At 38.4% G+C, this 121896-nt stretch overlaps 3 protein-coding genes across 14 annotated transcripts in view; all 3 read right to left on the reverse strand.

Moving 5' to 3' along the window:
• Positions 1 to 10112, reverse strand: part of LOC128103435 (aldo-keto reductase family 1 member C1-like) — a 13960-nt gene extending 3848 nt beyond the window's left edge. Inside the window, 7 exon segments of the mRNA XM_052727834.1 lie at positions 134 to 299; positions 1448 to 1557; positions 2412 to 2534; positions 5733 to 5810; positions 5989 to 6105; positions 6892 to 7059; positions 9909 to 10112. Coding sequence (XP_052583794.1) covers positions 134 to 299; positions 1448 to 1557; positions 2412 to 2534; positions 5733 to 5810; positions 5989 to 6105; positions 6892 to 7059; positions 9909 to 9992 — 846 coding nt within the window. The 5' untranslated portion in view covers positions 9993 to 10112.
• A 50706-nt stretch (positions 10113 to 60818) lies between these two features.
• On the reverse strand, positions 60819 to 112201 carry LOC128103612 (aldo-keto reductase family 1 member C13-like). 6 transcript variants are annotated; one of them, XM_052728139.1, is made up of 11 exons: positions 79378 to 79543; positions 76377 to 76522; positions 74837 to 74962; positions 72201 to 72368; positions 71274 to 71390; positions 70095 to 70172; positions 69449 to 69571; positions 66411 to 66520; positions 66007 to 66172; positions 62241 to 62323; positions 60819 to 61092 (listed from the first exon to the last, which is right to left on the reverse strand). In XM_052728139.1, exons 3-11 carry the CDS (start codon positions 74918 to 74920, stop codon positions 61050 to 61052), a joined length of 972 nt encoding a protein of 323 aa, XP_052584099.1. In that variant the 5' UTR covers positions 74921 to 74962; positions 76377 to 76522; positions 79378 to 79543; the 3' UTR covers positions 60819 to 61049. The 6 variants fall into 6 exon arrangements, with proteins under 6 accessions (XP_052584099.1, XP_052584098.1, XP_052584101.1 ...); XM_052728138.1 differs by having other exon boundaries at positions 79365 to 79543; XM_052728141.1 differs by lacking the exons at positions 76377 to 76522; positions 79378 to 79543 and adding an exon at positions 112131 to 112201.
• Positions 93642 to 112525, reverse strand: LOC128103613 (aldo-keto reductase family 1 member C13). 7 transcript variants are annotated; one of them, XM_052728144.1, is made up of 11 exons: positions 112131 to 112225; positions 111553 to 111709; positions 107772 to 107901; positions 104610 to 104777; positions 104086 to 104202; positions 102727 to 102804; positions 102100 to 102222; positions 101291 to 101400; positions 100519 to 100684; positions 95353 to 95435; positions 93642 to 93908 (listed from the first exon to the last, which is right to left on the reverse strand). In XM_052728144.1, exons 3-11 carry the CDS (start codon positions 107853 to 107855, stop codon positions 93866 to 93868), a joined length of 972 nt encoding a protein of 323 aa, XP_052584104.1. In that variant the 5' UTR covers positions 107856 to 107901; positions 111553 to 111709; positions 112131 to 112225; the 3' UTR covers positions 93642 to 93865. The 7 variants fall into 7 exon arrangements, with proteins under 7 accessions (XP_052584104.1, XP_052584106.1, XP_052584105.1 ...); XM_052728146.1 differs by having other exon boundaries at positions 111532 to 111709; XM_052728145.1 differs by having other exon boundaries at positions 112137 to 112218.
• Positions 112526 to 121896: the final 9371 nt, after the last annotated feature.

Consider the following 121896-nt stretch of genomic DNA (forward strand, 5'->3'; position numbering starts at 1 on the left):
GCCTCTATATCTAATCTAGTGGCTGGCTCTATCCTCTGATCCCCAGATAAGTTTATTAAGGTACACAATATATTGGGGCACACAGTATATTACCACCCCCAGGGTTCTAGATATCCATAGCTCCCCACATTACCTGAATGTTCTCCTTCATCTCATTCTCTTCATAACTATGAGCCAAGGCAATGACCCCACGCTGTACCTGTTAGCGAAGGGCAATCTGTGCTGGACTTTGATTGTGCTTTTTGGCCATGGCACAAAGAACTGGATCATTCAAAAGAAATGGGGCATTCTGGTCTACCCTAAAAGGAAAAGCAGAAATACTGAAGCTGAGTGTTTGGTTTCTTAGGGGACATCCAAACACATGAAGATATTGCTCTAGAGATCATCATAGTTTTTCCCTTGACTAGAAGCATCAGTACTTTGAGGAGACTTTCTAAGATGCAAATTCTCCTGTCTTCCTAAATCAGTTCAGAGTGAAGCTATATAAAGAGAGGATTATAGAAAGAAACTTGTGCTTATATGATACCTATGAACCACATCAATGACCAACATGACGCAATGAGGGTGCAGTAGTTGCACACATACCTTAGTAGTAACCAATAACTCTCTAATTACACTTAAGATCCTCCATTCAACAAGAGGGGCACCTTGCCTGGTACTTGAAACCTAGCCAACTACTCAGTGACAATGAAGTCATGGATGTTGGGGGAGAACTTGCAACCACTACTTTACTAAAACTGCATAATCTTTAACAACAATCTAAACATTTGTCCTTATACCCACAAATAAGTATAGTCTTCACCCCTCATCAAAGAAACTTCTCTTTGTAACAGACAGAGACCACTATAGAAAACCACAAGCAAAACCTAGAATTGTGGAGCCTAGTCTCTACAGATACATCTGCAAAACACTCCTTAATCTACCTGAAGCACAGGGAGCAGTGCAGAAAAGAGGAGGCAGAAGATTATAAGCACCAGATCAGGAAGCCTGTTGTGAAATTGTGTCTCCTAGTAACATCAGGAGCTACATCCATGAAGCCTCATCAATGTGACTGCCCAAACATGAGCTGAACAAGCATAGCACCAATGAATATGTCAAACTAGATGAGGAAAAGCCCACAAGGCCTCAACTCTACACAAAGAACTGAGGAAAACTGGGAACAGGAGAGGTGGCCTTCTCCAGGGAAGAACACACTAATTGGCTGTCCAGTGTCAAACAGTCAGCTCTGAAAATATATAGGCAGCATTATATGGGCTAAACAGGATATATATATATATATATATATATATATATATATATATATATATATGCTTGCAATAACAATTAGTGAAAACAGAGGCAATGAATTTCAAGAAAAGTAAGAGGGACATATGGGTGGTTAGGAGGAAGAAAGGGAAAATGTTACCATTAAATCATAATCTCAAAAAAAAATTGTTCTGCTTATTACCAGGTTTTAGGACGCTGAGATCCCAGGGCTCCATAGGCAACCAGAACAATATCTTTTGACTTGCAGAAATCCAATAGCTTGCTCTGATTCAGATAAGGATGACATTCTACCTATAGATGGACAATATAGAAATATATTGTACTATAAGAAATTCTATTTAATAAATTAGTTTTTACTGTGTCAGTGTGTGTTTGTGTGTGTATGTGTGTGTGTGTGTGTGTACATGTGTATATTGGTATCCTTTAAGGGTAGAAAGTGTTAGATCAATCAAGGCTTTAGAAGAGCAGCAAACACTCTTAACTTTTGTTCCATCTCTCTAGCCCCCAAAGTGTCAATATTAATATGAAAAATAAATATGAAAAGTGAACAGAACTTAAACAGAAAAATATGTGCAACATGACATTGGAATTACAGAAAGTAGCATGGCTAATTTCTTTTATAAATTGATTTCATATCAGTGACCCTTATTCCCTGGTTGAAAGTTATTAAGAAGTAAATTAGAACAGAAGACACATGTACATAAATGGTAAATGGTTGGTTTGATTGCAGAAGACACAAAAGAGATGACAACTAAGATGTGGGCAGGAATAAGGTCAGCTTGTGTTCTGTGAGTGGACTTCATCTACCACTAAAACCACTGTAAGCAGGTAACCTGGTCTGTCTAACCTGGGTCCTTTTACAACAAGCATCCAGTCAGGAACTATGCTTTTGGCTCTGAGGTCACATTCATATCCGCAGATTTTTATATTCATTGGGCACTAATATCATGCTGCCATCGTTTCTAAGACACCATCACGAAGAGATACAGTTGAGAATCTGCGATGTGCTCTGAGACAAAGACACTACTGTGAGAATCTTGTATTCTATAAATCTGAGATGAATGAGAAGTGGGAAGGAATGGTTACCTGCTGTATGACAGAAAGAAGACCATGAAGAACAGAAGAAGAGGCTTGAGGTTTCTCACCTGGTTGCACACAGGCTTGTACTTGAGCCCTGGCTTGTTCAGGATCATCTCTAGCAGCCTGCGGTTAAAGTTGGACACCCCGATGGACTTGACAAGTCCTGCATCCTTACACTTCTCCATGGCCTAGGGAAGGAGGAATTGTTGAGGGCCATATATACATTTATAAAGTGTATTAGCAAGTTCTGTATCACATTGACACAAACTAGAGCCATTTGGGAAGAAGGGCTCTCAATTGAAAAAATGTCTCCCAGCCGGGCGGTGGTGGCGCACGCCTTTAATCCCAGCACTCGGGAGGCAGAGCCAGGCGGATCTCTGTGAGTTCGAGGCCAGCCTGGTCTCCAAAGCGAGTTCCAGGAAAGGCGCAAAGCTACACAGAGAAACCCTGTCTCGAAAAACAAAACAAAACAAAAAAAAAAAAAAAAATGAAAAAAATGTCTCCCTAAGATTTGCATGTAGGTGAATGTATAGGGTATTTTCTTAATTAGTGATTGATGAGGAGGGGCAGCCTCAGCCTATTGTGGGTGGTGCTATCCCTTGGAGGGTGTTCCTGGATGGTACAATAAGGCAAACAAGCCAGTAACCAACACTCTTCCGTGGTCTCTGATTCAATTCCTGCCACTAGGTTCCTACCTGTTTGAGTTTTCCTGACTTCACTCAGTGATTGACTGTGATGTGAAACAATAAGCGGAAATAAACTTTTCCCTCTTCAAGTTTCTTTTGGCCATGATGTTTTATCACAGAAATAGAAACCCTAACGAAGACATTTGGTTAATATGAATGAAAAATGGAACTGTTAAAAGAACTGTCTAGAAATAGCAATGTATACTAAAAAAACAAAAGCAAACAAAAAACCCTAAACATGAAGTACTACAAAGTACTTAAAAAACTGAACTAAAAGAAAACAAACAATCCTATTTAAAAATGTGTTATGGGATAACCCTAGTTTCTCTTTCTCATCTTGTCACCTTATCCTGTCCCACACCTCTGGTGGAATCTTCTATGCCACCAGAAGCTAAACCAGCATCCTGAACCCAAGAAGCCCCCAGGCCAGATTGGTGGCCACACACATAGCCAGAATTTCAGTCCCAAACTTGGACAGCAACCACCTGCTAGACCAGAGGTCATTCAGGCCATCAGAAGTCCATCCCCCAACATGGGTGGAGACTCTACCTAGCCACAAGCCATGGCAGTCAAAAGACCAGAGAGGAAATAGAAACCAAGGAAGAAAACATTCATTCAGCAAGGACAAATACAGGATTTGGCACCTAAACCAATAATAACTCCAGATGTCTAAATATAAGTATAAGAACACAAACAGCCCAGCAACTATGCTACCACCAGAGCCCAGACATTCCACCACAGCAAGCCCTAAATATTCCAACATAGCCAAAGCATATGAAAATGACCTTAAAACCAACTTTATGATGATAATAGAGGTCCTTAAAGAGGAAATGAATAAACCTTTAAAGAAATCAAGGAAAAGACTAAAAAAAAAAAAATGGGAAGAAATTAATGAATTTCTTAAAGAATGTCTAGAAAACCAGTAAAAACAAACAATAGACAGAAATGAATTTTCAAGTCTGTTTAAGAACTGAAAATGGAAATAGAAACAATAAAGAAAACAAACTGAAGGAATTCTGGAAATGGAAAATATAGGTAAGTGAACAGGAACTACAGACCCAAGTATCAACAACAGAATACAAGAGCTGGAAGAGAGAACCTCAGACATTGACACAATAGAAGAAATAGAAACACTGGTCAAAGAAAATGTTAAATCTAAAAAATTACTGACATAAAACATCCGTGAACTTGCTCTCTAGACCAGGGTGGCATCCAACTCAGAGATCTGCCAGCCTTCCTTTTCCCAGTGCTGGGATTAAAGGTGTGCCTCACCACACCCAGCTCTAAGCTTTTCTTTAGTTTCTTTTCACAAATTGGAAATTTAGCAGGGTGGGATCCTGCCCTGAGGTCACCACTCTCTTTATTCCATTTGTTAATCTGTTTATCTCTTTGAACACAGAATTTAGTGCTACTCCATTTTTGGTACTCTTTTTTCTCCTCAAAATTTACGTTTTGTAATTTACCCTGCACAGCTTGCTCCTTTTTGTTATAAATCTTCATTAGAGTTACTACTATTAACCATACAACAGAATCTATACTAGGCTGTTTTGAGATTTCCTCTGCCAACAGAATTAATCCAAAACTCTTCACTTTAGCCTCAGGCAGACACTTCAGACAAGGGCAGAAGGCAGTCACTTTCTTCACCAAAATATCACAAGAATGATCTCTAGGCAACATTCTTCCAAACAAAAACATGGTCAGGCCTATCACAGCAATACTCCAGTCCCTGGTACCAACTCCTGTCTTAATTAGGGTTTCTATTGCTGAGAAGAGACACCATTGCAACTATCGTAAAGGAAAATATTTAGTGTAGGTGGCAGCTTGCAGTTCAATCCTGTACAATAAAAGAACTTCCAGAAGTATCACCATCTCTGATCTCAAGCTCTGCTACAAAGCTATAGTAATAAAAACCTTAATGTATCAGCATAAAAACAGACAAGCCAGGCGGTGGTGGCGCACGCCTTTAATCCCAGCACTCGGGAGGCAGAGCCAGGTGGATCTCTGAGAGTTCGAGGCCAGCCTGGGCTACGAAGTGAGTTCCAGGAAAGGCGCAAAACTACACAGAGAAACCCTGTCTCGAAAAACCAAAAAAAAAAAAAAAAAAAAAAAAACAGACAGGTTGGTCAATGACATCCAATTGAACACCCAGATGTAAATCCATACTTCTATGGGCACCTGCTTTTCAACAAAGTAGCCAAAGTTGTAATTGGAAAAAAAGAAAGCATCTTCAACATGGATCAGATGGTGCTCAGAGACTGCAACTCCTAGCTGAGGAACTATTGTCAACTGATGGGTGCAAGAGGAGGGAGAATCAGTTTTCATCCTGTTCAGCTTCTGATAAGGTGCCCATCTTACAGTATATCACTCCTGTACATACAAGCAGCACTGAGTGGACTCAGTGGGTTTAAAGTGGAATACATGAGTTCGGGGGACAGTGCTGGTGAGGAGGAGTTGGAGGGGGAAGATTTTATTAAAAGACACCTGTATATGAGACTGCAGAGAGTACTCTTCCAATTACACTCTGGTCTTCACTTCTACTTCTCTATACTCAGTTATGTATTCTGTTCCACTACTTCAGGAAAGCACCTGTGAACACAAGATGCTCCCCAGACTCAAGGGTCCATACTCCTTCTCATAAGTGAAAACATGGCCAGCCTCTCTCATTTGGGTTTCTCTGAGGTCTCCCCTTCATGTACTCACCTCCCAGGTAGCACAGAGATCTACTGTCTCAAATAATATTTTTCCATTTTCATTTCTTGTATATATCTCCTCTGATGGCTGTAATGAAAGCACTTGTTATAGAAATCTCAGTAAATACATGCATCCCACCCATTGCAGCGGTCTTAGAAATCTCTTGGAAATAGGAAAGTAAACATCCACGAAATAAGTTGTGTACAACACTATCTCTCATTTATATAGACAAATTTAATTAGGCTACATAATACAAATGACATACCTTAATTGATATTGGGTAATGAATAAGATAGAGGTCAACATAATCTAGTTGAAAGTTTTTCAGTGATCTTTCTAAGCCAACTTTGACCAGTTCTGGTCGATGGAATGTACACCAAAGCTGCAGGGTTAAAGAATGGGCATTGTCTTAGTTAAAAATAATAACAATTGAGAAATTTTGTAATGAGTAGAAAACAATAACCACGGGGCATACTATTTATTTCAGTTGAGTTATTTGATCTGAACTATCTATGTGAACTTCAGAATATTACTGGTTACTCTTAGTTAATCCAATTAATATGGTAAAGACACTACTAAAGGGATAAAATTTATCCAGTCATAATGCTCAAATCTCTGAATGATATGTAGATGTTATAAATCTAAATTTCTATAAGCATCCCATCCTCTCAAGTCCCCGGAAATATGTTAGCATATGTTCATTAATATAAATCATGGGAAATATGCTATGGACATTTAATAACCAGTGGGCACAAATTTTCATGAATTGGATAGATTTTGTTTAACATTCCATGAACTCTGATGTTTTCTTATTTTCAGTAGGAAATAAAATGTTTAATATTCTAAATGATCAGGATTTTCTAAGCTGCCCAAGGTATAAAGAAAACCCAAAATTGATCAAGGCTATTTCTGAGATCACAGATAAGACTGAATCATGCTGTATTGAGCCTGGGCTCAGGAAAGAAAAGGATTTGAAAGCCATACATTTGTAGAAAATAAGAAGCCTGTGGTTCTCTGTGATTTAAACCAAGCCTTATATGAAATATATGTGTGTATAAATGTTAAACCAAAAAACACGTTTCACCAGCTAGCAAGGCAGTAATATAATTTTAGATTCTTTACATCACATTTCATTAATTCATATACCGGCCTACTACACACACAATACCTTTGTAGTGAGGAATATGTCTTCTCTCTTCACAACACCATCTGCAATCTTTCTTCGAATAGCCTGTCCTATCTCCTTTTCATTTTGGTACACATAAGCAGAATCAATATGGCGGAACCCAATATCTATTGCTATTTTAGTAGACTCCAAAATCTTACTCTTAGGAACCTAGATGGGAAAGCAAAATTATAATTTAGACATAGATGACTGAGAAGTATGTTTTTGAATATCATCGTCAAGCCTCTTAATTAGATGACAAGGGAATAATTCCTAGAATGCAATTTCCTGATTTTCTTCTCGATAAGGCTTTACAGAACTTCCAGTGAGCAACAATGAAATACATAGGCAGAAGCAATCACTCCCACAAGAGTTAACTTTAATCTATTGTGGGGTATTCTCCAGACAAGACTGCTTAGACATGGGTTTAAGCCAATAGAAACTCTTTATTAACTGGCCAGCGATTACACTGGATGTTCAAGATCCCAGTGTAGCACTGAGTCTTCTTCAGGGTGAGCTTTCAAGCACAAAAAAAAAACATTTCCTGGGTTGACACATTCAGTTAACAAGAACAGTTAGCCAGAAACAGAACTACAGAAGCCAAAAAGCAAGGTATGTATATTTAGAGACTTTCCTAATGTAGATTTGTTTTAGTTTTGGCATGTGGTGCTGTCTATGTGCTGAGTTTTATAGCCTGAATTGCAGTTCTATCAGGGAGTCAGTTGTGCTAAGGTCTGGAGACCTACCAAGGTCTGGAGCCCTGTTACATTACTGATGCCATTCACTGCTTCTGTAAGTAGAGTAGTAAACACATATCAATATTTGTTTTGGTCTCTTTTTGTTAATAAGAATTTGTCATCTTAAGAATCTCTTCACACATAGGCAATGTTGGTTAATAACTGACATTACTTAGAAGAATAGTGAGACCAGTAATTTCCTAGAACTTCCAGGAATCTGCACGTGGTTATAATCACACCTGATTGACCACACACACACACATACACACACACACACACACACACACACACACACACACACACACACACACACACCATGTGTGTATATATATATCTGTCTCTCTCCCTCCTCTTCTCTCTCTGTCTCTCTGTCTCTGTCTCTGTTTCTCTCTCTCTCTCTCTCTCTCTCTCTCTCTCTCTCTCTCTCTCTCTCTCTCTCTGTGTGTGTGTGTGTGTAGTGCACACGTGCGCATGTGTGAATGTAAGTGTGTGAAGAGTATAGTGAACTAAGAGTACTTGTGGGGATCAGAGAACAATTTGCAGTTGGTTCTTTTTACCTTGTAGATCCTAGGGCTAGAACTCTGGTCTTCAGACTTGCCTGCAAATACTTTTCTTCACTGAGTCATGTTGCCCATTCTTGCATTGTTGACATAGTAATATTACAAAATATAATGAGTGAGTGGAAATTTTCCTAGAATGAAGTATGGGAGCAATGTGGTACAGATTTCTATGACAATTCTTCCAAGGAATTTCTATGAGAATTCTTAGAAGAAAGACACAGAATTTTCGTTTCACCAGAGTTGAAATATGACAAATGTATCTACAAGAAAATCTCTTAAATCATGCCCTAAAATTTCTCCAAGCACTGATTATCTTCACCCCTATGCTAGCACACACAATATTTTACTCATCCAAAGAAAATCAAATACACATATTCACTGCTAGTAGAGGCAGTCAAGACACAGTTAATATTCTCAGTAGTTATAACATTGAAAATAAAAACTAAATGTTAATAAGTGAGATCGATAAGAGGACTTGAACTGATACTGCAATGATATTTTAAATCTTAGGAACATAAACCATTAGTCTGTGTCACCAAACAAATCACTGGTGGGAAAATTTATAATCCATGAATTCATGTTTAGAAATGTGAAATTACCCTCATTGTGTAAGGAATTTTTGCTGTGTCTGTAATCACTTAAAGTACAAATTCATTTTTTACAGAGACCGGTCTAAGGTAGAATGTTAAATTATTGCATTTTCTTTACATTTGGATAATGGCTTGAAAGTTCACATCTTAGGGGTAAAGCAAAAATCTAATATATTCATGCCCATACAGTTTAATGATTTTAGAAACTTTCTTTTCTCAATAAAAGCACAATGAAAAGATGATGATTTCCATGCTCCTCTCCCAACACCAGTCTGACTTTCTTAGCTTGATGAAGGACTCGTCAAGGTGAAACTTTAATAGAATACTTCATTCCATTCTGCCCTTTGCACTATGGTTACTCCAAAACAATTAAGTTATGCAAGATATATGAGTATGGACATGAAATTCAGTTAACTTGTCCAAATTTATACGGTTGAGCAGTTTAAGGAAGACTTTAGACTATTTACTTGCTTCTAGGCTACTAAGTTCTCTACTTTGTATACTTCGTGTCACAATATCATCTTTATCACCACAAGAGCAAATAGTTCATAGCAGCTTCCATAAGGTTAAAGCTTCCTTGGTTTTTATATTTCACAATCATGTGAATTTCTCACAGTTGTCAGTATTGCATAGAAAATTCTACTTATCTCAATTCCAGCTTTTACTGGGAGTTGCTGAAGGCTTCCCTGCAGAACAGAAGTATTCCTCTACCAATTATTCTATGTTTTACATTTCCAGTAACGTTTGACACATCTTTATTCTAGTGTTTTTTCCTTACTGAAAGCAAGGAAGAAATATATCCTGAACTATAGAAACAAACAGAGAAATGACTCCCAATTTTGTTAGTATCAAGTCAAGGAAGCTGTGAGGCAATTTGAGGAGTAACTACTTTCATCTTTAGAATTAAGCTGGCAAATGAACTAAAATGGGGAAAATGCAGTGCCCAGAACAATCACCAACAGCGTAATTAGACCCTGTTAGGGTATGTTCTAGCTATTTTCATTCTTAATATGAAATAACCCCAGCTAGCAGAAACTGAAAATTGGAGATGAAAAAGGAGAGTTCAGCTCCCACATATCATAGATCAATTTTCTTTTGAAACTCTCCATTCCTAATCCTCCATCTTTTGTTACCTCTGGATTTTGAGAGGTGCCATAGTCCAGTACAGGCATGATGTGTCCATCATTGAGTCCCACGCACTGCTGTTTGAAACTCATTGTTCTTCACTCTTCTGATGGTGCAGGTGGTATATAAATTATCTCCCAGACATGCATTTGGTTGAAGTGGGCGTGGGGTGGGGCAGAGCCTAATTCCTAGAATCTGTTCAACGTTTAACCAATGTCCTGTGGGAGGAGTGAGATGACACAAACAACTCATGAGTAACATTCAGAACCAATTTATTTGATTTATATGACTGTGGTTTTGCCACTGAGGGGCCCACTGACCAGCAGGCTCTCATCAGGTCAGAAAAACGGAGAGGAGATATAGATAGGTGAACTACTGACAGATGTATAGACACACATGGGAACCTTATCCGAGGGCCAAAGCTTGATTCTTCATTTCATTTTTTCTATTTCCTGATTGTTCTCATCTGTTTTCTCTCTGTTCTTTTCTTTTACCCTGTTGTTTTTCTTTTTAAATTTTCTACCAAGTCTAGTCTCTCCTAATGTTCTTCTATTTTTCCCCCTGATCATTCCCTTCTATTTCTTTCCTGATCTTTTTCCTTCTACACCTTTCCTTCTTATTCTATCTCTTATTTTTTTCTTACCTTCTTTATACCTCCTAATCCAAAGATTTCTGCACAAGAAATGATTACTTCACAACCACAAGTTACATATTTTCCAAAAACTAATTAAAATCTTTACTATTGAGAGCCACTGGTAGCAAAAGACCATGGGAGTATATAGCAAGTGACAAATGGAGTTCAGGAGGTCAATCTATCAGAACTAAGGGTTCAGTTAGAGGAAATCATCACACAAGGCATTATGGAATTACTGCCTTTTGAATGAAATGGCTGTCTCTTGTAAACTTCTTGTGCAATAACAGCTATGATTCTCCCCATTTACCATGCATTTCCATGTTATGTGTACATGTATTCTCATAATTGCATCTCAGTCTTAGGGACAACTCTCCTTATACATTTGGGGTAAAAGGGTAACTATCCCCAGCTGTGTTTACTTTTCATTAACATAAATCAGTGACCTGAGTCCCTCCCTCCTAAGGAAGCAATGCGTGTTTTATGCCTGGGCTTGTATGTATGTCGTGACTCCTGATAGAAACTGTACATGGACACCCTTTGGGGCCGGATGGCCAGCAGAAGGGACAGAGGGCCCCTTTTGTTGAACTGAGACAGACTAAAAGTACTCCTACCCCCATTGCTTCCTTGGTCTCTGACTGAGAACACAAGCAGTGGTGGGCTGGGGCACACTGTTGTGGTGCCACATGTCAGGTGAGCAGCAGCCAGGGAGGGACTCAGGTCACTGCCAAGTGGATGGGTGCTGGGGCAGGCCACGAGCACTGTGGGGCTGGACATACAGGTTTGGGGCCAGGCCACTATGCAGGGAGCTGTGGGGTAGAGACTTTGTGGTGCAGATGGGAGCCAGCAGGGGCCTCCTATAGCTCAGAGTGTGCCTGACCCAGCACACTGTGGGACTCAGTGGGGAACTGCCCCTCTGGGATCGCAGCCAAGGAGTGCCTACAGGGGCCCTCTACTGGAGGGGCCCTGCCGGGGACATGGAGTCCCTTCCAGTCTACAGCTCTCATGCAGTTGAGAATCTGGGATTAACAGCAATCTTTTGTCTCCATGCTGCACTCTCTCCCCTCCAATGCAGATGAATGGGGCTCCCACAATCTTTCCTGGGGGCTGCCTGCCAAACCTGAACAAGGTTTGGCTCCAAGAGCAGAATGGAATATCACTGCCTATGGTTGCTAAGCTACAGCAGTTGTTATAATGCTGTAGCCAGGGCTGCTTTGATCATTCAGATCCAATAGATTCTTCACATTGTTACAGTGTGAATTGATGTGAATTTATAGTTATTCTTGTTACAGTATATACATGTATTTCTGTTCTTGTTTAAAATATTGTAGCTGTACAATATATCCTAGACTACTGAGGTAACCCACAAGAAAGACTTTGGTAAGAGTTTCTCTGTTAAAATATAATGGACTAAAGTGCATAAAAGGTTGTAGAAGGCCAGAAGGGATGTTAACTGTGTTGTGGATTATGTTAGAAATGGAGATATATACATGTGTATTATGTGAACATGTATGGGACTTGGATTTAACTCTATATGTGTGAATGTAAGCTAGCTTTAACTGTGTATATGTGTATTTAACTTGGATCCAACTGTGCATATGTGTGCAAGTAATTATTGTTTACAAAAACATGTTTTAAACAGCTACCACATGGCTTTCCTCCATCTTGGCTGATGACCTAATCATGATGTAAGTAGCCACATGGCTGGCAGCTATCTTTTCCTAAGGTTATAAAGATCTATTCAGGTTAACAAAAGCTAACTTAGAGATTTATACCTAAGTACTTACATCTTTGCCAAGTGTTCAACAGCAAGCTTCTAGAGAATTTAAATAGATGGCTACATGTGTTTAATAAATAAGGTATTTGATTAAAGCTGTACTTCAATGCTTTTATACACAACAATGTACCTTGCTCTGGCAGCTAAATTTTGTAATTTAAGAGTCACCCAAGTGATAGTCACTAGAAACTGAGATGTTCATTTCTTATGATGCAGCAAGACATTGACCTAGGCAAAGGGCTTGGAACAGCTTGTGACTCTATGAGTCTCAACCCTTCGGGGGTTAAAAAAAAAAAACCCTTTTTATAGGAGTAGCCTAGGACTACCTGTATGCCAGATGTTTGCTTTGAGATTCATACCAATGACAAAACTGCAGTTATGAAATAGCATTGGGAAAGTTGAGAACCAGTGATTTGGAGAATGTTTCTCCTTACTCAAGATCTTTGCAGGCTTAAGAAAGTATAACTAGCCTCTTTGTCTTTACTAAATTTGTTAAGCTTAAGCTATTTGGATCAACTGAGTTGTGGGAGCCCACAATTGACTCAGTTTCCCAGATTGAATCTGAAGTCTATTTTGAGTCAATAGAGTTCAAGCTTGCTTGCTCCAGGGCTGTCAGAAAGTCCTGATTAGCCCACAGGAAGGAACACACTATCTAGCTAGATGTAGAAATGTATGTATAGTATGTTCTAACAAAATTAATCTCAAATTTGTATCAATATAGATATACAAAATTTGTGTACACTATACAAAAATACAATCCAATGTAAAATATTTAAAACTAGTAGTTGCTTTTTGAAAAGTAGATTCAATAATTAACCTTTTTATCTTATCATATCTATAGCCTCCCTTTTTTCTTTTCAGAGTAGATTCAAAAATCTACCCCTTTATCCTGTCATATAAGTATCCCCATTTTTCATTTTTTTTTCTAACAAGAACCTTGAATCTAATCTCCTTGGTTCAGCTTTTTTCCTGATTATTATTACTGATAACTGCTTATAATAAACCACCCTAAACAATGACAAATATCCATAACCCATTGAAAAACCAAAAACCACCCACCCCACCTCTTGGGAATGTGGGCATTATGTTCTTAAAATTACTTCCTGCTCTTTGAGCATGACAGCATCCCATGATTAGGGGATCCCAGAAAGAAAAATTTGGGTCAATTATCAAGTCCTGGGAGAGGTAGCTATATCAATTGTTGTTCAATCTCTGTGTAATGGGAAAGTACAGGGCTTGTCTCAAGTCCTAGCTAGTCTGTGAGGCTTAATCTTCTCAGTTAGCCACCTAGAGATTGTCATGAGCAGTTTATAGTTCAAAGCCAATCTTTAGGTGGTGTTGGTCAGCTTAGTGACATTATCATAGTCCTAATGGACTCATCATTGTGGGGACCCATAATCCTTTTGGAGACTTCAAAACTCACTGTTAGGTATGGTCATTGTTCATTGGAGAAAACTTAAACATTTTAAATGTCATATGCCGCAGATCTCTAAGTGGTTAAAGGATCAATATTTGTGATGTATATCCAGAGTACAAAAACTTAATTCCTAATTACCTGATAGAGACTCAAACCTGAAATCGTGTATAGGAAGCTAGATGAGGCCTTTTTCTAGAATTAGTTAGTACTCTATATGACCATTAATATCATGACAAAAAGTTGTATATATTCATATATATATATATATATATATATATATATATATATATATATATATAAAGTTTTATATTTAAAAAGTTTTAAAGAGTCAAAATCCTTTAAAACCAAAGGATTATGAGATTAGTGGCAATAAAATATTCCTTTAATTTCGTTTTTTTCTTCTGTTCCATATCAGGTGGATCTTTTAACATAAGACAGAGATTTTGGATTTTACTTTAACAAGCATGCTTGGGTTTAGAGAAGGAGAGAGCCACACTCCAACTCCAAAGCCTGCTTTTAATTTTTTAATTGAATTGGGACTACAAAAAGACCATTGGAATTATATGTCTGTAGAGAACAGCAAAAACAAACAATTAGGAAGATTTATAAAATTTTATCATGTTGAAAATGTGATATACCAGCCGGGCAGTGGTGGCTCATGCCTTTAGTCCCAGCACTTGGGAGGCAGAGGCAGACAGATCTCTGTGAGTTCAAGGCCAGCCTGGTCTACAAAGTGAGTTCCAGGAAAGGCGCAAAGCTACAGAGAAACCCTGTCTTGAAAAACCAAAAAAAAAGGAAGGAAAGAAGGAAGGAAAAAAGAAAGGAAGGAAGGAAGAAAGGAAGGGAGGGAGGGAGGGAGGGAGGGAGGGAGGGAGGAAGGAAGGGAGAGAGAGAGAGAGAGAGAGAGAGAGAGAGAGAGAGAGAGAGAGAGAGAGAGAGAGAGAAAGAAAGGAAGGAAGGAAGAAAATGTCATATACCAAAAGGTCAATTTATTCTTTTTCTTGGGACATTTTTTTCTGGATGATTTGTTCTTTTTCTTCACATGTCTCATTTGGCCAGTGGTCTTCAGATTCTTTAGCTGGATGCCCTAATTCTCCGGAAAAGACAAAAACAAAACACTTCCCCAGCTCTAACTTTGAGGAGGTTCCCTTTTGGCAAATTATAGCTGACCAAATGAGAAGCATTTGTTAATCTTGTTAAGTTAGTTTAGAATGAACAGCCATGCTGTTTGATGAACTATCTAATCAAGAAGTCTCTTGTTCAAATCAAACCTTTATCAGTTTTGATGGTGGACCATAGCTTTTCTTCTCCTGAGGAAAGAAAAGCAAAACCCCTTCTCCAATGTAACACATATATTGGTTTCCATTTTGAGGTCAGCAAATCTTTAAAGTATACAGGATGATTTAACTCTGTATTTTTTTCTATTATCCAATGTCTCTCCACAGCTGTTGCTCCTTTTCATTAGCATTTAGAATATTCAAAGTTAATAAAGCATTATGTAATCTATTTCTAGGGACATTTATTACCCCTTTCTGTTTATTAGCATACCCTTTAGAGATCAATTTGATCTTTCTGTAACTGCTTGTCCTGTAGGGTTATGTGGTTTACCTGTAATATGCTTTATATTGTAATGAGTAAAAAAACTGTTTAATTTAACTAGAGACATATGCTGGAGCATTGTCAGTCTTAATTTGTACAGGTATACCCATGATGGCCATAACATCTAGCAAATGTGTGATTACAGAACCAGCCTTTTCAGGACTCAAAGCACTTGCCCATTAAAATCCTGAATAGATATCAATGATGTGGTGTACATATTTTAGTTTTCCAAATTCAACAAAATGAAACATATCCATTTGCCAGATTTCATTCCTTTGAGTACCATTTGGGTTACTTCCTGCAGGTAGTGGAGTTTGGTTGTATACAGACAAGTAGGACATTTCCTTATAAGTTCCTTGGCTTGTTGCCAAGTGATGGAAAAATCCTTTTTCAAACCCTTGCTATTGACATGATGTTTTTTTATGAAACAAATGGCGTCCAACGTGGTGGCAAGAGTTTCCACCTAAAAACTGAGAAAAAAAGATTCTAAAATGGAGCTAAAAACAGTTCCTAATTGTCTCTCTCAAATGTGTGGCAGCTGCCAGTTTGAGCTACTTGTGGGTTCCTAGTGTGCACGCTCGACCTGCTGTATGGCGGGAATGAGGCCTCTGCAAGTGGCACATTAAGCTGTGTGGTGGATTTAGCCTTTGCTAGTACAAAACAAAAAAAGAGGTTTCTGGGCTACACGCTGCTTGGATAAAAACATAGACCCACAATAGCTCCCAGAGCTGGTGGTAAACGTACTGCCGCCATGTTGGGAAGCTGAGGTGGGTGGAGCCAGCAGCCACAGCTGCTCCAGTTTAAAGCAATAGATTCACAATAAGACAGATTCAAATGTAATAGTTTACAATGTGTGTAAAAAATACGTAGGCTTGAAAGAGACAAAAAAGGTGATCTATACAGTTATATAAACAAATACATAGTTTTAAAAAATAAAGTCTTTAAAGAGACAGTAAAATTAATATATAAAATAAGCCACGTAAAGATGAATATTACACAGAGAATCTGGATTGTGTTGTCTTTGGGACTTTTAACTGCAGAAAAACATTTGATTGTAAAAGCTGTTGAGTTATGCCAAAATGTATATTTTAAAGGTACCTTGACTTCAAAATTTGGATATAAGGATATGTTGCTTTGGAAAGGAGACTCTGCTTTTGTTTCCACAGAAAGCCAGAGGCTATGGATTTGTTCCAGATTAAGATACATCAGGTTTGACCAGCCAAGACCCCCTGAAAGGTTTCCGATGACACCATGGCCCAGATTGATTCAACATTCAGAACGGTTTGAAGGCAACTGGCTCAGACAATACAGCCTCATGGACTATTCCATAATCCTAAAATTTTCTTTGTGTCCCCAGCGCCCCCCTCCAGCAGGAAGTAGTAAGAGAAGCTACGCCCAAATTCCCAAATTATATGTAATTTTACTTTGTTAAGGTTAAAACCTTCCTTTTTGAAAAAAAAAAATAGAAAAAAGGGGAAGTGGTGTGGGATGGTCTGTATGTCAAGTGTGTTGCTGATTGGTCAATAAATAAATCACTGATTGGCCAGTGGCTAGGCAGGAAGCATAGGCAGGACAAGGAGGAGGAGAATTCTGGGAAGTGGAAGGCTGAGTGAGAGAGACACTGCCAGCCACTATGATGACAAACAGCATGTGAAGATGCCGGTAAGCCACGAGCCATGTGGCAAGGTATAGATTTATAGAAATGGATTAATTTAAGCTGTAAGAACAGTTAGCAAGAAGCCTGCCATGGCCATACAGTTTGTAACCAATATAAGTCTCTGTGTTTACTTGGTCGGGTCTGAGTGGCTGTGGGACTGGCAGGTGATAGAGATTTGTCCTGACTGTGGGCCAGGCAGGAAAACTCTAGCTACACCTCCAGCACATTTCCTATCAATAGTTGATTAATTTCATCATTAACTTGTGCTAGAGGGCCTGGCATACACATACAAGACTGGATGTGTGTCATATATAAGGAATGATTCCTATTCCTGATTATTTCTTGTAACTGAATAAATAATGATGTTAATTCTTACTCAACAGGAATCAATTCAGCAGTTTCAATCCATGCGTCCCTCTTTGGGTCCTCCTTGCTACCTAGCTTCTCTGGAGCTGTGGGTTGTAGTCTAGTTATCCTTTGCTTTACATCTAATATCCACTTATGAGTGAGTAAATACCTACACAAAGGCAAACATCCATAATCCATCTTTGGGGAATGTGGGTGTTGGTTACTTAAGACTACTTCCTGTTGTTTGTGGGTACTAAAGTCTGTTTTGGAACCTTAAGAAAATCAGAATAATTGCTAAATCTTTGATGGAGAAGTCTGTGAGGCTGAATCATCTCAGCCAGCAACCTTGAAGCTGTTTTGGATGCTGGATCCCTGGGAGCATGTGTTTTCATTGGTGTCTGGTCCCCTTGCTCTGAAAATGTATGAGCTTTTAAAGGCAACATACATATCTGCAATAATATAAGTATAGATTGCACATTGTACATAAATCAGCAAAAGATTATTTTTTTCTTATGTGTTTGAGCAGGTAAAATATACATCACATGTCCTGCAGTCCTTCTAGGTTTATTTCTTTATGTTTGTAGCAATGGTTTTCAGGGGGGTCTTTCTCAATCAAACCTGATTTTCTTTAACCCAGAATGAATCCACAGCCTGCATTTCCTATGGAAATAAAAGCATAACCTCTCCCTTAAAGTAACACAACTTTTGACTTAAATTTTGAAGTCAAGATATTTTTTAAATATATAGATTAGTTTAATCTCTCAGTTTTCATAATCCATTGTCTCTTAGCAGTCAAAAAATTTAAAGACAACACAATAAGATATATGATGCAGACTCTTTGTGTATTTCCCATCTTTATGTGGCTTATTTCTTTTATATTATTTTACTCTCTTTTTAAGAACTTTATTTTATTATTTTAAAGCCTTATATTTCTTTTTTTGTGACTGTCTATGCCTTCTCTCTTCTCTCCCAAACCTATGTATATTTTTAAACACACTGTAAACCATTTAGAGGTTTTTTGGGTTTTTTCCCATCTGAATCTTTCTTTATTGCATATTTGTAATATTATTTTTGACCATATATGCCTTTAAAGTGTTAAGCAGCGTGGCTAGGACCAAAGCCTTTGTTTTGGCAACTGTCTCAGCCCCACTTGGTTTCCTGAGAACCTTGCTTCATGGTGGAGGTAACAGTGAGAGTCACGTTTACTGCCCCAAATCTGGGATGTTGTGTGTCTGACCAGAAATAGTAACTGGCAAGCAGATGAACCACACATGACGGCTTTGTTCTTGATCTTTGAGACACTAGACTCCTCTTGTAACATTTGCCAACACAGATTAACTTTCAAATATTTTTAAATGATTAATCACAACAAAATAGATAACTGGATTTACATTTTACACACTTCAGTTTATGGACAGAATTTTATTAACAAAATATATAGGCTAATAGGGTGTAGTTTACTCTTAGATATCATTAAAATGTTTCTCAATAAAACAATAGCCATATGAATATCCGAATCTTAGACACTGAAGAGCTCCTTATAATATAACATTTGAGAATATGAGGATTTTACATGATTAACTCAAGCCTCTTATAGAATGAGGTGGTTTTGTTGTTGTTGTTGTTGTTTTTGTTTTGTTTATACACATACTTCTTTATTTCTCTGTTACACTCTGATGTTACCACTTACTCTGGTTTAAATTGCTCTTCAACTTTTCATGAAACACTGAGACTCTGTAGGGAGCAGAGTTCCACCATTTTATACTAATCAAAGCAGTTTCAGATATTTTAAAGTGTTAGCTTCCTACCTGGGAACCCCACACAAATTATTGAATCTAGGATTCCATTTATTTTTGTATGTAAACATGTTTCTCAGTTTCAAAGACAATATAATTTAGTTCCAGAAAACTGAAAAATATCAATAGTTCATAATCTGCACCTTCAGGAAAAATGACAATGATTTACAACTATGCCTTTTCAGTTATGAGTAAAATATTACCACAAAACTATATAGTTGTAATATTAAATATGTGAGAAAACAAACAAAAACACCAAAAATCAACATGATGACCACAAGTAGCACACACATTTCCATTTCAATAATTACTTTAAATACCAATGGCCTCAATTCTCCAATTAAAAGACTTAGGCTTACTAAATGGATCAAGAAACAAAAACTGCCTACCTGTTGCCTACAAGAAACACCTTTTATTTTTAAAGATAGGTGCTGCCTTAGAGTAAAATGTTAGACAATTAAATGGGACCAGGAAGCAAGGAGGCACTGCTATTCTAATAGCTGACAAATAGACTTCAGACTAAAAATAAACAGGAAAGACAAAAAGTGTACTTCATTTTAATCAGGGGAGCAGTTAACAAAGAAGATGTTACTATCCCAAATAATAGATAAAATATTAAAGGCACAGATTAACATCAGTCCATTAATAGGTGATTTCCCTCTTTCTCCAATAGACAGGTAATCAGACAGAAAAAAATAAACAAAATTATCATACATCAAATAGACTTAACAGAATTTATAGAATATTTCACCCAAATACCAGAGAATACACATTCTACTCAACAGAACATGAAAGCTTTTCTAAAATATATTATATCCTAGACACAAAACAAATCTTTACAAATTCAGAAAGATGAAATTACTCTTTGTATCTTAACTGATCATAATGCAATACCACTTGAGTAGATGCAAATAAGTCTCTAGTAAATACACAAACTCATGGAAATTATACAACTTGTTACTGAATAGGTCAAAGAGGAAAAAAAAAATCAAGAAAGAAGTAAAACATTTCCTGAAAGAAACACAACACACCAAAACATCTGGGACACATTTAAAGCAGCCCTGTGAGGGAAATTTATAGCTCTAAGTGCCTACAATAAAAAATCAGAGGGACTACAAATAAAGGGCTTAAAAATACAACTAAAAAATTTGGAACTCAAGCAAAAACAAAATCCAAACCCAGTAAAAACCAAGAAACAGCAAAAAAAAAGAGCATAAATCAGTACAATGGAAAAAAGAAAATGAAACAAGTAAAAAAAAAACAAAAAACAAAAAACAAACAAACGAAAAAATTCAATGACCCTAAAGGCAAATTCTTTGAGAAGATAAATGCTCCACAGACTGCTCTTGGTCCAACTAAAAGAGCACTCCCAAATTCTTTCTATGAATCCAGAATCATTTTTCCTAAAATCAAAACCAGGTAAAGACACAACAACAACAACAACAAAAGGAAACTAAAGGCCCACTATCCCTAATGAATATAGACTCAAAAATACCCAATAAAATGAATGCAAACATATATCAACAAAATTAAACACCATGACCAAGTTGGCTTTATCCCTGAAATGCAGGGATGATTCAACATACACAAGTCAATAATTGTAATAAACAACATAAATTGACTGAAAGACAAAAATACACACAAAATACATATGATCATCCCAATAGATGCAGAAAAGTCTTTGAAAAAATCCAGCTTGCCTTCATGATAAAAGTCCTAGAGAATGTAGGACTAAAGAAAACATACCTCAACACAATAAAAGCTATATATGAGAAACTCACATCCAACATCAATTTAAATTGAGGAAAGTTGAAGCAATCCCACTGAGGTCAGGAATGAGACAGGATATCCACTATCCCCATTTCCTTTTTTTTAAAAAAAAAAAAAAAACATTTAAAGATTTTTTATTTTTTATTTTTATTTTAAAATTTGATTTAATTTTACATATCAGCCATGGATTCCCCTGTCCTTCCTCCTCCTGCCCCCCCAGTCCTCCCCCCATTCCCATCTCCTCCAGGGCAAGGACTCCCCTGGGGATTCAGCTCAACTTGGTAGATTCAGTCCAGGCAGGTCCAGTCCCCTCCTCTCAGGCTGAGCAAAGTGTCCCTGCATAGGCCCCAGGTTCCAAACAGCCAGCTCATGCACTAAGGACAGGTCCCGGTCCCACTGCCTGGGTGCCTCCCAAACAGTTCAAGCTAATCAGCTGTCTCACTTATCCAGAGGGCCTGATTCAGTTGGGGGCTCCTCAGCTATTGGTTCATAGTTCATGCGTTTCCACTAGTTTGGCTATTTGTCCCTGTGCTTTTTCCAATCTTGGTCTCAACAATTCTCGCTCATACAATCCCTCCTCTTTCTTGCCAATTGGATTCCTGGAGCTCCACCTGGGGCCTGGTCGTGGATCTCTGCATCCGCTTCCATCAGTCATTGGATGAGATTTCTAGCATGACAGTTAGGGTGTTTGGCCATCCTATCACCAGAGTAGGTCAGTTCGGGCTTTCTCTTTACCATTGCCAGTAGTCTATTGCGGAGGTATCTTTGTGGATTTCTGGTGACCTCTCTAGCACTTTGCTTCTTCCTATTCCCATGTGGTCTTCATTTATCATGGTCTCTTTTGCCTTGTTCTCCCTCCCTGTTCTTGATCCAGCTGGTATCTCCCACTCCCCTAAGCTCTTTTTCCCTCGATCCTTGTCCTTCATTACTGCCCCTTACGTCCAGTTTGCTCATATAGATCTCATCCATTTCTCTGTCATTGGGTGATCCCTGTGTTTTTCTTAGGGTTCTGTTATCTAGGTAGCCTCCCTGGAGTTGTGAGTAGCAGTCTAGTCATCCTTTGTTTTACATCTAGTATCCTCCTATGAGTGAGTACATACCATGTTTGTCTTTCTGAGTCTGGGTTAACTCACTCAGGATGATTTTTTCTAGATCCATCCATTTGCCTGCAAACCTCATAATGTCATTGTTTTTCTCTGCTGAGTAGTACTCCATTGTGTATATGTACCACATTTTACTTATCCATTCTTCAGTTGAAGGGCATCTAGGTTGTTTCCAGGTTCTGGCTATTACAAACAATGCTGCTATGAATATAGCTAAGCATGTGCCCTTGTGGTATGATTGAGCATTCCCTGGGTATATGCTGAGTCTTGGGGGAGACTGATTCCCAATTTTCTAAGAAAGCACCATATTGATTTCCAAAGTGGCTGTACAAGCTTGCATTCCCACCAACAGTGGAGGAGAGTTCCTCTTGCTCCACATCCTTTCCAGCATAAGATGTCTTCAGTGCTTTTGATCTTAGCAAATTCTGACAGGTGTAAGGTGGTATCTCAGAGTCATTTTGATTTGCATTTCCCTGATGATTAGGGATGTTGAGCAACTCCTTAAATGTCTTTCAGCCGTTTGAGTTTCCTCTGTTGAGAATTCTCTGTTTAGCTCTATAGCCCATTCTTAATTGGATTGTTGGGCATTTTGATGTCTAAATTCTTGAGTTCTTTATATATTCTGGATATCAGCTCTCTGTCAGATGTGGGGTTGGTGAAGATCTTTTCCCATTCTGTAGGCTGTCGCTTTGTCTTGTTGACCATGTCCTTTGCTCTACATAAGTTTCTCAGTTTCAAAAGGTCCCATTGATTGATTGTTTCTCTCAGTGTCTATGCCACTGGTGTTATATTTAGGAAATGATCTCCTCTGCCAATACATTCAAGACTAATTCCTACTTTCTCTTCTATCAGGTTCAGAGTAACTGGATTTATGTTGAGGTCTTTGATCCACTTGGACTTAAGTTTTGTGCACAGTGACAGATGTTGACCTATTTGTAGCCTTCTATATGTTGACATCCAGTTATGCCAGCACCATTGAAGATGCTTTCTTTTTTCCATTGTACAGTTTTGGCTTCTTTGTCAAAAATTATATGTTCATAGGTGTGTGGATTAATGTCAGGGTCTTCAATTTGATTCCATTGGTCCACATGTCGGGTTTTATGCCAGTACCAAGCTGTTTTTATTACTGTAGCTCTATAGTAGAGCTTGAGGTCAGGGATCATGATGCCTTCAGAGGTTATTTTATTGTATAAGATTCTTTTGGCTATCCTGGGTTTTTTGTTTTTCCATATGAAGTTGAGTATTATTCTTTCAAGGTCTGTGAAGAATTGTGTTGGTATTTGATGGGGATTGCATTGAATCTGTAGATTGCTTTTGGTAAGATTGCCATTTTTACTATGTAAATCCCACCTATCCATGAGCATGGGAGATCTTTCCATTTTTCTGACTACTTCTTAAATTTCTTTTTTCAGGGACTTAAAGTTCTTGTCATATAGGTCCTTCACTTGCTTAGTTAGAGTTACCCATTTCCTTTTAACATCATCCTCTAGGTGTAAGCTGAAGCAATAAGGCAAAAGAAGGAAGTTAAAGGGATGCAAATCACTATTCATAATTAGCTAGGAAATAGAAACAACTTAAATGTCCTTTAACCAACAAATGGGTTATAAAAATGTAGTACACTAAAAAATGTTAGTCAGACTTAAAGAAAAATGAAATCATAAACTTAACTGGTAAATGGATGGAACTAGAAAAGATAATATTGAGTTGAGTAACTCAGACCCAGAAAGACAAACATTATATGTTGTTTGTCATCAGAGGCCCCTTGCTTTAACTCTTCAGATGTGAGTACACAGCCTGGAGTAACTGCAGAAACCAGGAATGTAAAGGGGGACTATTGCCAGGATATGGGTATTGTGAAATGGAGAGAGAGATAGCAGGGTACAAATGATCTGATCAGGAAAATGGATAGTAGGGCTCTTAATGGAAGGAGAGATAACTAGAGAAAAGGAGAGAGGAAGGTAAAGTTGAAGGCAGGATAAAAGGGATCTGATTGAAGAAATGAGCAGGAGGGGTTATTTGGGGAGGAGGACAGAGGTAAATATAGAAGAAGGATGGAGAAGGGTAAAATAATAAGTATGTCTGGAAAAGTCTAAAGAAATTATACTATTAACTATGTATTCAAATGAACTATAATACAGATAATTCTGTGCATAAATACTCATATATATTTTCAATGAACTTTTCTAATCTGGGCTGACAATACTCCCTTTAAGAGCCACAGATTACCTAACAAAATAACCAGTACCAGACATGAAGGCTCTCTGTCTCAGTTTGGGTTTTTATTGCTGTGAAGAGACACCATGAGCATGGCAACTCTTATAAAGAAAATATTTCATTGAGGGGCTCACTTATAGTTTCAGAAATTTGGAAAATTATCATCATGGCAGGGAGCATGGTGACATGCAGACAGAGGTGGTACTGGAGCTGAAACTGCAACAGGAAATCAACTGACTCACAGGGCAGTATCCTGAGTACAGGAAACCTCAAAGCCCACCTCCACAGTGACACACTTCTTCCGACAAGGCCATACCCACTCCAACAAAGCCACACCTCCTAATAGTGCCACTCCCTAGGAGATTATGAGATTATGTAGTTATTGCATTCAAACTACCACATTCTACTCCCTGGCTTCCATAAACTTGTAGCAATATCATAATGCAAAATGCATTTTAGTCCAATGTTAAAAGTCCCCATAGTCTATCACAGTCTCAACAATGTTTAAAAATCCAACACATGACAATCTCTTAACTGTTATCACCTGTAAAAAATCAAAATCAAAATGCAGATCATATATTTCCAACATATAATGGCACAGGACATACATTACCATTTGAAAACACAGGGAATGGAACATAACAAAGAAATACTGGACCAAAGCAAAACAGAAAACCAGCTGGGCAAACTCCAAACTCTGCACTGCATGTCTGATGTCAAAATGCTCTCCACACCCTCAATTCCGTTCAGCTTTGTTGACTGCAACACACTTCTTTCTCTTGGACTGGTTCCACTCCCTATTAGTAGTTCTCCTTGGAGGTATCCCATGACTCTGGCATCTCTAACATCTTGGGTAATAATTACAAAATTCCAACCTTCCAATATCTGAGATCCACTCATGTTCTTCTGGACTCTTCCAAAGGCCTTGGGTCACTTCTCCAGCTCTACCCTCTGCAGTGCACACAGCTCATCTTCTAGGTTCTGGCTGGCTCCACTCCACTGCTACTGCTGTTCTTGGTGCCCACTCCATGGTACTGGCATCTCAAAAAATGCTTGGATCTTCTGCTGCAACTGGGCTGCACTTTCACCAATAGCCTCTCCTATGCTCTCCTCATGGTGCCAAGCCTCAACTTCTTTGCATGACACCTTCAGTCCCTGACCTTCAATTGCCTCTGAGGCTACACCTTCACCAATGGCTTTTTCTGGTGCCTGAGAGTGCCAAGCCTCAGCTGCTCTCCTTCAAAACCAGTACTACCTGGGGGATGCTTACATATTACCAAGTCTGGCTGCCAGCAAGAGGTACAACCTTGGCCACCTCTGGAACACGGCCTCTGTGTGCTCTCAGGAAACACTTCCTAAAAGATTTCACCTCAGTGATACTGTTTTTTTTTTTTTTTTCTGAATTACTGCTAATTTCTTAGATCCAACTGATCAGCATCAAGTATCCCCTCAAAGGAAAATGTTGCTTTAGACGTTCCAGTATCTCGGTCATCACAGCTGATTCTTTAGCCTCAGCTAACCAGAACCACGGGATCTCAACTCCTTTCTTCTATCGTTAACTCTGAAGCTAGAACCATGTGTCTAAAGCTGCCAAGTTCTGCTGCTTTCTGGGGCTGGAACATGGCCCCCTTGTTTAATTGCATCTTCACCAGCTTTCTGTCTTTTACTGCCTAAGCTTGGCTGTCCTGAAACGTGCTCTGTAATCAGGCTGGCTTTGAACTCACAGAGATTTACCTGCCTTGGACAGAGAATTTAGCTCCATTCCATTTTCTTTTTTTCTTCTTCTTCTTCTTTATTTGCTGTGGGATGGTCTGTATGTCAAATGTGTTGCTGATTGGTCAATAAATAAATCACTGATTGGCCCGTGGCCAGGCAGGAAGTATAGGCGGGACAAGAAGGAGAATAGAGCGGGGAAGTAGAAGGCTGAGTCAGGAGACACTGCCAGCCGCCATCAGGATAAGGAAGATGTAAAGTACCGGTAAGCCACAAGCCACAAGCCACGTGGCAAGGTATAGATTAATAGAAATGGATTAATTTAAGCTGTAAAAACAGTTAGCAAGAAGCCTGCCACGGCCATACAGTTTGTAACCAATATAAGTCTCTGTGTTTACTTGGTTGGGTTTGAGCGGCTTGGGACTGGCGGGTGAGAGAGATTTGCCCTGACTGTGGGCCAGGCAGGAAAACTCTAGCTACATTTATTTTTAACTTTTTATTTAAAAAATATTTATTTATTTTACATACCAACCACAGATCCTCTCTCATCCCTCCTCCTGCTACCCTCCCACCACCTTCTCCCCCCAACCCACCCTCATTTCCTCCTCCAAAAGGTTAAGTCCTTCCATGGGGGGGACAACAAAGCCTGGTACATTCAGTTGAGGCAGGACCAAGACCCTCCCATCTGCATCAAGGGTGAACAAGGTGTCCAACCATAGGTAATGGGATCCAGAAATCAAGTTCATGCACCAGGGATAGATGCTGATCACACTGCCAGGGGCACCTCAAACAGACAAGCTACACAACTGTCTCCATATGCAGAAGGTCTAGTCCAGTCCCATGAAGGTTCCACAGCTGTCTAAAGTTTGTGAGTTCCTATGAGCTTGGTTCAGCTGTCTCTGTAGATTTCCCCATCATGATCTTGACTCCCCTTGCTCAAAAAAAATCCCTCTTTATTCTCTTTAACTGGGCTCCCAGAGCTCGGCCTGGTGCTTCATTGTGGGTCTCTCCATCTCCTTCCATCAGTTACCAAATGAAGACTCTATGATGATAGTTAGGGTATTCACCGAACTGATTACTGGGATAGGCCAGTTCAGGCACCCTCCACTATTGCTAGTAGTCTAATCTGTGATCATCCTTGTGGATTCCTGAGAATTTCCCTAGCACCAGGTTTCTCCCTTGCCCCACAATGTCTCCCTCTATCAAGATATCTATTTCATTGCTTTCCCACTCTGTCCCTCTCCTAGCATGACCATCCCATTCCCTCATGTGCTCATCCCCCACCCCCAACCCTATTGCTCCCTTGTTGCTTGAGTTTTCCTGCCTGGCCCACAGTCAGGACAAATCTCTCTCACCCGCCAGTCCCACAGCCTCTCAGACCCGACCAAGTAAACACAGAGACTTATATTGATTACAAACTGTATGACTGTGGCAGACTTCTTGCTAACTGTTCTTACAGCTTAAATTAATCCATTTCTATTAATCTATACCTTGCCACGTGGCTTGTGGCTTACCGGTACTTTACATCTTCCTTGTCCTGATGGCGGCTGGCCGTGTCTCCCTCACCCAGCTTCCTGTTCTCTCAATTCTCCTCTCTGTTAGTCCCGCCTTACTTCCTGCTTGGCCACTGACCAATCAGTGATTTATTCATTGACCAATCAGCAACACATTTGACATACAGACCATCCCACAGCACTCCCTGCATCTTCAGTTTACTCCTGGAGACCTCCTATGATTCCTCTTCCCAAAGTGATCCATGTGTCCCACTTAGGATCCTCCATGTTTCCTAGCTTCTCTGGAGCTGTGAGTTGTAGTTTGGTTAGTCTTTGATAATGAGTCAATACATACCATGTTTGTCTTTCTGAGTCTGGGTAACCTCACTCAGGATGATATTTTCTAATTCTATCCATTTGCCTGCAAATTTCATGATATCATTGCTGAGTAATACTCCATTGTGTATATACACCACATTTTCTTTATCTGTTCTTCAGTTGAGGGGCATCTAGGTTGTTTCCAGGTTGTGGCTATTATGAATAATGCTGCTATGAACATAGTTGAGCAAGTGCCTTGTGGTATAATTGAGCATCCCTTGGGTATATGCTCAAGAGTGGTATCCTTGATTCCCAATATTCTGAGAAGTACCTTACTGATTTCCAAGTTGCTGTACAAGTTTACCCTCCACCTACAGTGGAGAAGTGTTCCCCTTGCTCCATATCCTATGCAACATAAGCTGTCATCAGTGTTTTTGATCTTAGCCATTCTTACAGGTATAAGATGATATCTCAGAGTCATTTTGATTTGCATTTCCATGATGACTAAGGATGTTGAGCAATTCCTTTAATGTCTTTTGGACATTTGAGATTCTTCTGTTGAAAATTCTCTGTTTAGCATTGTAGCCCATTTTTTAATTGGATTCTTTGGCATTTTGATATCTTCTGGTGTCCCTTTTCTACTAAAATAGTTTTCCTTGCTCAGTTTGCTCCTTTCATTATAAATTTCATTAGAGTTACCACTCATATACACATGACAGAGTCTATACTAGGCTGTTTTGAGAGTCCACCTGCCAACAGGATTAACCTGAGACTCTTCACTTTAGCCTCAGAAAGATTCTTCAGACAAGGGCAAAAGGCAGCCACTTCCTTTACCAAAATATCACAAAAAAACAAAAAAATGATTTCTAGGCAACATACTAAAATTCTTCTCTTAAACCTCTTGAGCCAGCTCCAGACATTCCAAATCATTATCAACACCATTGTCTTCCATGCTCCTACTAGCATGCCCCATTAAGCAGTGCTTAAAGCATTCCACTGCTTTTCTAACCCAAAGTACCAAATTCCATATTACTCCAAACAAAAGCATGGTCAGGTCTATGACAGCAATACCCCACTCCTGATACCAACTTCTGTATTAGCTTGGGTTTTTATTGCTGTGAAGAGATACTATGACCATGGCAACTCTTATAAAGAAAACATTTAATTGACGGAGCTTGATTACAGTTTCAGAGATTTGGAAAATTATCATCATGGCAGGAAGCATGGTGGCATGCAGGCAGAGGTAGTGCTGCAGTTGAGACTGCTATATCTTGCAGGCAACAGGAAATCAACTGACACATTGGGCGGTATCCTAAGTATATGAAACCTCAAAGCCCACTCCCACTGTAACATACTTCCTCCGACAAGGCCATACCCTCTTCAACAAAGCCATACCTCCTAATAGTGGCACGCCCTAGGAGATTATGGGATTATGGGGTTATGGGGACCAATTACATTAAAACTACCAAACCATCTTGGTGTTGTTGGTCAGGGCTGTTCAAGAGACTCCCAAATCATACAGCCTATTGCTGTTGCTCTTGGTTACCTCACAGAGGTATAAGTTAAGTCCCTATTGCTAAAGACACAATTTTCTTAAGAAACAGGGCCTAGAGGCCTCTAAGTTGGAATTGACCTGAACAACTCTTCCTGAGGGATAGCTCTCCTGGGACCAGAAAGCACCATACAAGTTTCCAAAGGAGGGAGTGAACTAAAAGTACTGCCCAGCTAAGATGACTATGAACCGCAACAATGATCAGCATATTACAATTAATCTAAGGATGTGGTAGTGGCACACATACCTTGCTGGTAACCCACAACTCTCTAGTTGAACTTAAAACATGCTCAACAAGTGGGAAACCATACCTGGTACTGGAAACTTAGCCACTACTCAGGGATAGTGAAGTTGTGGACACTGGAGAACATAGAACCACCACTTTACTGAAACAGCATAATCTCTAATTAACAATCTAAACATTTGTCCTTATACCCACAGATAAATGTAGTCCTCACCCCTCATCAGGGAAAGTTCTCTTTACAATAGACAGATCACTACAGAAAACCACAGCCAATCAAAATACAGTTGTAGAGCTTAGTCTCAGTGGATATATCTACAAAACAACTTGCACACCTAAGGCTCAGGAAACATTGTGGAAATGGAAACAGAAAGAGTGTAAGAGCCAGTGGAACAGAGAACTTTCTGTGAAACTGTGTTTTCTAGTAATATCAGAAGCTACACCCATAAAGTCCCACCAATGTGACTGCCCAAACATAAACTGAAAGAGGACCTTACCAATAGACATGCCAAAGTGTATGAAGGAAGCCCAAGATGTCTCAGCCCTTCACAAAGAACTACAGGCAACTAAGGAATGCTGAGAGCAGGAGAAACAGTCTTCTCCAGAAGAGCACACCAACTGGTTATCCAATATCAAATGGTCAGCCCTGAAAACATACATATGCCTAACATTATATAGACTTAGCAGATTATATTTAGGAATATATATGTATGTATACACATGCATATAATAACAATGAATGGAAAAAAGCGGTCATGAACTTGAAAAAGAGCAAGGAGGAGATTATGAGAGGGTTTGGAAGGAAAAAAAGAAGGGAGAAATGTAATTCATTATTGTCCCAAACATAAAAGTAAAGAAGTCTCCAATTTTATTAAAAATTATTCACTCATACAAAGCCCATGAGTTAAACAGAGAATTCTCAACAGAGGAAGCTCAAATGGCTGAAAGACATTTAAGGAATTGCTCAACATCCCTAATCATCAGGGAAATGCAAATCAAAATGACTCTGAGATACCACCTAACACCCATCAGAATGGCTAAGATCAAAAACACTGAAGACAACTTATGCTGGAGAGGATGTGGAGCAAGTGGAACTCTCTTCCACTGTTGGTGGGAATGCAAGCTTGTACAACCACTTTGGAAATCAATATGGTGCTTTCTTAGAAAATTGGGAATCAGTCTCCCCCAAGACCCAGCTACACCACTCTTGGGCATATACCCAAGGAATGCTCAATCATACCACAAGGGCACATGCTTAGCTATATTCATAGCAGCATTCCAGAACCTGGAAACAACCTAGATGCCCTTCAACTGAAGAATGGATAAGTAAAATGTGGTACATATACACAATGGAGTACTACTCAGCAGAGTTAAATTTTGAGTAGTTTTATGTTTTTATCAATGCATCAAGTTTCAATTTTTCCACAATTTGTATGACACTTCCATGCTTAATTTTATGAATAATTTTGAACAAGATCAAACATTAACAACACATCTGTTCTTTGTACAATCATTCTTAGTACTTTCAAATAGTTCTGTTATGGATGAGAAGAACACTGAGTTCTAGGAATCTGTTTTTCTTGGTAATGAGTTCCAACCATAGTTAATAATTTAGCATTCACTGAATATGTGCTGGACTGATTGCTTTTCTGCCATGTATTTGAACATTTGGGGGTTTTGTTCATTTATTTAGCAAGTAAAAAAGAAGAAAATACTGAAAATAATTCTCCTAGTACACAGTTTAAAAGATTAATTATCTGCTTGTTTTCATTTTGGACCCTGAAGAGTCATAATGTATGAAATTCTTAGCAGATTTTCTTTATTAGTTTCTGTATATGATATAAAACTATTTTATTTTTTCATGGAATGTACAATTAATAAGAAGATTCACTATAATTCAAAAAAGGGCTTTCTTTTTCTTCATTAAGAAATTTTTTTTTATTCATTTTACATACCAGTCAAAGATCCCCCTCTTCCCTCCTCCTGCCCCTCCAGCCCATAGAAAGAGTACACAGTCTTCAGGGGTGGATTCTGAGAAACTCACTTAGACAGGATTACCTATTTAACCAACCACTGTCAGAATCCTGAACCTTGAAACCTTGTGGGCAGCTGTGCACTTCCCTCTGAAATCCCATGGGACAGGAATCCCGATAGGTTCAAAAGGAGTTCCCCATCCTGATGTTCAATCAGATTCCTTAAGCTCTATCATCCCTTGGGAGGTGTTATGTGACTTTGGTCTTTTTTGTCTGTGTGTCTGTCTGTCCGTTTGTTGAGACCATTTCATTTTATAGTTCTGGCTGGTCTGGAACTTGCTAGAAAAATCAGGCTGATCTCAAACTCAGAGATCTGTCTCCAGAGTGCTGGGAACAATGATATGCTGGCCTTGGTGATGCTAGGCCAGCTCAACCTGCCAATCTCATCCAGCTCTCCTCATCCCTCTGATTACTTCTCACTAGACATTTCCACTCACCTACCCCTGTTCTGCCACTAGGCTATAAGTGCCCACTTGTCCATTTTATACTCAGAGTTGATCCCAAATCTGTACTGAGGTCTCTTTTCTCCCTATTACAATAGTTCTGAATAAAATCTTTTTGTCTTCATTTTGCCTCACTACCATCTATCTATATCTGATTTTTCCCTCACAAGTTTAAAATATTTGTCTCAAGTTTTGTCAAATAAATTTTGTTTTAATTAACTACAGGCTATAAAACATCAGTTTTGGTAACCATGGTCCTGTGAAGCATACAACTGCTATAAGCATCCATTTTTCTTTTTTTGTTTTTTTTGTTTTTTGAGACAGGGTTTCTCTGTGTAGCTTTGCGCCTGTCCTGGAACTCACTTGGTAGCCCAGGCTGGCCTCGAACTCACAGAGATCCGCCTGGCTCTGCCTCCCGAGTGCTGCACAGACTGAAGACAGAGTGCAGGCAACCATCCTGTGGCTGTGCTGGGTGCTCACACTCAGACCTTTGCATTTGCAACCACCCTGTGGCTGTGCTGGATGCTCACTCTCAGACCTTTGCATTTGCAACTATACTGGGTGCTCACACTCAGACCTTTGCATTTGCAACCATCCTGTGGCTGTGCTGGGTGCTCACACTCAGACCTTTGCATTTGCAACCATCCTGTGGCTGTGCTGGGTGCTCACACTCAGACCTTTGCATTTGCAACCATCCTGTGGCTGTGTTGGGTGCTCACACTCAGACCTTTGCATTTCAGGGCTGCTCCACCGAGCCTTCAGTGTTGTTCTGTTTAACTCAGAGAAGAAGGTTCTGATTCAGTGCCGAGCGGACACGAAACTTACTTTCCCGGGTGAGTTTGTCATGACTCAAAGAGAACAGGTCCATGTGATGTGATCGGGAGAAATATGTGCCACAAGTTACCTGGCTGTAGATGACAGCTTTCTGGAGGAACTAATCAGACACATGCTTGTCAGCCTGTGTTGCTCTAAGATGCTGGGTTATCATGTCTTGTTTGTTCTGCTTCTTTAACTGGGGATCCGTAAGAGTGTCTAGCTTGTTTGTTTCCCCTGTTTATCTGTTGTTTTGTGTGAAATGAAAGCCTCTTTACTTATTTATTTAGTCCTAGGGTTTATACCCATGGGGACAAGTGCACTACCATTTGCCCACACTCTGGGCCCTGTTTTTACTTTTATTTTGTGACAAGCTGAAAAGCTGAATGCTCTCTCCCCGCACTAGGTCCAGCATCAATGCTGTTTAAATGCAGAATTTACTAGTCTACGAATCTGAAAGCCTATGATAAGCAACATTTAGCATAAAGATTAGGAGATAAATAAAAAACTCAATACCTGGAAAGCCAAGTCTTAACACTGAATTTATTTTCTACTTCTTAGAAATGATGAAGGTAAAGCTAGTCCTTTCACACAGAAAATAGCATTCATAATAAGCTGTGGTCATTTAATGTGTATTAGCATGAGCTGGCCTCAGATTTGAGAAACCACACCTTGTCCCACTGGGAAAAAGCCTCAATGTAGAGTACAATGGCCATTTAAGATCACTTCCTTCCTTAGCTCTTCTTTCAATGACTACATCCTGGTCATTTTCTATCTCTTCATTGCTAAGTCATTTTCTAACTCTTCATTCCCTAGCTCCTTTATGATGCTGAACTAAACTTCACAAAAATTCAGGAACTTCTGGGTTAGAAGTGTAACTATGCACTAATGTTCACAATATATGAACAGAACAGATCTCATATCGAGTACCATGACGTCTTTAGTTACTGAGGGTAACTGCTTGAGTGTTCTAGCTTCTGCATTTGCAAGGGTATTTTCCGATTTAGTAAGATTTCAACAAAGTGACCCAAATAAATATTCAGTGTCTGAAAAGCAAGGAAGGAATAGGAGATATTTAGTAAGTACCCTCACCAATCAGTTGCCATTACCTGGGTAAAGGAACCAGCATCTCCCATTACAAAAACTTGGTCAAGGGACAGGAGGGACTGCTCAGTTGATAAAAAAACATGTCTCCCAGGCATGAGGACCTGAGTTTGATCTCCAGAACCCATTCAAAAATGCTGGACGTGATGGCATGTGCTTGTTGGCCAGCCCAGCCTAATTGGTGAGCCCCAGGCCAAGGAAAGTCCTTGAAAGTAGATGGCATTCCTGAAGTTGATATCTGAGTTATTTTCTGGCTTCTATGTGTACCTGCACACATACATGAATATGCAAACACACACACACACACACACACACACACACACATTCACACACACTGAAAAGAAAATGTGACCTGTACTATGCAAAAGCCAGAGTGGTGGTAAACACCTGTATTCCCAATACTTGGGAAGTGGAGACAGAAAGATCAGGAGCTCACAGTCATTCACAGCTACATGGCAAGTTCAAAGCTAGACTGGGCTACATGAGACCCTACATCAAAAACACCAAAAGACTTTCTCTCTACTCTGTGGTGGTTTGAGTTTATGAAATAAACTGACAGTGAAAACAGGGGAAAATCTTTTTCATTGCATACAGACATATGGGAATTCCACAAAATGTAAGTCTGGAAGAGTCAGGTGATTGAAGTTCACAGAGTTTCTTGTATTACAGAAAGGAATGGGGTCTATGACTTGCCGGAGTGAGTAGCCATAAGAACATGAGGGAAGCTCTGCCCCAGTTGCCAGACAACAGGGAAAACTCCTGAAGGAAGGCACCACCATCACCAAAACCCCCCATCGGACCCTGTAATCTACAAGTTCCATACCCTGCCTGGATACCCATCTGCCTGTGACCCTAGTAACTTCCTGAGGCCAAAAACCAAACCAACAGCTCTCATTGGACCAAGAGGTGAGTGACTTTACTCTCACCCAGAGAGTCCTGTCCCTAGGACCCAGGGCCTAGGACACAGCTAGCCCCTGGGAACCCCCACTCAACAATGCCCCAGTTGCCAGCCAGAAGGGAAAACTCCTGCAGGAACCCCCCACCACCAAAACCCCCCATAGGACCCTGTAATCTACAAGTTCTACACCATGCCCCAATACCCATCTACCTGTGACCCCAGTAACTTCATGAGGAATGGAAACCAAACCACCAGCTCTCATTGGACCAAGAGCTCTCATTTGACTGAGAGTAACATCCTGAGACATGTAATCCACCAGCCCTCATTGGAACAAGAGTGGCTTTCTGAGATGTAGAAACAGCCAGCTCTCATTAGATCAAGAGAGGCTTCCTGGGACACAGAATCTGTTAGCTCTGACTAGACCAAGAGCCCCATAAGACTAAGAGTGGTTCCCTGAGTCACAGAATCAACTAGCTTGGGTTGGGCCAAGAGCAGCTCCCTGAGATACAGAATCGGCTAGCTCCAATTAGATCAAGAGCCAAGATTGAACCAGAGGGGCCCCCTGAGACACAGATACAATAAGCACAGAGTGGACCAATAGTAACTTGCTCAGACACAGGAACCTCTTATACCTATTAGAGGAGGAGATGGGCAGACATCAAGGCAAAAATACATATAACAACATAAAGAGCAATATGGCATCACCAGAACCTAACCCTCCTCCAACAGCATGACTTGAACATCACAATGTAGAAGAAGCAGAAGAAAGTGACCTTAAAATTAGCTTCATGAACATGCTAGAGGCCTATCAAGAAAAAATGGAAAATTCCTTTAAAGAAATTGAGGAAAAGACAAACAAAAACTGGAAGAAATCAATAAAGAAATTGAGAAAAAGACAAACAAAAGAAATGGAAGAAATCAATAAAGAAATTGAGGAAAAGACAAATAAAAAATTGGAATAAATCAATAAATCCCTTAAAGAAAGCTAAGAAAACCATGAAAAGGCAATTAAACATGCGACAAAAACAGTTCAAGACCTGAAAAGTGAAATAGAAACAATGAAAAAGACAAAAACAGAGGGAATGCTGGAAATAGAAAATCTGAGTAAACGAACAGGAAACACAGATGCAAGCATAACCAACAGAATTCAAGAGATGGAGGAGAGAATCTCTGGTGTAGAGGATACATTAGAGGAAATAGTTTCATCACTCAAAGAAAATACCAAAGCCAAAAAAGTCATAAAACAGGAAATCTGGAACAACATGATAAGGCCAAACCCAGGAATAATAGGGATAGAAGAAGGAGAAGAATACCAACTCAAAGGCACAGAAAATATATTCAACAAGATCATAGAAGAAAACTTTCCCAGCTTAAAGAAGGAAATACCTATGAAGATATAAGAAGCCTATAGAACACCAAACGTAGACCCCCCCAAAAAAAGTCTCCTTGCCATATAATAATTAAACAACTTAACATACAGAATAAAGAAAGAATATTAAGATCAGCAAAGGAAAAAGGCCAAGTGATCTATAAAGGCAGACCCATCAGAATAGCACCTGACTTCTCAATGGGGAATTTGAAAGCCAGAAGGACCTGGACAGATATAATACAGACACTAAGAGACCATGGATACCAGCCTAGACTAATACATCCAGCAAAATTTTCAATTACCGAAGATGGAGTGAACAAGGCATTCCAAGACAAAACCAGATTAAAACAATACCTATGCACAAATCCAGCCCTACAGAAACCACTAGAAGGAAAATTCCAACCTGAGGAAGTCAGATACACCCACAAAAACATAAGTGATAAATAACCCCATAGCAGTAAATTCCAAAGAAGGGAAATACACACACACTACCACCAAAAAATAACAGGAGTTAACAACCACTGATCATTAATATCCCTTAATATCAATGGACTTAATTCACCTATACAAAGACACAGGCTAATAGGATGGTTACAAAAGCATGACCCATCTCTCTGCTGCATACAAGAAACACTCCTCAACTTCAAAGACAGACACTACCTCAGAGTAAAAGGCTGGGAAAAGTCTTTCCAACCAAATGGTCTTAAGAAACAAGCTGGTGTAGCTATCCTAATATCCAACAAAATAGACTTCAAACTAAAATCAATCAAAAGAGATTGAGAAGGACATTACATACTCATCACAGGAAAGATCCACCAAGATGAAATTTTAATTCTGAACATTTATGCCCCAAATAAAAGGGCACCCACATATGTAAAAGAAATATTACTAAAGTTTAAATCACACATAAAACCCCAAAATTTAATAGTGGGAGACTTCAACACCCTACTCTCACCACTGGACAGATCTGCCAGATTGAAACTTAACAGAGAAATAAGGGACTTAGCTAATGTTATGACTCAAATGGACTTAACGATATCTACAGAACATTCCACCCTCACAAAAAAAGAATATACCTTCTTCTCAGCACCCCATGGAACCTTCTCTAAAATCAACCACATCTCAGTCACAGCAAATCTCAACAGATACAAAAAAAAAAAAATGGAATATCCTCCTGTATTCTATCAGACCACCACAGTTTAAAGTTAGATTTCAACAAGAACAAAAATTACAGAAAGCCTACAATCTCATAGAAACTGAATAATGCCCAACTGAATCACCAATGGGTCAAGGAAGAAATAAAGAAAGAAATTAAAGACTTCCTAGAGATCAATGAAAATGAATGTACTACATATCCAAACTTATGGGACACTATAAAAGAAATACTAAGAGAAAAATTCATAGCACTAAATGCCCACATAAAGAAGTTGTAGAAATCTCATACTAGTGACTTAATAACACACCTGGAAGCTCTAGAACAAGGAGAAGCAAAGTCACCCAGGAGGAATAGATGCCAGGAAATAATCAAATTGATAGCTTGAATCAATAAAATAGAAAGAAAGAGAACAATACAAAGAATCAGTGAAACAAAGAGTTGGTTCTTTGAGAAAATCAACAAGATAGACAAGCCCTTATCCAGACTAACCAAAAGGCAGAGAGAGCGCAACCAAAATAACAAAATCAGAAATGAAAAGGGAGACATAACAACTGACAATGAGGAAATCCAGAGAATCGTCAGGTCTACTTCAAAAACCTGTACTCCAGGTTTATATTTTATATTTTAGGAAAATATAAAAGAAATGGACAATTTTCTAGATAGGTACCACATTCCTAAGTTAAATCAAGACCAGATGAACTATTGAAATAGACCAATAATATCTAAGGAAATAGAAACAGTCATTAAAAGTCTCCCAACCAAAAAAAGCCTAGGACCAGATGGTTTCAATGCAGAATTCTACCAGATCTTCAAAGAAGAGTTAATACCAATACTCTTTAAATTGTTCCACACAATAGAAACAGAAGGAATGTTACCAAACTCCTTCTAGGAGGCTACAGTTACTCTGCTTCCCAAGCAGATGTAACAAAGAAAAAGAATTACAGACCAATCTCCTCATGAACATTGATACAAAAATACTCGGTAAAATATTGGCAAACAGACTCCAAGAACACATCAAAAAAATTGTCCACCATTATCAAGTAGGCTTCATTCCAGATATGCAAGATTGGTTCAACATATGAAAGTCTGTCAATGTAATACACCTTATAAACAAACTGAAAGAAAAAAAACCACATGATCATTTCATTAGATGCTGAAAAGGCCTTTGACAAAATCCAACACCCCTTCATGATAAATGTCTTGGACAGATCAGGAATACAAAGAACATGCCTAAACATAATAAAGGCAATATACAGCAAGCCAACAGCCACAATCAAATTAAATGGAGAGAAACTCAAAGTGATTCTACTAAAATCAGGAATAAGACAAGGCTGTCCGCTTGCCCCATGTTTATTCAATATAGTACTTGAAGTTCTATCTAGAGCAATAAGACAACAAAAGGAGATCAAGGGGATACAAATTGGAAAAGAAGAAGTCAAACTTTCACTATTTGCAGATGATATGATAGTATACATAAGTGACCCCAAAAATTCGACCATTATAGCTGATAAACACCATCAGTAATGTGGCAGGATACAAGGTTAAGTAAAAAAAAAATCAGTAGCCCTCCTATGTACAAATGACAAATGGAATGAGAAAGAAATCAGAGAAACATCACTCTTTACAACAGCCACAAATAATATAAAATACCTTGGGGGTAACTCTAACTAAGCAAGTGAAAGACCTGAATGACAAGAACTTTAAGTCTCTGAAGAAAGAAATTGAAGAAGATGTCAAAAAATGAAAAGATCTCCCATGCTCATGGATAGGTAGGATTAACATAGTGAAAACGGCAATCTTACCAAAAGCAATCTATGTATTCAGGATTGCACTGAATACATGGATTGCTTTTGGTAAGATTGCCATACCATCCTGGTTTCTTTAAAGTGATGTTAGCCAGAAACCCCATGGAATTCCTAGCCTAGCGGCCCCACTACCTGCTTAATTGCGTGCTTTTCTTTCAGCATATGTCTTAAATAACTATAAATGATAGCCATGCACTTTCGTGGCAATACGCATACATATCATTATACATATATGCACATAGGCTAAAATAAATGTTAATGGATTTTCTATCGTTTTCCATTTCCACCTTGTTCACTCTTCTCCAGAGGCAAGTAATCATACGCTAGCTAAATAATATTTACATCTCACACATTGCCTTGTGATTAATAAGTTCTAGTCATTACTCTTCACCTGGAGATGGACTCAGGTCCAGCTCTTACATGGTGTCTTTTTTGCCCTGCATTCCTCATATGTTGTTGTAAAAAAGAGATTGTGGTATAAAGTATAGACTTTGTAGTAAAAAAAAAAAAAAATCCCAATACAATTCTTCACAGACCTGGAAAGAACAATATTCAATTTCATATGGAAAAATAAAAAACCCAGGATAGCCAAAAGAATCCTGTACAACAAAACAACCTCTGGAGGCATCACGATCCCTGACTTCAAGCTCTACTATACAGCTACAGTAGCAAAAATAGCTTGGTATTGGCATAAAAACCGACATGTGGACCAATGGAATCGAATTGAAGACCCTGACATTAATCCACACACCTATGAACATATAATTTTTGACAAAGAAGCCAAAACTGTACAATGGAAAAAAGAAATCATCTTCAACAAATGGTGCTGGCATAACTGGATATCAGCATGTAGAAGGCTGCAAATAGATCCATATCTATCACCGTGCACAAAACTTAAGTCCAAGTGGATCAAGGACCTCAACATAAATCCAGCTACTCTGAACCTGCTAGAAGAGAAAGTAGGAAGTAGTCTTGAATGCATTGCCATAGGAGATCACTTCCTAAATATAACACCAGTAGCACAGACACTGAGAAAAACAATCAATCAATGGTTACCTCTTCAAACTGAGAAGCTTTTGTAGAGCAAAGTATATGGTCAACAAGGCAAAGCGACAGCCTACAGAATGGGAAAAGGTCTTCACCAACCACACATCTGACAGAGGACTGATATCCACAATATATAAGGAACTCAAGAAATTGGACATCAAAATGCCCAACAGTCCAATTAAGAAATGGGCTATAGAACTAAACAGAATTCTCAACAGAGGAAACTCAAATGGCTGAAAGACATTTAAGGAATTGCTCAAGATCCCTAATCATCAGGGAAATGCAAATCAAAACAACTCTGAGATACCACCTTGCCTGTCAGAATGGCTAAGATCAAAAACACTGAAGACACCTTATGCTGGAGAGGATGTGGAGCAAGGGGAACTCTCCTCCACTGCTGGTGGGAATGCAAGCTTGTACAACCACTTTGGAAATCAATATGGTGCTTTCTTAGAAAATTGGGAATCAGTCTCCCCCAAGATTCAGCTATACCACTCTTGGGCATATACCCAAGGGATGCTCAATCATACCACATGAGCACTTGCTCAGCTATGTTCATATCAGCATTGTTTGTAATAGCCAAAACCTGGAAACAACCTAGATGCCCTTCAACTGAAGAATGGATAAATAAAATGTGGTACATATACACAATGGAGTACTACTCAGCAGAGAAAAACAATGGCATCATGAGGTTTGCAGACAAATGGATGGATCTAGAAAAAATCATCCTGAGTGAGGTAACCCAGACTCAGAAAGACAAACATGGTATGTACTCACTCATAGGAGGATACTAGATGTGGAACAAGGATGACTGGACTGCTACTTCCATCACCAGCAAAGCTACCTGGAAAACAGGACCCCAAGAAAGACATGGGGATCGCCCAATGACGGAGAAATGGATGAGATCTACATGAACAGCCTGGACATGAGTGGGGGTAATGAAGGGCGAGGGTCGAGGGAAAGAGAGCTTAGGGGAGTGGGAGATCCCAGCTGGATCAAGAACATGGAGGGAGAACAAGGAATAGGAGACCATGGTAAATGAAGACCACATGAGAATAGGAAGAAGCAAAGTGCTAGAGAGGCCCACAGAAATCCACAAAGATATTCCCACAATAGACTGCTGGCAATGGTTGAGAGACAGCCCAAACTGACCTACTCTGGTGATGGGATGGCCAAATACCCTAACTGTCGTGCTAGAAACCCCATCCAATGACTGAGGGATCTGGATGCAGAGATCCACTGCTAGGCCCCGGGTGGAGCTCCAGGAGTCTAATTAGTGAGAAAGAGGAGGGTTTATATGAGCGAGAACTGTTGAAACCTAGGTTGGATAAAGCACAGGGACAAATAGCCAAACGAATGGAAACACATGAACTATGAACCAATGGCTGAGGGGCCCCCAACTGGATCAGGCCCTCTGAATGGGTGAGACAGTTGATTGACTTGATCTGTTTGGGAGGCATCCAGGCAGTGGGACCGGGTCCTGTGCTCATTGCATGAGTTGGCTGCTTGAAACCTGGGGCTTATGCAGGGATGCTTGGCTCAGCCTGGGAGGAGTGGACTGGACCTGCCTGGACTGAGTCTACCAGGTTGATCTCAGTCCTCGGGGGAGGCTTTGCCTTGGAGGAAGTGGGAATGGGGGGGTTGACTGGGGGGAAAGGGAGGGGGCGGGAGGGGGGAGAACAAGGGAATCCATGGCTGATATGTAGAACCGAATTGTATTGTAAAATAAAAATTAAAAAAAAAATACAAAAATAAAAATTAACAAATAAAGGCTTGGGAATCACAGGGAAAAAAAATGAGATGTTTTTGAGCCAGTTTTTTTGTCCTAAGAGATCATTTGTATTTGGACTAGCTTAAATTTTATTTTAAGGGATATTGTTCAAATATAACTATATCCAGGAAAATTGGTAGATTAACTTCTATGTTTAAAACTATTTTCTTGATTCTTCAGAACTCTAAGTACATGTAGTAATGTAATGTAGTCATTGAGTGATTAATGTAATGTAGTCATTGAGTGATGCCATCTTTGTTCCTTCTTCAGCCATGTTTGAGTCTCCTCAGGTAGTGCAGTTTGAATGTATCTCACCCCAAAGCTCATAGATCTTTGCAGAAAGATAGTAAGATCTAGGTAGGGGTGGCTGATAACATGAAGGAAATAGTATTTTCCAAACACAACAAGGCAGAGGTGCATTTGAACTCATAGTGATTGTAACAACATGCACAAGCTATTTACACGCTCCAGCTAGACAGAATTCTAGCAAGAAGGGGTAAGGTGTACATGTAATAACACCACTCGCTGAGGAGCCATTGGTATATCTGATACCTACTGAGAGGAGAGTCACTTTCCTTTAGTGATGCAACCACTTATAAACAGCCACATACTAGGACTATCTCAATACCAAAAGTAAGTGGGCAGTACAAAACAGACTCCGTGGAGAAAGATGAAAATGAAAAAGTAATCTCACAGATGGAGAAGAAGGAATGAGAGAATAGAGAAAATGGTAAGGGGAGGAGCCAAGGAATGAATATGCTCAAAATACATTGTGTGAAATTCTCGATGTATTAATCAAAATCATGCAAAAAAAAAAAAGAAAAAAAAGTTTTCCTTTTTATTCCACCAGATAGTCCCTGATGACCCATGTATTTTTTGATGTCTTTCATTATTTTTGTAAATTTATCAGCTATTTTAAATATTGCATCTGAACCAATATAATTAACTTGGTTTTCAAGATTGGCAAGTTCACAGAGTAGATTTGTGAAAATCTTTTCTCCTTGTGTGATAGGTACTTGAATTCCAGTTGCCTCCAGAGGATATGGAAATCATAGATGGCCTGAACAGAAATTTCAGATATTTTCCCATGAACTTGTAAGTAACTTCAATAAATGCTGTAAGGTTATTTGACAAACACGTTGCAACAGTTTCCTAATCTTAAGCCTCCCCCTTCCTTTGGTGCAAATTTGTTCAGAATCCCACAATGGATCTTTTGGTGAGTTTTAGAGACAAAAAGATTTCCATGAAGAGGCTAAAAGTTTTGGTGAGGGATTCAAAAGTAAGGAAAGACTATTTAAGCAGAAGTACAGTCACTAAAGAGAGTTTACAATCTTTGAAAAGTTTTTCTTCTTTCATTCTCTACTTTAGAACATGACCCTAACTGTATGCTACAAACAGGAGCAAGTAAGGCATCCATAAGCATTGTTTTAAAATTACTTTAATTAAAATATAAAATTTTACATATAAAATTAAAATATACATACATCATTCCCCCCCTTCCCTCTCCTCCCTCCAGCTTCTCTCGTGTCCCTTCCCTCCAATCACTCCCATTCCCCTTCTTCGTTCCTCTCAATTTGATGGCCTCTTTTTCTTTAGTACTGTTACATATGTGTGTGTGTGTGTGTGTGTGTGTGTGTGTGTGTGTGTGTGTGTATTCTGATAAGTCTGTTAGTGTTGCTTATGTGTATATGATTCCAGGGCTGACCCCTTTGTATTGGATAACCAAACAAGGGACTCATCACCAGAATATAATAATTCTCCCTCTCTTTGCAGTCAATAGCTGCCTATAGGTTATTGTCTAAATTTATTGCTTGTTGAAGGGGAAACTCCATTATCCTTTTGCTTGTGATGGGAAATATTACTCATAAAGGAAATAAGTGTTATAGTGCTTGAAAGTACATTGGAAAATCCACAATTGTTTGGGCTCAAAATTTGGTAGATTTATTACTAAATTTTGTTAGCATAGAGCAAATGGTAGATAATATATGGGAATAATACATAGAGAGAGAAAGCATCAAATGGCTAGTAAATATTATTACTTTATATATTGTATTGATATTAATATAAGGAGATCTACAAACACTTATGGAAAGTTCCATGGACATGGAAGACTTTTTAAAGGCATTGTGTCACCAATTTAAACATAATGCACTGTGTGAGATTCAGAATGACAAAAATAACTAGTGCATATTTAGCAGAATTGAAACTAGAACTCGTAAGTCAGGCACTCTTAATTTTTTTGTGTTGATAAATATTTATACTTGTTCTTTTACTAAAGATACATAATTAGCACCTATTTTCCTTAGGTGACTTAAATTGAAGCAGATTATGGGGGTTTCTCTGCTTTGTTTGATTGACAGATGTAGTTAAGTCAGAAGCACATATGTGAAAACTTTCTTTGTTTCTGCTCTAGGCCAGATTATAACTTATTTATGTCATTTTAAAATATTTTTATGAAGCTGCATTCGTGATAGTAAGAAAGGCAGATTTTTGCAACCAGGAAATGAAGCAATTCAAATTCATTCTAGTGCCAGAGCCTGCAAGTAATAATAATAAATTATAGTAACAATAATTACATATTTTGTTTGTACCAGATTCATTGAGCCCACATTTGGCATTTCTCTTTCATATTTTAGTGCTGTTGGACACCCCAATTTTTCATTTTCTAATGAATATTAACATGATACCCTTTGTCATGGCTTCTACCTGAAGCTTCTAAATGTGGATAATGATGCTGATGATGATGATTGAGGTGATGCTAATGAGACCCACCACTTCTGGTTGATCCATACTACTTAGCAACTCACAGGCAATTGGAACTACATTCAACATCCTGGAAGAAAGACATTAAAGTTTTAATCACTTATTGAAATAAATATAATGTTCTTTTTCCTGAAGAATTTTGTCTGGTACCATCTCTCTTATTTGTACATGTGTTTCTTTTGACTAATTATAACTAAAATTGATTTGGCTGAAGAGTGGGAGATAATTATAGCCATTTAGGAAATTGAAGGATGGGAGAGCATAGACTCTTCAAGCTCCAGGGAAGTGACCTTTAGATGGTGTTAAGAAGTCAGTGTTCTTAGCCCATAGGTCAACAAGAAAACAGACTATACACACTAATCTTTTTTCATATCAAAGAGACACACCTAAGAAGAGTGAGTAAAAATGCCAAGGTTGCTCCTATCAGTTCACTATCTGAGTCCTAAAAATGAGGAATGGAAAATTTCTGTTTGAAAATACTTGTAACACTTATGAGGTCATGACTGAGTGGAATCTTATGTGCCTACTATAGATTGAAGCTACAGAATGAGGTTAATAAAATCTTAGCCTATGAAGTTTCAAATTTAAACTTGGAAATATCAAGAATCCAATTGCAATTTGCTAATTAACATTGTACAGTCTCTTTTAAGAAGTTGTTTCTGAAGCAATGAAAGAAACAGCAAGGAAAATAAATAAAATCATGAAGCACCTGAACTCAAACAAGTTCTGTGTGAGGTCAGAAACCTGTGATCCCAATCACAGTCCATTGTCAGTCTCTGTCAACAACCTTGGTTTTCTCTCACTACATACTTGGACTCTTACCTAAAGCCAGAGTCCTGAAACCACAGCTCTGTTATGAAGTGCACCAAACTGGATAGGCTAATGTGAGGTCAGAGTACAGTAGTGTTTTGTTCTAACCTAGGTCTCTGGGCAATCCAATCTCTTGTTCCTGGCCCTCTAGGTAGTGTAGGACATGGGCTCCTTCTTGTGGTGTGGGCCTCTTGTTAAACCAGATATTAGTTGACCACTCCCACAGGTTCTGTGCCATTCTTGATTGCTCCAGTACCTTTTGCAGGCAGATCAGACTGGAGGTTGTGGGTTTTGTGGCTAGGATGGAGTCCAGGTTTCTCTTTCAATACTCTGCGGAATATTGTCTCATGCCAAGGAGACTAGAATTTAGAGGTGAAAGCTCCATGAGGGCACCAGCTCAACCTCTCTACATTAAATGAGCTGTATGGGTGTTGTCCTCAGAAATAGGGCCTTGTTGTCAAAGAACACTTTTAAAAACTACTACCAAAAAAAAAAAAACCTCAAAACCCAAAGATTGAATTCCTAGTGTTGCAACTCCCAGTACAAAACGTAGTAGCATGAAAATCCAAGATGATCTGCCTTCTCCAAAACTATAAATCCCAGAATGACAGCCAAATAAAAAAGATGTTTATGAAATTTCAGTCAAAAAAATTAAAAGTAACCCAATGAATGATATAGAAGTCTAAATTGAAATCTTTTCAAATAGAATGGACCTTAAGGATGCTTCAACTTCATTTGAAGAACTCAACTTTTCCCACCCAAAGGGACTATGGTTGTCAATCCCGAGGCCTCTATGTGCTTGGTCTGTGGTACATTTGAGATACCATGCATTCCTTTTATGCAGCATTGCTTGATTAGCTTCCTGATAATTTTGATCCATAGTATGACAGTTTTCTATTGATCCTGTTCCATTTCCTCCATGAAAACTGTATATAAGATAATGTACTTAATAAGCTTTCTTGGCATAAGACATAGCTAATGCAAGATGTTCTGATCCCAAATTTTCTACTTTTTGTTTGTTTTTTTGTTTGTTTTCTGATCTTCTGGTCTACCAGGAGGGCTATTAGGCCCTGCCACTGAAGAACAGAATGAAGGGTTGTGTCAGAAAACAGGATTAGTTCCATTAAACACTCCTTACCATAAAAGATAAATACTACCTGTGGTAGTTTGAATGTAGTTGGCCCCCATAAGATCATAGAGAATGACACTATGAAGAGGTGTGGCCTTGTTGAAGTAGGTATAGCCTTATTGGAGGAAGTGTGTCATTGTGGAGGTGGACTTTTAGGTCTCTTGTTCAAACCTTCCTCAGTGTGATTTTCAGACCATTTCCTATTGCCTGCAAGATGTAGAACTCTCAGCTACTTTACCAGCACAATGTGTGCCTACATGTCTCCATGCTTCCTGCCATGACTGATAATGAACTGAACCTTTGAACTCTAAGTGAGCCACCAAAATTAAATGTTTTCCTTTACAAGAGTTGCCATGGTCATGGTATCTCTTCACAGCAATAGAAAGCTCAACTAAAACTGAAGCTGGTATCAAGGACTGGGGTACTTCTATGAAAGGGCTAGCCATGTTTTTGTTTGGAGGAATTTGAATTTTGGGAGTTTGAGTTAGGAAAGCAGTAAAATGCTTTACGTACTGTTTAATTGGCTGTCCTAGTTGGAGCATTGAAGTTAGTGGTGCTGAGAGTTATATGAACTGTGGGGGCTCACTCAAGAGGTTTCAGAGGAGAAGAATTTTAGTATGTTGCCTAGAGATCATTCTTGTGATATTTTGGTGAAGAAAGTGGCTGCCTTCTGCCCTTGTCTGAAGAGTCTGCCTGAGGCTAAAGTGAAGAGTTTTGGATTAATTCTGTTGGCAGAGGAAATCTCAAAACAGCCTAGTATAGACTCTGTTATGTGGTTAATAATGGTAACTCTAATGAAGATTTATAACAAAAAGGAGCAAGCTGAACAGAGTAAATTACAAAATGTAAAATTTGAGGAGAAAAAGAGTACCAAGAAGTGTAATAGAGCTAAATTCTGTGTTCAAGGAGATAAATGGATTAAGGAATGGAATAAAGGGAGTGGTGACTTCAGGGCAAGATCCCACCCTGCTAAATTTCCAATTTGTGAAAAGAAACTAAAGAAAAGCTTAGAGCTGGGTGTGGTGAGGCACATCTTTTATCCCAGCACTGAGAAGGGGGAGGCTGGCAGATCTCTGAGGTTGATGCCATCCCTGTCTAGAGAGCAAGTTTAAGGATATCCAAGTTTAGACAGTGAAGGACAGAAAGCTAATGAAGATGTAATAGAACATGGGGACCATGTTTCCAGCCCAGCAAGCAGTAGAACTTGGCAGCTTTGGCCATTTGGTTCCGGAATTAAGTATAGAAGAAAGGGGCTATGGAATTTGCCCCTGAGACTAAGGAAAGTTGCCAAGGCCAGGTGTGTGTCAGGGATGTCCTTGAATGGAGACCTAAAGAGGCCATTTCATGAAGCTATGAAGTTGAAGTCTGGATTGCCTTGGAGACTCCAATATGTTAGAGATGCCAGAGTTGTGGGATACCTGCCAAGGAGAGCTGCTAACAGGGAGTGGAACAGCCCAAGAGAAAGAAGTGTGTAGCAATCAACAAAGCTGAACGGAGTTTTGACATCAGACATGAAGATGTATCGTTTGTAATTTGCCCAGCTAGTTTTTGTCTTGCTTTGGTCCAGTATTTCCTCACTATGCTTCCTTCCCTCTGTTTTGAACAGTAATGTATATCCTGGGCCATTACTGTACTATGTGATCTGCTTTTTTATTTTAATTTTACAGGCGATTATAGTTATGAGTCTCAGAAGAGGCTTTGGACTTTGAAATATGGTTGAGACTGTTATAGACTATGGGGACTTTTGAAGTTGGACTGAATGTATTTTTGCATTAGGATATGGCTACAAGCCTTTGAGGGCCAGGTTGTGGAATATGGTGGTTTGAAAGAAGATGGTTCCCAAAGGGAGTGGCACTGTTAAGAGGTGTGGCTTTGTTGGAGTAGATATGGCCTTGTTGGAGGAAGTGCTTCACTGCTGGGGTGGGCTTTGAGTTCTCCTATGCTCAAGATACCACTTAGTGTCACAGCCACTTCCTGTTGTCTTCTAATCAAGTTATAGCCAGCGTCATATCTGCCTGCACACCACCATGCTCCCCACTACAATGATAATGAACTGAACCTCTGAACTGTAAGTCACCATCCTAATTAAATGATTTCCTTTATAAGGGCTGCTGTGGTCATGGTGTCTCTTCACAGCAATAGAAACTCTAAGACACTACCTTAGAGTGAAAGGATGAGCAAAGTTATTTTAAGCAAATGAGAAACAGAAACAAGAAGGTGTCACTGTTCTGATATCAGACAAAAATATCTAGCTATCCATTAGCTGAGCAATAAGTAAAAAAAAAAATGCTGGACATATACACAGTAGAAATCTATTCATCCCTAAATGACTTTTTTATCATTTCTTACCACATAAATGAATCTGGGAATAATTATATCATTAAAACTACACTGGAAAGATAAAAAAAGATAAAAGTATTCTATCACAACAGTTATAGACAAATTTGTAACATTTGTAAAAATGTTGCTTTGAGAGAAATTAAGGGTTGTCTTAGTTGGGGTTTCTGTTGTTGTGAAGACACACCATGACCATGGCAACTCTTATAAAGGAAAACATTTAATTGGGGCTGGCTTACAGTTTCAGAGGTTTAGTGCATTATCATCATGGCAAGAAGCAAGTAAGAAAGCAGGCAGACATGGTGCTGGCTGGAGACGTTTCTGAGAGTTATACATCTTGATCCTTATCTGCAGGCAAAAGAAACTGAATTGTATCCCCCCCACACTGGGCATAGCTTGAGCATATGATACCTCAAAGCCTGTCCCCACAGTAAAACACTTCCTTCAACAAGGCCACACCTCCTAATAGTGCCACTTACTATAGGCCAAGCATTCAAACATATGAGTCTATGTGGGCCATACCTAAGTATCTATTCAAACCACCACAAGAGTATAAAGGCCATTACAGCAGCTGGGAATGTATGAGTGATGGAGAGATACTGAAAAGCTGATAATGCACACCAAGTAATAGTTACTATAGGAAAGGAAGTCTAATGTACTCTTGGATAGAAGTATGAATATAGTATTAAATTTAGTTTTAAAACTTCCAATAAAGTAGTTTAAATGCTTTTACTATAAAAATATAACTGACTTTTGAAGAAAATGTATTATATGTATAGCACACACATATCTAAAACCTGATATCAACTTTTTCTGATTTAAATATGTATCAAATTATCAGATGATACCCCATTAATATTTACAAGTTTTAAGTTTATGTATAGTTAAATAATGAGCTACATTTAAAAGAATGTTATTGAAAAATAGACAAACATGTAATACATTGGAGAACCCAGAAGTAAATACCCACACATGTTGCCCACTGATGTTTGGCAAGATGTCAAAGCCATTTATTTAGACAAAGACAGATTTTAACTGACGGTACTGAACAAAATGAAAATCTAAAAAAAAAAAATAAAGAATTCAAACCATTATCTCACATAATATGTGAAAATTGTCATAAAATGGACCCAAGTTTTCAATTTAGATGATTGAGACTATAAAACCAAGAGATGAAAAACAAGATAAAGAACTTTGATGCTTTATCAGACTGTGGCTTCTCTGATACATAAAAGTTATGAGATACAAAAGGAAAAATGATGAGAAATCACTAGAATTTAAACCTTCTGCAGCAAAAGATGCAATCAAGAGAATGAATGGCAAATCAGAAACAGAACTTTTCTAAGGAGGATGTTTTGAGGATGTGGCTTTTCCTCACTTACTGCACAATGTGCTACTGAACCGTGTTCTGCTTTGCCAGCCAGAACATGACATTAGTACACAAATGAGGGGAAGGCCAGGAAACAAGGGAAGAAGATTTGGACTTTCATTGGACAATACTCAGAGCTCACTCTTTCTCTGGGTTCTTGTTATGGAATTAATATTTCTGAAAGGTTTAAGCCAATAGTATACAGGATTATAGCCTAGTTGTAGCAATTGAAGAAAACAATGAAGGAAATAAATTTCCTATTCACTTATCACTTTTCCAGACTTTTCATACATCCCAAAGCATTGGGAGTAGTTAAAAACTCTAAGCTCTTCTTTGAGAATATTAACCTATATGAATCCAAAGACTGTTCAAAAGATTGACTTTATCACAATAATAATGCAGAGCAGCAGCTAAGGAAGGCTGAGAATGGAAAAAAATAGTCTTCCACAAGGAAGAGCACACCAATTGGTTATCCAATACCAAATGGTCATTCCTGAAAGCACACACACAAGTAATATAAACTGAGCATGTTTTAGTTGTGTATTTATGAATATGTATATGTTGTATATATACAATATAAAATATATAACATATATTTTATATATGCAAAACCTATATACATAACAATAATTAATGACAAAGAGGATAAGAATTTGGAAAAGAGCAAGGAGGGGTATATGGGAGAATTTGAGAGTAGCAATGGAATGAGATATGATTATAATGATGAAATTGCATTATAATCTAAAAGAATAAAAGAAATTTTTTTTCATTTTTCTTTATTAAGAAATTTTCTACTCACTCTACATACCACCCACAGATCCCATCTCCTCCCTCCTCCCACCCCCCAGCCTCCGCCCCAAGCCACACCACATCCCCACATCCCCCAAATCAAGGTCTCCCATGGGGAGTCAGCAGAGTGTGGCACACTGAGCCTAGGCAGGTCCAAGCCCCTTCCCACTGCACCAAGCCTGCACAAGGTGTCACACCACAGGCACTGGATATATAAAACCTAGAAATAATTTTTAAAAGAATGAGGAAGACACTTTTGCCAGGGAAGCAGGTAGGCTGACTGCATATCTTCATCTCCCCTTCTTCTCCTCCAGATCCAATCTCCTAGTCTCATTCCCAGCTCTACAACAGAACCTCTGCTGAGGTTTCCCTTCCTATCTGACCCCATTCCCCATGGACCAGAAAGATGTTCTCCTCCAACCTTCCTTCCCCCAGCTCTTCCCATTATCTCGGCCCCCAACATCAGCAGTCATTCCCTGGGAGCACACAAGCTAAGCATCCCAGGAAAAATAGATAAGTTAACTGAAGACTTTGCCACTGCCTTCTCTAGCTCAAATCCAATCCCCAGTCTCATCACTAGCTCTGTGACTGAACAACTGTTATAGCTTTCCTTCTTCCTGTGCCCAAATCTCATATAAATCCCACAGACTTTTCCCTCCTATTCTCCCTCCCCCAACTTTTATTTTATCCCAGCCCCCAACTCCAGCAGGCATACTCTAGTAACACGCAGGCCACTCCCATCAGGGAAACAGGTGGACAAATTGTAGATCTTCCCCCATCCTTCTCTTCTTCCAGATCCAATTTCCAGTCTCACCACCAGCTCTTTCACTGACTTTCTGGGGTGACCTCTCTTCACCCTCTACCCAAATCTAAGGAGACTAAATAAGCAGATCCTGTTGGAACACTCTGCTTTCCTCCCTCCTGTGAATCCCTTCAGACCCCTAGCCCTTATCCAAACTAACCTAAGGGCAGAGAGAGCACATCCAAATTAACAAAATCAGAAATGAAAAGGGAGACATAACAACAGGCAACAAAAAAAGCCAGAGAATCATCAGGTCATACGTCAAAAATCAGTACTCCACAAAATTGGAAAATCTAAAAGAAGTGCACAATTTCCTGGATAGGTACCACATATCAAAGTTAAATCAAGACCAGATAAACAATTTAAATAGACCAATAACCCCTAAGGAAATAGAAACAATCATTAAAAGTCTCCAAACCAAAGAAGACCAAGACAAGATAGTTTCAGCACAGAATTCTACCAGATTTTCAAAGAAGAGCTAATACCAATACTCTTCAAATTGTTCCACACAATGGAAACAGAAGGAACATTACCAAACTCTTTATGAGGTCACATTTACCCTAATACCAAAACCACACAAAGATGCAACAAAGAAAGAGAATTACAGACCAATCTCTCTCATGAACATTGATGAAAACATACTCAATAAAATATTGTCAAACCCCCAAATCAAGGTCTCCCATGGGGAGTCAGCATAAAGAAAAAAGAAAAAAAGAGGCAAAAAGCTAACTATACAAAACATAAAGAATACTTTGTCTATTAAAAAAATTGGCAAACAAAATCTAAGAACACATCAAATAATTATCCACCATGACCAAGTAGGCTTCATTCCAGAGATGCAAGGATGGTTTAACATACAAAAATCTGTCAATGTAACTCACCATATAAACAAACTGAAAGAAAAAACACACAATCATCTCATTAGATGTTGTAAAAACCTTTGACACCCCTTCATGATAAAGGTCTTGGAGAGATCAAGAATGCAAGGAACATATGTTAACATAATAAAGGCAATTTACAGCAAGCTGACAGCCAACATCAAATTAAATGGAGAGAAACTCAAAGTGATTCCACTAAAACCAGGAACAACACAAGGCTGCCCACTCTCCCCATATCTATTCAATATAGTACTCAATGTTCTAGCTAGAGCAATAAGACAACAAAAGGAGATTAAGGGGACACAAATAGGAAAGGAAGAATTCAAACTTTTGCTATTTGCAGACGATATGATAGTATACATAAGTGACCCCAAAAATCCTACCAGAGAACTCCTACAGCTGATAAGCACCTTCAGTAATGTGGCAGGATACAAGATTAACTCAAAAACATTCAGCTATGTCATAGCAGCATTATTTGTACTAGCCAGAATCTGGAAACAACCTAGATGCCCCTCAACTAAAGAATGGATTAAGAAAATGTGGTACATATACACAATGGAGTACTACTCAGCAGTGAAAAACAATGACATCATGAAATTTGCAGGCAAATGGATGGAACTAGAAAATATCATCTTGAGTGAGGTAACCCAGATTCGGAAGGTCAAACATGGTATATACTCACTCATAAGTGGATACTAGATGTAAAGCAAAGGATAATCAGACTACAACCCACAGCTCCAGAGAAACTAGCTAACAAGGAGAACCCTAAAAGGGACGCATGGATCGCGTTGGGATGGGGAAATAGATAAGATCTCCTTGAGAAAACTGGGGATGTGGAGGGGCAGTGGAGGGTGGGGAATGAGGCATGAGTACATAAGGGAACTGGAAGGTCAAACTGGAACAGGGACGGAGTGAGAGAGCAAGGAAAGATATACCATGATAGAGGGAGACATCAACGGAACAGGGAGAAACAGGGTGCTAGGGTATTTCCCAGGAATCTACAGGAATTACCCCACCTTAGACTACTAGCAATAGTGGAGAGGGTGCCTGAACTGACCTACTCTGGTAATCAGATTGGTGAATACCCTAACTGTCATCATAGAGCCTCTATCCAGTAACTGATGGAAGCAGATGTAGAGATCCAGAGCCAAGCACCAGGCCAAGCTGCAGGAGCCTACTTGAAGAGAGAGAAGAGGGATTCTATGAGCAAGAGACATCAAGATCATGATAGGGAAACCTACAGAGACAACCAAACCAAACTAGTAGGAACCCATGAACTGTGGACCAATAGCTCTGGAGCCTCCATAGGACTGGACTAGGCCCTCTGCATAGGCAAGACAATTGTTTCAGCTTAACGTGTTTAAGGGGACCCTGGCAGTGGGTTCAGGATCTGTCCCTAGTGCATGAGTGGGCTTTTTGGAGCCCAGTATCTATGGTGGGATACCTTAGACAGCCTTGGTTCATGGGGAGGGGCTTAGACCTGCCTCAACGAATGTACCAACCTCTGCTGACTCCCCATGGAAGTCCTTGCCTTAGAGGAGGTGGAAATGGGGGTGGATTGAGGGAGGAATGCTGGGGGGAGCAGGAGGAGGGAGAAGAGGGGCATCTGTGATTGGTATGTAAAATGAACAGAATATTTCTTAATAATAATAATAAAAAGAGTTAATGCCTGTGTTTCTCAAATTATTCCACAAAGTAAAATCAGTTGGAACATTGCCCAGTTCCTTTTATGAGGCCATAGTTACCCTGATACTCAAACATAAAGTCCCAACAAAGGAAGAGATTACAAACAAACTTCCTTTATGAATATAGATGCAAAAATACTCAATAAAATATAGGCAAATCAAATCCAAGAACACATCAAAAAGATCACCCACCATGATCAAGTACGATTTATCCCAGAGATTCAGGGATCATTCAAGATACAAAAATCAACAAATGCAATCTACCATTTAAACAAACTGAAATAAAAGAAAAACACACAATCATCTCAATAGATGCAGAAAGGGCCTCTGACAAAATCTACATCTCTTTATGAGAGAAATTAGGGATACAAAGAACATATTTAGACATAATAAAGGTAATATACAGCAAGCCTACAGCCAACATCAAATTAAATGGTGAAAAACTCAAAGCAATTCCACTAAATCAGGAATAAGACAAGGCTGTCCACTCTCTCCATATCTATTCAATATAGTCCTTGATATTGAAGCTAGAGCAACAAGACAACTAAAGTAGATCAAGGGGATATTAATTGGAAAGAGAGAGTTCAAAGTAGCCTTATTTGCATATGAAACCATAGACCCTAAAAATTACAACAGAGAACTCCTACAGCTGATAAAAATTTTCAGCATATTATCTGTATACAGAATTAACTCACAGAATCAGTAGCCCTTTTAAATACAAATGACAAATGGACTGAGGAAGAAATCAGAGAAACAACGCCTTTCACAGTGGTCCCTAATAATATAAAATATCTTAAGGTAACTCTAACCGAGCAAATGAAAGACTTATATGATAAAAACTTCAAGTGTTTGAAAAATGAAATTGAAGAAGATATCAGAAGATGAAAAGATCTCCCATGCTCGTGGATTGGTAAGATTAACATAGTAAAAATTGCCATCCTATTAAAAGCAAACTACAGATTCAGTGGCGTCCCCATCAAAATCCCAACAAAATTCTTCACAGACTTTGAAAGGACAATTCTCAGCTTGATATGGAAAAACAAAAATCCAGGAGAGCTAAAACAATCCTGAACAATAAAAGAATTGCTGAAGGGATTGTCATTCCTAATAGTTCTACTACAGAACTATAGAAATAAAAAAAGTCAGGTTACTGGCATAAAAACAGACACATTGATCAATGGACTCGGATTAAAAACCCAGACACAAATCCACTTGCCTATGGACACATGACTTGTTTGTTTTTGTTTGTTTGTTTTAAGAAGAAACCAGAAATACACATTAGAAAAAAAGATAACATCTTCAAGTAATAGTCAAACTTTAGTCTGCGTGTAGAAGAATGCAAATAGATTCTTACTTATCACCCTGCACAAAGCTCAAGTCCAAATGGATCAAGTACCTCAACATAAAACCAGGTACACTGGACCTGGAAATAGAAAGTGGGGAATAGGCTTGATCTTATTGGCACAGAAGGCTTTCTGAACAGAACACATATACACTAAGATCAACAATTATTAAATGAGACCTCATAAAACTGAAAAGCTTCTGTAAGGCAAAGGACACCATCAATATGACAAAGGAGCAGTCTATGGGCTGGGAAAACATTTTCACTGACCCCACATCAGATAGAGGACTAATATCCATTATATATATCCAATACTAATATTCAATATTTATATATTTTTCAAGAAACTATATATAAAAACATAAATAATCCAATTTAAAAATGGGATACAAATCTAAACAAAATTCTCAATAGAGAAAACTCAAATGGCTGAGAAACATTTAAATGTTTGACATCCTTAGTCATCAGGGCAATGCAAATAGAAACTTTGAGATTCCATCTTGCATCTGTGAGAATAGGAAAGATAAATAACTCAAATGACAGCTCATTCTTGGGAAGGTATGGAGCAAAGGAAACACTCCTCCAGTGCTGGTGGGAGTGCAGACTTGAACAACCACTATGAAAATCATTCTGAGTGAGGTATCCCAGACTCAGAAAGATAAATATGGTATTTCTTCTATGTGGATGTTATCCATTAAATAAACGATAACAAAGCTACAATCTATAGACATTGAGGGGTTAGGTTAAAAAAAGAAGTGACTAGATGGGACACATGGATCTCTCTGGGAGGGGAAAATAGAATACGTTTTATAGGTGGAGTGGGGACAAGGGGGATGTGTAGCTAGAGTTTTTTTGCCTGGCCCACAGTCAGGACAAATCTCTCTCACCCGCCAGTCCCACAGCCATTCAGAACCAACCAAGTAAACACAGAGACTTATATTGTTTACAAACTGTATGGCCATACCAGACTTTTTGTTAACTGTTTTTATATCTTAAATTAATTTATTTTTATAAATCTGTACCTTGTCACGTGGCTCATGGCTTACCGACATCTTTATATGTTGTTTGTCATGGAGGTGGCTGGCAGTGTCTCTGACCCAGCCTTTTACTTTTTAGATTTTTTTTTTCTTGTTTTGCTTATATTTTTTTTCCTGGCTACTGGCTAATCAGTGTTTTATTTATTAACCAACCAGAGCAACATATTTGTCATACATAACATCTCACAGTACTTTTTCATTTTTTTTTTTAAAAAGGAAGGTTTTAATCTTAACATAGTAAAATTACATATAATTTGGGAATTTGGACGTAGCTTTTTTTATTACTTTTTGTTGGAAAGGAGGCTCTGCTTTTGTATCCAAAGCAATATATCTTTACATCTATATTTTGAAGTTAAGGTACATTTAAAATATATGTTTTGGCATAACTCAACAGCTTTTGTAATCAAATGTTTTTTTTTTACTTACAAATATCAAAGAGAACATAATTTAGATTTTTTGTGTGATAGTCATCTTTATGTGGCTTATTTTTTATATTACCTTGAGCCTATTGTTTTAAACTGTAGTATTTTAAGACTGAAACGGCGCTGTGGCTGTTGGCTCTGTCCACATTAGCTTTTTAATATGGCGGTGGTACATTTTTTGTCAGCTCCGGGAGCCATCAACTTTTAGAAATAGTGGGTTTATGTTTTTATCAAAGCAGTGTGTAGCCCAGAAATCGCTTTTTGTTTTGTACTAGCAAAGGCTAAATCTACCACGTAGTTTAATGTGTCACTTGTAGAGGCCACATTTTCGCCATACTGTAGATCGAGCAAACATGCCAGGAACCCGCCATAGTAGCTCAAACACCTAGGCTGTCGCTCATTTGAGAGAGACAATTAGGAAGCTGTTTTTAGCTCCGTTTTAGAATCTTTTTTCAGGTTTTAGGTGGAAACTCTTGTCAACTCGTTGGGTGCCATTTGTAGCTAGAGTTTTTCTGCCTGGCCCACAGTCAGGACAAATCTCTCTCACCCGCCAGTCCCACAGCCATTCAGAACCAACCAAGTAAACACAGAGACTTATATTGTTTACAAACTGTATGGCTGTACCAGGCTTTTTGTTAACTGTTTTTATATCTTAAATTAATTTATTTTTATAAATCTGTACCTTGTCATGTGTCTTGTGGCTTACCGGCATCTTTATATGTTGTTTGTCATGGCGATGGCTGGCAGTGTCTCTGACCCAGCCTTTTACGTTTTAGAATTTTTTTTTCCTTGTTCTGCTTATATTTTTTCCTGGCTACTGACTAATCAGTGTTTTATTTATTAACCAACATATTTGTCATACATAACATCTCACAGTACTTTTTCAGGGATGGGAATGTGAGGATGTGGTGGGAAGTGGGAGGGGAAATGGACTTGATGTAAGGAATTAGGAGCAAGACAGCTAGAATTGTGTGGCATTTGAGGGGTGTATGAAAATATAGTGCAGTGGACACTTCCTAAAATATATGAAGGTGATTCTAATAAAGTATCAAATAATGGGGAAGATGGAGTCCCAACTGGCTATCTCTTGTCATCAAATGAAGCTTCCAGTCGTGGGACTGGGTTGCATTCAATTGAGCTGTTGACAAAAAGGGTTCCATAGAAATCTCCAAATAATCCAACCTGTTGACAGGGCATTAGGTTGCTCTGCACATACTAACAGTGAGGCCCCATTGTTGAAGACAACACCCACACAATACATTGAAAATGGAGAGTTTGCCTTGGTACCTACACAGAGCCTTCACCCCTACATTCTAGTGTCTTTGATATGGGAAGGTACTCTGCAGGCTGCCAAAGGAGAAATGTAAACACAAACCCAGATGCAAACCTTTTCATCTACAATGCTATCTTGACTGCAAAATATGCTAGGGCAATGGTGACACAAAGCTTGTGGGAGAAACCAAGCAATGTCCAATTTGACTTAGGAGCCATTCCAGAAGACAGAACCCATACTCTACATGGCTTGGGTGACCAAGAACCAAAGACTAGATAACCCAGAGGCCTCGGGCAAAACTACATGCTACTGGTCTAAAAAAAATTAAAAAAAGAAAAGAGTAGTAACAAAATTATAGCTTTCAATTTATTATTTTTATGGGACTCCTGAATATGTGAATGAGTAGGTCTGATTTTTTTGTTCCTTCTTTGGGGGAACTTTGCATTCTGTTGGTTGCCTTGTCCAACCTTGATGTGATGGTTTTGTTTTATCTTATTATATTTTATGTTATTGTTTGGTTGCTATCTATTAGAAGCCTGTTCTTTTCTAATGAGAGACTAAAAGGGGGTGGATATGGATGGGAGGGAAGAAGGGAGGAATTTGGAGGAGTAGAGGGAGCAGAAAATGTAATCAAGATATATTGTTTGAGGAAAGAATCTGTTTTCATTAAAGGGAATTTTTTTAAAGAGAAAGGAAAATTAAAAAAAAAAATGAGGAATAGCCAGTATGATATCCAAAAGGGTATCAAATTTTCTCCTCAAATGTTGTAGAATCATGGTCAGTTTTCCATATTATGGGAACAGATACTAGTCAATCATTTTCTCAAGAGCAAGTAAAATCAAAGCTTATTTCCATCTACTTTCCATAGTTTACAAAGATTCTATGGCAAATTATTTCTAAGACAAATAAAAAACAGCACCATAAACCACAGGCATTGCCCTGGTTTCAGCAGTTCTCTAAGATGTTAAGGTACATCTGGGGCTGAGAGGAAAGGGTGAATCATTATATACATGATAAGCATAACTTTGTTTTGATGAATCTTCAAAGCATGGGGCCAATAAGATAAGTTATTGTAACTTCCAGAGCAATTACTCTACTTTAAAGGAAGAAATTGGTTAACTGTAAATGCGACCTATCAACCAAGATCACACTGGTTATGTTTGGCAAAGCTGGGTAAAACACAGAAAATTTTCCTACCAATTAAAATCTCATTTATTTTGTTTGACTCTTTATTTTGTTGCTGTAGACATTTGACTGTTTCCAAGAGTCTGTATAATGTCAGTTAGCCAATATCAAATAAATCATTGATGTTTCTATACGAGAATGTGAAACTTCATAGCCCCACATCTTTTTTGGTGTTTTGTTGTTGCTGTTTTCATTTACTTGAAATTGTACTTTATTATTATGAAAATAAGACAATGCTCTAGAGTCTGTGAAACATAGGCAAGCTCTTTTTGAGTAAGATCATATTTATATTTATATCATAAAACATAGAGAAATAAATCTGGTGCCCAACTAGAAGCTTCAACCCTACTGACTAGTAAACTGACTACTAAACTTCTCATGCTACCTGAGAAGAAAGGTATCTGCAACCTATAACAGTGTTTGCCAGCAAGATGTGCTGGTGGAATAGTGACACCTATGTTATGGAAGCAGCCAACCCCACTTTATTAGATTTAAGGCCTGCTCCTCAAGATGCAACCCATACCTGACACTGTTAATAAGGCCAAGAACCTGAGATTAAATAGGTCATAGGTTCTAAGGAAAGGCGACTATGATTCTAATAAAGGAACAGCAACAGAATGGCTCCTAATGACATACTTCTATACCCAGAGATCAGTGCCTTACCCAACCCCCTGTCACCTTATGAGTCAACACTATCTCAGGAACATCTCACTCACCATTCCCAGGGCTCTGGTATTTAGATGCTGCTAGGGATCCTTGGCACTGTTTGTCAGTCTTTCCAAGAATGCCTCACTTTCCAGACTGAGAAGCATGAACCACATGCAGTGTGTTTTCTTTGGGGCTTACAGGACAGTTGATCTTTCTCTCAAATACCTGCTACCTGTAACTTTGGTAGAGCAGAAGGTCTCCACCCACTACAACCCCTTAAATTATCACTTCCTAAACTCTTCCCCCAGACTTCCACAGAAGTTAATTTTTGGTCTCAAAGACTCAAAAGAAAACAAATGAGGAAAGAAACGCACACAGTACTAAAGAAAGACCTTTTTATAGGAAACATTAGCATTATTTCAAAGCATGATGAAAATGTAATGAATTATGGTGGACTGATGGACACAACTAGCTGAAGTTGAGTTGTTAAGCAGTTCAGATTGAGCAGAATGAGATATGTCCAATCAACAGCATCTCGGATGTTGCCCACATCATTATCCATATAGAGCTATGATGAGACTTGAGATAGAAGTCATGACACAGGCCACCACATTAAAATTCATCAGAAAAGGGGTATTCTGGGTGGCCCTCACCACTAAAATAGAAAAGAAAAATATAAAATATTAGTGCTTGGGTTCATTTCTATGGTAGTAAAGGCAGATATCTATGATGCTATCTTTAGACTTGACCACTTAATTTTCCTGGCTGGTTGCAGAATCTGCTGTTTTATTTTTTTAAACTTGACTATGAAGGAAATGTTTTTTTAAAAGTATGACTGATTTTTTAAATTAAATTCTCTTTCCTAGAGCAGGAAAACACAGAGACAGACACTGATACATGTACCTTCCTTATACTTCTATAGTCAGTCTGTCAAAGCACAGGAGGAAAGATTATGTATCATTTCAGTCTCTCAATAAAAGCAGAAACTTAATGTCATATTTAATGAAGGTCTAATCATGGATAATCACAAAATAATGTGGCGAATACAGATTATAGGTACTAATTTCCTTACAATTTAATTTGTGCAGTATTATGCACTGACCATCACATGCGACATAATGTGTTGCATTCAGATAATGTCTCTAATAAGATAGATTTCTATGTCTAAAGATTAAACTCAACATATAATTTGTAGATCTCTATAGTTTAGCACCATTACAAAATATAAAATGACAAAATTATTACTTACTAAAATATTTAATAGGTGGCAAGAATTACTAAATGCTTGCCACTCTCTAACATGCATTATGTCTCATCTTTATCCTTCAATTCACTCTATTAATAAAATACTCTATTAGCAATGACAATGTACATGCCAGTCTTTGCAAACCGTATACCTCTTTTAAAATTATTATATTTACTTCCATTGTGAATTAAAATCTCCACAGATAAAAGGGATCATGTGTCCCTAGTTTGTCTTTATTTGAAATATGTATGAAATATAAAATTATATAATCATTGAGCAATAAGGAGGAATAAAGATTTTTAAAGGCTATCAATTTCATCAGTGATGAAACTTTTTTTCCTAGTCTTCCCTTGGTGTTAAATCTCTTTCTGCATAAACTTTATTTTCAGGATTGAGATATTCATGACTCAGAAACAAGAAAAATAAAAGTTAAAATAACAGTCTGAATGGCAGCTTTCAAGAAACTAATGAAGTGATTGGTTTCTGAACAAACATTCACTGAAAAGGAAAAGAGAGAAGCTAAAATAAATTGTGGCACATTTATAAGAGTGACTTACAATGGAGCAGGTGCATATCTTAAATTTCTGTTCAAGCTATCTAGGATTTTCATATCCTCCGATGGCAGCTCAAATTCAAGTACCTATTGAACAATTAGAAACATTTTAGGACACTACCAATTTGCAAATTTTTAAAACCCAAGTGAATCCCATTTTATTCTTTAAAGGCAACTTTTTCATATACCAAAAAAACTTCTGAAAGTTATTAGACATCAAGCAAGATACTCAAATGGTCAATGGGTGTCAGATAAAAGTTAAAGGAAATCACTTTTGAGATATGTTGAAGCAGTATAATATATCCAAAGGACCTGCAGCAGATATAAACCTGATGTTATTCAAAGACCAAAGTGATAGTTTCCAAACAATCTAGAGTAAATTTCTGAACCATTTAACTTTAATATTTACATGAATAGGAACAATTCTTTGCAACACAATTTAAGTCAAGAATTATTCAAGTGTTAATTTCATCATTTCCAATAAAGAAAAAATTTGACTTGAAGAAGATTTCAACGGCTGGCACTGGGTTATTTTACATAAAAACAATTTTTACTAATTTCTAAAATAGTGACACAAATAGATCATCAAATCCTGTGTTATTTCTCCAAAAACGGTGATAAATAAATAGAAGAAAGGAAAGGAGGTAGGGAAGGAGGGAGAGAAGGAGAGAGGATGAGAGGGAGGGAAGGAGTAAGGGAAGGAGGGAGGGAAGCAGAGAGGGAGGGAGGCAGGGAGGGAGGAGAAAAAGCTTAAAGTGTCAAAATCTAGCAACTGATCCCTCTAGTAAAAAGCGCTGAGCACACCTTTATATTTAAAAACTAACAAAAAAGCAAAGACTATATTATCAAAAGATGATAAGTAGCACCACTTCTCTAGCAATAAACCTAATAATATATACAAATACATTAATAGAAAAAACTAAGAAAGTTATTAATATATTAAAAGTCCACTTAAAATTATAAATTCCCATTATAGGGACATATTAAAATTCTTAATATTTCAAAACTTCAGTTCTTTCTCAATTTATGGACAAGTTTAATGTTTAGATATTTAAGCACTGAAAGATGTAATCAAAGTAAGCAATAATAAATGATGAAATTCTTACATATATAAGTATTATCTGTCCAGAAAATCATATTTTTATTTTGTATTAAAATATAATTATATCAGCCTCCCACCCTTTGCTTTCCTCTCTCAAACTTTCACATGTCTCCTTGTTACTCTCTCCCAAATTCGTGGTCTCTTTTGTTAAGTTATTCTACACACACACACACACACACACACACACACACACACACGTATACACACACACACACACACACACACACACACACACACACACACACACATAAATTCAGCCTAATGAATCTGTTTAGTGTTGCTTGTATGTTTATGATTTCATGACCAGCCAGTTGGTATTGGATAAACAAGGAGCCCATCCTAAGGGAGACCAATTCTTCAGATCTTAGGCTCTTAGAATTCTTTAATCGTTTGTAGTTCTTTATCTAATTATGATCCCCTATGAGATTTCTGCCTTACAAGTAGGAGTGTCTACTGGCATTGTCTTTATCCAGGTCTTGTTTAATTAGCCATTTAAGGCAAGGTAATTTGTCATATTTTGAAAAGGGGTGAGTATAAATAAGACAAAGAGAATCCATGAATATGATTATTCATGCTGGCAATACCACATAGCCACTTAGAACATTATTAAGTGTTATTTCAATTTTTATTTTACATTATTTCAGAAACTGTACTTCAATTAGAGTTTGGGAAGAAATAATGTAACATTTTTGATGTTCTATTTCGAATGAGGAAAAGGACACGACATTTAACCACAAAGTAAAGGAATGAAGAAACACAATAAAGAGAAATTTCTGCTCATGAAAATAAACAAAGGAAGAGAGAGAGAGGGAGGGAGGGAGGGAGGGAGGGAGGGAGAATGAAAACAGCAGAATTTAGGATAGAGTAAATGTATCTGAATTTGCAAGGTAATTTATATGGAGAAGATATAAATGCAGGAAATTAATTACAACTCATACTTTCCAGTCTCCACACTCCATGCAAATATGCACCTACTTCTACCAACAGGCAGGTCCATATTCTCACTCCTTTAATTTTAGCTGCTTCTATCTTTTTGCTATTTTCATGTCTGTATATATGGCATGCATGTGTGTTTTTCTTGTAGGTGCTCACATGTGTGTGAATGGCATGTGAAAGCCTGAGGTTGATACCAGGCTTCATCCTCATAGCTCTTGTACCTTATTCATTGAGGCAGGATCTGTCCATTAGACCCAGAACTCACCAATATGGCTATTTTCACTAGTCAGCTTACTATGGGGATCCTTTATCTCTGTCTGAAAAGTTGGAATTAGAGGGGGCACCACTTCCACATGGAATTATATGAGTTCTGCAGATCCGTGTTTGCTTGGCAAGAGCTTTAACCACTGAGCCATCTCCCAGTTCTTAATTTAGCAGAATAAATGACAGATAATCGTTTGCCTAGGTTTAAAGTCTTTGCAAATGCCTACTCAATGAATTGAAAGAAGAATATGTGAGGAACTAAGCCTATGCCAATTGGCTAGTGAATGAAAACTATCTGAAGCTAAAGAACATCAGGCAAGGCCGGGTGGTGGTGGCGCACGTCTTTAATCCCAGCACTCGGGAGGTAGAGGCCGGCGGATCTCTGTGAGTTCGAGGCCAGCCTGGGCTACCAAGTGAGTTCCAGGAGAGGCGCAAAGCTACACAGAGAAACTCTGTCTCGAAAAACCAAAAAAAAAAAAAAAAAAAAAAAAAAAAAAAAAAAAAAAAAGAACATCAGGCAAGAGACAACTATATCCTGAGGCAGATGGACCTCATCACTTGCAAATACACACACAACAGTTCTGTGGACATACTTGAGTAAACTCAAGGTAGACAGATGCCTCAGTGTTCTGGGAGGGCTCTAGAAAGTTGTAAAATCATAGAATAATGAACTAAACAAATAATCTTTATATTAAAGCACTAGGTTGTGGCTGGTTCATTTTTCAACTCTTGTAGGTAATGGTATAACAAAGTTCTTGTAGTTGAAAAGAGAAGATCATCAACATAGGTAAGTCTCAAGAAAAGAATACACATTTAGCCTGTAAAGCAACTCAAAAGAAATAAATACATCCATATTAAAATATGTGAGCATGATGCTGGCCATGGCTCAGTGGTTCAGACACTAGCTGCTCTTCCAGAGCAGATTAGAATCCCAGGACCCACAGGGCAGCTCACAATCATCCACAAATCCAGTTCTAGGGCATGTGATACCCTTTTCTGGCCTGTGCAGGTACTAGGCATGGACATGGTGCACAGACATGTATGCAGCCAAAACATTTCTACACATAAACAAAAATTAATAAACAAAAATAAAATAAAATATGTGAATATGCAAGTCAAACGCAAAATAAAGCCACAAAAATTTATCATATGAAAATATCTGCCCAAACTTAAACTCTCATGTCATCTGACAATGAAAAGATCCATTGCAAAGATGGTCAAAGTGCCTGGCTGACTTAATTCTCAATTCTAAGTTTCTGTGCTCTCACTAAATCTAATTTTATCAAGCTAAGTTGTCGATTGTATTGTAGAGTAGAACAAAACATTTCTGAAAGCAACTAAAATCTCACATGAGTAGGAAATGATAGGGAGATTGACTTATCCAAAAAATTCCCTGAGAGATTTCAAAGAAGAAAATAGAAGAGAGATGATGTGTAAGAGTCCTGATGCCCACAGCCTCCCTGGTCACCTGTAAGTTCTCTTTTATCTCATTCTCTTTGTAACTCTGGGCAAGGACCACAATTCCACGTTGAAGATGGTAACGAAGAGCAATCTGGGCCGGACTTCGCTTGTGTTTTTTTGCCATGTCACAAAGAACTGGATCATTCAAGAGAACTGGGGAGTTTGGGTCCACCCTGGAAAAAAAGGCAAATATTTTTAGCTTCAAAAGCTGAGAATTGTTCAGAGGCTTCAAAACCAGGGGTCTTCAAAAGAGTCCTTGGACCAGCAACATTTCCATCACCAAGATGTCAAACATGCAAATTCTCCTCTATCCCTGAGCAAGTTCAAAAGGAGTTTCTGATAAGTAAGTTTATAGTATTGAAAAGATTTCACCAATACTGGTGTTTGAAGTAAACTCCCTACTGTCCTTACCATCGTTTAGGACGCTGAGATCCAAGAGCACAGTAGGCAACTAGAACAATGTCCTTTGGCTTGCAGTAGTTCAACAGCTTGCTCTGGTTCAGGTAAAGATGGCATTCCACCTATAGATGGACAGACAGAAAGATGATATCTGATTATGTGAGATGTTAATGTTCATGTAAAAGAGGATCACTAAAGGTAAGTACCTCAATAAGAAAATGTAAGAAGCCGGGCGGTGGTGGCCCACACCTTTAATCCCAGTACTTGGGAGGAAGAGCCAGGTGGATCTCTGTGAGTCTGAGGCCAGCCTGGTCTACAGATCGAGATCCAGGACAGGCACCAAAACTACACAGAAAAACCCTGTCTCAAAAAACCAAAAAAAAAAAAAAAAAAGAATTAAAAAAAAGAAAATGTAACATACTTAGACTATCAATATAATCTGTGTCTTTAAAACTTAATTTCACATCTATATTACTAATATGATACACAAAAAATAATTTTCTGGTGATAAACTAATTCTATGAACCAGATCTTGAAGTTTAAATTCCATTTTGCATTACAAAGAAAAAACATAGTGTTGGCTTGAAGATGTTTCCGGAAATCATTGGGGAATTTAAATATAGACAGGTTCAGATTCAGTAAGAGAATTGTTGTTAATTTCTCTAAATATAAGTCTGACAATGTCTGATAACATCATTATTGGGACATATTTTCTGAACTCTCTGAAGGTGAACACTCAAAGAAACTACTTTGAGCAACTTTATAAGAATGTTGCAGAAATAGGGTCAGTGAGGAGGCTCCGTGAGTTAAGATACTTATTGCCCAGCCACACCTGAGTTTGTTCCATGAAACTCACAAGTAATCTCCTGTCCTCCTCCACATATGCATCATAACACACACACACACACACACACACACAGAGAGAAAGAGAGAGAGAGAGAAGCATACATTCATTCACACACACGAATGTAACTTTGAAAATTAAAGAAAATATTACATATATGTGGAGATATACCCTATATGGGTATATTTGTCCAGGTGACAACCTCACTGTTTTGAGATATAGGTTAGGTAAGAAGCAGAAATAGTCTGCATCAGCCTATCAATTATTCAAGATGTTTGATGAAAATTGTGAGAAAATTAATACCAAGTCTACATAAATATTGAATATTTATACTGGAAAGTCACAATTTTGTGTTATTATGTAAAGACTTAATGACCCAAAATTGTATTTCTGTGGGGAGAAGGCTGCTAACAGCAGACCAGTTCATGATAGCTAAGTTAGGGAACCAACACAGCAACCAACAACAGAGGAAAGGATGGAGCAATGTGATTTCTAAGCACAATGGAAGTTTTTAGCTATAAAAATGTATAAAGTTAAGCTGTTTGCAGAGGAATTAATGCATTGGAGATAATCACAATAAGTAAATTAAGTTAGTTGCTGAAAGACAAGCACCTCACTTTTTCTCTCATTTGTGAGTCCTAGACCTTGTGGATACATGAAATCCTACATGTACAGATGACTTCAAAGTAGAGACAAACTTCTTGGACAACAAAGAAGAAAGAGGAAGGGTTAGAGAGGTGCAGTTCTGCTTCTTCTTCCAGATCGTTGGCTGCATTGGTTCATGAGGATGGAGGGAGTAGAAGTCGGGAACAGGGTTAGGTCGACTGTGGGTATGAAGGAGACAGCCCCTTGGGAGACAGACTTCAGTAAATCAGCTCAACTTTATCCCAGACTATAAGGAATATATAGGATTGGGAAGTTTGGAGACAAACCCTAATTTGCATTAAATGGCACACTCCTATCTCAAGGCTTCATATGTGGCAGTAGGGTCCTATAGCAGAGCTTCTAGCACAAGTCTTCTAGCAGGAATCTGTGCCAAGGGTCAAGCTAAGGAAAAATCAGGCATCTGGCTTAGAGACAGCTTTTAGATAGGGTCAACACTCTGGACCCAGAGACATTATCCAGATAAGGGCAGGTAGAAAGTTTCACTGGGGAGGGAGAGGGTCTCTATGTGCCAAGCTTTTGGAAAAAGCTGCCAGGCCATGATAGACTGCAACCTCTGACCAGTAGCAAGGCCTTCCAACAGAGAGTGCAGTGGAATGGTGGTGGGGCCTGTGCCAGGCAATGCTTCTGTTATGTCCAGCACACTGCCCTATTCTTGTGCACCCAATAAGATGCTTTCCTTATTCTGGTCTCTAGTGAAATACTTTAACTGGCTGCCAGTCTCTTCTTCTTTGCTATCATAGTAGCCGGTTCACCACTGTTTCCAGACAACAATATTTGCTACATGATGAGAATGTGTTAAATTATAATAAAGAACAAAGAACCACTCACAGAATATATGCATTTAAGTTACTTTTAGGAGAGGAGGAAGAAAAGAAAAGCTCACCAGGAGGTTTTTGACACAGAATCAACTGTATGTTCTGCATATGGTCCCTGAGTGTGGATTTTATCCAACACTAATATCACCATAAACAGGCAATCAGTCAAATATACACGGTTTTTAGAATTCGAGTCTAAAATTTCAAGTTAGAAATTTCAGCTATGTCTCTGTTTCAAAATCCTAAGACCAGATATACTAAAAGGAAGGAATAATTCCTTTATCTCCAAAACTGCCATGCCCACTCATCTCTCTCATCTTCAGTCTTTCCTTTTCCTGCTCATTTCATGTTTTTCTGGACTTCTCATTATAAATCAGTCCATTTGCCAGCACCTTCATTTGTCCGATACATTACATTTTTCCCAGCTCATGGATAAGTCTACTTTGATCCTAAAATACTACTAATGGCATCTGCTTCCTGGACCACTTTAAAGCTCCACAGTCTGTACCAGTTGGACACTATGGTACGGCCTCATTTTCCCAAAATTTAATAGTCCAAAATTGAATTGTAGAATCTTAAAGTATCCTTTGCTACAGTGACACTGCTCTTCGAATCTTCTTTTCCATGAAAATAAGATGAATTGAGGAAGGAGCAAATGGACTGGAGGCATCACAACAGAAATAAGGAAATGTGTGCGAGATGAAGAGGAGTGTGAAGTTTCTCACCTGGTTACAGACAGGCTTGTACTTAAGCCCAGGCTTATTCAGGATTTTCTCCAGCTGCCTGCTATTAAAGTTGGACACCCCAATGGACTTGACCAGTCCTGCATCCTTACACTTCTCCATGGCCTAGAAATGAAAGAGTTATAAAGAGTCATATTTACGTTGAAACAAATGCAGGATGGAACAGTTAAGAGTACACCATCTAGCTCTGGACATACAGCTCAATGGCAGAGCACTTGCCAGTGTGTGAAAGACCCTGAGTTTGACCGCTATCACACTAACACTGAAGAGGAGGCTCTAGGGAGACACTGCCCAGATGATCACTGAAACTGAATATGAAGAAACCAAAAGAGTGAAGACGACAGAGGAAGAAAGTGACAGCCATAAAGGAATTCACTTAGTGTGTCCTCACTAAGAAGCAGAGATTTTCACACTACATATGCTGGCAAAATGCAGTCATTTCTGTCGTCCTGAGTACCCCTTCATTCCCCTTTATTACACTGTAGTAATGCATGGCTCCCCTTCACTCCAGTAACACACTATATAAACATAATGAATTTCTACACACACAGGCATATACCCCATTTTCTCAAGCATGACCTGATTTCCCTCTCTCAGCTCCTCTGTTGTTCCTCTTTCAACTTCTCACCTCCCATGTGGCACAGATATCCACAGTGTCCAATAATGTTTTCCCACGTTCATCTTCTGGAAACAGATCCTCCCCTGGCTGGAATAGAAACAGTCTTCACAATGATCTGACTAAACATAAGTATCTCATAGGAACAGCTAGAAATGGGACACTAAATGTGTTTTAATTGGAGCATCATTCTATGTACTTACATTTACAAGGGGATTTGTACGCTGAATTATAAGGAGTATTCTTAGATGCTTGAACTAGTCTCATATAAAATTCATAAATGTAGTTTTACATATATTTATTATTATTATTATTATTATTATTATTATTATTATTATTAAATGGTATTCTCATGTATCTACATGTAGTCTCTTAGCTGATGACCTTTATTTTGTCACTTCTTATTCATAGTTCTGGTAAGATATTTCTCTCACTGAGAAATTCAGTAGACATACAACTTTGACCTTCAGTAGTAATGGATTTCACTCCTGACCCAGGCCAAACAATCAATGATTCTTTCTTTACCTGAATATATTTGGTCAAAAGGAAACTATGTCCACTAAAGATGGCCATTCAAGGTTATATGCAAAGCTAATTTTGATGGTGGAAAACTCAACGATGCTATAAGGAGGTAATAACCAGGAAGCTTGAACTGTCTCAATGCCACAAGAAAACAAAATGCTGGAATAAAACTCAAATACCTACTGATGTAATATAAGGAATGCATAAATAGGGACATTTTTGAAGATTATTTTTTGAATCCATAATTCTAAAAATTGCTTTGGCTTCCTATTTTATGGCCATTTGTGTAATCTACTTTGAGTAGACTACAAAATACAGAAATTGAGTTTATAGAAAAATATAACAGGGGCTGGAGAGATGGCTCAGAGGTTAAGAACACTGACTGCTCTTCCAGAGGTCCTGAGTTCAATTCCCAGCAACCACATGGTGGCTCACAACCATCTGTAATGAGATCTGGCACCCTCTTCTGGCCTGCAGACATACATGCAGGCAGAACATTGTATGCATAATAAATAAATAAATCTTTAAAAAAAAAAAAAAAAAAAAAAAAAAAAAAAAAAAAAAAAAAAAAAAAAGAAAAATATAACAGAATTTTATCTTGACCATCCAGAAAAATAATAACCACATCCTTGTTAAAGTTGATTAAGTCTGATCATTCAAATTGCTTACCTTCATTGGCACTGGGTAATGAATGATATAGAGGTCAACATAATCCAGTTGAAGGTTTTTCAATGATTTTTCCAAGTTAGACCGAACCAGCTCTGGTCTAAGGAAAGTGCACCAAAGCTATTTACATGAAAGAAATGAAGTAATCCTGGATTAGTAAATTATCCAAATATGGAGGTTTTATTTTATCTAATACTGATACATTTTTACTACATAGAAACTTACAATCATACGACATAAAATTCCCTTTGTTCTGTGGCTTCCACTAATCTGACTTACACATATGAACATGATTACATGTTTGTTTTTAATCCTTCAAAAAGAAAAGAAAATTTCTCAATAGATAAAACTTCTATCTACAACTAATAATATTTAGTCTCTGAATTATATCTCACAGAGATCAAAAGCAGTTATTAATCAAATTATTTGATCCATTCTTAGTATTAGAGAAGAATTAGCATCCCTTTGTCTACATCATTGAACAGAAGCAACAGATGACATTTTAATGTGTGATGGACAGTAATAAATGTACTTTAACTAACCTTTCAGATGAAAGTTCTCTTTTACTGCTCTTCAATATTTAAAGGTAGAAATTAGTATTTGGAATATAACAGATTTTACAAAGCTATCAAAGAGATTCAGAAAGCCACAATTTCATAGTTTTACTTGAATTTACAGCCCATGTGAAAAAAAATATACTGCTTTGAATTGAAGCTCATAAAAGCAAAGGACTTTAGAATGATACATTGGTAGAGGTCATAATCTTTTTTCTGCATTTCATGATGGAACTCATCTATGAATTATATGTAAATAAAAGTTGTACCAGTATGTATATTTTATCAATTAATGAACTATCCAATCAAATAAGTCTTTACCTGCTTATATCACATTTCAATTAATATGTTCACCTGAACATTAGGCACACAATACCTTTGTAACAACGAATATGTCTTCTCTCTTTACAATGCCAGCTGCAATCTTGCTTCGAATAGCCTGTCCTACATCCTTTTCTGTTTGATACACATAAGCAGTATCGATATGGCGGAACCCAGCCTCTATAGCTAAATTTATAGCCTCCAGGGGCTTATTTTCAGGAACCTAAAGAGGAACCAAAAGCAATATTTAAAGACACTTAAGAGAGGTTATTCAAGTGGATCTAATGGACAGTTCTCTAGAAAAGGAGGAATCTTATATTCTTATGTCATTTGCACACCACTTTACTACATCACAAGAGACTGGTTTCCTGGCCACTGAAATTTCACCTCCTGTAAAACTTTACAGTATCCACTAATAGTAACTGTGGAGATCACAGACACGAAGGTGATTTCAAGAGAATCGCCTTTTCCCCATATCTTAGGTTATTTTGAGCATTTGAGGTAATAGGTCTCACCTTACTTTCACTGAGCCCTTCCAGGATAATAATGAGAATTTCACATCCCATAACTTCTTCACACCTATGCAGTAATGGTCAATCATTTGCATCAGAGAACCTCAAACAGACCTCAAATTCAGTAATGATCCTAAAAGGGCTTACAGAACTGAGCATATAGGAATAGTCCTGTTATAATTTATATAGTGGGGTCACACAAGAAAGGTGCTTGGTACAAATTCAGTGCAATGCTATGAGTCTTCTCCCAATGAAGACTCCTAAGAAATCCTGTGTTCTTTTCTGCATCAAATTGTGACTATATATGGGAAATCTCATCTGTATAAAAAGTTACTTGGGGAAGAATAAAAAAAAAGTTACTTATTTCTCATTTTGTAAGGAATTATTCATGTTAGGTTATCAGTCCTTTTTTTGTTTTGTTTTTTGAAACAAGGTTTCTCTGTGTAGTTTTGGTGCCTGGATCTCGCTCTATAGACTAGGCTGTCCTCGAACTCACGGAGATCTCCTTGGCTCTGCCTCCCGAATGCTGGGATTAAAAGCATACACCACCACCGCCCAGCAGGTTATCAGTCCGTAACAACAAAAGGTACTTTGTTTAGTGAAAATATAACCAGACTTAAATTTAAGATTATTGCCTACTCTGCCAGACTTGGATAATTCTGTGGAGAGTCCTATGTTAAAGGGTAGAGGATCACATCAAATTCCTTTTGCATATATTTTAAAAACATCAGAGCCAGACATGGTGCACACTCTTTTAATCCCAGCACTCCTGAAGCAAAGGCAGGAGGATCTCTGAGTTGAAGGTCTGCCTTGTCTACATAGCAAATTCCAGGCTCAGGGCTACACAATAAGACTCTATATCAGAACAATTTAAAAAAAAGAAAAAGAAAAGAAAAAAAAGAAATTCTTTCCACAATGAAGTGAAATGGTGGCTCTTAGCAATGAGCCCTGAGGCCTGCCCAGGTTTTCTAGCTGCAGGGCTGTTCAGGCTGAGGCTTCTGTAGTGATCTTGGCACTTGTCGTCTCTTTGTTTTTCTTAACTGTTTTTTAGATTAATTTTATGTGAGAATGATTTGCCTGCATGTATGTCTGTGCAGCACATGCGTGCAGTGCCTGTGGAGGACAGAAGAGGGGGTCAGATCACTAGCACTGGAGTCACTGATGGTTGTGAAGTGTCACATGGCTGCTGGGAACAAAATCCTGGTCCCTGTAAGAGCAGCAAATGCTCTTAAACCGCTGAGCCATCTCTCCAGACCCATTGCCTTCCCTTTCTTTTTGCCACTTTATCCTAAAAGTAATTAAGTCCCATCATGTTTCTTCACTCTTGCTCCTTGGATATTTCCAAGAAGATAAATTGTATCCCAAGCAGTATGGCCATTGGCACTTCATAAATATCTTTGTAAATCTTACAGATGAGAAATATTTGCATTTGAAGTTTAAAAAATAGTTCACTTATCTTAAAATCGCATGATCTAAAGAAGATTTTAAAATATAAAATTCCTTCCAGGTTTGTAAACTCCCCTCTTTGGTCACTTCATTTCAGAGAACCTTCTGGATCACTATGCTATAAACCTAATGTCCATTAACAAAGATCAGCATTCCACACCATTTCACCATCATACTTTTGCAGTGTCCACTCGCTCCCCACAGTTGAGAGCAGTTGAGAGTGGCATATTGGATGTTTTAATTAACTCACGTGCAGCATTTACTGTAAAATACTGACCACTCCCCCAAAACAGAACTGCAGTAGTCCTTGGACATTTGTTATGTTTCTCAGCTACGCAAACATTCAGTATGCTGATTTCCTTTAGTCTTGATTTTTTTTTTTTTAGTACGAGGGAAAGACTTGGAATACAGAGCTAAAAAGAGGAACCCTCCCTCCCTCCTTTTGGCATCAAATCAAGGAGCTGACAGTGTTCCGGACTGGTGACTTTGATCTCTTCTGCCAAGCCAAGAAACACTGAAGCAATTGACATACGATTATATAATCAGACCTTGATGCAGAGCAAAGTCAAACCATCTTCTTTCTTGTACATAGAATAGAGCTAGTCTAGACAAACAGAACCAGGTGAGTCTCCCAGAGTCACATGGGAAATGGATGACTTGAGAGCTTTATCTCCTCCACTGTCCCTTAGCCTATTTTCTCTTGAGCCCTCCACCACAGCATCACTGTTCTTACCTCTTCGGGTTTATATGTGCCAAAGCCCAGTGCTGGAATGAAGTGGCCATCATTTAGTTTCACGCGTTGCTGCTTGGAACTCATTGTTTACCGCTCTTCTGACTAAGGTTCTGATTCTCCTGCAGCCTTTGTGGAACCATGAATATATAGAGGCCATACATCAACTTCCCGGCTAATGGGTAACCAACCCCTGCCACCCCACTCCATCCCCACGCAATGGCTAACCAGCATTACTCTCTGATTAATGATTAAACAGTACTTCTTCCTGTCTAATGGTTAACCAGTGACATTACCTGTTTAACAATTAACCAATAGAAAAGGGGAGGTAGGAAATTTAAAGCATTGCTTCACATGCCATTTGGTACCATACAGATATATAAAAGATAATTCTGTAGTGAATCATTATATAATCATAATTTGTTTTACTAAAATTCCTCTTTATACTGTATAAATTACTGCAAGCTATTGCAAGAGGGTAAAAGAACAATTCCTTATTGTTTGCTACATAGAAATCTATTCCCTTGTGGTTATGGCATGCCTCAAGAATCCCCTAGTCTCAAGCTCAGTAACACTCTTAGTTCTTTGCTCCTAGAAGAGAAAACATCAAATACAACACAGCACATTGAGCAAGCAGGTTAGCACTGGGTTTTAGCAAACAAGGAAACAAGAACAGACTTCAAAATCAGAGCAGACCAAGCTGGGCAACAGTGGCTTTGATTCTGATAGGCACAATCTCTTCTCTGTTACCTCTTCACCTATATTTGCCTTAGGGTGGGCACTTTTAGGGAAAGAGCCAGCGTCTCTTAGATTTTACCCAAAGTGCAGTCTAAGAAGTGAGGAATAGAGTTTAAATAACCTCAAAGTTGAAAAGCTCACTAAGAAAGAGGGTAACAGCACCAGGTACACATTCCCATGTGAAAAAATTCCTGAGGCCAGTTTGGGCTTATTCAGGTAGAATCAACCACTCCCACTTGTTGCTCCTTTGGTCCTATTTAGAGGGAATTCTTGCACTGGCCCCGTGAGAATGAACACTAGCAAATATTGTTACATCCTATCCACCTACACCATCTATGAAACCTACCAAGAGCCCCAAATTGTCCCAATTAACCATTGTAAGTGTGCAGTAGTGGCATGTATACTTCAGTGGTAACAAACAATTGACTAACTGGACTTAAGACCCACTCAACAGTGGGGAAATCAGTCCTGGTATTGGAAACCTAGCCAACTACCCAGGACTAGTGAAGTCATGGGTTTTGGAGGAGAACCTATAACCACCCCTTTATTAAACCATTATAATCCTAAACTACATTCTAAATATTTGTTCTTATACTCAAAGATAAGTGTAATCTTCATTCCTCATCAAGAAACTCCTCTTTGAGACAGACACAGACCATTAAAGAAAACTCACAACTAATCAAAATGTACGTTTGAGAAGCCCAGTCCCAACTGATACATCTAGAACACAGCTCCTGTACCTAAGGCTCAGGGATCAACTATTGCTCTCTATATCCTGATTTTGAGAGACCATTGGTCAGCTAACCTCCTGCTCAACATTGGCCTCTTGAAATCTTCCAGGGAACAGGGGAAGTGGCTCATCTGGCTATTTCTTGCTGGGTGAGGGCATTGTCATAAGGAACATCTAGATGAAGGGTCACAGATTCCTCCAAGGAAAAAAGTTCAGGGACTCTAAAAGAAGAAAGCGATCATAGTGGTCAAAGGTTAGCATCACTTGGTCACCATCAGTTGAAGAATTGGGGTGTGGAGTCTTGAAGATAACAGTTGTACCAGGTTGCTAAGTGAACAAGAATCAAAGACACAAGACGAAAATCAAACCATGAGAAAAAGGTTGTAGGAGACTGTTGGTATAAGAAACATGTATTTTTTTTTTACTTGAAAATCCTAAGGAAGACTTGTCTCATTTGGCCCAATGTAAGCTATGATGTATCTGGATCTGGTCAAGGAAAGGTGGAGCAATGTTTTCTCATAACTATTTGAAAAGATATCTGTTAAGTTCTGCAACCAACAAATTTGATTATCCATTAAAGGAGTAGCAGGAACTGAAAATGTTCAACATCATAAGGAATGAGAGGCTCATCAGAGCCACACTTGCTTGAACAATGTTAGAAAAACATTTGGAAATATTTTTATGGGAGTCAAGGAAGGATTTAATCAGAGGTCAGAGATAAGAGTGAATATGTCATTAAGACACCTCCCATAAGAATAATTTCAATAGCAGGAGCTATGGTGCATGGTCCATAGATCTGCTTATCTGAACCTTGGTGCCCCTTTGAAGAGAAATCACAAATGGTTAATTGGTTCATTGCTCCAGTGCGCTTATCTTGCTTCACATTCTGAGTCTTTCTGGAAAACAAGATTTTATCCTTGACTGTGGATCCAGCTATTAATTCCTTGGAGTTTGACAGCCTTTTGAATATTGTCCCTTTTATATTGGCTGAAACCAGTTATCTGAATGACTGTGTTTGTATGCGTTTCAGGACACAGGGGTTCCCTGGCTACACTATGTCAGAATCAGAATCTTAGTTGGAGCAGATAGCATTACTATGTAGCTGAAAGTTTTCCTGTGTTCCGCCTGGTCCGCAGTCAGGACTAATCTCTCTCACCTGCCAGTCCTGAAGCCACTCAGTCCCAAATAAACACACACAGGTAATATTATTTTAAAACTATGGATATGGCAGACTTCTTGTTATCTAGTTTGTATATCTTTTTTTTCCAAGACAGGGTTTCTCTGTTTAGCTTTGCACCTTTCCTGGGACTCACTTGGTAGCCCAGGCTGGCCTCAAACTCACAGAGATCCAGTGGATGGGCTCAAGTGGGCAGGCTTGGGCAGCTTCTACAACTTGCCCTAACTCACCTTAACTCCACCCACTCATTCTCAAACTGCCTTGAGAAGCACAGACAGGTCTGGAAGCGGCTAAGATCCATACAAATAAGTTTACAGTAGTCAGGATGGTTCTTAAGCCAAAAAAAAATCAGCTTATAGCCTCAGACAAGTCTTCAAAAAGGATCTGTTTATAGTCTGCCTACTGACAGATCTTCCAAAAGCTGTCCTTAAGCCACCAATCATCAGAAAAAAATAAAATAAAATTAAGGACATCGAGCAAAATCCGTCTCTTGTTCCCCAGACCTCCCCGACTAAAACTTAAGCATCTGGAGAGCAAGGCTCCTGTCCCCACAGGCAAAAGAGTCGTCTGTGGCATTTAAGGTATGCCAGGGAAAAGATAAAAGTCCAAAAACAAAATTGCCAAGTGCTGGCACTCGCTGACTCCCAAAAGCTGTTGGGTCCCTGTTTTAAGTGAGGAAAAGGCCATGGGCTAGTGAATGCCCTGCCAGGCCATAGACAGTCTTGTTAAAGGTGCCGCCTAGAAAGACAAAGAGTCAGCTGACTGCCCCCAGGCACCAAGATACATGGGTACATCAAGCTAAGACCTTCAGCAGACCTAGGCTTGGCTACAGACATGGCAGGGAACCCAGAAGGCAGCAGGGAAGCGATCGATTCTTTCCTTCTGGACACCAGAGCCACTGACTCAGTCCTGGGAGTTCTGGGATGCCACCTCTCCTTTATTGTCAGGTACAGAGGACAGCCTTACTACCTCACCTGATTTAATTGCGCTTTTCAGAGTTACTTAATGAAAAAAGATTTCCACCTAAAATAAGAGCTCATTGTTTCACTCCAGATCCACTGCCTGTGTTTCTCACGTGCATACAGACAGGGCCCTGATCTTTGCCTTGTCCCTAATTCAAAAAAAATTTTTTTTTTCTCATGTACCACAAGCTTTTCTCTTCCCAGTTCCCTGTTCTAACTAATGGTACAGGACCACCACAGAACTGGAGTCCAGAGATCATCAAATAAGAAACTGTAACAGCTAAAAGCATCTTGTCAAACAAAAAGTTCCCAGCCACAGCCAAGAGGGATACATGTCTCCAGAGCAAATGGATGACAGACAGCATCCTACAATGCCTGTCTACCTCGGAAGACACCCATCTCCATTCCCCCAAGAGCCAATCAATGTCCTAAAGTCAGCTGGAAGCAGTTTTTGAGAGGAACGACGCCCCTAGTTCCATCTACCCGCTTTTTTTTATAATAAGGGAAAGTCTGGGATGTAAGGATATGGTCCTGATTTACATCTTTAATTATGTCATCAGCCTTCGCAGGCATCCCAGCCTAAAAAGCCAGTGAGCCCTCTGTGGGCTCTCTGTCCCCTCTCCGTCCCCCATAGGCCCCTCCCCCCCCACCTCCTCCCCTGTCTCTCTGTCTCTGTCTCTCTGTCTCTCTGTCTCTCTCTCTCTCTCTCTCTCTCTCTCTCTCTCTCTCTCTCTCTCTCTCTCTCTCCCCCACCCCATAAAGCTCTGAAAAGGTAACCATGGCTAGGATTCTTTTAATCAGCATGCTCCTCTGCCAGCATGGCCACGGCGGGTGGCCACCAGCCACAAGGGGCAGCACCCTGGCATAACCAACACTAGGGAGGAGGAGAACGCCTCACATGCCCTTTAGCTAAAGAAAGTGGACCTGTACTGAGCACCAGAAGTCCTGCAGGAGGTCTCCAGCTTCCCCTGCTCTCAACTCCAGTTCCAGTCTTGCTTCTTCTGCATTCCAGAGTGAAGAAAGCACCACACAGAGAGCAGCCAAGAGTTTCACTTTAGAGAACAAGGAAGCAAGCATTCTCTTCAAAATAAGAGCAGGCTGAGCCCTGCAGCAGCACTGGGGGCCTGGCAGCCAGGGACTTCTATTTCTCCTTTCCTTCATAACACTTGCCCTCCCTCCTCCAGGGCAGGCACTTCTAGGAAAGGGGCTTGCTTTCCTCAGGAGCCCCCTTTCCTTGGGTTTCCATCTAAGATACAGAAGGATCAAAATATGTATAGGATTTTAATTACCCATAAAATAAGAAAGTTCACTGTGCATGCTCCCCTGAGCATACCAGCTTAAGGTGACTCAGCTTCTACCACCTGCTGTTATTTATGTTCTATTTGTGGTGCAGGCATGAGTCAGTCCTTCCCAGAGCTAACCTGCCTAAAGTTTGTGAGTGTTTAATATTCAAAGCTTTTTGTTATGATGAAGTGTCTACTTGATAACACAACACAAGAAACAATTAGTCATTATTACAGTCCCCAAAGGACCTAGGAATTCTACAGAGATGCTTTTGTCTCTCCTGGGCTATCAGACTATTCAAACAATGGACCCCAAGAAGTTAGAATTCTCCCAGGAATCTTTCACTTGGAGAAGGAAAGGCTGAAATTACAGGTGCAGCCAGAAGACAAAATTGTCCCCAGGAGAAAGACTTATGATGTATTAGACCATCTTTCAGGAGGGATTGGAGCCACAAGGGACCACAATTTGACCACAGTACATAGTTATACATACCTCACACCATAATAGTGGTCATTTCAGCTGAGACAACTCAGGGCCCTCCACTGGGATATGCAGAGAGTGGAGGTGGATAAAATATAATATACTCCTTGGAAAGTGATTATTAACAATTTTAGCATGGATGATATCAGGTCACAGAGCATTTTAAGTTTTGCATTCTTTGAATCATAGACTACAATACATATACATAGAATTTGGTAAAAGTTAGCAGCATAATTATGCAAGAATAGGTATTAAAACAATTTCAGCCCAAATAGAAATTTAAATGATCCTTAACTCTATTAAACTTCTGAAAATTATAACAAAAAAAGTTAAACAATAGAACATAAATAGTTTAAATTTGGGGTTTTGTTTAGAAAACTTTGCTATAAATAGATCATTTTCTAATAATGTCACTTTGCTTTGAATGTAAAGAATAGGAAAAAATAACTGGGTGGTGGTGGTGGTACACACCTTTAATACCAGCACTAGGGAGGCAGAGGCAGGCAGATCTCTCTGAGTTCGAGGCCAGCCTGATTTACAGATAGAGTTCCAGGACAGGCTCTAAAACTACACAGTGAAAACCATGCCTCAAATATCCAAAAAAAGAAAAAAGAATGGGAAAAATATATAAATAACCTTTTGATTATAAACAACCTAACACATATAAATTTACTCCTACGTACTTTCTTCTCTACAAGCCTACTGTAGCTCAATTGTGTAAAATTTCTGTATTCTTGAGTTTTATTTTTCTTTATTATTATTATTATTATTAAGAAATTTTCTATTCATCTTACATACCAACCACAGATTCCCCCTCCCTCCCCCTGACCCCCAACCCTCCATCTCCCATTTTCACCTCCTCCAAGTCAAGGTCTCCCATGGGGAGTCAGCAGAGCCTGCTACATTCAGTTGAAGCAGATCCAAGACCCTCCATCCTGCACCAAGGCTGTGCAAGATGTCACAACTTAGGCACTAGGCTCCAAAAAGCCCACTCATGCACCAGGGACAGATCCTGATCACCCTGCCTGGGGAGCACCTAAACAGTTCAAGTTAAACAACTGTCTTGCCTATACAGAGGCAAGTCCAGTCCTAAGGGGGCTCCACAGCTATTGGTCCACAGTTCATGGGTTTCAAATACTGTGGCTGGTCATCTCTGTACATTTTCCCATTGTGATTTCAATGTCCTTGCTTATAGAATCCCTCCTCTTTCTTATCGATTGGACTCCATTATATATGCTATTATTCCTCTTTAAACCATCCATTTATTTATCTTCTTTTATTTTTAACTTAAGATAAATAACTGAAAACAAACACAATTTGATGTTGTAAGTCAAAATATTCTGATACCATGATGCAAATAATACCTAAAACTCTTTAGATTTCCATTTGTGTCTACAATTGAAATGTAGCCTTCTGGGTAGTTTTCTAGATACTTTTATTTATATAGACTCGTATTTATTTGCCAGACTAACAACAGATGCCATGTTTAGATGTCAGTATCATCTGTTCTTTAAGAAGGATAGCATATCTGGGATATGAAAGTCTAAGTCTGAGACTCCCTGCCTAAAGCAGGAAATCAGAAGTCACCCACGTGTGACATGGTAAATAAGAAGAGCTTGACAATGAAGAATATACTCCATTCCCAAGAGAGAAGGAATGGAAGAACACTGAATGTCACATAGCAGGGGACAGGGTGGCAGGACACCTAAGAAACGTGGGCAGACTGAAATATGATATTCCAAAGGGAGTCCAGGGGTAAAGTACACACTGCAGATGCCACCAGGTAAATCCCTAGTGGGAGAGAGGATGCCGAAGCTTTAGCTTAGCCTCATTTTCAGAGAAAAGGGACTGAAAATCCTGCTGAGGGGTAAGCCCACAGCTCCTGAAAATCTTGAATCGAGTTATACAATGTGGTAAGACCATGACTTCTCTGATGTGATGGTTTGGGCTAGGCACCATCATGATAGTGAATCTGTTGTTTAATATTGAACCACCCTGGGTACCTAATAACAGTGAACAATCTCAAGTCAAGGAACCTGGAGCCTGGGTGAGACAAGCAAAGGAGTTAGTCACAAAGAGGAGGCAAACCAGGTGTCAGCAACTGAAAAATTCGAGTGGAAGCTTTGGTTCAGACACTGAAGGCCATGGTTAGAAATCAGCCTCATCCTCAGTAGCTAGAAGCTGACCCCATCACCTTTTCCAGCTATGTTAGAATCCAAGCCTCAGACCCTCAGGTGGCCAGGCTCTGCAGCCACCTGTGTCAGTTGAGGAGCACTGTCAATGGGGATGAGAATGATGAAGCACCAGCAAAGTAGTCGACTTCTTCACCTCATCCCTCCAGCAGCATGTCTGCAGGTGAGTGTGCTTTGAAAGTAGACAGTGGTCTGTCTGTGCAAATGTCAGTGCATGGTTTGCTTCCCTCATCCCCAATGCAAACGGGAGAAAGCTCCTACCTAGATTATTAGTCATTCCTGAAGTGTACAAGCTAGGGAGTCCTGAGAATGTAAAAGAATCTGCCAGGCACCCTGTTGCAATGTTAAGTGTTGCCAGCAGAGGCTCCTCCTGGACCACACAGAAAAGAAGTGGAAGCGCTTTGGTGGGCATGTCACACTTAACTGGTTGAACTTCAAGAAGTCTAACTGGTAGGAGAGGCAAGAGACTCCACCTTCAAGTGACCCCACCCCTCCACCTGGCCAAATAGAGTTATAGAGGGCCCAGAAAGGAGCTCGCTAGTGCTTTGTCTTTTCTTTGCTCCTGTCTTTCTACCTTTCTCCCCTTACTATGTTTTAGTAGTAGTTGAATTTATTTTATTTATAAAAATGTTTTTATGGTTTTATTTTTATCCTTCTTAAGTTTATTAATTTTTCTTACACATTTTTGTTGATCAATTATATAAATGTATTTCTCACTCTTTGGTCAACTTCCTACGACATTCTTCTATAATCTTATTTCTTCTCTTTTATTTAATATTAGCTGACATTTCTCTTCCTCCTTTTTTTACCTTTTCACTTATTTTGTTCTTTACTACATATATATTTACCCTGAATAATTTTAATCCCTTATTTTTTCTATTTTTGTTTTCCATGGCCATTGCCTTCAGTGGTATAGTCTTTTCTTGGCTTTTAGTGTTTCTATCTTGATTTGATTAATGTTATTCTGTTACAGTGGCTTGACTTTTATGCTCATGGTGGTAGTAGGAATTGAGCCAAGGCAGACTGCTCACTAAAAAGATGTCCTAATAAAACAAAAAAAATACAGAAAATGACAAATACACATATCAGAACACAGAAACACAAGAACAAAAACTCAAAAGACAACATGATGTCTCCAAGATGTCATAGCACCTCCACTGATAAATACAAAAAATGATAAAATGATTAAAATGCTGAACTAAGAAAAGGTCTATCAGCAACATAGAAGAAAAGTCAGTAATATGGATAAATTTGGAGAGTAAACAAATTTTGAAAATAAAAAGCAAATTGAAATGTTGGAAAATAAAAACAAATAATCAAATAAAATACACAGTCAAAATCCCCAACACCAGGCTAAATTAAGCTTAATATAGAATATCAGGCATAGAAGACAAAGTTGAGAAAATACGACATTCAGATGCAAATGAAGACAGGCAAACAAGAATGACCATAACATTCAGGAAATCAAGAGACCAAGCCTGAGACTCCATGAGACAGAAGGAGCTGAGACCAGCACGAAAGGCACAGAAAGTCTACTCAATAAAATTATAGAAGAAAATTATCCAAATCTAGAACATTCTACTACAAGAGACTTTAAAACCTCAAGTAGACATTACCTAACAAGAACCTTGCCACGGCATACTATAATTGAGATGCCAAGACAACAAAAGTAAAAGCTCCAAGAGAAAGCTGTTACTTCACTTTTATAGGTAAAGCCATCAGAATAACATGAGACCTGTGAGCAGAAACTGTGAAATCGATAAGAGCATGAGAGCTATTTCAAGCTTTGGAAGTAAATAGTAAAAACCAAGAGAAAACAAAACTTCTGAAGACCAGTACGAATTAAATTCGGGACCACTAAGCCAGCACTCCAGAAGATAGTTAATGCTTGTTACATAGAGAAACTGTAGGGAACCTTTACAATAAGCAGTTAAAGGCGAGGGCTCACAGATTCAAATGGCAAAGAAAATGATGGTAAGAACAGATTAATGGAATTGGATGAAATTTAGAAAGTTCTTCACAGCAAGGAGGATAATCGACAGAGTGAAAGAGCAGCTGACAAAGTGGGAGACAGTCTTCCCCAAGTATACATCTGATAGGCTACTAATATTCAGAATATTTTAAAAGTTCAATAAATTAAACACCAGAAAAGTATCCAGTCACTGAAAGGGAAATTGAACTGACCAGATAGATTTCAAGGAATAAACACAAATTCCCAATAAATTTATTTTAAAAATGTAATGTGCCTATGCATTAAGGACATGAAAAATTAAAACTACACTGAGGCTCCCTCTGACCCCACTGAAAAAGGGTATTCTTTTTAAAAAATGCTGATAAGGATCAGGGGAACCCTTATGCATTGCTGTTGAGAATGTGAACAAGCACAGTTTGTTTGTAGTTTAGTATAGAGATTAAAAATAAACTACCAAAAATAGACCAACCATGTGATCCCTCGATATCACCCCTGTTTTTATAGTGAAGTAACCTTGAGTCAGCATTCCACAGAAATACTTGTACATCCAATCCATGTTGACTGCTTGCTGAACTGATGAATGAATTGATGAATGAATTGCAGACAACATAGTGCATGTATATATATATATATATATATATATATATATATATATATATTAGAGTTTTATTCTGCCATAAAGAAGAAAAAGAAGAAATAAAGTATAGCACCTTTAGGAAAATAGATGAAACTAAATTTGCCATATTAAGAATACTTGTAAACCCAATCCATGTTGACTGCTTGATGAATGAAGTGAAGACAAAATTATATATATATATACATACACACACACACACACACACACACACACACACACACACACACACACACCACACACACACACACACACACACACACACACACACACACACACACACTGGAGTTTTTTCTGCCATAAAGAAGAAATAAAATGAGCCACCAGCAGGAAAATAGATGAAACTGAGATTTTCATATTAAGCAAATAACCAGACTCAAAAAAAAACAAACATACTTGCTTTCTCTCATGTGCAGAATCTAGGTTTCAAATAAATAAACATGTTATATAACATCATATCATATCATGTAAAAATAGACAAAGGAATATGTTGTAAAAAAAAGAGAGCAGACCAGGAGCCGGGTGGTGGTGGTTCGTGCCTTTAATTCCAGCACTCGGGAGGCAGAGCCAGGTGGCTCTCTGTGAGTTCGAGGCCAGCTTGGTCTACAGAGAAAGATCCAGGACAGGCACAAAAACTACACAGAGAAACCCTGTCTCAAAAGCAAAAAAAAGAAAAAAAGACAGGGTACCAGAGAGGACAATGAGAGAAAGAAAGACAAATATTATGTTTTCTCTTACGTCTATATCTAATAAAAATTCAAATTCAAAGTCCATTAAACTATTCCTTTATCATACAACTAATTGTTCTGGGGACAATACCTGAAAAAAAGCTTCTTCCCAGTCTAGTAAACTATTGACTTTGGTCATTTCATTTCTCAGGACCAACTTTACCACTCAAAACCCAACAGTTGAGAGAGACACACGTGAGTCCCTATTGCCCTGGTCCAGCATCTAGTGAGATGCTGCTCCACAAAAATGCAGTATGATTTATGTATCTTATCCTCATTACCATTTAGCATATTCATTTCTCTGGATCTGGCCTTCTAGGAAAGAAGAAATGTATGAGGAGTCCATACAAATAGAGAATCTACCTCCATCCCATTGCAATCAATATTGAAACCAGGAAGCTGTTAGGCAATGCTCTAGATTGGATATTTTCATTTTTCTACAAAGCTACAAGATAAACTGAAAGAGGCAAACACAGTACCCTGAATAACCAACAGGTGATGACATGATCAGACCCTGAGACAGAGCAAGCTCTGACTATCTTGTGTCCTGTTCATGGACTAGTTCTAGCATGAAGAAACTGAGAACCAGAAGCAGGTGACTGGGCAATCCAGTTGAGTACCCACTTATTCTACATCTGTTTTCCATTGATCCTGCAATACCAGCACCACTACTGTTGCTTCTGAAGCTCCACAAACTGATGTGTGTAATTCATTTCCTGTCACTCTTCTGGATAAACAAATACTGTTTCTCTTTTCCTTCCCAAGACACAAGAATAACAGAAATCATTACATCTAAAACTTCTTCCATGTTCAAGCAATAGCATGGGGAGAGCAGAGGATAAAGCAGTAGTCCACATGTACCAGAGAGTTCAAACCAATTTGCTTATTTTATATGAATTAGAATTCCTAAATATAAGACTCTATCATGATAAAGAAACATCTTTTAATAAATTTTCTTTTTAGAATCTTTCAATCGTAGAAAATTATACAATGTATTTATTGGATAAGCTAGCACTTGTTAGACCAGAATGCATTAGCTCCTACTTTCTTGTTAATTTTTTGGCCACTATTGAACCCTTTGTTTTATATTTGTATGTAGAGGTAGAATGTGCATGACATGTTTATGAATGTGTGTGTAAGTGTGGGGGCACATATGCCTCGGCATGGAGATCAGAGGACAACCTCAGGAGTCAGTCCTTGATCCTTAACTTCCACCTTGGCTGAGATAGATTTCTTGCTATGGTTCACTGCTGAGTATGCCAGACTAGCTCACCCAGAAGCACCCAGGGATTCATTCTCCCATCTCTGTATTCTATCCCACTATAGAGACATTGAGTTTACAGACACAGGCTACCATACAGGCTTTACTCATATTCTAGGGATCTGAACTCAGATCTTATACTTACACATCCAGCATTTTATCCACTGAACCATCTCCCCAGCTCATGAAGCCTCTACGTAATCAGAAGTCCCTTGAAACAATCAAATATTTTATACTACTCACATAGCAATACACAGAGAGAGCATTAAAAACATGACAACTGAGTGTTTCTCAAGTGTTGACTCTTAAGAAGCTAAGTTGAAAATTGAAAAGAAAAATTACCCTTTCAACTTTCTCCCTGACAAATATATTTTTGCTTTGTAACTATTATGCTTAGTCATGACACTGTAGTAAAAGCACTCTGCAATAAAAGGCTAGTAGAGTACTGATTAGATGTAGAATGATTAACCACTGTTGGAAATCAGTGCCAAGGTACAAACAGAACCTTAGGACTCATTGTGTCTTTCACCTGTTATACAACTATGAGAATCTATCAGTCTAGTCAAAAGGCAGAAGACAACTTCATTTAATGTGTGACCTTACTCAGAATTATTCATATAAGAGGAATCAGGAAGCACTTCATGGCTGTAAATTTTAGAGTACATGTGTAGGACTTGAAATATTGGCATCAAAATACCACGAAATAATTCTAAGTGGACTTTGATTTAATATTAATGAAGAATGTTTAAATACAGGACTATGACTTTTAATGCATTTCTTTCAAAAAGCAGAGAATATGTTATCATCCATACTGTCACATAATTATATGACATAGGTAATTAAAAATAATGGGAAGACTGGAATTTTTAAGCAGTCATTATTTCTGAAAGTTGAGAATATGGTTATGTTATGTCCTACGTGCTTTTTCAGTTACTATAATAAAAGTTTGCTATTTTCAACTCTAAGAAGAGTTTCTTTACAAGCAACTAAGGAATGCTGAGAGCAGAAGAAATAGTCTTCTCCAAGAAAGAGTACTCTAATTGACAAATTGTATCAAATGGTCAGAAGTCAAAACTTATATACAAGTGATATTATACAGACTCAGAGCAATGTTTATATGTATTTATATATATATATATATATGTGTGTGTGTATATAAATATGTGTGTGTGTGTGTGTATATATATTTGTGTGTGCACATAACAACAATTAATTTTAAAAGGCCATGAATTTGAAAGAGAGTAGAAAGGGTATATGGGAGGCCTTGGAGGGAGCAAAGGGGAGTTGGTACTGTACATATACATATGATCTTTAAAAATTAAAGAAGTTTTTAAAAGGTAAAGCTATCCAGGAAAGGCACAAAGCTACACAGAGAAGAAACCCTGTCTCTAAAAAAACAAAAAAAAAAAAGTTAAAGCTTCCCAAGCAGAAAACAACACTCTTAATTTTATTGCAACTGCATTTACTCAACACCACAAACTCAGTGTCCTTCTGTCTCCTTCATTATGTTCCTGAACATTATTAAACTCCTCCAACCTACTCTCATAAATGCAAATATGGATATTGATAACTCTTTTTTTTTTTTTTTTTTGGTTTTTCGAGACAGGGTTTCTCTGTGTAGCTTTGCGCCTTTCCTGGAACTCGCTTTGGAGACCAGGCTGGCCTCGAACTCACAGAGATCCGCCTGGCTCTGCCTCCCGAGTGCTGGGATTAAAGGCGTGCGCCACCACCGCCCGGTGGATATTGATAACTCTTGAGAACCCTTTGGCTGGACTCCAGGACACTGCCAAAGTTGTCCATCTCTCTGGAGATTTGAATTTTTTTTAAAATCCTGGTACCCAGTTGTTCTACTTATACATTATACTATATGCCCACATATCTGTTTGAATGCCCTGGACACAGGAAAAGAACTACTTTGCTCCATGGACAGCAATTTCAAAGTTACTGCATCCTGATCACAGTCTACATTGGCAAATTCTCTTCTTTAAATGCCTTGAGGGTATGGTGAAAATTTGGAATCAATTTTAAACCTAATTTATATGAGATTACAATATGAAAACTGTTATAAGTAAAATCTTTATTATATAAAAAAATTTATATAAATTATCAAAATTCTCTTAATCTTATATGATAAACTCTTAGATCTTCTTTTGTGTCTAAAACTGTGTCACATCTAAACAGAATTTATGGGAAGAGTTTTATGTATATAATACAGTAAAGAATTATTTTAATCCCTGTGAACTATTAAGACAGTAATTATTCCTGGGTACATGGCTGTCACTATTTTGTACATATAAAACTCCACCCATAAGTTCAGTTAAGTTGTGAGCACAGTTCTCTGTTCTTTTGTGACCAATCATAATTCTGTTATGTCTAAGTTGATCTGTTTTGGCAAATGTCAAAGGGTATATCTAGAGCCTCAAAATTCAGGACCAAGGCCTTGGTGGTCATGCGATCATTAAATACTATTTCTGGTGTTTTACCAAGCTATTGGTTTGTCTGATTTAGAATTGGGTTCCATGGACTCACACCAAGCAGCTCTCATACAAGGCTGAGTGTTCGAATTAAGCGAAGTCATGAACCCAGAAACAGATGAATAGACTCTGATCATTCTCTGTAGTGGGTACCTGTTCCACCTATGAACTTCAAGTACCAGCCTCTAGGGCATGGCCTCAGGGGCTAGTTTAAGCTGAGGGGAGAGCTGCCTGTCCTGTCACATTGCACTATAAACTTTTACCTCTGATTAAGATATTTTGTATATTGTCATAATTTTGAGGTCATTGTCATAATACTGTATATCTGTTTACAGATTGTTTACCTTAATAATGTAAAGCCTTAGTTCTTAGGTTATTTAGTTATATAAGACTTATAGATTAACAGTTACCCATGCTTGTCATATCTATAGTTACATTAGTTAGGCTTTCCAAGTTTACAGAAATATATGTCAGATGGATAGGTAATCTTCAAACACTTCATAGACCTAGAGGATATGACACTTATATGTTTTGAGAACTTAGAATTCTGTTGACGTGAGACACAATTGCTCCTGGTATCACCAATCTACTCCCAAGAGAATAATGGGCCTCAAAGACTCTCCATATGGAAGAGTCTTTGGCAAAAAAAAAAAAAAAATAGCCTACTAGGCAAAGAACTGCATTTGCCTCTGCTGCTGACCGTTTGTACGCTGTCCTTTCTGGATGAGTAGAACACAAGCAAATGCAGCTGCTGAACCTTGCCAAGACAGGGTAAGATAGTCTTTCAAAATTTCTGCTTATGAAAATGGTCTGTCAGTGGCTGGGCAGTGGTGGTGCACACCTTTAATCTCAGCACTTGGGAGGCAGAGGCAGGTGGATCTCTGTGAGTTCGAGGCCAGCCTGGGCTACCGAGTGAGTTCCAGGAAAGGTGCAAAGCTACACAGAGAAACCCTGTCTCAAAAAACCAAAAAAAAAAGAAAGAAAGAGAGAAAAAGAAAGAAAGAAAGAAAATGGTCTGTCAGATAATCTATGCCTGTAGCCAAAAATGGATGCCCCAACGGTGCTAAGAAACGTTAGGCAGCTGTCCAGGCTGCCAACTGTCTCTCTCAATTCTTGCCATTTTCAGAAATTGCTTGTTTGCACTTCCCGTTTTCTCAGGTAATATTTTCCTTCTCAGGTCTTCAATGGGGTTGAAGATTAGATAAGTACAATTGTAATCCTCTCATATCTTAGCTAAGAACATTTTAGGTACTGAAGTTAGATTTTTCAGGATAGGACAGCTATTGGAGTAATCTCTGTAACTTGTCATTTACCTGTGGTCTGGCTATTTCTGGACATTTAGTATGTGTTTCTTGTTTGATGTTGTTCTTGTTGGTTGTATTTCTATTTTGTTTATGTTACTACCTTTCCCTCTCCTGGACAATACTTGATAATCATTCCAATTATATATAGTTTTATATCAGGTTAGAACTTCCTTATTTAGACAAAAGGGGAGAGGTAGTAGATACCTGTTCCACCTATGACCTTGAAGTACCAGCCTCTAGGGCTTGGCCTCAGGGGATAGCTTAAGTTGAGGGGCACGAATGCCTCAGGCCCCTTCTCTCCTTCATGGGTTGGATGGTGCAGACTGACTCAGGCAGCAGGACCAGCATGGGACAGGACATCAGTCTTCCAGGACTCTATGACAATTTTGCCTATCCTGTTTAGTGAGTTGTTCTCCCCAATATAATTTCTAAATAAATAGTTCCTTTATCAGTATTTGTGGATTATCTTCTATAATTCTCTTCATAATTTGTTATTCATAATTATTTGCTGAAGGGTACAGCCTTTGTTTTCAATTATTAGTCTGTTTTTGCATCATTTTTTTGACAGAAATGTGTCTGTAACAGAAAGAGTTCTGCTCTTACTTGCACAGACCCATTTATTTAAAGCTTATGCATACTTACTCATTTGGACAGTGGTAAAGCATGTGTGATTAACATTCAAAACACGCCAAGCAGTTGCAAGTTTAGGGAAGGTGAGAAACCCACTTTTCAATAATATCATCACTTTCTCCCTATGACTGTAGCAATCATGGCTTTTTTTTTCCTCTAAAGTAATTGTTTCAGACATTCTTGTTAATTTCATTGGCTTTTTCACATGATCTCAGTGCAAAGCGAGCTGTGATCCATTCATAGCCAATGCTACATGAGAGAGGACTATGCTAGGGCACTATTCAATTTTACTTTGTAAGTGACACTTTTAAAGGATGGATATTTTTTCCTGTTGGATATTGTACTACTTACTGCTCCATGAGATCTGAAGTTACTGTAGCTTCATTCACCCAGCCTGAACATGAGGTCAACACACAGGAGAAGTGCCAGTAGAGAGGGAAGAAGAAAAGGATGCTCAATGAACAATATCCAGAGTGTGGTCTCTCACCACACTTCTTGTTGTGGAAGTAAATATTTCTGTGATACTTCATCAATATGATGTAGGTTTATAATGCAGAGATGTCCTAACAACTGCAAGTGAAGGTAACAAAGGCTACACACCCATCTTCCATTGCACTTTCCGAACATCTAAAATCTCCTACAATTTCTTAACATTTGTGAATCCACAACAAGATTATAGGCTTTTGTGAATCTAAATGAAGATGAAACAATTGAGCAACATGGGCTGGAGAGAAGATGACTCAAAGTTAAGAGAAATTGCTTCTTTTCCAGAGGACATAGGTTTTGATTCCTAGTACTCGCATGATGGCTCATAACCATCTGTAATTCCAGTTCTAAGGGACTAATACCGTCTTCTAATTTCCCTTAGCACCAGGCATGCATATAGTACACAGACATATATACAGACAAGCACACATATGCATAAAATAAAAATTTTTTTTCCAAAAAATATATTGAGCAATAGTAAATAAGAATTAATATGGAAAAAGGATAATGGTATATTAAGTACTCAATTCTTTCCTAAAATATTAAATTCCTGGTCAATTTTCTAAACATTGAGAAAAAGCTATTGGTCATCATTTTAATCATTTTCAAATGCAAAAAAAAAATATTTTCTATGGTAAATAAAGATTCTGTGGGAAATAATTTGTAAAATTCCTAAAGAAAGCACCATAAACCTAGGCTTGCTGTCTAATGTTAACTGCTATTTATGAGGTAAACTTTATGTGAGAATTGAAGTATTAAGAAAATTGTTCTGAAATGCACAGATTTGGCATATTGGGACCTATAAGATCAGTTGCTTTGAAGAAAAAATAACTGGTAACTGTTGATGCCACCTACATATCAAGACCACATGCTACCAGGCAGGCAGGTCTTCTCAGTGTGAGATGTAAAACTACCTGTTTTGGGGATCCTGTTGTTACTAACAGTTGCATCTTTACTTGGTTTCTGTAAACAGCTGACTGCTTACCAGAGCCTATTAGACAGTTAGCCTGGGTTACATGTTTTTTCTGATGTTTTCCTGGGGAAAATTTGAAGCTTCCTAGTCCAACATTGTGTTGACATCTTTGCACACTAAATTTTCAGGGATTCGGAGATCACATTCCATCAATGCATCACAATACTTGTAAGTATTTTTAAATTGATGAAAATTAAAGTTCATTCTCTTTTTTGTATCTTTACAAAAATAATGCTAGGAATAAATCTCTGATGTGTTCTTGGATTAAATTTGTGAAAATCTCCTTTTGTTTGTGAAATGTAATTATCTTCAAAAAAGAGAAAGAAAAAAGGAAAAAAATCAACCTTGGCATCATTTCTAGGTAGAGCTATGATCAGCTCCCTCCTCCTGAAGTCCCCCATCCTGACTTTGAATGGTCCTATTAGGCTGGTTCTCATGTCACCCTTTTAGTCTAACCTTTTCAGGAATGCCTCACTCTCCAGTTCCAAGACTCTAATGCTAAGCAGCTAGAGAGAACCTGGGAACTGTTGGTCAACCTTTCCATGTTTGTCTCACCTTCCAGACTGAGAATCACAGACTGTGTGCCATGTTTTCTTGTTGACTCATGGCTAGAGGACCACTAACTCACAAACAACTACTAACAGCCATTCCCTGGTCTGAAAATACCACCTAACCCAAGTCTGAAATATTTATAAAATGGAAATCATCATCTCCAAACACCACCCACAGACTTCCATCAAAACCAGTTTTGTGTCATAATGATTCATAAAAAAAACAAAGTATCTTTTGAGGAGAACATGTTATATTTATTTTGAAGCATCATGAAAATTAAATCCCCTTTTTTCAAGACTGTTAGCCGGAGTTTCAGCTGAATGTGAGAGTTGCTAAGCAGCCTAGGTTGACTGGAAATGAGGCATCCACCAAACAGCATCTGAGTCCCATCACCAACATCACTGTCCACACACCATAACTTCAGTCAGAGTCACAGTCATGACTAGGTCTTCATGCTAATATTCCTCAGAAAATGGATATTCAGGGTGGCCAGCAAGACTGAAATAGGAAATAAAAACAAACATGCACTGTATGATCTTCTTTTGCAGTGTAAAAGACATGATATCTAGGAAATCACCATGGAGGTGAAAGTTAATCTCTTCATTCCCTGATATGTTGCAGAAGGTGATATTCTTACAGTCACTTACAAACATTTATTAGAAATGTGTTTTTTTTTTTTTTTGGTTTTTTTGAGACAGGGTTTCTCCTTGTAGCCTTGAGCCTTTTCCTGGATCTCGCTCTGTATACCAGGCTGGACTCGAACTCACAAAGATCCACCTGCCTCTGCCTCCCGAGTACTGGGATTAAAGGCATGCGCCACCACTGCCCGGCTAGAAATGTTTTTAAAACATTATTTATTTATACATTTTTTCCAATTATGTCCCTTTGCCTAGAACAGAATACACAAAGACCAGTGTTCATAAAGACTCATTTCCCTTAGCTTCATTTTTGCATCAATCAAAGAAAGAAGAGCCAAAAATCCTTCCAAACTTCAGTCTCCAAAGAAAGGAGAAAAAGTATGAGTCACTTTAGTTCAAGGTTACTCTAGATATTGATCAACACGAAAATGCCTTAATATGCCTTAAAATGTTATCTATGCCTACTACTTTCACTTCCATTTAATTATTAGTAATCCATTCATTATTCACTCACTGCCCATTATGAACAAATTAATCTATTAGACTCGGGAAAGAATGGCATTAATAAGATGGGCATCCATGTCCAAGGAGCTAACTGTATAATATGTAGACCTCTATATATAAATAACAATCCAAAATAAGCCATGATAAAAATCATTCATTGTTAAAGTGTGACAAGAATTATTCACTACTTACAACAATGGCTCACTCACTGAGCTATATCTCTCCTTTGCCTCATTCTGCTCTCTACTAAAAAAATCTTATAATGATAACACATATACCAATTTTACATGGTATTGTAGATTTTCTAATTCTCCTTCAAACATTATCATATTTATTTCTATGGAGAATTAAAATTCCAACAAGTAGAAGATATAGATAGATGATAGATAGATGAATATGTATATATATATATATATATATATATATATATATATATATATATATATATATACAATCTTCATTTGCAATTTATAACCTGTTTCCAGCATGAAATTTTGTAACCACAGATCATGAAGGGAAACTAAAGATCTTCGGGTGGCTATTAATGTTCCTATGCAATAGTGCTTTTCCTGAAGGTTCTTTTCTTAGTTTTGAACATGACTTTCAAAACTTTCTCTGTTTTGCAATTACCCATCCATATTTTCAAAAACCTAGGGACAAATGCTGTATGAACTATCCCCATGGGAAACTTGCTACAGATGAATAGGACATTCGGTTACTGAACCATCGTAAATGGAAGAGGGAGGGAGAGACTTGGACATGAAACAAATTGAGGTGAGGTGTTTATCAAGATTACTTACAAGTCAGCTGCAAGATATCGAAAATTTTTGTTCAGGCCATCTAGGGTTTTCATATCCTCAGGAGACAACTGGAATTCAAAAACCTTTCAGAAAAACAAAAGGTTTTGGCATTTGAATGAATCAGATTTTATGTCTCAAAGGCAATGTGAGTAGTGCATATGTTTCTAAAAATAATGAACATTGTTTATCAAAACATCCATGGTTAATAAATAACAAGTAAAAATGAAAGAAAACTGCTTTTGAGATATATTAAAATTTCACAGTGCCACAGATGAGAAAATACAAACAAAACATTTAACATCATCTAAAGGCAATGGCATCACCTACATAGTTTCAAAGAAATCTAAAGCAAATTTTTGAAATATATCACACAAGACAGTCATTTGCATGGAAAGTTACATTTTGTAATAAATCAATGAATAACTAAAATGTAAACAATTGCTCATTCAATATTATGTAAGTCAAGACGTATCCAAATTCTAATTATATCATGTTCATACAGGACAAAAGAGCTGGCTTTCAAAAGGATCTTCTTATTTAAATTTGAGACATTTTAACTTCAAAATGATTTTCACTAATTGTTCACATCTTAAAACATATGCAGTGGTAAGTCTCTTCGTGCCTTAAAAATATGGAGACAGAGAAGGATGGAGGGAAAGACAAGGAAATTTGTCAACAGTGTAACAACTGATGAATCTAGTAAGACACATAATTAGGGTAGTGGGCGAGAGTAAATAAAACAGTTGAACAGAGAAAAGAAGTTATAAATGTAATTATTCTGAATAATTCATTTAAAATTATATATATATATATATATATATATATATATATATATATCTTTCTGGATAATGCTTTACAATACATAAAAACTACAATTTAGAGAACAGTTTAGTGGGAAATAACACAAAGCCTTGGTAAAATAGGGAAGGGGACTCTTGCCTGACAAGTGAAAAGATGTGATGCTCAATCACATAGTAAAAGTGCGAAGACTGTAGTAGGTGCCCTTTTCTCATGAAGCAATAAAAAGAGAATAAAAACAAGCAAAAATTTGGAGAAGGCAATTCAGCAAATGCTTCTGAATTGCATAACAGTCACTATTGAGACTATGTAATTGCAGAAAACTCATAATCCATATTTCTTTTTGTTTGAGAAAACAGAACATCTTATAATTACCTACCTAGAATTACAAATTCTTACACTTCTATACTTCTACCCTTCAACCACCAGTGTTCATTTGTGTGGGTGTGTGTATATATATGTATATCATTGTCAAATGACCATATATAGATCATATCACATCACATATAATTATAGATGATAAATATTACATATACTTACATGATTTACCTTATATATTTATCAAATTTATGTATTTATCATATATATATATAATACATAGATAAATTCCAGTCTCTCACGCCTATACAATTCTGCACACATCTGCAGGCATTTATTACAAAATCTGGGTTTATTCTCCTTCTCCAGCAGCATTCCTAGGAACATCAGCAATACTTGCCTACAACAGTGGGGCAGTTGTAACTGTCTGCCAGGCTTAAGTATCAGAAGCACCTCTGATTCAATTGCTGCTCTGGTTTTAATATCGATTTTTTTAAACTAAATTTCTTCATTTACTTTACATCCCAATTGCAGTTTCCCCTCCCTCCACTCCTCCCATTCCGTCCCCACACCTCACATCTGTACCCCTTTGTCCCCTCTCTGTTTCTGTGTGGAAAGGGACAAGACTCCCATGGGTGTCAATGAAGCATGGCATATTAAGTTGAAGTAGGATTAGGCTTCTCTTGTATTAAGGCTGGGCAAGGTAATGTACTCACTTATAAGTGGATATTAGCTATAAAATAAAGGATAACCATGTTACAATCCACAGACCCAGAGAGGCTATGTAACAAGGAGGGGTTCAAGAAAGGAGGCATGGATCTCCTAGGGAAGAGGAAATAGAAGAGATCTGATGAGTGGACTGGAGGTGAGTGGAGATGGGAACATGAAGAATCTGGTTCAGGGTGGATGGAGGGGGAGAGCATTGAAACAAATGACTGGAAAGGGGGCGTTTTGGGATCAATCAGAAACCTGGTACAAAAGAAACTCCCAGGAATCTACAAGGATGACCCTAGCTAGCTAAGATTTCTAGCAATGACGGATGCTTAGCCTGAACTAGCCATCTCCTGTGACTGGGGAGGGGGAGGCTTCCAGTGGAGGGATTGGGATCCTGGCCCAGCCACATAACCTTGGACTTACTGTCTGTCCTGACTATGGGAAGTATGGAGGGGAAGGAGGAAAGAGTGACACAGAGATTGTAGGAACAGCCAACCAATGACTGGTCCAGCCTCAGACCCATACTATAAGAGTGAGCCCACCCCTGGCACTGTCTGCAGCTTCAGGACCCAGAGACCTAGGATAGAACCAAACACGATTGGGGAAAAAAGGTAAAGCTAATGATGCATAATGATATTCTGCTATACTCATAGTTTAGTGACTACCATAATTGTTATCAGAGAGCCCTCATACAGTAACTGGTGGAAACAGATGCAGAGACCTATAGCCAAGCATTGGGCCAAGCTCGGGGAATCCTGCAGAAGAGAGGGAGGAAGAATTGTATGAGCCAAGGGCGTCAACGACATCACATGGGAACACAAAGAAACAAGTAACCTGGGCTTGTGGGAGGTCACAGAGTCTGGACGAACAGCCAGGGAGCCTGCATGGGACTAACTGAGGTCCTCCACACGTGTGACAGTTGTGTAGCTTAGTCTACTTGTGGGACTCCTAGCATTGTGAGCAAGGGCTGTCCCCAATGCGTTGGCTGGCCTTTGGGAGCCAATTCACACTCTTTTTTTTTTTAACCTTTGTAGAGCTTTATTGGGAGAGAGAGAGAGAGAGAGAGAGAGAGAGAGAGAGAGAGAGAGAGAGAGAGAGAGAGAGAGACGCACTGAGGGGGGAGAATACGAAAGGAGAGAGTGCAGAAAGAGGAGAGAGCACAGAGCCCAATCCACACTCTTGATCTGCACTCTGTTGAAGTGACTTTATACCTTCCCCCACGGAGGAGATGTCTACTTGTCACCCCTTGAATCTTGGTGGCTGTGCAACTTGCACTGGACATTTAATCGTGACAGAAGCAGTGATTCTTCAACCCTGTGCTTGTCATAAAAGGCTTCTCACTGGCTTGCTTTAGGGCTAAGTGCAGAGACCTGGGAAACTTTTCAGTTGTAGAAAACCTATATGGAACTGAGGAGAAGATCAGTCCACTGAGACTGAGAGGCAGCATCGTCCTAAATATATGTACAACAGTTCCTTAAAGAGATGTGAAGCAACTCAGCAAAGACAGATAATTTCCACTTAGTTCAGGCTAAAGTAAAGCAAATGTTTTAAATCAAAGAACATTGTTTTTTTAAGCTTTTAAAAAAAGCTTTTATTTGTAGTATGTGCATTACAGGAAACACAACACAAGAAGCCAAGAACAGCCACCCAGTCACAAGCATCTCATCTTGATGTGTCCTTCTAGATGCTGCAAGTGTACACACATTTAGGGAACTGAGATTATACAGTATGTACCATGCTTTCTCCCACATTGCGAATATTCACCAGCTAAAAACCCCATGCTACATGAGTATTTTGATAACCAAGAATACACACGCTATCTCAATCTGTCAGACAAAACTGTAATCCTGTCTTCCTTGGCAACAAAAATTTCAAAGAAGACAAAAATGGCTGCAGGCCTCTTTTTAGAAAGAGTCATAGAAGGACTGACAAAGTTACAATTAAAATTCTGCATTCCTCAAGGCTCAGCTTACAAGAAAACAAAGCCACAGACCACATGAAGTACAGCATTTCTAAGTTTATCATGAGATCTATACACTAAAATATGAGGAAGAAGGCGTGTTCCTGCTCAATAAACGTATTCCTATGGAGGAGCTGAAGATGCACCTACAGAAGGACTTCTCGGGATGTCAGTCTCAAAACAGCACAGCACTGCAGATCTTGCCCTGCGAGCCTCCTTCTGCCCCTCCACAGTCAGCCTAACAACATGAATTAACTCACACTGTCCAGACATGGTTTAACACTTCTATGCTCAAGAGGAACCTTTTCTATCAATCTGTCAAGCTATCCCTTTGACCATATGCTCTCCTTTAGGACATTTATGAATTTCAAATGTTGTTGAATGAACTTTGTGCACAAGAAACACAAGAAATGCACATATGGATCCCTGGGTACAGCATAACAGTTTTCTATATGTGATGGTCCTAGCAAAGAGCTCTTCCCTCACCCATGCTCTCCTCTGCACAACTCCAGTTCAGAATGATTCTAGTGAGAATATTACAAAGATAACTCCCAGAAGACAGCCCTTCCAAAAGACTAGCAGGACATTTATGGTGACTATCTTGCTACTTCTAACATCCTTTGGGCACTGGGACTTGTCCTCTACTACTTGGCAACATTAACTGAAATGCACACATGAACAATAGCTAGACAACCGGGAACCAAGCAACAGGCATAGTTCCTTACTCTGCACTATTCTTTCCTCTATCCACCTCCACCACCTGGTAAGAGCATCTGCTCAAAGACCAAGTTTAACAATCCCATACTCTGGTTTCTCTTCAGATCATAAAAATCTTTCGCCTTTTCAAAGAACATTCTTAAGTAGTTTTTTATATTAAACTACTTAAGAATGGTTTCTTTACTAACTACTAACATTTTATACTATGATAAAGTATACTTACATGAAATTTCAAAAAATTAACTAACATAAATGAGTAAGACAGAAATATACAATTAATATATATATATACATATATATGATGAGTATTAGAATATCTAAGCATGCAATGAATTAAAAGTAGAACCATAAAAATTTCTAGAATCAAAGTTACCTAGTCCAGAGCACTCATTTCACAAAATAAAAAAGAAATGCATAGGAAAGGGGTATGTAGTACTTGGCTAACAAAGCAAAGCAAATTCTACATCATCTCCAACACTATTATCAAGTCATGCTGCTGTTTGTGTTGTAGACAAAACTTTTCTCAATGCACCTGAAAGCTCACATATATAGAAAATGCTTGAAATATAGGCTTGAACTAAAAAATGTTCACAGAGATTTGAAGGAAGCAAGCACATGGAAGATACTATGTAACAACCCTAAGAAGGAGAACTCATCACCTGCAAATTCTCTTTCATCTCATTTTCTTTGAAACTCTGGGCCAGGGGCACAACCCCACGCTGAAGCAGGTATCGAAGTGCAATCAGGGCAGGGCTTCGCTTGTTCTTTTTGGCCACATCACAAAGAACTGGATCATTCAAGAGAACTGGAGAGTTCTGGTCCACCCTAGCAGGAAAGTAGAAATGAGTTGCTGAGGCCAAGGTTTTTGGTGGTGCTTCAAAACACAGTAGAGGGCACATACAAGACTGGACATGATGGTTATGGATAACAGTCAACTGGACAAAGTCTAGAATCATCGGGAAGATGGGCTTCAGGGATGCCTGTAGGGCATTATCTTATGATGAGAATTGATGTGGGAAGGCTCATGTTAATTGTGACTGCAACACTTCCCCTGAGCTGGGGATCCTGGACTGTATAAATGAAGAAAGTGCTCAGATCATTAGTGATCTTCTGTTATTCACTGCTTCTTGATTGTAATGTAAAGGGACCACCTGCTTCCAGCTCCTGACACCCTGACTTCCCTACCATTGTGGTCTGTAGCCTGGACCTGTGCACCATAACCAGGCCTTTCTCCCTGAAGTTTCTCTTGTACAAGTACTCTGTGGGAGTGATGGGAAAAGAAAATAAGATTCCAGGGCTACTCAGGAGTCCCTGAACCACCAACTTCTGCTTCACCGGGTTCTTGCAAAGAAAGATCCCTCTCTCCCTGAGAACTGAGTGTTATGATGCTAATTGACAGTCTTGCTGCAGGTATACTCTTTTTCATATTACCATTCTTTATATCGTTGTGTTCCCAGAGCACCATAAGCAACGAGAACAATGTCTTTTGATTTGCAGTAATCCAGCAGCTTACTCTGGTTTAAATAAAGATGACATTCAACCTATGAAAGAGTATGATAGAAAGATATCAGATTATATCAAATTCTCATATTATGATGAATAAAAATCATTAATGTCAGTAAAGTATAATAAGAAAATTATATACAATATCACCTTTGAATTTAAAAAGATCAAGCAGTTGCAATTTTTCTTGAAAGGCAAAAGAACTAATTTTGGAAGATTCTGCTAATAACATTTGACTGGGCAAGTTTTTGTGTCAAAAAATAGTTTGGGGTCAGCAAGGTAGTTCAGTGGGTAAAGATGCCACCTGCTAAGCTTAATAAAATCACGAGGAAGGATCATAATAAGATGGTGAGAAGCATCTAAACTCCACATAAGTCCTGAACACTGACTGATTTTTATTTTAACTTAATCTTTCAATAAAATGTCCCATGCTTCCTCATTATTCGAGTTCAGGGAGAAGATCACTTTGCCCTGCCCACAAATTCTGCCTACTGGACTAACTTTAAATTTACACATTCTCCAACACTGGGCTACTAAAGTATGTCCACATTCTCACCAATACTTTAATAGTCCAAGGTTAATTCAGAAATTCTCATGTCTTTTGAAGCAATGATGCTGCTCTCAGAATCTTCTTTTCCACAAAATAAAAATCACTTTTACAGAGGGAAAATGGACACATGTCAACAGTACAGAGTGAGGAAAACCATGAGAAATGAGGAGGGAATGACAATCCTTACCTGATTGCAGACAGGCTTATACTTAAGTCCTGGCTTATTCAGGATTCTCTCTAACTGCTTGTGGTTAAAGTTGGACACCCCAATAGACTTGACCAATCCTGCATCCTTACACTTCTCCAATGCCTGGTGATGAGAAAGAGGTTGTGAAGGGCCATACTTGCAATTGGCTACATCAATATAAAGAGAAGATGGAACAATTAAAAAAAATTATCTAGAGTGAGACATATATTTCAGCATTGGAACACTTGCCAGTGTGTACAAGGCCCTAAGTTTGATTACAGACACTAAAAAAAGTTAGGGAGGGGTGTATTGCCCAGGTGATCACTGGACTTAAATATGAAGAAGTCAAGATAATGGTGATATTAAGAATAAGATGCCTGGCAGTGAGATATTTCTATGACATCACTAGAAAATTGAGGATGCTATTACATAAGGTGGCAAAATAACACATATTCCTTATTATTCTGAGTGCTTCTTCACTTTCCATCTATTACATTTTAGTAGTGCATTTTCCCCCTTCTACTCCAGCAAATACATATGCATGTAAATGAATTTCTATACTGAGGGGAAAATGAGCTGACTCTCCCTCCTTCTGCTTGCTCTATTGTCCTTTGGAAAAGCACTTACCTCCCACGTGAGACAGAAGTCCACTGTGTCCAGTAGTACTTTCCCTTGGTCATCTTTTGGAAAATCATTATCCCCTGCCTGGAAGAGAAATGTTTGTTAAATAAATCTCACAAAAACACATGTCTCACCTATAGTAATGTTTTTAATAATGTCTTGGAGGAGCTGGAGAGATAGTTCAGTGATTAAGCTTCTCTTTCAGAGGACCTGGGTTCAATTCTCAGTACCTTCTTGGTGGGTGACAACTGTTTGTAACTAAGTACCAAGGGTCCCAATGCCCTCTTCTGACCTCCAGTGACAATAGTGCACAGACATACACACAAGGCAAACACCCATACACATTAAACAAGTATTTTTTTTTAATTTTAAAGTGTATCTTGGAAATAAGACAGTAAGCAGCCATAAAGTGAATGAGGCATCAACTTATACACTGTGTTTACAAAGTGTTACACATGTAGAGTTGTAAAGTTATCTTTAGGAGCCTAGTTTTCCTGTATTCTCTTATGGTAATTATATGAATAATTAAATATTTTCTTGATTACAATAATTTTATTTTTGAAATTATCATATGATTACATCATTTCTCTCTTTCCCTTTTCTCCCTCCAACATCAACAATGTTTGCCCTTGCTGCCTCTCAAATTCATGGCCTCTCTTTTTGTAATTGTTGTTACATAAAACACACACACACACACACACACACACACACACACACATACACAATCATATAAAATTCCTGCACCTAAATAATATATTCAAATAACAAAATGAGACCTGCTAATTGACCTGTATTCTTTTGTCCATTCTTTTTTTTGGAAAAAAAAGTTTCCTATGCACTGGGAAGCCCAGTCATTGCATGGCCTGGACCTCCACCAAAATTTATATCAATCTAGTCCCAGTAATAATAATAAGCATGAATACATGTGGGTCCAAGGGCAGCCATGAGAGCCAAGGATGGCCAATCAGGACTGAGTGCAAGATTGATTATGATAAGAAAAGATGCAGAGAAGCCATAAAGTGTCAATGACCTTGATGCTGATACTATCTTGGGCCACTATTGCCACCAAGAAAGAAAATAGGGGCAAGACTCAAGCAAACACCTAGTAATACAAATAAATGTGAAAGATGTGTACATACAAGATTTTCTGGAAGTTACTTCTACTCTGTGATTCTGACAATATCTTGGATACCTTATTTCATAATCCAGTAAACTCTTTGTAGAACCTACTAAGAAGTTTAATAACATAAACTAACTATATGAAGTTATATGAAATTATAATGGAAACTTGTCTCAAACATCCATAAAAATTATTTCCATGCCCCCATGCAAAAATATGTACATTTGACAATACAAATCACCTACTTTCATCGGCACTGGGTAATGCATAATGTAAAGATCAACATAGTCCAGTTGAAGTCTTTTCAGTGATTTTTCCAAACTAGACTGGACCAGCTCTGGCCGAAAACAAGTGCACCAAAGCTACAGAAGTTGAAGAACAGAGGTTGTGATCAATTAATACATTGCACAAACATGCACACTTATTTATCCTAATACTGAAATATGTTTTGTACTTGAAGGAAAGTTATAATCATTCCCTTTATACCAGGATTTACTTTACTCCTAATTAACAATGTGAACTCAATTATATATTTTTGTTATTGGTAGCTTGTTTATTGAACAATGAAAGGAAATTACTCAAGAAATAAAACATATACTACTAATAACATCCAACAACTGAAATATTTTTCATAGACATTATAATCCACTATTACTTTCACTCACCATTTCTGCAACTGACACCTTTAACTAATTTCTGATCAAGTAATATAATTTTCACTTCCTTATATTTCAATAATTTGTACACTTGCATACTATAAAAACAATACCTTTGTAGTGATGAACATGTCTTCTCTCTTTACAACACCAGCTTTAATTTTGCTTTGAATGGCCTGTCCTACCTCTTCTTCTATTTGATATGCAAAAGCAGTATCAATATGGCGGTACCCAACACCTATAGCAAGGTTTGCAGCTTCCAGTGACTTACTCTTGGGAGCCTAGAGGAACAACCAAAAGAGATATTTAGAGATGCATGTTCTGACACCTAGTTCAGAATAAGCCATGATGGGAGTATACTAGATTAGAAAGAATTTTGTATTTCAGTCATCCTCGGATCACTTGTGAGGCAAGAGCCTAGTCCCCGATCCTTGAATTTCCACTTTCTACTCCACAAAACACAACAAATTCTCCAGAAACATTGTAGATGTCACAGAAAATGGAGTATCTCCACAGACTCAAATGGTTGCCTATATTTTGTCCCACATTTCAGGCAATGAGTCAAAATCTGCTTTCTCGGGGTCTTTCTTAATTAATAGCAAGACTTTCACATCTATGAACTTCTTTATACCCATGCAGTCCTGATACTTATTGGCACTGATGAATGCCAAGCTCACCTTGTGTTCAACTGTTTGCTTAAAAGTCACACTCAATTTATGTAGTGGTGTTACTAAGCAAACATGAACATAAGGAAATCTGCTTGGAATAAAGCACAATTACAAGGAGAACAGTGTCCTCCTTGACCCCAGCTAAGACATTGTCACAAAGGGATAAGAAAGCAAAGATCACAGACACTAAGCAAGGTCAGGTTAATATTAGGGAGTTGGGCAGAGAACAGTGTCCTGGGTCAGGCTTTCTGTATATCCATTCTCTTTACCTGACAGACCTAAATACTGACAAGAAGAGAAATATGACCCTAGGAATATATCCTCATTAAAAACAAATTACCTACATCCTACTGGAGATTAGTCATTTGAAGTGTCAGTCCTTTCAGCCTAATATCATTTGTTTAAAATAGATATGACTGGAATTAAATCTAAAATTACTGCCTTGACTGTGAGATTTGGATAATGATATGACAGTTCTTTTATTAATGGATTTAAGATTGTGGCTGGGGAGATGTCCCAATCAATAATGTGTTTGCTAACAACTCTCAGAATCTTAGTTCAGACCCCCAGCCCTCATGTAAAATCAGAGCATGGCATAGTGGTATACACATGTAATCCCAGTGCTTGGGGATGCAAACTCAGGGCGATCCCTGGAGTTCACTGGACTGCCAGTCTAGCTGAATCACTGAGTTCCAGACTCAAAGGCAGACCTCATAAAAACAGAGTGAGACCAGTAGAGGGAGACTTTGACCTCTAGCATCCACACACCCAGGGAACAAACTCATATGTCATCATAAACATTATACAAAGGGGTTAAAAAGGAAATCACACAGCCATTTCTGACTATTTTAATAATTTCTATTGTTATCTTTCCATGAAAAAGCACAGTGACTTAAATTCTGGCTTGTATCACTTTCTGTGGATACCAGACCTGACTTATCAAAGATTAAAGCCACTTTGCAACACTGAGGCTTTAGCAGTGGCCTTGACCTAATCCTGCTTTTTGTGCCACTTTGCAAAAGAAACAAATCCTATATGTTTCTCCAGATTTCTCTATGTATACATGCAAAAATCTAATAGGAAGGAAATGTACAAATTTGAAGTTAAGGGGAGTGGTCCTCTGTCACAGAATTAAAGTCTCGGGAGCTTTACAAAATAAGAAATTCTCTCCAGGTTAAGAAACGGTACACTTTGATGTTTTCAGTTCTGGGGACCACCATGTGTTAAGTGAACCCACAGGAGTCTGTTAAAGGATCTCTAGAATTTATTGAGATATAGAAGGGAGATAATACACTCACGGACACAGAACAAGTAAACACTACTGCTTATTCAGCTGTTCTTGTCCTCCATTCTGTCCAGGGTTTTGGGGAACCAACCATCCGGCCTCTGACCATCCAAGAGAGTACATGACAATGACTCTCCTTCAGCTCTTAAGGTGTCACATACAGACGAAGCCACGCCCTAGGGCTTGTACCCCAAAAACAATGGCTGAACAGAATGAGTTTTCCCACAGCAACCTTGCTCTAACCTCAACATGCATTAATGAAGACCAATAATTCAGACTCATCTTTACTAGGTCCTCCTTCCCCTATCATAATGATGCATTACAAACTCCAGTGAGTTTCCCACATGAGAATTTGTACATGGGAGAGCTTACTTAGCTCTGGTGCAGTATTCATTGTGCAATGCTGAAGACTACCCCAAAACAAAAGTGAAATATTCCTCAAATATTTGTTTCATGCATTAATCTACAAGGAGACACTCTGAGTTACCACACAGATTTCCCTGCGTCTATCCTCCTTGAAAGGAAAAACGGTGTCGTGGATTGTAGACATAAACAGAGAAGTCCTCTCTCACACTGCAACCAAGAAAGCTGATTGGCAATCTGGTGAAGTTCTTCTCTTCTATCAAACTGAGAAACATAGACATAGGAAAAGCATAGTGCTCAGAATTGTTAGGTCAAGAATATGTCCCTTTAAGTCTGGAGCTCAGAGCCTGAAGATTCATGCCAAGTTCATTCTTAGAGGCTTCAAATAAGAACAGTAAACCCACAGGCAGGTCTGGGCTAGAAAAGCAAATCCAAGAGAAAAGACACAGTCACATCCTGCCAAGCCCAGGCTCCCAAGCCTACAGCAAGAATAATCAGAGAAGATAAAAAAAAAAAATCTTTCTTCCTATCCCTGAAGTTCCTGACTGAGTTACAGTAAATGTTCCGATGCCACTGAGGCATGTACCTTATAGCTCCATCTTGTACAACTCTAACATCCATCCTCAAAGAACATGTTTTCAGAGTTAGGCCTTCCCTTTGTTCTCCATTAAGCATGCCTTTTTGCTGGATCACCAGGAGCAGGGAACTTTCTCCCAGAGAAGTGAAAGCATGGAGAAAGACCCTATTCTGCCAGAATCCTGACTCAACTTATCTAGGGAACCAGCTTGGTCTCCTACCCAAAACCACCAATTGTAGATGCTGCTGTAACCTCTATTTAACAAAATTAATAAACAAGTAGGGACTCAATCAAACCCGGGTGCAGGACAAGCCTAACTCTCTGACTTCCTGTACATGGAATAGCTCTAGCTTGGAAATAACTGAGAATCATGTAGTCTTACCTCTTGGGGTTTATAGGTGCCAAAACCCAGAGCAGGAATGAAGTGGCCATCATTTAGTTTGACAAACTGCTGTTTGGAACTCATGGCTTGCCACTCTTCTGCCTAAGCACGTCCTGAATCTTCTGGTGCCCTAAAGGGGAAGGTGGTAAACATTATATATCAACTTCCTGTCTACTGGCTAAGAGGTGGCACTCCCATTCTGGTGGTTAACCATTCCTACTTACTGGCTAATGTTTAACCATTTCTACTCCCTAGATAATGATTAACTAGTGCTACTGTCTGTTTGATGGTTAAACAATACTGCTGTATACCTACTGTTTAAATACTTCTATTGCCTGCCTAATGGACAGCCAACAGAAAGGAGAAGACCATGAAGTTAAAGCTTAATCTCTCATGGAAAAAAGGAAACCACTCATTTTCATATGAAGGATGAATTTTAAACAAAGTACTATATACTGATAGAGTATTTGTTTTCTGTAATTTTCTTTTATTATCAATATGTTAAATTTGTGGAGAAGAGAGTGACTGAATAATTATAATACTTCAGACACTTATTGTCCTTCGATCATTATGAAGCCTTCACTTGACCATACATCATTGGAGATAATGAGCTGCAACTCGCCATATAAACATATTAAAAGAACAAAGAAGCTACAATCGAACATTTAAAACATTTTGATACTCAACAATTAAATTTAGTCAACAATTATAAATAGAAAGGCTAGTCTTTTTTGAAATTTTCCTCTATGTTTCCATTGTCATTGTCACAAGTACAATCCTGAAATGCATAAAGGGGACAACACAGAACAGTGCTTAGTGGTTGATGAACAGTTGGCAGCTACTGGATATTGTTTTACAACAAGCAAGGGGACTTAAACATTACTATAGCACTCATTGTTGGGCAGTTTTGAAATATTTGTGTACATGTGCTGGGTTTGCCAGAAGAGAGTGTCTCATCACTTGGGGCTGTAGTTACCAGCAGTCATGGGTGACCTAGCTTGTTATAAGATTGTTGGTCAACCATTCTGGTCCCATGACCTCACAGCAACCACTCTTAACCACTGAGCCATCTCTTCAGTGTCTGATTTTTTAGATAACTATAAATAAGATGTTAAATGCAGATCAATATTTTATAATTTGTAGCCTCATTAAAGATTCATAAAATAACTAAACTTAAAATAATCAAATGACTATGAGTTTGGAGTGGGAGAGCAAATGTAAAGTATTGATTAGATACTATTCTATGTATTTTTTTCTATTAAACATAGACTATATTGGTTTTCACTAAAACAGAACATTTGAAACCAGAACGTGCGATAATTTTTGATGTAATGTGGCCATACAATGTGCATTCTATACAAGATAAGGCTGAAATTTATAAGACTTCATTCTTCTGAAAGAAACAGTTATGGTAATTAATAACATTTCTATATTCTTTCCAACCTAGAATTAATATCTGTCAAGTTGGAGTCTGGAAAAAAAAGTATTTATTAAGAAATATAACGAGGGCTGAAGAGAGTGCTCTGCTGTTAAGAGAATCAGCTCCTTTTTGAGAGGATGAAGGTTTCATTTCAGCAGCCATTTGGCAGTCCACACAGTTATGTAACTCCAAGGGATCTCACACCCTCTTCTGGCTTCCATGGGTACTACATGCATGTGGTGGATAGACAAATTATCTATCCACATAAAAATGAATTGTGTAGAAAAGAATACCAGCTATATTTCATTTGTGCATATTTTCTGTTGCACAGAAATAGAGATCTATCAATGTGACAGAAAGAGCCTGTAGTTCATTCTATTGCTTCGTAGTATTGCATTTGTTTACATGTATGTCACATCTTGTTTACACCTTCATCTGTTGATGGAAATTTTAGCTCCTTCCACTTATTGAAGTCATGAAACTCCTTTTTAACATTATCACACTTTACTTTTGGTTGTCTGCAGACTGTTTGAGTGTGTGTGTGTGTGTGTGTGTGTGTGTGTGTGTGTGTGTGTGTGCAAATGTTTCAGTGTGGAAGCTGATGTCCTAGAGAAGCCAATGTTAAGAGTCATTACCAAAAGCTACAAACTCCAGACCAAGTAATTTTGTGCTACCAATTACAATGTGGTATGAAAGTGAAGAGCTTCAATGAGCAGAGAATCAAGTAGTAACAACTGAAGAGCATCTGTCGAGGTGAGACACTGTGACATCAAGAGTAATTTCTCTCATGTGGGAACATGCATCATGTCTCATTCATAGTCATGCTTCTTTCTTCCACGTGCTTCCAGGGTGAGAAAGGAGAGGACTACATTTAGAATCAGAAGTTGAAGCTCCTACAGGGTCTGGCTCTTCCACTTCCTCTGCTTGGTAATATCAAGCTAATCTCAACCCTGCCCTTCTGGTTTGGGGGATTCCTTTACTACCTCAAGGTTTCTGATTCTCCCTTAGACCTTCTCAATGATTGCTTGTGCTTTTTCATATTTATACAGGAAAAAAAGCTAAATAATCATGACTCCTCAGCACAGTTGCTACATGACAGGTGTGTTTTCAAAGGGCTATTGGCTGTGTTTATTAAGAAGATGCTGAAGGTGTGGAGGAAAATAAGTTCTCTCAGACTTCTCATAATTCATATGTAAAATGGCACAGGCTCGAATCAGAACACCAGCAGAGAAGATGGCCAACTGAGTAAAATGACAATTTTTCAAGAATAGAGTCAAAAAGCTTTCTGATATATCACATACATAGTAAGAAAAAAGAAATGAACTCCATGTTAACTCCCCAGATTTAGTAAGTCCAACAACTGAAGGAGCTGGCTGAGGAAATGAGAATGGAGCAGATTTTCCCAGGAAGACAATAAGTTGAATTTTAAACACATTACATTTGACTTTCCAGGTATCCACCTAAGTGTGTAAGACAGTTGTGCCACTAAGCCTAGATGTGTGCCAATGACACATATTTAGATTTTGTTGGAAAATAATTTCCACCTTAGACACCCTGAAATTAGTATGAAAATGAGTGGGTTAGTATGGACATTAATGAAATGATACCTGAGACATCCTATGGTTGAGTTGGTGAAAGGAAATTTAAAAGGAGCAGAGACTAGAATGGAAACTGAGAAGTACAGGTCCTGTGATACAAGCAAATGGAAGGGGATATTTGTTCCAAATTTCCCCCAAGTTTGCAGTATGCAGCAATGTGTCTTTTCTTAACATGACCCACATGACCTCACAAAGCCCTAGTTTTTCATGAGTGCTCTTTACTGTGTGTGCTCGGCTGCCACCAGAATGTTATGACAAGGTGGTACACAGCTCTTTAGTTATAACCATAAATTTTAAACAGTATTTTATAAATTAGGGGCAAAGTAGAAGTTATAGCTTTTGTCCCAAACCCCAGCCTATGTGACATATCCTCAGATTGATGGTGACCAAGCTCTTCAACATGTGTCAATGAGTCCTACTTCCACCCCTATAAGCTGATATAGGAAACAAAGCCACAAAGACTTAAAAATACCACAGCAGCGAAGGTCATTGTTTCTCTTTGAAGTCTTTGAAGGCCCAGAAATCTACATAATATTTTTCCTCACACATTGGAAATGTTTGTCCCATTAAAATGTACAATCATAATTTTTGAATTTTTTTAGTCAGATGGTAGCATAAAGGCATTCCTCCCTGAACTTGAATCAAACAACAGGCATGCAGCTATACACACAAGTGGGCAACCCTAAATGACAGAAACAGAGTGGCCCAACACCCATGGCAGGAAACTGAAGGACCATCTCACCTTGCAAAGTTCAGTGCTCACCTTCCTACATGTCCTGCGTGTCTAGTTTATACAACATATCATCAAGCAGTCAATGAAAGGGCACTTTTTTTGCCCTTGGCTAACTTTTGCCACAAAGAAAGCAAACTCCATAATGAGTTTCTTCAGTGCCCATTATCTTCTCTGAAGTAGATTGGTGCTGTCAGGAGCAGACATGTCTCAATGTCCAGAAAGTCAAAGTTCTTAAAGCATTTTAAATGCCATATTCCGTAGATCTTGAAGTGTTTGAAGATTAACTACCTGATTGAATTATATCTATGTATATCTAGAAAACTTAACATGACTATAAGATTGACTATCATAGACTAATTATTAATCTTTATTTCTTAATTATCCATTACAATTTAAATAAGTTACATAAACATACCTTAAACAAGAGTAGAAATCTATATTTCTCAATTATACAATACAATTACAAATGAGTTGCACAAAGAAAATACTATAAACAAAAGTAGAAATATACATACAGTATAACAAAATTAACTTTAAATTTGTATCAATAAACTAAAATCTATAGCAATGGAAAATATTTATCTTATATTTCTATATCAAAAGTGGACCTGTACTGAGCACCAGAAGTCCTGCAGGAGGTCTCCAGCTTCCCCTGCTCTCAACTCCAGCTCCAGTCTTGCTTCTTCTGCATTCCAGAGTGAAGAAAGCACCACACAGAGAGCAGCCAAGAGTTTCAATTTAGAGAACAAGGAAGCAAGCATTCTCTTCAAAATAAGAACAGGCTGGGCCCTGCAGCAGCACTGAGGGCCTGGCAGCCAGGGACTTCTATTTCTCCTTTCCTTCATAACACTTGCCCTCCCTCCTCCAGGGCAGGCACTTCTAGGAAAGGGGCTTGCTTTCCTCAGGAGCCCCCTTTCCTCGGGTTTCCATCTAAGATAGAGAAGGATTAAAATATGTGTAGGATTTTAATTACCCATAAAATGAGAAAGTTCACTGTGAATGCTCCCCTGAGCATACCAGCTTAAAGTGACTCAGCTTCTACCACCTGCTGTTATTTATGTTCTATTTGTGGGTGCAGACATGAGTCAGTCCTTCCCCAGAGCTAACCTCCTGCCTAAAGTTTGTGAGTGTTTAATATTCAAAGCTTTTTGTTATGATGAAGTGCCTACTTGATAACACAACACAAGAAACAGTTAGCCATTGTTACAGTCCCCAAAGGACCTAGGAATTCTACAGAGATGCTTTTGTCTCTCCTGGGCTAACAGACTATTTAAACAATGGACCCCAAGAAGTTAGAATTATCCCAGGAATCTTTCCCTTGGAGAAGGAAAGGCTGAAATTACAGGTGCAGCCAGAAGACAAAATTGTCCCCAGGAGAAAGACTTATGATGTATTAGACCATCTTTCAGGAGGGATTGGAGCCACAAGGGACCACAATTTGACCACAGTACATAGTTATACATACCTCACACCATAATAGTGGTCATTTCAGCTGAGACAACTCAGGGCCTTCCGTTGCGATATGCAGATAGTGGTGGTGGATATAATAGACATACTCCCTTGGAGAGTGATTATTAGCAACTTTAGCTGGGATGATAACAGCTCAGGAGGCATTTTAAATTTTGCATTCTTTGAATCATAGACTACAGTAAATAACAAAGAATTTGGTAACAAGTTAGTACTGTAATTATGCAAAGGCATTTATTTATTTATTTATCTATTTATGTATTTATTTATTTATTTATTTATTTGTTTGTTTATTTATTTATTTTGGAGTGAAATATAGAATGTTTGAAATTTTTACATTTCTTACAAGTACTTTTTAAAACAGCATCAATGACCACTAATAAGTTTTCCTTGGCCTGATACACAAGTACAACCCACTCATGTAATAGTTCCATTTAATCAGAACTATAAATATAGGCATTAAACAACTTCAGCCCAAATAGAAATTTAAATGATGTTAACTCTATTAAAGTTCTGAAAACTTTAACAAAAAAATGTTAAACATCTATTACAATAGAATATAAATAGTTTAAATTTGGGGTTTTGTTTAGAAAACTTTGCTATAAACAGATCATTTTCTAAGAATGTCAATTTGCTTTGAATGTAAAAAATAGGAAAAAAATAACTGGGTGGTGGTGGTGCATACCTTTAATCCCAGCACCAAGGAAGCAGAGGCAGGCAGATCTCTCTGAGTTAGAGGACAGCCTGAAAATACAGATAGAGTTCCAGAACAGGCTCTAAAGTTACACAGTGAAAACCCTGCCTCAAATATCCAAAAAAAAGAATTTAAAAATGTATAAATAACCTTTTGATTATAAACAACCTAACACATATTGTAGTGGTACTGTGTTCCCCAAAATATTGTGCACCCTAATAAACTTATCTGGGGTCAGAGACAGAACAGCCACTAGATACAAAGGCTAGAAAATGGTGGCACTCATACCTTTAATCCTAGCACTCCAGAGATAGAAATTCCTCTGGATCTCTGTGAGTTCAAGGCCACAAGGAAACGGCCAGGCATGGTGACACACGCCTTTAATCCCAGAAAGCGAGCCATTAATCCCAGGGAGTGGTGGTAGAAAGCAGAAAGGTATATAAGGCGTGAGGACCAGAAATTAGAAGCATTTGGCTGGTTAAGCTTTCAGGCTTTGGAGCAGCACAGTTCAGCTGAGAGCCATTTGGATGAGGTCTCAGAAGCTTCCAGTCTGAGGAAACAAGACCAGCTAAGAAGTTGGCCAGGTGAGGTTAGCTGTGGCTTGTTCTGTCTCTCTGACCATCCAGCATTTCACCCCAATAACTGGCCCCAGGTTTGATTATATTAATAAGACTCTAAGATTCCTGCTACAACATATAAATTTACTCCTATGTGCTTTCTTCTCTATAAGGCGCCTGTAGCTCAACTGTGTAAAACCTCTGTATTAGTGAGTTTTATTTTCCTTTACTACTATTATTATTAAGAAAATTTCTATTCATGTTACATACCAACCACAGATTTCCCCCTCCTCTCTTCCCCCACCCTCTGGCCCTCCCCCCAACCCAACTCCCATTTTCACCTCCTCCAAGTCAAGGTCTTCCATAGAGAGTCAGCAGAGCCTGCTACATTCAGTTTAGGCAGGTCCAAGCCCCTCCACCCTGCACCAAGGCTGGGCAAGATGTCACAACTTAGGCACAGGCCTCCAAAAAGCCCACTCATGCACCAGGGACAGATCCTGATCACCCTGCCTGGGGAGCCCCTAAAGAGTTCAAGTTAAACAACTGTCTTGCCTATCCAGAGGGCCATTCCAATCCCAAGGAGGATCCACAGCTATTGGTCCATAGTTCACGGGTTTCAACTACTGTGGCTGGTCATCTCTGTACATTTTCCCATTATGATATTGATGTCCTTGCTTATAAAATCTGTCCTCTCTCTCATCGATTGGACTCCTATATATATGCTGTTACTCTTCTTTAAACCATCCATTTATCTACTTTTATTTTTAATTTGAGATAAATAACTAAAAACAAATACAATTTGATGTTGTAAGTCAAAATATTCTGATACCATGATGTAAATAACACCTAAAACTCTTTAGATTTCCATCTGTATCTACAATTGAAATGTAGCCTTCTGAGTAGTTTCCTAGATACTTATATTTATATAAACTCATATTTATTTGGCAGACTGACAACAGATGTCATGTATAGATGTCAGTATCATCTGTTCTTTAAGAAGGATAGCATATCTGGGATATGAAAGTCTAAGTCTGAGTCTCCCTGCCTAAAGCAGAAAATCAGAAGTCACCCACGTGTGACATGGTAAATAAGAAGAGCCTGACAATGAAGAGTATACTCCATTCCCAAGAGAGAAGGATTGGAAGAACATTGAATGTCACATAGCAGGGGACAGGGTGGCAGGACACCAAAGAAACGTGGGCAGACTAAACTATGACACCCAAAGGGAGTAACCACCAGGAAAATCCCTAGTGGGGAAGAGGATGCAGAAGCCTTAGCTTAGCCTCATTGTCAGAGAAGAGGGACTGAAAATCCTGCTGAGGGGTAAGCCCACAGCTCCTGTACTGAGAGCCACTGGTAGCAAAAGTCCATGGAGTATACAGCCCTGACAACTATAGTTCAGAAGGTCAACCTATCAGAACTAAGGGTTCTGTTAGAGGAAACCATCATGCAAGATGTTATGAAATTACTGCCTTTTGAATGAATTGTCTGTCTCCTGTTGTAAACTTCTTGTGCAATATCATCTATGATTCTCCCCATTTACCATGCATCTCCATGTTATGCCCACATGCACTCTCATGACTATATCTCAATCTTATGGGCATAGTGGATACTCTAGAAGATAGTTTCTTATTTAACTGTACAATTTTTATGAATAGAAACATACTAAATATTCTTCATGCTGGATCTATTGTTCCATGTGGACTGTAGACACTTAGAGGTCTTACTCTCCATTCTTAGCCACTGACAAGGCAAATATTGGCCAGAAAAAGTGTCCTCATAGAACTTTCACAGAGCAGAATTGCAGGTGCCTGGCCTTGTTAGATCAAAACTCTTCAGAAGATTTATAGCAAACCAGAAGCGGTAGTGCAGGTGTCTGGCTTTGGCATATTTTAGTACTTCTGGTGATCAATAACACCTATGTTGCCCTAGGCTTCCTCTGCCACCACCTCTCCACTCTGATTCAAATAACAATTAACACTTGGTATTTATTTCTACACCAGTTTTTAGTGTAAGATTTTAGGCTCAGTAGACTAATTATAAATAGGTCCTGAGATTCAGGTGACTACCAGAAAAAGGCTGTTAAGATATTATTAATTACATAAAATAGTATACGTATTCTTTGCCTTTTCCTTAAATCTCTCTTTGGTTTAATTTTTCCTTGTAACCCTTGTAGCTATCCATTTAAGAGATAGCCAGAACTTTTTACAACCTACAGCTGTTGTTAGTCACCAATTAAGCTGACCAAGTCTTTGCCAAGTGTGACTCTTATCAGAATACTTGTCCCTGAAAATTGAATTTGTAGTTTTTACTAACAAGTTGTTAATGAATGGGGATATACATACATATATATATATATATATACATATGTATATATATATGTATATATATGTGCTTGGGGGAATAGAAAAGGAGGGAGATGGAAAGAACTAGACAGATGTGAGAACAGCAGAAGAGTATTGATTTGGAAGGACAAAGATGAGGGTGGAGATGGAAAGAAATAGGAAGAATTATGAGAGAACAGAAAAGAGCAGAAGGGACTGAGAGGAGCTAAGTATGAGAACAGAAAGGAAACTGTAGATAGACTTTACTTAGAAGAAAAAAGTGAATGGACTAAAGAACTCAGTGTGCTTAACTTCATTGAATATCCTTCAGATTAGTATCCTTAGCTGCTTGTAGCATTTGTTCTGGACCCTGGTAGAAATTTCCTCAAAGGGAGGCACTTGGGGGGAATTCCACACTCCCGAAAGCCTTGAATCCAGTTGTACAATCTGGTAAGACCATGACTTCTCTGATGTGATGGTTTGGGCTAGGCACCACTAGTGAATCTGTTGTTTAATATTGAACCACCCTGGGTACCTAACAACAGTGAATAATCTTAAATCATGGAACCTGGAGCCTGGGTGAGACAGGCAAAGGAGTTAGTCACAAAGAGGAGGCAAACCAGGTGTCAGCAACTGAAAAATTCAAATGGAAGCTTTGGCTCAGACACTGAAGGCCATGGTTAGAAATCAGCCTCATCCTCAGTAGCTAGAAGCTGACCCCATCACCTTTTCCAGCTATGTTAGAATCCAAGCCTCAGACCCTCAGGTGGCCAGGCTCTGCAGCCACCTGTGTCAGTTGAGGAGCCCTGTCAATGGGGATGAGAATGATGAAGCACCAGCAAAGTAGTCGACTTCTTCACCTCATCCTCCAGCAGCATGTCTGCAGGTGAGTGTGCTTTGAAAGTAGACAGTGGTCTGTCTGTACAAATGTCAGTGCGGTGTTTGCTTCCCTCATCCCCAATGCAAACAGGAGAAAGCTCCTACCTAGATTATTAGTCATTGCTGAAGTGTACAAGCTAGGGAGTCCTGAGAATGTAAAAGAATCTGCCAGGCACCCTGTTGCAATGTTAAGTGTTGCCAGCAGAGGCTCCTCCTGGACCACACAGAAAAGAAGTGGAAACGCTTTGGTGGGCATGTCACACTTAACTGGTTGAACTTCAAGAAGTCTAACTGGTAGGAGAGGCAAGAGACTCAACCTTCAAGTGACCCCACCCCTCCACCTGGCCAAATAGAGTTTTAGAGGGCCCAGAAAGAAGCTCTCTAGTGCTTTGTCTTTCTTTGCTCCTGTCTTTCTACCTTTCTCCTCCTACTATGTTTTAGTAGTATTTGAATTTGTTTTATTTACAAAAATGTTTTTATGGTTTTATTTTTATTCTTCTTAAGTTTATCAATTTTTCTTACACATTTTTGTTTGTCAATTATATAAATATATTTCTCACTCTGGTCAACATCCTACGACATTCTTCTATAATCTTATTTCTTCTCTTTTATTTAATATTAACTGATAGTTCTCTTCCTTTTTTTTTACCTTTTCACTTATTTTGTTCTTTACTACATATATATTTACCCTGAATAATTTTAACCCCTTTTTTTTCTATTTTTGTTTTACATGGCCATTGCCTTCGGTGATATAGTCTTTTCTTGGCTTTTAGTGTTTCTATATTGATTTGATTAATGTTATTCTGTTACAGTGGCTTGACTTTTATGCTCATGGTGATAGTAGGGATTGAGCCCTCAAGACAGTCTGTTCACTAAAAAAAGTCCTAATAAAACAACAAAAATACAGAAAATGATAAATGCATATATCAACACACAGAAAGACAAGAACAAAAACCCAAAAGACAACATGATGTCTCCAAGATGACATAACACCTCCACTGATGAATCCAAAAATGATGAAATGATTAAAATGCTGAACAAAGAAAAGGTCTATCAGCAACATAGAAGAAAAGTCAGTAATATGGATAAATTTAGAGAGTAAACAAATTTTGAAAATAAAAAGCAAATTGAAATGTTGGAAAATAAAAACAAATAATCAAATAAAATACACAGTCAAAATCCCCAACACCAGGCTAAATTAAGCTTAATATAGAATATTAGGGATCGAAGACAAAGTTGGGAAAATACAACATTCAGATGCAAATGAAGACAGGTAAACAAGAATGACCATAACATTCAGGAACTCAAGAGACCAAGCCTGAGACTCCATGAGACAGAAGGAGCTGAGACCAGCACGAAAGGCACAGAAAGTCTACTCAATAAAATTATAGAAGAAAATTATCCAAATCTAGAACATTCTACTACAAGATACTTTAAAACCGTAAGTAGGCAGTAACCAACAAGAACCTTGCCACGGCATACTATAATTGAGATGCCAAGACAACAAAAGTAAAAGCTCCAAGAGAAAGCTGTCACTTCACTTTTATAGGTAAAGCCATCAGAATAACATGAGACCTGTGAGCAGAAACTGTAATATCGATAAGAGCATTAGAGCTATTTCAAGCATTGAAAGTAAATAGTGGCTAACCAAGAGAAAACAAAACTTCTGAAGACCAGTACGAATTAAATTCGGGACCACTAAGCCAGCACTCCAGAAGATAGTTAATGCTTGTTACATAGAGAAACTGTAGGGAACCTTTTCAATAAGCAGTTAAAGGCAAGGGCTCACGGACTCAAATGGCCAAGAAAATGATGGTAAGAACAGATTAATGGAATTGGATGAAATTTAGAAAGTTCTTCACAGCAAGGAGGATAATCAACAGAGTGAAAGAGCAGCTGACAAAGTGGGAGACAGTCTTCCCCAAGCATACATCTGATAGGCTACTAATATTCAGAATATTTTAAAAGTTCAATAAATTAAACACCAAAAAAGTATCCAATCACTGAAAGGGAAATTGAACTGACCAGATAGATTTCAAGGAATAAACACAAATTCCCAATAAATTTATTTTAAAAATGTAATGTGCCTATGCATTAAGGACATGAAAAATTAAAACTACACTGAGGCTCCCTCTGACCCCACTGAAAAAGGGTATTCTTTTTAAAAAATGCTGACAAGGATCAGGGGAACCCTTATGCATTGCTGTTGGGAATGTGAACTAGCACAGTTTGTTTGTAGTTTAGTATAGAGATTAAAAATAAACTACCAAACATAGACCAAACATGTGATCCCTCGATATCACCCCTGTTTGTATAGTGAAGTAACCTTGAGTCAGCATTCCACAGAAATACTTGTACATCCAATCCATGTTGACTGCTTGATGAACTGATGAATGAATTGATGAATGAATTGAAGACAACATAATATAATATAATATAATATAATATAATATAATATAATATAATACAATACAATACAATACAATACAATACAATATAATATAATATAATATAATATATATTATACACACACATACAAACACACAGTGGAGTTTTATTCTACTATAAAGAAAAAGTAAAGTATGCCACCAGAAGGAAAATAGATGAAAATGAGATTGCCATATTAAGCGAATAAGCCAGACTCAGAAAAACAAACATACATGCTTTCTCTCATGTGCAGAATTTAGGTTTCAAATAAATAAAAATGTTTTATAACATCATATCATATCATGTAAAAATAGACAAAGGAATATGCTGTAGAGAAAGAGAGCGGACCAGGATCTGGGTGGTGGTGGCGCATGCCTTTAATCCCAGCACTCAGGAGGCAAAGCCAGAGGGATCTCTGTGAGTTTGAGGCCAGCCTGGTATACAGAGCAAGATCCAGGACAGGCACAAAAACTACACATAGAAACCCTGTCACAAAACGCAAAACAAAACAAAACAAAAAAAGACAGGGTACCAGAGAGGACAATGGGAGAAAGAAAGACAAATATTATGTTTTTTATGTGTATATCTAATAAAATTTCAAATTCAAAGTCCATTAAACTATTCCTTTATCATACAACTAATTGTTCTGAGGACAATACCTGAATAAAAGCTTCTCCTGAGTCTAGTAAACTATTGACTTTGGTCATTTCATTTCTCAGGACCAACTTTACCACTTGAATCCCAACAGTTGAGGGTGACACACATAAGTCCTTTAGCCCAGGTCCAGCATCTAGTGAGAGATTCTGAGGCTGCTCCACAAAAATGCAGTATGATTTATGTATCTTATCCTAATTACCATTTAGCACATTAACTTCTCTGGATCTGACCTACTAGGATGGAAGAAATATATCCAGAGTTCATATAAATAGAGAATCTACCTCCATCCCATTGCAATCAATATTGAAACCAGGAAGCTGTTAGGCAATGCTCTAGATTAGATATTTTCATTTTTCTACAAAGCTACAAAATAAACTGAAATAGGCAAACACAGTACCCAGAATAACCAACAGGTGATGACATGATCAGACCCTGAGACAGAGCAAGCTCTGACTATCTTGCGTCCTGTTCATGGACTAGTTCTAGAGTGAAGAAATAGAGAACCAGAAGCAGGTGACTGGGCAATCCAGTTGAGTACCCACTTATTCTACATCTGTTTTCCATTGATCCTGCAAAACCAGCACCACTACTGTTGCTTCTGAAGCTCCACAAACTGATGTGCGTAATTCATTTCCTGTCACTCTTCTGGATAAACAGATACTGTTTCTCTTTTCCTTCCCAAGACACAAGAAGAACAGAAATCATTACATCTAAAACTTTTTTTAAGTTCAAGTAACAGCATGAGAAGAGCAGATGTTAAAGCAGTAGTCCACATGTACCAGAGAGTTCGAACCAATTTGCTTATTTTATATGAATTAGAATCCCTAAATTTAAGACTCTATCACGATAAAGAAACTTTTAATGAATTTTCTTTTTAGAATCTTTCAATCATCGTAAATTATGCAATGTATTTATTGGATAAGCTAGCATTTGTTATACTAGGATGCATTAGCCTCCTACTTTCTTGATAATTCATTTGGTCACCATGAACCCTTTGTTTTATATGTGTATGTGGAGGCAGAATTGCATGATATGTTTATAAATATGTATGCAAGTGTGGGTCCACATATGCCTCAGCATGGAGATCAGAGGACAACCTCAGGAGTCAGTCCTTGATCCTTAACTTCCACCTTGGCTGAGACAGATTTCTTGCTGTGGTTCACTGCTGAGTATGCCAGACTAGCTCACCCACAAGCACCCAGGGATTCATTCTCCCATCTCTGTATTCTGTCCCACTATAGAGACATTGCGATTACAGACACAGGCTACCATACAGGCTTTACACATATTCTAGGGATCTGAACTCAGATCTTATACTTACACATCCAGCAATTTATCCACTGAGCCATCTCCCCAGCTCACGAAGCCT

The sequence above is a fragment of the Peromyscus californicus genome, unplaced genomic scaffold (assembly GCF_007827085.1).
Source record: "Peromyscus californicus insignis strain IS unplaced genomic scaffold, ASM782708v3 Scaffold_8__1_contigs__length_139910024, whole genome shotgun sequence".
Classification (NCBI taxonomy): domain Eukaryota; kingdom Metazoa; phylum Chordata; class Mammalia; order Rodentia; family Cricetidae; genus Peromyscus; species Peromyscus californicus.

Excerpts from the sequence above, each read along its gene's own strand:
- LOC128103612 (XM_052728141.1), bottom strand. The coding sequence starts at position 74,920 with ATGAGTTCCAAGCAGCAACGCGTGAAACTAAATGATGGCCACTTCATT. Across the intron at positions 71,391-72,200 it reads ACATATTCGTTGTTACAAAG|CTTTGGTGCACTTTCCTTAG; the intron begins GTATTGTGTGCC and ends TCATGTAAATAG. Across the intron at positions 61,093-62,240 it reads AGATATGCACCTGCTCCATT|TGGTGAGGGCCACCCAGAAT; the intron begins GTAAGTCACTCT and ends TTTCTATTTTAG.
- LOC128103613 (XM_052728149.1), bottom strand. The coding sequence starts at position 107,855 with ATGAGTTCCAAACAGCAGTTTGTCAAACTAAATGATGGCCACTTCATT. Across the intron at positions 102,223-102,726 it reads ACTTCTGTCTCACGTGGGAG|GCATTGGAGAAGTGTAAGGA; the intron begins GTAAGTGCTTTT and ends TCTCATCACCAG. Across the intron at positions 100,685-101,290 it reads ACACAACGATATAAAGAATG|GGTGGACCAGAACTCTCCAG; the intron begins GTAATATGAAAA and ends CTTTCCTGCTAG.